Source organism: Taudactylus pleione, unplaced genomic scaffold (genome assembly GCF_031769625.1).
Source record: "Taudactylus pleione unplaced genomic scaffold, aTauple2 ptg000041l, whole genome shotgun sequence".
Classification (NCBI taxonomy): Eukaryota; Metazoa; Chordata; class Amphibia; order Anura; family Myobatrachidae; genus Taudactylus; species Taudactylus pleione.
Window position 1 is genome coordinate 57,807,020 of NW_028284443.1, and position 144,179 is coordinate 57,951,198.

A 144,179-nucleotide genomic window follows, 5' to 3' on the forward strand; every position below is an offset into this window, starting at 1 on the left:
TGGCGAAATGCAGGGGGAAGTAGTGAGAAGCAGGAGGCGTTGTAAGATTCAGAGGGCTGTGGTGACATGGTATAGGTTGTTATGAGATGCGAGGGGCGTGGTAAGATGAAATTGCTCCCGTGCATCAAATGTTAAAAATACTTCCATCAAAGCAACAACAAAAAAAATTGATTGTTAGTAACCAACGGATTCAGATGTCCATCCCTACACTGAACCTGCAGACAGACTCTGGCCACCACTTCTCCACCATGAAGTGCGCCCTCTCCAGTGTGATGTTCCCGCTCAGCCACACGCCCTCTGTGAACAGTAAGCACATCCCATGGAAGTCAGCGTTGTTCTCGGGCAGAGGCACCAAGGTGAGGAAGCTCAACAGGAAGCCCAGGAAATACAGGGTACATTGTGCAAAGAGGACATTGCCCATCGTTATGTTTGGCAGTTGGGGAGGGGTGCGCATGGAGGCTGCGGAAATATGCACAGGTGCCCCAGCCCCGTGGACATGCTGCCTATAATGCTTAAGGTAGCTGCAATACAAATCTCTCATCCATGATCCTCCTGCCCTTCACAGCACATCCCAGTGGCCGGGCCCCAGCCAGCTGTAGAGGGGAGGTTGTGGTGACACTGGTGAGATACAGGGGGAAAAGCAGGGTGTTGTGGTGAGATGCAGAGGCCTGTGGTGTGATGCAGGGGGCTGTGGCAAGAAGCAGGAGTGAGGAGCAGGGGCCTGTGGTGAGATGCAAGGGGCTGTGGTGAAATATAGGATGCAGTGGTGAAATGCAGGGGGCAGTAGAGAAAAGCAGGAGGCTTTTGTGAGATGTAGGGGACTGTGGTGACATGGCGTAGGTTGTTATGATATATTTATCTTTTTACTTATATGGCACCACAAGGATTCCGCAGTACCTAGCAAAGTGCTTAAACAATTGAGCAAATACAACAAAACAGTGACTTCCCAACAAGACAATGCAGTACAATACAATACAGTACAAGGCAATGCATGATGAGTACATGGCGTAAAACATTGCTACAGCAGCGGTCATAATACTCAAATAAGCAGCAGGATGGCAGAAACATAGCGTTAGCTTCCGTTGTAGGGAGTATGAAGAAGATGATGGTATATGTAAGGGAAGGAAAGTCACATGAGGGAAGAGGGCCCTGCTTATGAGACCTAACATTCTGCCATGACACCCACTGACAGATTAAGTAAATAACCATGATTATCTTGTTACAATGGCACTTGTCAAGGGGTAGGTGAAGTGAACACTCAGTTCTTGAAGTGGATATGTTGGAAGCAGAAATAAAATGGGCAAGTCTAAGGATCTGAGCGACTTTTACAAGGGCCAGATTGCGATGGCTTTACTCTGTGAGTAAGTCACATGCAGCAAAACATACGTCAGACCATCCAGTAGCACTTGTGCCTCCCAGCAACAAGGCACTTTGGGAATTATTATTTTAAGGTATCTTTACAGTGTTTCCTTTATTCCCACTAATTTGGACATATTTTCCCCAAGCAGAGCTACCGGTTAGTCCACTGGTGTGCATGATATTTTATACACAAGGTCGTTCTCTGCCTTGGCACATGGACAGTTTACTGATGCTATCGACACCTTTACCGGCACTCATTACAATATTGATTGAGGAAGTAGCTGGTTTCAACCGGGACAGCGCCTCTCCAGCACGGCGCCCTCCTGCAATGCGACCCTTGCTTGCCGCATTGCGCCGGGCCTGGATGTATGTTTACTGAATGAAAAAATATGAGATATGGTAAGAACTTACCCTTGTTATCTCTATTTCTATGAAGTCCATAGGGTTCCACAGGATACCTTGGGGTATAGGTGATGACGTCAGGCATCGGGCACCATAGAATTAAGTTTTCAGCCTCCCAGGATGCACTAGGGTCCCCCTCCTATACCCCGCCCCCGAGCCAAGGCATCTCAGTTACGTACCAAGCCATAGGCCGGAGGAGAAGGAAGAGAGAGAAAAAAAGATCTGGACACACACAAGAATCACATTCTCACCAGAGGGAGACGGAAAAACCGGTGACCAGAGCAAAGCCCATCTGCAGCACAGGTGCGACAGTGCGGGAGTCCTGTGGAACCCTATGGACTTCGTAGAAATAGAGATAACAAGGGTAAGTTCTTACCATATCTCATTTTCTACTTCAGGGTCCATAGGGTATCCACAGGATACCTTGGGGATGTCCCAAAGCAGTATCCTTCAAGGGTGGGGACGCTCCTGTGCTGAAAGGAAAATCCACCGCCCGAAGGAAGCATCCTGAGAGGCAAAGGTGTCAAACGCGTAATACCTCACAGAGGTATGGACAGAGGACCACGTGGCAGCCTTGCAGATCTGGACTGCAGAGGCACCACGTCGAGCTGCCCACGAGGGACCCACAGACCTAGTGGAATGAGCCCTCACAGAGGATGGAACCGGCAGGCCTTCATGAAGGTAAGCTTCTGAAATGGCCATACGGATCCAAGCTGCCAAAGTTTGTTTGGAAGCAGGCCAACCCTTTTTACGGAAGCCATAGAGGACAAACAGGGCGTCCGACTTCCGAAATGAAGAAGTGCGGTCAACATAAGTCCTTAAGGCCCGCACAACATCCAAAGTGGCCTCACCCACTGAAAGACCAGGTGAGTTAAAAGCCGGCACAACGATTTCTTCGTTAATATGAAACCGGGAAACAACTTTGGGAAGAATTTCAGGATGAGTGCGCAGCACTGCCCTGTTCCCATGAAAAATCAAGAAAGGGGGTCTACAAGAGAGAGCCCCTAAATCAGAAACACGTCTGGCCGAAGCGATGGCCAGAAGGAAAACAGTCTTAGCTGTTAGCCATTTAAGATCCACTGAGCCCAGTGGTTCAAACGGCGGTCCCTGGAGAGCCCTCAGGACCACAGCCAAATCCCAAGGCGCCACAGGTGGAACAAAAGGCGGCTGAATTCGCAGAACACCTTGCATAAAGGTGCGCACATCAGGGATTGTAGAAATCCTATGATGGAACCAGACAGACAGGGCAGAAAACTGCACCTTCAAAGAAGCAAGGCGAAGCCCATGGTCCAGTCCCGCTTGTAGGAAGGCTAGTACTCTAGACAGACGAAATTCCCTAGGTGCATAACCTCTCGGCTGACACCACTGGAAAAACGTATGCCACACACGATGATATATTCTCGCGGAAGACGGTTTCCGAGCTCTGAGCATGGTTCGCACTACAGAGCTGGAAAAACCCCTGGACCGTAACATGGCCGTCTCAACAGCCACGCCGTCAAAGACAGCCGAGTCAGGTCCGGGTGAAGACAGGGACCCTGTGACAGAAGGTCCGGTCGTAGCGGCAACGGCAGAGGACTGTCCACGGACAGACCCTGAAGGTCTGAGAACCAGTGCGGGAGCTATCAACAGAAGCATCTGTTGATAGCAACCCTCCTTCCTGTTTGAATTTCTGGATTACCCGCGGAAGAAGGGAAAATGGACGAAACAGATAAGTGAACCGGAACGTCCACTGGATGGACAGAGCATCCACCAGAGACGCCTTTTCGTCTCTTGTGCGAGACCCGTACACCGGCAACTTGTTGTGCTGGGACGCCATGAGGTCGATCTCTGGAAGACCCCACCTGTCCACCAGCAGTTGAAAAACGTCCGGGTGCAGGGACCATTCCCCCGGATGAACGTTCTGGCGACGGAGAAAGTCCGCCTCCCAGTTCAGCACTCCCGGGATGAATACTGCTGATATAGCCGGGAGATTACGCTCCGCCCATACCAGGATTCGGGACACCTCTACGAGAGCCGCCCGACTTCGGGTTCCTCCCTGCCGATTTATGTAGGCCACGGTGGTAGCGTTGTCCGACTGGACCTGCACTGGGTGACCTTGGAGAACCCGATGTGCATGCTGGAGAGCATTGAACACCGCGCGGAGCTCCAAAATGTTTATTGGAAGCTCTGCTTCTGCCTGAGTCCACCTGCCCTGGAACAAGTGTGGACCCGAGACTGCTCCCCAGCCCCGAAGACTGGCGTCCGTTGTCAACAGGACCCAATTCACCACCCAGAATGGACGACCCTTGTTGAGATGGGTAGTCTGCAACCACCAGGCTAAGGACAGGCGAACCTCTGGAGTGAGCACCATCTTCTGGGATTTTAGAGACTGAGGCAGCCCATTCCATTTGGACAGGATCAGGTGCTGCAGAGGTCTGGAGTGAAACTGGGCATATTCCACCATGTCGAATACCGACACTATGAGCCCAGTAACCTCATCGCCGAATGCAGAGACACCCGGCAGCTCTGCAGACAACTGCGCACCCTCAACTGCAAGGCAGAGATCTTTTCCCCTGTCACAAAGATCCTTTGCTGTCCGGAGTCCAATAAGGCTCCGAGGTGCAGAATCCGCTGAGACGGGATCAGGGTGGACTTCTGCCAGTTTATTAACCAGCCGTGCCGTTGCAGTACCGCAATGGTCAGGTCCAAGTGGCGTAGAAGGAGCTCTGGAGATCCTGCCACCAAGAGAAGGTCGACCAAGTACGGTAACATGCGGAGTCCCTGCAGCCACAGGGAAGCCACCATGACCGCCATCACCTTGGTGAAAACACGTGGTGTTGTCGCCAGGCCAAAAGGCAACGCCCGGAACTGAAAGTGGTCGCTGCGGATTGCAAACCTGAAGAACTGTTGATGGCGTAAAAGAATAGGGACATGCAGGTAAGCGTCCTGTATGTCCAACAACACCATGTAGTCCCCAGGTTCCAGCGCCAGAATGATGGACCGCAGGGTCTCCAACCGAAACTTTGGCACCCGCAAAGACTTGTTGAGAGCTTTGAGGTTGAGTATCGGACGATACGACCCATTGGGTTTCTGCACCAAAAAGAGATTGGAATAGAAACCCTGGCCCCTCTGGGAGAATGGAACAGGCACTATAACTCCAGCCTGGAGCATAGTGTGCAAAACCTTCCGCAGTTCCAAGGCTTTGTTCCGTCTGAAAGGGAGGCCCGGACCGTCAGGCCGCAGGCTTGTCATCTGGCTTAGGGGCCGGACGCCTGGTACTCCAGGCCTGCTTCCGGGGCTTGGCCGATTTTTTGGGGCCAGCCTGTCGGGGAAAGGATTGTGCTTTAGGCCTACCCTGGGCCCTATAAGGCCGAAAGGACGACGTACCTGAACCTGAAGGAACTGCAGCAGACGGGAGACATGCCGATTTGGCTGCCGCCAGTGTGGCTACAATTTTGTCCAGGTCCGGACCAAATAGAACTTCTCCGTTAAAAGGCAACGCTTCCAAGCACTTTTTGGAATCAGCGTCCGCCTTCCAAGATCGCAACCATAAGGTGCGACGAGCAGCTACAGCTGCCGAAGAAATGCGAGACGCCAGGGTACTGATATCCAAGGCCGCTTCATTGATATAAGTGGCCGAATCCCGGAGATTGCCGATCAACTCCGTCTGTTCAGCCGAACAGTCGGAATCAAAGAATGCCTCCAAAGTGTCAGCCCAGCGCTCCATAGCTCTGGCAACCCAGCAAATGGCCATAGCCGGCCTAGCTGCCCCCCCCCCTGCAAGGGAATAAACGCATTTTAGGCAGATCTCCACCTTGCGGTCCGTAGCATCCTTAAGGGAAGACATGGATGGCATAGGTAATGTGGCACTACGGACTAGGCGTGTCACATGAGAATCCACCTGTGGAGGGGATTCCCACTTAGAAAAATAATTATCCGCGAACGGATAAGCCACCACCAAACGCCTCTGTGGCTGGTATCGTTTGCCAGGCTGTTTCCACGCCTCCTCTAAATGGTCCACCAACTGACCCGAAAGAGGAAACACTGTGGCGTCACCCTTAATATCCTTAAAAAAGGCATATTTAGATTTGGACACCGGAGGATCTACGTCCTCAATCACCAAGGCTGTGCGGACTGCCCGAATAAGTCCAGGAATATACATCTTGGACCTAGCTTCCGCCTCCTTAGTACGGAGAGGTTCCTGGTCGGAAAGATCCAGAATCTCCCCATCATCAGACGTCACTTCGTCATCCTCATAAGGAGCAGACAGAGACGCCACCGGCCGCTTATGTGGCCGCAACACAGACTCCCCTTGTAACACATCCGACAAGTGCTGTACAGAACTAGTCAGGGAATTAACCCACGCAGGCTCCTGAGAGATTGGGGGAGGGGAAATAGGGAGACTGTGGGGTACCATTAATTGCCTTGGGAAACCCTGCATGGGTGACGACACCACTGATTGCTGGGACAATCCCATCTGTGAGAACGCGGGCTGCGGAGCTAACTGGCCCACCAAGGTTTTTAAGCGCCTTAGCGAAACAAGCCCAGGGCGGCTCCTGTACCGGTGCTGTGACCGTAATTGGCCGCGCCAATAAAAAACACTGCCGGCATAGGCCCTCCGCACTACCCTCCCCCTCCGCTATAGGTACTTTACACATATTACACTGAAGCTGGAGAGGAAAGTCACTCTCAGACATGATGGTGGAAAGTATGTGACCCCTCTCACAATACTCATTAGTATAGCGAGAGACCACCCTGCAGCACCGCACCGCAAGGGCTTTAGCAGAAAGAACAGGGACAGTGATAAGGCTGACAGTAAGAAATCCAAAGTACAGGCAGCAGCGCTAGCACAGTCACATACAATGCACAGAAAAATAAATCCTGCACTATCAGCGCTGATACTCAACTACACAGACACAAAATCTGGTAGGACACAGCGCTGCATACACAGACCTGACCAAGTGGAGGAGAGGTATGCGGGGGGACCCAGACCACGATGCCTCCGATCTTAGGCTTCCAGCAGCGTTCACCATGCGTTCTGAAGATGGCCACCGAGGAGCATAGAGGCTGGCCTGGGGGAGGAGTACTGCCACAGGGCCAGTCGGCGTGTGCAGAGAGGGCTGTGTGCAGCGGAGGAGGCGCCGGCTGTGAGACAGGGAAGGCGCGCTCCCCTGGCATGCATTTAACCCCTGGGACGCCGCAGCACTACCGCTCTGCCGCGGTCCGCTGTCCCAGGGGGGTAGTGGAAGCACAGGTTAATATCTGGCTCCACGCTGCAGCCAGTCCCCAGGGAGCCCCCTGCCTGGGGACTTTTGGACCATGTTCAGCAGGGTCCCACCGCGGGACCCCTGCTGCTTACCTTTGTCCCCCTTAGATCCGGCCATGGTCCAAAACATCTGGGGTCACCGCTAGCTGTGACCCCAGATGCTTACCAGCATCCCCGGATCGGTACCGGCGTTCTGGTACCAGCGGGGGTGTAGGGAAGACAGCATGGACGTCAGTACTGACTGTCCATGCTGTACTTCCAGATGTGCAGCCACAGCTGCAATGAAGAAAACTTCAGGGGCTCTTCTAAGCCCCCCTCTAGCAGGTGCATCAGACTCTGGCTGGGCACCACACGAAACTGAGATGCCTTGGCTCGGGGGCGGGGTATAGGAGGGGGACCCTAGTGCATCCTGGGAGGCTGAAAACTTAACTCTATGGTGCCCGATGCCTGATGTCATCACCTATACCCCAAGGTATCCTGTGGATACCCTATGGACCCTGAAGTAGAAAAAAAAAAAAAGTATTTCATTTATCAACTAAAACTGGTGAGGACTGTCTTCTCTTTGCATTAAAATAGTAAATACATAAAAACAGGCTGAACACCCCACACCCACAATAAGTTACCAGCATTTCTGCTATATCCTAAGTAAACATGAGGTCCTCCAAAATAATCAGTAACCAGCATCAGGCTTTGCCTGGCTGGGCTGGTCACACCAGAACAGTTTGTGTTTCTACAGTATGCTCTAGAAGTCATATGCATTCTGGCAATTGTAGTTCCACATCATCATATCATGCAATAGCTTTTTAATATGCCTTGATTACAATACATCCTAGATGGCAAATATGTAAGACCATTCTCCAGCATGGATTATAACAATCCAAAGAGAATTTTTGTTTTTTAATTAGTCACAGAAAAATGTAATCCTGATTAAATGTCCTTGGGCAGCATCTCACGGAGAGCCGAGTAACTGGATATGTTGTTTCTATCAAATGCTTCTGTTATTTTAATTTGGGACTATGGCTTCATCACGATTTCATAATACATTAAATGAGGTAGTTATAGGCACAGATATAATGGCTTGTTATGAGCACTTGCTCTTCTGAATTGAGAGGTACCACAAAATGATGTATTGAACAGTAGCCCAGAAGTGTCCCCATTGAAAGAGTAGCATCACACTCTCTTCCAACATGAATCATTCTGTAGCCTCCAGTGGGTTGTTATATTACCCAGCCTATGCTTGGTGCTTCTGGTTACATTTGTCATAAAGACTTGATTTGCATAAGCTGCTGACAATTAGCATTGCATCAGAAACACTGTAGACAGGAGGGCAAGAGTCCTGCTAACACTGAGAATGAACAGATTTATAAATACTACTTATGGCACCTAATTAACGACTAAATCAATTTTCATGCTTTTGTAATGCATTATAATCAGTGGAGGAGATGAGCTTTGCCTCATATCTATGTGGCAGCACAAGAGTGCTCTTCTACTGGGACTAGGCAATAAAGACCCAAGGAACCTATCAAACCACCTCTCAAATGGGTAAATCAAATAGGGACAGACCTGGGGGAAACAAATGGGACATTCAGACCTGTGTAGGGCCTGACTCAGAGGTGAATGCAGGCACAGTTGCAACTTTTGGTGGTCACCTGTCTGAGGCTTTATGCAATGTTACTACAAAGTCCTTCCCTGGTGTATAGCTGTGCATAGGAATGTGCAAATACAGAAACGCCCATTATGAGCGTCTGTAGAGCCTGTAATACCGCATGGTGTGTTCTTTAGATGCCGCCATTGGTCGCACCATCAAAACTAGCACTAGCCCTATGGCAGGTACAGATTTTCCATCTGTATGACCTCCACAGTGAACGATGAAGCGTCTGTGTAGGCAACACTTCAGTGACACTCCTGCCTCACTCCCATATGACGCACCATCTCCGTGCGCCTGTTTAGCTCCCTCCCAGTCACCGCCCAGGAACACCTAGCACTTTTCCAAGACATTTCTGGTACCATGCTTCCCGGCTGCAACAGCGCCTGTGTGCGTACACATTGTGACATATGCGCCGTAGGGGTTTTTAGGGATTTTCTCACATAACAGTAACAAAAAAAATCATTCAACGATCTTGAATCGGGTCCTAAGTCTCAGACAAATTTATAGAAGTATTCTAAACAGCTGGCAACAGCGGCATAGGGTCATAATCCTAACATGGTGCTGACAGCACAGAAACAACATCAAAGGAATCAGACTGCTGCAGTATTGGGGACAATTCTGTTAAACTCTGATGTTTCCTCAGTTCTTCCTTATAGGTTAATGCACCCGCTGATCAACCCTGTTAAACAAGATTTAAAACACATTGGGCAGGCTGTATAATAACTCAAGAACACAGACAACACTATTGTGCGGTACAGCAGTTACAGAGAGCCTTCTCACACAAAAACCACCACAACCTGCTCTCTCTCTCCTGGTGGAGGATCAGGGAAACAGGTGCTGCCGAATGCCCTCTGGAGTCCCTGATATTAGAAGCTGAAATGATCTTTCAGGCCACCAAAGCAGATCCCATAGCAATGTACTAGACAGATGGCTACTAGGATCTCCAAACTGAACAGTCACACAGCGCTCTGCTGACCCCTCCGCAACATGTTTAAATCTACTATGAAAGATTGACTCCTTATAAAGATGAGAGGAGCGATGGAATTAGAGGGGACTCCGATATCCACTGAATAAAATCTGGAAGGCTCAACACTACATAAAAATGTAAATGCCCTAAACTAGTGGTTTCCAAACGCAGTCCTCAAGGCACCCTAACAGTACAGGTTTTAAGGATATCCATGCTTGTGCATACTGCAGATGGTATAATCAAAGTACACTCTTGGGAATAATGGTATTCCCCAATAAGAAACTGCTGTTCAACTAAAAAAATATAAATATATATAAATGTATTTCTTCTTTATCTTCTCTAATAAAAAGCTTTATTGTCTGAATGCATACAGAATAAACACTTTAAAATAATAACAATGGAAATATTACATTAAAAATGCAAATGCATATGCTGGTCTGAGGAAGCCGCTGATACTCAGGGAAGGCGGAGAAACTATTCCTATTCCCCATTATCATCTTGGAGAAGCTGTTTGTTACATGCCTGAGAAGTCACTCTAATACTGCTTTTACACCGAAATTCCAGGTCTGGACCGGGATTTGGAACCTGTTTCCAACTCGGACACTTACCTACTGCGGCGCCAACCCGGAGTATGGCTGGGTCGGCACCGTTCACACCTCAGCCAGGTCTGCAGTGAGCTGGCTTTTCCGGCGTTGCAGTGGATGCTTGGAGATTATGTAATCTTCAAGCGCCACTGAAGCCACCCAATTGGGTTGCATGCAGCACGATCTGGGTCATCGTGACCCAGATAGTTCCATTTACACGGGATCGCCCGTGGCCAAACCTGCAAGCTCCCCGAGTTGGGTCCCCGGGTCCCTGCATTAACCCGGAATTTTTAAGTCGGTGTAAAAGGGGTATAAGGTACCTTTGCCAGGGATATTAAATAGGGACAGCATATGGGACATTCGCCCAGTCAAAGCTGAATGCTTGGAATTACCAGCAGCTGGAGGTAAAGGAAAGTAGCAATTACCCAGGCAGTGACTATTACACAAAGGAGCCAGATAATTGCTATCATGATATGTGGAGTCTTACCTGCTTAGAATAACATACAAACCAAGCCTTAATACAGACTGGACTTTGCTTTACTAAACACATAAAACTAAGGGCCTGATTCAGAGTTGGGAATAGAGAGAGAGATAGCACTAAACTGTGTACCTGGACAAACCATGCTGCAATGCAAGGGGTGTAAATAAATAAAAAAATGTTTGCATGTGGGTAAATACTGGCTGCTTTTACATGTAGCCCACAAATACTTCACAGCTTTATTATTACTCTACAATTTAGATGTCAGTTTGGACACCTCCCTCCCAAATCTAAATCTCTCTGCACATTTTAAATCTGCCCCACCTGCAGTGCAGCATGGTTTCACCAAGATGATCAGTTGAGAGAGATATATCTGTCCATCGGCAAGTGTGTACGGGCGATCAGCCGATCAAGTGTACACATGGAGCGGCAGCCGCTGGGAGGGGGGCGGACGCGCCCCCGACCCGCCCCCTGGTCAACGGGACCAGTGGCTGCCTGGAAGATGATGGTCGTTCAGTGTATATGAACGACCATCATCTTACAGACATATCTGCAAATCACTCGATCTGCAGATATATCTGCTAGGTGTGTACCCATCTTTACTCCTAGATGTTTCACTTTGGGCTGGCGAGTACAAAACAATAGGAAACAATTAGCTGTATGCGAGTCTGAAGACGTACCTATTTGCTACAGTAAATTACAGCTAAACCCTTTGAATAATACAATTTTGGTTCAAGAGGGCCTGCTAGAATAGATATATCTTTATGGTAGAAGTTGCTATTATTTAGCGGTAGTGCAGACTAAGCAGCAAATAATGCTGAACTGCATCCTCAACTAATAAACAGATGGAGATATCCCGCACATTTTCTAGTTAATATAACCAGTGTTGTCAAAGGTGGCAAACATTGGTCTGAATGGCACATTGTACATGAAATAATTATTACTGTCATGCAGGGCTAAGTTCAGGAACTGTGGGTGGAGCTATAGAAAAACAATATATATAATATTTAGAAAAGAAGGCACTCAAAGTGGACTTTAAGATTAAACTTATCTAATGGAAAATACATTTTGTCCCAGGACATTACGTTATAGTTAATGAGAGGTTCAGGAACGGAGTTCCTGCTGAAAAATAGCACTGCTTCCACGGAAGCCATAATGCATGGTTTAACTCCTTATTCAATAGAATGGAAAAACAAACACCTGTTTTCTTTCCCCTGGTGTCTTCCACACTTTTCCCAAGCAGTCCTAAAAAAATAAACAGACAACATGGCCATTGCATATTCCAGGGAACTAGAAATAGCAGTAAAATGCTTTAATTTAGTTTTCAAACTCCATGACAGTCATAACGTATGGGATGTACAGTGATCGTGCAGAGCGAAAAAAATTGTGGGTCCCGGGACCCCTCACTTTAAAAAAATCGGGGTCCTACTTCACTGTTTCTGGGTCCCATCACATATTATAGGGGATGAGGGCAGGCAGCAGTTGGGACAGTACTGGGGGCAGGTAGCAATTGGGGTACAGGGGGTTAAGGGCAAGCAGTAGTTGGGGTAGAGCTGGGGGTAAAGGCAGGGAGAAGATGGGGTAGAGGGGAGTAGGGCGGGCAGTGTAGGGTAGGGAGGGTATAAGTGCAGTGGTTGCGACAGTGCTGCAATGCAAGGAGGGGGCAAGGGGCAGACAGGGCTGGGGTAGGGCGGGGGCAAGGGTAGATAGCAGCTGGCGCAGTACTGGGGGCAAAGAGAAGGATAGGGGCTTTCAAACGAAGAGGGTTTTGGCTGAGGCAAGGTGCGAGGGCAGCACCCTTGTTGGAAAAATTAAATGGCTGATGGTGAACACAGTCTCATGTCTGAATAATCCTGGATGACAGTGTGGTATACGCTCCTGGCGAGGCAAGTAATATAGCGGCCGCCGGCTTATGGATGAGGGGGCTCGGTGTACAGTCAGTCCCCAGATATCAGCGCTATTTGTGCTGTGTTGAAGGGTTCAAGTGCAGGGGCTGCAGCAGGAGTACTGTAACATGCAACACCCCGACTCCCCCTATATGTGCTTAATGCTAATTATATGAAGCAGCTTGTTACATGTTCTAATCCATTTTGCAATATTCCTAGCCCTAATGTCAACACTGCCCAGTGTATGTCACAGTAATCCTCTGGAGTGATATTTATAATGTTTGCTACGGAGCAGGCTATAATATTATTTATTATTCAGGGCTGATCCTAGTTTAGTGTGCTGTAAGCACCAGTGAGCAGAGGCTGCAGTGGGAGTGCTATTACCCATCAGTACTTACCACCTCCGGGCGGGCTGTTAGCTTCCATGCACCGGGGTGTGCAGTGTCTTCGGAGTTGCAGCTTGCTCGCAACAGCCGATCCTAACTCCGTGTCCTGGCTGGTGGAGGACGGCCCAGGGGTGTCAGCAGACCTGAGCATGGAGGCCTGCCAACATACCGCAGGGAACGGGAAGCTGCTGAAGGCAAATAGCGGCTCAGCTCCACCTCAGAGATCCGTGAAGAGAGAGCCCACGAGCGTCACGTGACCGGAAGGTGGAGGTCTCCGACACCAATTGGATGATGAGATACTCCTGCCAGCGGTGATTGGATGGGAAACACTGAGGGAGGTCACTGAGTCGGCAGCTGCGGCGCACACACAGCGCGTCCTACAGGACCCGGGGACTTTTAAAAACTAGGGCCCTGATTCAGAGCCGAACGCTCTGACAGAGCGCTCGCTCTGAATCAGGGCGTCTTTTTTTTTATGGAGCGGCCCCCTGGCCGCTCGCATTGCTGTGGGTTGCCACCCACAGCTAATGCGAGCGGCCAGGATGATGGTCGCGATGGTCAAGACCATCGCAACCATCGGGCTTGCGACGAGACCCGCAAGCAAGCCCCAGAGAGCTTTCGGCTCAAACAGAGCCGAAAGCTCTCCCACTGACATCACTTGTGATGTCAGTGGGGCCGCCCCCAAACGGTAGGCGTTCTCATGGGAACACCTCTGTCTGGGCAGCCACTCCCCCGGTCCGCCCACCAAAGAGGACGTGCTGTCACTCAACATCGACAGCACGCCCCCTTTGGTGCGAGACCCGGAGCAAGGGATTGCCCGTCACTATCCGGGTCTCGCGCATGCGCACAATGGAGCTCAGCGCTTGCGACCGGTTTTGAATCAGACCCTAGGTCCCTTAGTGCCTGTAGCGCGTAAATACGTGCTATAGCGCATATTTTGCGATCAATGATGTACCATGCAATATATGAAAGAAGAGGGTGGATTAAGCATAATCAACAGTAAAAGTGCAAAGAAAATACAAGCAACTCTCCCACTTGAGGGGCAGGCATGATTGCTAATAGAAACACCATTTTAGGTGTAACCTGGGGCTCAATTCAGAGATGTACATAAATCTGATATTTATGTACATCTCCGATATTTGCAGATCCGTTTATGTGCAGGAGCCGCACTGTGCGTGTGCAGATCTGTTTCTGCGATGCCGCACTCAGTGCCCCAAAAGCCACAGCATGATTGACATGCTGCTGGCATTTGAGGGCGGTGACGGGCAGCGCTCCAGAAAATAGGGGTTGCTCTGAAACCAGTGGCTGCACATTCACTGGCCCCAGCAGTGTGATTTCACCTGTAATCCTGAGTTACGTGAGAGCTACTCAGATGTTCACAGTTAATCTGATGCTGCGTCTTTGGACAAGCAGAGGATCACAGAGGTCTGCAGTGGGAGTCTTTTTACTAATGACGACAAAGTGCTGCGCTTATCTTATGTGTGTTGTAGATCTGTCTCATTAGTAAGAAGCAGCTTAAATAAATTAATGTAGGTATTGATAATATCTAGTCCAGAGTCAAACTAAATAGTATTTTACTTGTAATCACATAAAAATATTGAGTACACAGATAGTATAGACATTAGTGAATTAAACTCATAACATGCAATAGTGAACAGACATATAACATAAGTATCTAAAAGAGAATCCTGGCAATAAGCTGGTAATTGTGATGTCTGACCAATTGTCAGCACAAGATATTCCATTATATGCCATTAAGGAAAGACTCACCTGCAACAGTAAAGGTCTGATTATCTACTGGAGAGTGCCTGCCATAACCAGTACGTGGGAAGGACAACAAGACCTCTAGAAATCCAAATCGCAGAACACATACGGAATATTAAAAAAGGATTGGAAGACCATAATCTATCAAGACATTTTAAAGAATTTCATGATAGCAATCCAGAGACATTAAAATTCATGGGCATTGAAGAAGTTAAACCCACCTGGTTGGGAGGCAATTATAATCACAAAATAAACGAAAACAGAGATGGATGTATGAACTGAAAACTTTTGCACCTTCTGGACTCAAAATATGTGATTCCAAGTAAAATACTATTTAGTTTGACTCTGGACTAGATATTATCATCAATACCTACATTAATTTATTTAAGCTGTTTCTTACTAATGAGACAGATCTACAACACACATAAGATAAGCACAGCACTTTGTCGTTATAATTTACTTGTTGATTAGGTTGGTCTCCTATACGTGCAGCTGCTATCTAAAGCACAATACATTCCCCATGTGATCCAGTGAGTGCAAATATTATAATTTTGCGTTTTTACTAACGACGCCTCCTGCAGCTTTTGCATATTAGCACAGCCGCTGCGTACGCTGTACTAAAGCGTACATTTCTGAATCAGGCCCACTGAGGGCAGACTCCTGAACTTTCAGGCTAGTGAGAGAAAGGCCCTTGTCTAATCCGGCCTAAAACAGATCAGTAGCATGGGAATGACAGCTGCAGCTGCTTTAAGATGAATCTCAATAACTTAATCTGTATTTATTGTATCATAGCAATGGCCACTAAATATCCACACCTTCAAATGTAAAACATCTGGGTTTGGATGAAGAACCAGTCCCTGCTGAGGTGGCAGAGTCCACAGCTGTTCCAGAAGAATTCCCAAAGTCACTGCAAACCACAGTAGGGAGGCCAAAACGGAACTGCTGTGGCCTCTAACAAGTCTTTCCTGAGAGAAAAAGGAGGGAACACATACCATAGTAGAAAACAAGAGATATGGTAAGAACTTACCTTTGTTATCTCTGTTTCTACGAAGTCCATAGGGTCCACAGGGTGACCTTGGGGTATAGTTGGATCCTGGATCCTCGGGCACCACAGAGTTAAAGCTTTCAGCTGCTCCCAGGATGCACTTGGGTCCAACCTCCCCTATACCCCGCCCCCGAGCCACAGGCACCTCAGCTGGTAAGCAGCCCAGGCCGGAGGAGGAGACGAAACAGAGAGAAGGAAGACTGGAACACACAAAAACCATACTCACAGAAATGGGAGACGGAAAACCGGTGACCAGTCACACAGCCCATATGAAGCCAGGTGCGTCAGGGCGGGTGCCCTGTGGACCCTATGGACTTCGTAGAAACAGAGATAACAAAGGTAAGTTCTTACCATATCTCTTGTTTTCTACTTCAGGGTCCATAGGGGTCCACAGGGTGACCTTGGGGATGTTCCAAAGCAGTCCAACTAAGGGCGGGGACGCTCCTGTGCTGATAGGAGAACCCGGCGCCAAAAGGATGCATCCTGAGAGGCAAAGGTGTCAAACGCATAGAACCTCAAAAAGGTCTGAATGGAAGACCAGGCCGCCTTACAGAGCTGAACAGCAGAGGCGCCACGTCTAGCAGCCCAAGAGGGACCCACAGACCGAGTGGAATGAGCCTTAACAGAGGCTGGAACAGGTAAACCCTCCTGCATATAAGCCTCAATAATAACAGAACGAAGCCAACGGGCTAGAGTCTGTTTGTTGGCAGGCCAACCCCTCTTGTGAAAACCAAAGAGGATAAACAAAGAATCCGACTTCCTCACAGAACTAGTCCGGTCCACATAAACCTGGAGTGCACGGACAACGTCTAAGGAAGTCTCCCCAGCCGAAAGATCAGGCGACTGAAAGGCTGGTACAACAATTTCCTGATTAATGTGGAACCTGGAAACCACCTTAGGCAGGAAATCAGGACGAGTGCGAAGCACCGCTCTGTCCTGATGAAAAATCAGAAAAGGGGGACGACAAGAAAGCGCCCCCAAATCTGAAACCTTCCTGCCAGAAGCAATTGCCAAGAGGAAAACAGTCTTAAAAGTTAGCCACTTGAGCTTCACTGACTCCAAGGGCTCAAAAGGCGGACCCTGTAAGACCCGAAGAACCACAGCCAAATCCCACGGGGCCACAGGTGGCACAAAGGGAGGCTGGTTTCTTAAAACTCCCTGGAAAAAGGTGTGTACGTCCGGCCTAGCAGCGATCCTGCGCTGGAACCACACCGACAGAGCAGACACGTGCACCTTCAGTGAGGAAAGACGTAATCCTAAATCGAAACCCGACTGAAGGAAAGCCAAAATACGCGAAACCCGGAACACCTGGGGATCATATTTTCTGGCCTCGCACCACTGAAAGTAAGTGTGCCACACTCTGTGATAGATCATCGCGGAAGCAGGCTTGCGCGCCCTCAGCATGGTGGTAATAACGGAGCTAGAAAAGCCCCGAGACCTCAGGACGGCTGTCTCAAGAGCCACGCCGTCAAAGATAGTCGACCCAGATCCGGGTGAAGACAGGGCCCCTGAGACAACAGGTCCCGCCGTTGAGGTAGGAGGAACGGAGCGTCAATGGACAAGCTCCGCAGATCGGAGTACCACGGCCTTCTTGGCCACGCTGGGGCCACCAGGATCAGTGTGCCTCCGTCCTGTTTGAACTTGCGCAGGACCCGAGGCAGCAGAGATATCGGAGGGAACAAGTAAGCCAGTTGAAACAGCCATCTCACCGACAGCGTCTATCAGACTTGCGCCTGCGTCCCTTGTCCTTGACCCGTACACGGGCAGCTTGTGATTGTGACGGGACGCCATCAGGTCCAGCTCTGGCAGCCCCCACTTGTCCACGAGTAGTTGGAATACCTCTGGATGAAGCGACCATTCCCCGGGATGCACGTCGTAACGGCTGAGGAAGTCTGCCTCTCAATTGAGGACTCCTGGGCTGAAAACTGCAGAGAGAGCTGGAAGATAGCGCTCCGCCCAAGCCAGGACGCGGGACACCTCCGACATCGCAGCTCGACTGCGAGTCCCTCCCTGGTGATTGATGTACGCCACTGTGGTGGCGTTGTCTGACTGCACCTGAACGGCCCTTCCGTGAAGAGCGGTGCCGGACGACTGCAGGGCTCTGTATACTGCCCTCAGTTCCAGGATGTTGATGGGAAGAATCGCTTCCTCCGCCGACCAACGACCCTGAAGTGACAAGGAGCCTGTCACCGCCCCCCAACCCCGGAGACTGGCATCTGTCGTGAGCAGAACCCATTCCGGGATCCAAAAGGGGCGCCCCTCTAGGAGATGAGCTGTCTGCAGCCACCAGGCTAGGGACAGACGCACCTCCGAGGACAACACCAGCATCTGAGAGCGGATCCTGTGTGGCAATCCGTTCCATTCCGAAAGAATCAGCCCCTGCAGGGGCCTGGAATGGAACTGGGCAAACTCCACCATGTCGAATGCCGACACCATGGACCCCAAAACTCTCATCGCTGAGTGCACCGACACTCTGCCTCTGCTCAGACAGCCGTGAATCCACAGCTGTAAGGAGGAGACCTTCTCTGGAGTCAGAAAAATCCGTTGCTGACGAGAGTCCAGCAGGGCCCCCAAATGAACCATCCGCTGTGATGGGATGAGGGAGGTCTCCTTCAGTTGATCAACCAGCCGTGCGCCTGTAGACAAGCGACCGTCAGGTGGAGATGCTGTATCAGTACCTCCGGGGAGCTTGCCAGCAAGAGGAGGTCGTCTAGATACGGTAGCAACCGTATCCCCTGGCTCCGAAGGTGAGCCGCCATGACCGCCATCACCTTGGTAAATACCCTTGGTGCCGTGGAGAGACCAAAGGGTAGAGCCCTGAATTGATAGTGGTTGTGGAGAATAGCAAACCGCAGAAACTGTTGGTGCGATGTTGCTATAGGCACATGGAGGTAGGCGTCCTGGATATCCAGGGAGACCATATAATCCCCCGGTTCCATCGCCAGAATGATGGAACGCAAAGTTTCCATCCTGAATTTGGGAACCCTGAGAAACCTGTTCAGGGACTTCAAATTGAGGATGGGGCGATGAGAGCCATTGGGTTTCTGCACCAGAAACAGCGTAGAGTAATACCCCATCCCACGTTGAGACTGTGGTACGGGTATAATGACCCCCGCCGTCAGCAAGGCCTCTATGGCTTCTGAACCTGCAAGGCCTTGGTTTTGTCCTGAGAAGGACTTGTGCAAAAAAACTGGCAAGGTGGCCTGTGCCGAAAAGACAGGGCGTACCCCTGGGAGACCACTTCTCGCACCCAGGCATCCGTGGTGGTATTGTGCCAGCACTGGGCGAATTGAAGAAGTCGGCCTCCCACTCTGGGGTCCCCCAGAGGGAGGCCCGTCCCATCAATCAGAAGGCTTATCTTCTGGCTTGGAAGTAGGGCGCCTAGCACTCCAGGCTTGCTTCTTTGGCTTTGAGGCGGTCTTGGGTGCGGACTGCCTCGAGAAGGACTGACCCTTTGCCTTGCCCTGAACCCGAAAGGAACGAAAGGCCGAGCTCCGGACCTTAGCAGGTGTAGTAGCTGAAGGGAGGAAGGCTGACTTGGATTTCGCCAGGGTATCTACTATTTTGTCCAGGTCCGGCCCAAATAGTAATTCTCCATGAAAAGGTAAGGCCTCCAAGCCTTTCTTTGAATCCGCGTCTGCTCTCCAAGACCGCAACCACAAGGATCTACGAGCAGACACTGCTGCCGCCGAAACCCTAGAGGTCAACAGGCTAGCATCCAAAGATGCTTCTCCAATGTATGAGGCTGCATCTCTCATCTGTCCTAACAACGCCCTCTGGACGTCCGGAGCTTCATCCGTAAACGCGTCCTCCAAGGCTTTGGCCCACCCCTCAATGGCCTTGGCCACCCAGGAGATGGCCATGGACGGCCGGGCTACCGCCCCTGAGAGAGAATAAATAGACTTTAAACAAGTCTCCACCTTCCTGTCCATAGGATCCTTCAGCGAGGATATAGACGGCAATGGCAAAGTAGCACTCCTGATGAGGCGTGTTACATGGGAATCGACTGCAGGCGGAGTTTCCCATTTCTTACAATGTGCCTCCGGGAATGGATAATTGGACGCCAAGCGTTTCTGTGGCAGGAAACGCTTACTGGGTGTCTGCCAGGCCACCGCCATGTGATCAGTCAACTGATCAGACAAGGGGAACGCTGCAGAAGTAACCTTAGCTCTTTTAAAACTAGGATACCTCGACTTGGGAGCGGGTGCCTCATCCTCAATCAGAAGAATGGCCCACACCGCCTTAACCAGAGCCCGCACATTGATGGAAGACTTAGTGTCTACCTCCTGGACTGAGGCATCTGCACCTCACCATCATCCGAGGACCCCTCAGAATCCGGAAGATGCGCAGCCTGCGCCATGACTGTGCGTTTAGACGCCCCGGAGGGCAAGTCACTGCGCAACATCGACTGAAAAGCCGAAGATATTGCCGCCAAATCTTGGACAGTGTGGGAAAGCGCATCCACCCAGGGTGGAGGAGCTGCCACAGGAGCCTGAAACGGCACCACAGCCTGTTGTGCCACAGGGGTGGACTGAATATACATTGGCAACCCCGCATAGGGACCAACAGGCTGAGACCCCGGGGGAGTCTGCAATAATTGTGGGACACCCGGGGAATGGGGGATGGCAGGCTGGGGCAACGCCCTAGTAGGGGCGGCAGTCGGGACCGACAGACACCAGCACCTGGGAAAACATCGCCCATGGTGGCTCCTGCGACATGGGAGGTTTAGACATACCAGGGAGCACCTGGCACCGTCCGCACAGGCCGTCCTGTGACAGATCCTCCCTATCCACTCCTGCAGAACAGCGCCTGCAGGAGAACAATACCGGAGCCCCGGAGTGCTCAATCTCCTCCTCGGACATGACGTTGGAAGAAAACGTGCGCACTCACCCGTGTGCTGGACAACAGCCCACAATATGGCACCGTGTAGCACACAACTGTATGTGACGGACCTCACAAATACGTGATCTATATAGGTGAGGTCAGTAGAAACACCTTTCCCCCGCACACCTGTAGGGCTTGTAGGAGAAGGAAAGGGATAGGTATAGGCTGACAGTAAGTAGAAAAAAGACACAGACAGGCAGCACTAGCAAAAGTCACATACCATGCAGGAAGATATACTCACTGCACCTTTCCACTACAATCAACCTGCCCAGATTCAGTGTCTGGGAGGGCTATAGCGCTGTGTACACTGTCCTTTTGCAAGGGAGAGGTACACAGGGGGACCGGTCCGCGTGCTCCCTGAAGATCTGCGCTGCCACAGAGAAAATGGCCGCTGGAGACCTCAGAGGAGGAGTGGCCGAGTAGCTGCAGCTCAGCGACGCCAGACTCCGTGCTGAAAGGCGCGCTGAGCTGAGGGGAGGAGCCGCTAGACAGGGAAGGCTTCCTCCCCTGGCTAGCATATTAACCCCCGGGTTGCCGGCATCCCGCTTGCCGCGATATTAACCCTGGTGGTCTAGTGGTCTGGCGGGGTATGCCTGCGCTGGAGGGGGGGCCCGCCGCCACCGCTAGCATCCCCCGGTCTGTCCCCTAGACCGGGGGCATGGGACTGCATTTGAAAGGAACCCGCGCACCGTCGCTAATCAGCGGTGCGCGGCTTACCTGATCTCCCCGGCGTTTTCCGGCAGCAGTCCCGGGGGAAACCAGAGTCCGGCTAGTACAGACTCTGGTTTCCCCCGCCGCGATCCCCAGTTCAGTGCTGGAGTCGCGGCGCCAGCAGGGAGAAGGAGCGGCAGCGTGGGCGTCTGTACAGACAGCCCAGCGCTGCCGCTCTGGAGAAAAAACTGTAGTAAAAAATAAATAAATAAATTTAACTAAGTTAAATAAAAAATTAAAAGCTTTAGGGGGCTGCTCCTGCAGCCCACCCCGCAGGGTGACCCGACTCCGGCCGGGCACCATCTAAAACTGAGGTGCCTGTGGCTCGGGGGCGGGGTATAGGGGAGGTTGGACCCAAGTGCATCCTGGGAGCAGCTGAAAGCTTTAACTCCGTGGTGCCCGAGGATCCAGGATCCAGCTATACCCCAATGTCACCCTGTGGACCCTGAAGTAGAAAGTTCCATCGCACCAACAAAGCATCTATTCCCCTTATTCTGTTGTTCATGTGACAGGAATAGACATGAGTTTCCTTGTTTATCGAATATGTCACCATTAGGTCAGTTTCAAATAGTCAAAATGTACTGTACAATATTATTCTGATCGCCAAAGGTGGGAAGAACACTGGTAGAGTACAGATATTCTTAAGGGTGACATGAAACTTCAGCCAAGGAGCGTCTATATAAGCTCCAGACAACATACCTAAAGCACAGAAGAGGGATGAATCCCTGAGACCCATATTTTCTACTTCAAATTAGCAACTACCATCCCAGGGAACAACCCCTGTCCCTGCAGGACTCGCTAGGAACAGGTCAGCTACTTTAGGTAAAAATAGCAAAACATCATATACTCACCTGAAAGACATGTTAAAAAAAAAAATGCCAGGGGAAGTCATATTATGTGACTTTCAGAGGTGTTTTTCCTATCTGTACTCTGCCAACTAGTGTTCTCCTCCATATATCCTGGCTACTAGTAGCAGCATACTGCGAGAGGGACTTGGCAGAGGGACAGCCCAGAGGTCTACTGTGAGTAGGTGCTCTGGACACAACTCTGTCTGCAGCAGAGACCGTGCACCACTGCATAACTCCACAGATCACATTCCTGTTTTCTTATACCAGCAGCCTGCATTCCTCTCTAGTGGCCAGAATTCTTCTCTCACTCTATGCTGGAAGGCTACACCCAGGTCTGTCCAGTTACTTTGTGGGACATTGAAGGGGCATATAGGGTGGTCTGATGGCATGTGGCGAACACTGAGGGGAACTGAAAAGGCATGTGTTGTGGTCTGATGGCCTGTGAGGAGGACTGAGGTCCAGTGAAGGGGCATGTAGGGTGGTCTGATAGGCATTGCAGGGGTATGTGGGGTGGTCTAATGGCAGGTGGGGAAGACTGAGGTGCAGTGTAGGAGCATGTGCGGTGGTCTGATGGACATTGAAGGGGCATATGGGTTAGTCTGATACATAGAGGTCTGAGGGGCATTGACATGTCATGTGTAGGGTTGCATGGGAAAGATTTAAATTTTACCAGGGATGTGCAGTCAGGGGAGGCAGAGCCTCTCCTGTCATAATGAGTAAAATAATACAAAAAAGATATTTATAACACAGATTCTGTGGTCTACAAATATCTGCTTTGCATTATTCTAACATTCTCTAGTATCTCTACAGTTAAAATCAACTGACAATAGAAAAAGTGCAGAAGCAGGGTGCAGAGCCATGCCATAGGCTGTAGACGCCCATTGAAAAATATAGGGCAAAGCGGCACCTATAGAAATGCCTCATTGACAGGGATGTGCTTTCAGCCCACATGAAAGCACGCCCCTGTCAGTCAGGCTCCGCTGTCATCACTGGGTGGGTAGCGGCATATACGGCGGAGGTGCAGGTGTTAGCAGCGTCAGGACCCGGCGGAGATACCTGTCATGGCGGCAGGCCTGTACCCGAGAATATCCAGTCCCTGATTCCAATTTAAAAAAATTATGCCTCAGCGCAAATTTTATATATTCAAGATGGATGCTGCAAACCAATCACGGCAATAACATAAGCCAGCACGAGGCAGCGGCTGGCCGGAAGCCCTGGGGAGGCGACGACCATGCAAAAGAGCTCAAGGGCTGCTGCCCCCGAGGTGAAGATGCCATTAGATAATCTGTTATTAAAAAATTAAGTGTCTGGTATTTATTTTAATATTTGCTGTACAGGTGGCCTACAGGTGCCAGCGGGCCCTTAATGTCCGGGCATGTAGCCACTTGTGGTTCTCCAAGTGCCGGCATGCTGGGGCAGGCTTGCTGGGACCTGTAAAGAACCATATTATCATACCATGAACCCACCGCCACCAGGGGTTGCTGGTTGTTGCTCAGGAGGGGGGACCGAATTAAAAATTTTTGGGATCCTCACTTTCCGAGGAATTACTCCCCTGGGCTTAGTTTAGGGGTGGTAAAGTTATGGCAGGGAGATCCCACACTATGTATACCCCATGCTATGGCACTATCCCCCTGGCTGGTTCATCCTGGTGCTGGTTACTGGTAAATAGGGTGAAATCAACTTTTTTTTTTTAAGGGGGGTGGGGGTGTTAATCAGCCAGTGCCTCCCCAGCCATTGACCTCACTGCACGTCACTGAATTTTAGATATAATACTATTGCTCAATTTGGGGCACACAATTCATATTCTGCCACACAGCTGTAGTGATGTGTCACACCCAAAATTTTGCCCTTCATAATTAATATGTGCCCTCCTCAGTGATCAGCACCCTGCCCAAAAACATCCTGAGTGAACATTAGCTGACTAAAGCTGGTCATACACTAGATCAACTTTCATCCACCCATCCAACTAGTTGGTTGGTTGGAATGAAAATCTGGTTATTTATGGGAGCAAATGACAATCACAAGTTGGTTAAATCTGCTACATTACCAGATTTTCATTCCAACCTAAAGCTGCATACACACGTAAAGATTTTCTGTCCAACCATCCAACTTTTTGATTGGTTGGAATGAAAATCTGGTAATGTATGGGAGTAAATGATGATCAGCAATTTGCTCCTAAATGCCAGAAAACAGATTTGAACAATTTGTTCAAACAACAGTTTTTGTCATTTTCCAGCGTTTGGGAGCAAATTGCTGATTGTCATTTGCTTTCATTCCTTACCAGACTTACATTCCAACCAATCATCTAGTTGGATGGTTGGACAGAAAATCTTTACGTGTGTATGCAGCTTAACAACTACTGTAGTTGGATGGTTGGATGAAAGTTCGTCTAGTCAGTGTATGGCCATTTAAGGAGTAAACCCAACCATTAACTTACAGTATTTGGTTATTTGAAAATAATTATTTAAAACAAAGCTAAATGAGAAAATAAAGAGTATTAGGCCAAATGTAATAGGGTGAGAGTTTAGCAGTAAAACTCTCACACTAATACATTGATCGAGCTGTATTCTCAATACAGGAAACACCTGGATGAGAATTTAAATCTTGAGAGTTTTTTGAGTGTGAAAAACATGCAAGTTTGCATGTTCTGTGACTTTATTACATTGGCTGAGTTTAAAAATGTGACAGTTCTCTCTCACAATTTCTAAACTCTCACCCTATTACATTTGGCCCTTGGATTGGACCAGGCTGCCATTATATGTACAATAGTGTGATGAGATTGGATTACACAGAATCATTTCTATGAGTTATTGTAACATATTTTGGATATCAGAAATATTGGAAAATGTTGTCACACAATCCAGATTGATGACAAATAGGACTTCTTATTCACTCAGCTATCTTTGAAAGAATTAAATTGCAATAATGAAATGTGAGCTAAGTAAAGCTGTGTACACAATTGCAGATCAACTCTGCAGATCAGATAAACGCTCTGGACTGGCAAAGCGATTACCCAAGCAATGTGCACCCTGTACATCCTGAGCAATTCTTAGCTCACCCCTGTGATTTCTTCAATGGGATTGGAATTTTTAATTAGGACATAAAATCTCAACCTCCAGATCCGACTGTTGCAGGAGTCTTTCAAGCCGATTATTGGTTAATATGCCTGTAACGCTCCTGCATCCGCACTATACAATCATCAGGCCAATCATACAAATTCTGGCTAATCTGCCTGATAATTGTATAGTGAGCTGCAAAAACACACAAAACTGTTCCCATACCTCCAGTCAATTACCCTTGCTATATTATAACTATATTACAAATTATTCTTGTTATAGAGGTCCCTCCCCAGGAATTACCAGGCTTTGGGTGATCTTTTCAACTGCAGTAATTGTCTTCAAATGTTAATTTTGCTTATTTAGTTCCATGGCACCGCGTACTGCAGGGAAACCAGAGACTGCCTCTGACAGTCCAATCCAGCATCAGCAGAAGAGGACTATGAACTATTGTATGTTATTTAGAATCTGTCAGGCAACAGTGCAGCTTATTGAATTATGTAGGGTACTACAATTTACATGAGTAACTCCCGGGAATCAGGTATCTGTATGAATTCCTCTTCGTTACATACATTGTTTCAACTGCACAATGTTAAACCTTCACAAGGGCACCCATTTCTCATTGTTTGTCAGTTTGGATCTGTAGATTTCACCAAGCAATTCTTCAACAGAACTACTTTCACAGCACAACACACTATAAGGCAACAACACAGGGGCTTATGTAATAGGTTGTGAGCTACAGCCGCTGCGGGAAATCCTGCGAGTCTTCCTGTATTTTGAATCGGCAATCATTTTAAGGCAACACCAAGCTTTAAAAATACAGGAAGACTTGCAGGAGTTCCCGCAGCAGCTGCATCCTATTACATAAGCCCCAAAGGATAGGTTTCAAGCAAAACAGTGATCTCAGTAGTGGGTACAATATGAGTCTGTTACCTGGAAACCATTGTGTCAAATGCCACATCTTTATATTTACTTATTTAAATATGGGTTTAAACGTATGGCAAGTTATATCGTACTTATCGTTTCAGATTTCACTTTCAAAACAAGTTAATTGATAGATTTAATAAAAATTGTTAAGGACATCCATTGAAATCAAAGTACAGTAACATTTTACATCTAAAAGTCTTTGTTGTGTGGGTGAATAAAACAAACAATAATATAATCATCACAATATTCAATTAAAGAGAACACTAAAACATGTATCATGTTAAATTGCTTTTTTTTCATACAATATTACATACATTACCTACAGCAGAGCCAAACATTGTATAAATAAAAACACGTATACATCATGCACATATAAAAATAGATGCATACCAAGATGGCGCTTCATTTGAATTCAGTCTAGTGGTAAACATGCTGCAACTGTCACAGTGTGAAATAGCAAAACAATCAAATAGCACCAACACAGTTTAGATTTTGAAATAGACGAGAACCAATGTACTACAGGGAGTTATTTACACACAGTTCAATGCAAGAGTATTTGTGACTAATAGGAGATGCTAACACCTACAGTGACGAGCAAAATCTTTGTAGCATTAGATCCTTAAAACAGGAAGTCTCTAAGCAGCACAATATTCTATGCTGGAGATGCCGAGACAGTTACACCTTCTGCAAATGTCCCAACGTTGGGGTGTATCAGTGTGTCACTGTCAAATACAGCAAAACATCTTGACCAGAAGTAGCATTTATGTCCCCGACCACATCACGAGTAATATCGACTTTTGTGTCCCGATGATACAGTTAGTGGAAGTGTTACTGATGAAAGGGAGGAGACCTCCCAGTACAGACTATGCGACAAAAAGAGTCTATACAGTATAATCATAGAGAGTGACTGAGACAGGATGACACCCACTGTGATAACCTAAAAAACATAACATAGGTCATTAGGCTTCTCAGGTCTAGGTGTGTCTTACCATCACCTATTTTGTTATCCATTCATTAATGAAACACAATTGCTTATAAATAGACATGTTTCTTAAGTACATAGGGGGCGATTCAATTGTTTTTACCGTGGCTATTTCTTTTTTGACCGACGGAGCAATTAAATTGTTTACTGCTTGCAGGCATGAATAGCCACAGCTGCACACTGCTCCCAGCCTCCCAAGGTGGCAAGCAGAGATGACCGGTGAGCGGGCACCCAAAGCTGTACTTTACATGGATTTAGTCGCTTTGCGCAGCTAAACCCGGCTCTTCTACGCGGCACTGGCACCCTTACCGAGGAACAATTGACTTGCTTCGATGGGCACCCAGTACATTTGGGTGCCCAAAAAACAATTGAATTGCCACCATAATGTCAGATAGACAAATGCAGTAAAAGGTCATCAAGGTTTAGTAAAGAATCATAAGACAGAAAGAAAATAACATACAGACACATTACACTCTGCTTTATAGCTCATTATTATATATTACTGTTAACTGAGAAGTCTGGTGACCAAAGTATAATTAATAACATGCTAAAGGGAAATGCTGTTACCCATACCAAGACGAAAACTAAACGGTTGATACTGGTAAGAGCCAATTGGTCATTTTATTAAAAAAACAAATGGCAAAATTTGAAATTGATAAATACGTTTTTTAAATCTTTTAAATCATAATAAAAAAGGGAATACAATGTAATCTGATTTAAAGGGGATACGAATGAGCTCAATTAAATTATCCTGTTAAACCACCACTTCTCAATGGGAAATAAATGAAAAGATTGCTTTGCTGATGATGTATTATTAGGGAGACCACTTCCATTCAACAAAAGACCAGGGTAACAAAAAGTCTATTAAAAGTTTATACAATGCTTTTAAAAAAACATCCATGAACTTCTCATTGAGTTGAAAAGTTCGGCAGGAAGTTTAAGGTGAATCTTACTGATTCTTTGATAAAGCCTCCATATAGAATTGAAACCGGTCAGAGACTGGGGTTTCCCGGCCATTTATGTCCACCTGGTTGTGCTAACAACATATGTTCCAGTCCTTACAACAGCAATACAGGACTGGACAATCAGCTTTTGGACATTGCTGCAGGCGCATTGGTACAGAATCTGCTCTAGATCCCCTGGTCAGTGACTTGTACAATAACCTGGACCCCAGAAGAACAGTAATCAGGTCTGCACATGTAAGGAAGACATGATTCCCAGTATAGGAGCACCTGAGTGATGCTGGAATGGACTGGTAATTAGCCTCCTCATAATACTGAATCACTGCTATTAAACAACATTATACATATAAGCTGCTTTAGCACATCTCTGCAGCCAGCACACCAGATTTGTCAGTGGAGATAAATATACAGGTGTATTTATTTAGCAAGAGCCAGGATTTTATTATGCACGCTGATTAATATGTAAATAATATTGCGTTTTATGTCAGCATTGATTTGTATGTAATATTTTACTTCTTTTTATGATGTTATTCATCAATTCAGTGCTGATTTATTTGTATAAGTGTCTTGATTGATTCTGCCATGTCACGTTTTCTATTATAAAGAGCGCAGTGCCATTCCCAGTTATATTGTTTATGTAGCATTGCGCTTCCACGGGCTCCATTAGGCTACTGCAGCTGCAGTTATCAGTGAGTGCATTTCTCCAGGTAATTAGCACAGTTTGGTCTATCAGAGACTTGTTTTGGGGAAATTGAATCCTATTTACACAAGTGTATACTGTACAGATGTGTCCTCATACACCTAGGGGTAAATTTACTAAGAATCGAGTCTGGGAGAGTTTGCTTTTTTTCAACTCGATTAGCTTCACCTAACCTCAGGTGATATGAAGCTCCTGAGACTCGCAAATTTACAAAGAAGGGAGTTTAGCTGAGAGTGAGATGGCCGATGGTGAAGCAGAAAAAGATTTCTCCCCCGAGTAGCATGTTTTGCAGGAGATTTCTCCCCCGAGTAGCAGGTCTTGCAGGAGATTTCTCCCCCGAGTAGCAGGTTTTGCAGGAGATTTCTCCCCAGAGTAGCATGTCTTGCAGGAGATTTCTCCCCCGAGTAGCAGGTCTTGCAGGAGATTTCTCCCGAGTAGCAGGTTTTGCAGGAGATTTCTCCCCCGAGTAGCAGGTTTTGCAGGAGATTTCTCCCCCGAGTAGCAGGTTTTGCAGGAGATTTCTCCCCCGAGTAGCAGGTCTTGCAGGAGATTTCTCCCCCGAGTAGCATGTTTTGCAGGAGATTTCTCCCCAGAGTAGCAGGTCTTGCAGGAGATTTCTCCCCCGAGTAGCAGGTCTTGCAGGAGATTTCTCCCCCGAGTAGCAGGTCTTGCAGGAGATTTCTCCCCCGAGTAGCATGTCTTGCAGGAGATTTCTCCCCCGAGTAGCAGGTCTTGCAGGAGATTTCTCCCGAGTAGCATGTTTTGCAGGAGATTTCTCCCCCGAGTAGCAGGTGTTGCAGGAGATTTCTCCCCAGAGTAGCATGTCTTGCAGGAGATTTCTCCCGAGTAGCATGTTTTGCAGGAGATTTCTCCCCCGAGTAGCAGGTGTTGCAGGAGATTTCTCCCCAGAGTAGCATGTCTTGCAGGAGATTTCTCCCGAGCAGCAGGTTTTGCAGGAGATTTCTCCCCCGAGTAGCAGGTTTTGCAGGAGATTTCTCCCCCGAGTAGCAGGTTTTGCAGGAGATTTCTCCCCCGAGTAGCAGGTTTTGCAGGAGATTTCTCCCCTGAGTAGCAGGTTTTGCAGGAGATGACTCACCCGAGATTACAGTGTCTTCTCTCTGCAAAACTCTCCTGAGCAAGCAGCCTGCACATATCAGTGAGATATGTGTAAGCTTCTTGTGTTGTACCTGTAAAAAAAACGGGTTAAAAGTTTTAAAAAAAAAATGACATAGGGCCCCCCCCTAAAGCTTAACCAGCCCCAAGTTTGCCAGCCTGTCCTGGTTTCTAAAAATACGTGGAACAAAATGTGTAGGGTTCCACCGTAATTTAGAAACCAACACCAGGCTGCAGTAGGTGTGTGTAATAAAGGTATACTTTGCACGGTGTGTGTGTTTTGTCTTTATTTAACTATTTATTTTACAGTGGGGGTACAGGTGCCACCCGTCTGCTGGCACTTGTAGCTCCACAAGTGCCAAAGGGCAGGCATGCTGGCACCTGTAGTCCCACTGTAAAATACAATAGTTTACTTAAATTTCCCCACTTTATTACCCCGTACCCAACGCTCCAGGGGTGCGGAGAAGAGCCCCGGGCTTTAGACCAAGCCTGGGGTTAAGGGAGAGATCCCTGGCTTGGGCTGATAATGCTTTGGACCCGGATTCCCGGTGAAAGGGTCTCCGGCTGTGGCATTACAGCCTGGCCATTTTGGGTCTGGTACTGGTTTAAAATATAGGGGGGACCCTACGCAATTTGTTCCCCGTAATTTTAGAAACCAGGGCAGGCTGGCAAGCCTGGGGCTGGTTAAGCTTTAGGGGGAGGGGGACCATATGTCATTTTTTTGGGGGGGATATTTACATTTTTTTTCTATATTTACAGGCAGAAACATACATGGATCACAGCGATCTGTGTATCTTTCTGCCAAACTCTCAGATCACAGGCAGGTGTATTTTTTTCACGAGTTTTTACAGGAGACTTTTCCCATCTCATGAGAGTTTAGAAACTCTCTGCTTGGTAAATTCTAGAATCCTATCTTCACCAGTGAAAAGGTTCTCGAGTTTTGCCGATGGTGAATTGTAGAGAGTTTGCTAACTCTCCAGTATTTTCCCGTAGCAAAGGAGATCTCTCTCCCGAGTTTTATATTAGTAAATTTGAGAGTGGGAAAAAATGCCCAAACTCTCCAGAGATTGCAAACTCTCCCAGACTCAGCTTAGTAAATTTCCCCCCTAGTGTCTGTACGCCATACAGCGCGAGATACCCAGAGCGACAGGGCCGTTCCTGGGGGTGTAGTGTACCGTACTTTTCTTGAAATTTTGCGTCTTATTCGCATCGCAGATACAGTGAATCACCACTAAAAGTGCACTAGAGACGCTGGGCTGTGACCTTAACCACTTAGGAATTAGCTTTTAACACATACAAAGCCACAGATAAAGCACAACAGGACTTGGTGTGTAAAAGAGTTGCGGCCAATGCATCGTAGCACTTCGTATTCAGACTCAGTCGCACACAGATGTACAAATGTCGCACATTAAATTGATTAATGCAATCTACCAGAGTAGTTTTGTTGCTTCCATTTGTTTTATCTATGCGAATAAGACTCACATGTTGAGCAAGAGAGATGCTCAGCGCGGCTGTATCGCCCTGTACCTGTGCACAGAGACGGGCTGTTTGAAACCACAGTGTATGAGGACACATCTGCATAGGAGGCAGTCACAGCCAAGCAGCTGCAGAGATTCTCAATAGCCAGTATTGAATATTCTAGATTCCCAGTGGTGAATAAGCACACAGACTCGTGATACATATAAAGGGAAGTCCTGATCATCAGGGAAGTAAATATTTTACTTACTGCTCCTGTGTTTCTCACTCTACAGAAACCGCCTGAATATTTTGCTTATTTCAAATATTACTATATTAAACAGTGCACACGCCTTCTGCAGCTTGTCCTATTGTGTCACATCATTTCCCTATGTGAGAGTATTTTCCTGTATTTTCAGACTTACTGTATTTTTAAAATTTTTGTTCTGCATGATGCCCAAATATGGCCAGGACTTGGCAGAATTATGCACTTGCAGTATAGTAACCTGTGTGTATGTGGCCAATGTCTGATAATACAAATAATTCTAGAATAAATGCATATCTTGTAAACAAGACCTCATTACAATGCATTTCACTGAGACACAGGATATTTCTACCTACCCTACTGGGGGACATTTGAGAAAGTGAGACCAATTATATTGTGATTTTTATACTGCAGTTATGAAAAAGAGAAGCGCCTGATTATTTGCTATATGTTACAGAACAGGTTTACATTAATGTTCCTCTTTATTTTGAGATTAATTAATGTACATCATTGTACCCTTCATATACTTTCCAAGCACTAATCAAGTGTGTTTCACTAACATGAATAAAAATGTAATAATTTTTGCAGAAGTTAGCAATGATCTGAGGGACTCCAGTAGAACTAAAGAAAATGTAATAATATTAGAGTATAATGACTGGCAGCCTCCGTCTCACCACATACCTTTTCTCTTTGATACTCTTTAAACAAGAAGGAGATGGCAACAAAACATGGATGGCACAAAAACCACAAGAAACAGCCCTGAAAAACAAAAACATCAGATATTTATAATATTCATTACGAATACTCTAGTCATCCAAGTGACCAATAAAAGCGATAAGAAGCTCACAGATTGTAATGAAATATTTATACTAATGCACTAATGACCTTGTCCAACAATATATGACTATGAACTTATTCTTCAGTCTTGGGAAAAACAGCCAGAAGTCACACAGCTCGTAGTTTTGGGACCTTGTGTGAATAATACATATTCAAATGTTGTCTGCAACAAAACCCAGCACTTGTGTATGATAATGGCAGCATTTGTTACAATGAAAGAGAGAGTTGTATATCAGATTATTTAGGATATAAATGGTAACACTAAATGTACCAATGCTCAGGAATGAAGATACAGTATGCAGTTTATTTCCAGGAATATTAGTGAACTCCAGGATAATAAAACCTGCAATAAGGGCGCTTAAACTTACATAACATACATATTAGATTTAAACATAAGTAATCATATAAGAAAAAAAATTGGGGTAATTACCAATATATAAAGGTAAATATAAATAAAACATTTCAGAATAATAGGTATAAATCACTCCAAAGGTAAAGGCAATATAATGGAACACTGCTCCATTTAGCATATTTTATTTATTTATTATTTTATTTATTAACAGTTTCTTATATAGCGCAGCATATTCCGTTGCGCTTTACAATTGTAAGCATTAATAGAACAAAACTGGGTAATAACATACATATATATAGGTAGGAAGGCCCTGCTCGCAAGCTTACAATCTATAGGGAAATAGCATATTACAGCTCTGCACAAAAATTATGCAGATACAATCATATCATATAAGTAGCTAATAATGGACAGATAAGGACAATGCTAAATAACCTTCATGCATAATATAAATCTGAATAACTAATAAATAGAGGGCAAAGTCCAGCAGTACTTTGCTCAGCATGTTTTTAGTTCTGCAATAACTTTAAATTACGCAGAGAAGTCCACTTTTGAGCCTCTACCTCCTAATACCAGATATGCTGGCAACACAATGACAATAAAATAGACAAAAAGGTTAATAAAACGATAATTGTATATTTAATGAATGGTAATGCTGAAATGCAAGCAGAGCTCAATCAGCTATAATGCTGCCGTGATCCCCCCCAAAATAGAGTTATGGCTTCATCTGGACATTTTCTTAATTGTTTTAATCAATTGCAATTTTTTTCTCTTATTAACTATGTTTTTTTGGAACAGCTCGAAGAAGAATTAGCTTTTTAGATGAAACGCTGATATTATACACTTAACAAAGCGCTCATTAGTAAAAGTACAAATACTCATTATAGGACACCTACCTTTGCAAAGGTGATATAAAAATGTCGTTTCATTGTGGTCCGCTCTACAGTGATAATATGGTATAGGCCACAGGCCAGTGATGCAGCTAAGCAAACCTTCAGGGCAATAAGAAGGAGACCAGCCAGGCTCTGGTGGGCATGGTAACTGTGGTGATCGGTGTCTTCAAACTGCTCCCAAACCAGCAAAATGACCTGCAATAAGCATACAAGTAACATCATTTATTGGCCAGGTCATGGTGTAATTGTTCAGAAATGTACAGAACTCCATGTCAAAAAGAACATCTGGTAACAGGAACAGGAAAAGACATGTGTCAGAGACCATATGTCTATGGCATAGGAAGCGCACATTACACACTAACTGCACAATGATAAATAACAATACAAAAAAATTAAAAAACAAAAAGAAGCTTTGAATGGAGAAACTATTTAAAACCTATAATCATTAACATAAAGGGCCTGACAAGTCCACATGCGAAACGTATCTTGCGTGTTTTCTCTGTACATTAGGCATAACCAAGTGTGCCCAACTACGGACAATGCAGAGTTGTACACAAACTGAATGCATCTCAACTTGTGACTAAAGGTGTGTAATTGGGTTGTAATGGGTCAGTTTGCATATAGGTTGTGTGTGTCATCAGGCTGTGGATTAGGCAGATTTGTGCGTACATGTAACTACAAGATAAAACAGACACAAACTCCCCCAGCACTCTGCAACGGGCATCAAAATACGACATGCATCCAGCATGATAATAACATGCAGGGGACTCAGTTACACACATACATGCAAATACATTATAAGCCACCAGCCATGGCAAGGCCTCTGCTCAGGTGACCCTACACTACATAATAATAGCCCCACTTTGGGTCATATATTCATGTGTTTCTAAACCGAGATCCAACTCACCTGGAGGCACCCCAGGATCCTCCAATATGGCACTATAGAGGCGCCTTGACATGGCTGGTGGCTTATCATGTATTTGCTAATGTGTGTAACAGTGTCCTCTGCATTTTATTATTATGCAGGATGCATGTCTCTTTTGCTGGCTCATTGCAGGGTGATGGGCCAATAAATTGTTTATGAGCAACTTCCATTCTGCGTACAAGTAATTATGCCTGTTTGCAAATGGATCTTTTACATGTAGTGTAAGTGCTGATTCAGAATGATGACGCCTGTGAAACGAAGTATACAGAAAGGGGCAATTCGGCTGCAGTGATGCATACAATTCTGCATATGAATGAATGCAGGCAATGCGGGAACAATTGTGGACGAGTTTAACTCAACTCTGCGTCAGCCTCAAACATTATTTTAACCCTGAGGCATAACTACATCATTCAGATACTTAGTACAAAATACTGCTTCTGCATTATTAGCCTAACTAACACAACAAATACATTTTGAAAAACAAAAATATTAACATGACCAATAAATGAAGTAATACATTTAAAACTTGTTCATAAATATCAATGAGCCTTAAGAAGAAAAAAAAAAGGAATCCTGAAACTATGTACATATGTATACCACGTGGCTGGTTAGGAAGGTCAGGATGTTTCTAAGTAATAGTAGAAATAGAAGTTACTGAGAGATCTACGTTAATAAAAGCATCAAATGAATTTACAAAAATAAATAGTGCGCCAATGTCACTCCATGATGAATTTAATCCCAAATGTCAATTCTCTTTCCTAATCTTACATGTCAGCAATATGAATAGATTTACACAGTAAGCATGGATTATGTTGTTTAAAGATATGCTTGGCTGTCTGACAATCTACAAGTGTGCGAAGACAAAGACGTAGGAAACAATCTAGGCATAGAATTAGATCTTTAAAAGAATGCTCAAACAGAACTACATGTGGGTATTACAATGTATTTCTATATTATACAGCTTCTTTTTTTCCACAACTGTCCCAATCAGAACGTTCACAATCTAAGACGTGTTAAATGAGGTCACTGTAGCATGGTAAATGGCCAACAACACATTGGTCTATCTTTATTACTATGAACTTCACTTTGGATTTGAAACGCTCTACAGCAATGTCATTCTACTTGCGCACCTCCAAGGCATTCTGTGCTCTCCCCAGCTCCCGACAACCTCATTAGACTCTAATGTAGGAGGTTTTTTTAGAGTGCTTGTAAAAATATATTTGAGAGGTACAGGTGACTCGTGTAAAAAGCTGAACAGAAGCTCTGAATATAGAGAGTTTATTTAACAAGATTAAGCAACTTAATAGGATCAGTTATAAAAAAATAATTTTAGGGTCTCATTACAGTTAGTACTAACAGTCCACACAACATGGATAGCATAAGTATGAGCAACTTGTATGCACATAGAAAAGAATGCCCAAGGGGATAAACTTCTCCCAGTATGGTGTAAATAAGAGGCAATAATCACAAACCTGAGCAATGACAGCAACAACAGCTATGCCAGTGGATGTGGGTGTAGAGTCCCACTGAAGCGGCCTCCCTTGTGATTTCTTCATTCTGCTGAGAGTCCAACCCATACATAGGCTTAGCAGCAGGTATAACATCTGCACTTCTGAGGCTATGTCACATACTGCAAGCAAAGAAATAGGAGATTTGAACCAGATATATTGTCATGTTTTACAGCACTATAAAATGTTTTATCAATGCTTACTGTATCTTATATTAAAGTGATAAACATATGAATGAAGCTCGGTTCTCAAACTTGGTCCTCAGGATCCCACACAGTTCACGTTTTTCAAGTCACCCAGCAGGTGCACAGGTGTATTCATTACTCACTGACACATTTTAAAAGATTCACAGGTGGAGCTAATGATTTCACTTGTGATTCTGTGAGGAGACCTGGAAAACATGCACTGTTCGAGAACCTGTGCAATAATGGTCACTACAAAATCCCAATTTTTTTTTTTTTTATTTACATCGATCACACCCACACTATCTTTTTAACTACATAACTACAGACTTGATTGCTTTTGTCACTTTATGAAGCGATTAGGTAAATATCCCAATTTTTACACGTGTAAAAAAAACTGGCCATGTTATTAGTCTTCAGCTAAAACACAATATATTAGATAGATAAAATTAGATACAACAATAAAACGAGTTTAGATACCCACATTCTGCCAAACTGCCAATGAAAGGAGCGCCTTTACCATCTTTAGCATACCTGGGATACAAAGTAAACACACTGTAATACACGGTAATAATCACAAATACACTGAATAACGGTGACACTAAATGTTTACCTTGAGAAATGAAGATAGTTTGCGATGGCTGATACAACCTGTAACAACAATGCATTTGATAGCACCTTCAGCACTGTGTGCATTGGGCCGCCTTTCTTAATGGTCTGCCATAGAGCCTGGATATAAATGCAGGCAGCCACAAAATACACCAGCACTAACAGGAAAAAGAATTCATGCAATCCTAGAGGGGAGAAAAGTCCTGTTTAGCAGACAAACTTGAGAATAACATACTAATAATGCATGCCTTGGCAGATACCAGCTGTTATCACCATATTCCAATAATGTAAACTAAACTTTGATCACAATGAAATGTAAAACAGAAAGTGAAGGTGAGACACAACTAGATAGTAGAATTATCTAAACATATAAAAAAATACACATTTTAACTTATGTATTTATTCAGATCAATTCCCAGGACACTCCCTCTCTCGTGGCTAAATAGATTTAATGCAGTGTTGAATAAGTATATCTGGAATAATAAGAGAGCCAGGATTGCTAAGACATATCTGATGATGTCTAGATCATCAGGGGGTTTGACTTATCCAAATTTAGCACTTAACCAAACTGCATGTCTGATTGATCAACTTAGTGACTGGTCAAATATTCTCAATCCTAAACCTTGGGTTAAGTTGGAAAGTGATATGTTGGGCAAATTCCCCCTCTGTGATTTACTTTGGGTTCCACCCAGCTCTAGAAAGTCCTTAAAAAATATGTCTAGAGCTACATTAGCTTCTTTAAAAGCGTGGGATAGTCTATCTACCCTCCTACAGTTTAACCTGCCATCTTTACATCTCTCTATTCAGAGCCTCTCACAATTAATTCCAAACTTAAATATATCCTCTTGGCACCACAAAGGTATTCGTACCCTTCATGATTTTTTTTATAAATAACACTCTCCTTTCTTTCGCCCAATTACAAGCTAGGTTCTCTATACCTTCTAGAGATTTTTACAAATTTCTTCAAATCAGACATTGGGTTCAATCTTTCCCAAATTTAGTTGGGTTGACTGGTACGATCCCTTCTCATGTTTGTTCGCGTATATTCTCAATTTCTCGCAAAGGGGGTATATCTTTCTGGTATTCTTTCATTCTAACAGCGGAAGAACCAGTTAAGATACCAGCTATTATTAAATGGGAAAATCATTTAAATATATGTTTAGACCCACATGTATGGTCCCAATTATTTTTTTCTATATTCAAAATGTCTAGATGTATCTCTCATATCGAAATGTATATGAAATTATTCTATCGTATTTATCTGACTCCAGACAGATTACACAAAATTTGGCCTTCCCAATCTAGTTTATGTTGGCGTTCTTGTGGTCAAATTGGTGAGATTCTCCATATTTTCTGGAGTTGCCCTGCTATACGTCCCCTCTGGCTGGAGGTAGAAGTCTTGATTCTGCAGGTTACTGGTTTGCGACTGTCTCTGTCCCCAGCCACTGCTCTTTTACATATATTTCAGGAAGACGTTCCAGTTAATCACAGGTATTTTATCGGACATGTACTTATTGCCACTAGGGCAGCCATCGCTCAATTCTGGAAGCAAGAGAAATCCCCCCCCCTTTCTTTGATAAAGATTAAATGAAATCATAGTTTTTTGATGGAAACGCTGAATTGTCCATATTCTTCCTCTACTAATTCACCAATGATAAAATGGTTCAGTTGGCATGAGTTCAATATGGTGGGTCCATGCCTCCCAGTAAACACAGATTGATACTCCAAGGTTCTGATATGTTCTGTATTTTGATTGACTGTTACAGTTGTAGAGTGGTCTCTCTTATTAGTATACATTATCTACTACCTCTGATTGATATTCTTTATTTGGTATAATATAATGTAATGTTTAACCTGTCATTTTTTTTTTTCTATTGTATTGTGTTATTTTATTGCCTGTACCCCCCATTCCTTTATCTTTTCTTTTTTCTGTACCCCTTTTTTTCTTTTTTTTAATTTGAAAAAAAAAAAACCTAACAAAATATTCAATAAAAATTAATGTTAAAAAAAAAAAAAAAAAAAAAAAATACATTTTTTAAATATTTCAGTCAAATCTTTCCAAAAATCCCTAAAAGTGTAAGGGTTTCTTACAGGAGTTCTACTGTTGTAATGAAATACCTCAACCAGAGCACAGAATTACTTTTGTACTTATGCAACAATCAATAGAAAATTCCCCCACTTACTGAATACACATTTCAGTCTATTTATATTTTAGCACTGTGACTGCTTCGTAACCAAAATTACACCACTTTGCGCAATTACGGGCTGTTCAGAATCATATGCAACCTTGTTGCATCTCCACTTACTGCTGTAGGGGTGTCAATGGGTAGCAATGGGGCATTCGAATGCAGGCTGAATTGAGAGGACATGCCGTTGGAATTGCAGGTTATGAGTGAGGGCGTCGTTGGAATTGCAGGCTATGGGCTAAATGTAATAGAGTGCGAGCCAGTGCGGCTGTGGGAATACACGCGACTATTCCCTTATTTTTAAATCAGCAGGCATGTTAAAAGGCAAAACCAGCTTGGTTGGAATTGCAGGCTATGAGTGAGGGTGTGCCGTTGGAATTGTAGGCTATGAGTGAGGGCGTGTAGTTGAAATTGCAAGCTATGTGTGAGGGTGTGTCGCTGGAATTGCAGGCTATAAGTGAGGGCATGTCGTTGGAATTGCAGGCTATGAGTGGGGGCGTGTTGTTGGAACTGCAGGCTATGAGTGGGGGCGTGTCGTTGGAACTGCAGGCTATGAGTGAGGGTGTATCATTGGAATTGCAGGCTATGAGTGGGGGCGTGTTGTTGGAATTGCAGACTATAAGTGAGGGTGTATCATTGGAATTACAGGCTATGAGTGAGGGTGTATCATTGGAATTGCAGGCTATGAGTGAGGGTGTATCATTGGAATTGCAGGCTATGATTGGGGGCGTGTTGTTGGAATTGCAGGCTATAAGTGAGGGTGTATCATTGGAATTGCAGGCTATGAGTGAGGGTGTATCATTGGAATTGCAGGCTATGAGTGGGGGCGTGTTGTTGGAATTGCAGGCTATAAGTGAGGGTGTATCATTGGAATTACAGGCTATGAGTGAGGGCATGTAAACACAGTGTTGTCTGACAGATTTTTTTCACCAGGCATAGGGCTGGAGCAAATATTCGCTCATAAGGATGACGGTTATATTCCACAAGCAGATGCATAGGAATGGTATGTCCGCATAAATGTGTACAACTCTGCATATGGGCGAATATCTGCATTTATTTCTGTGCACGTGCACTTGCGCTTACTTGCGTGCAACTCAGCATCAGACCTTATACCCCCTATCTATAATTGCAAAGTTTATTTATTTTGCTGTTCAGCACCACATACTACAATACTGTTCCTAATCTAGTACTTTAGTATTTCCCAACTAGTACAGTATGTCAATGGCCAGAAGAAAGTTTATATGAAAGACTTACAAAGTATAACTAAATAATGACGTCCCAAAACAGTGCAGTAAAATGTGACAAGTATGAGCGTATAGGGCCTGATATAGGTGGCCCCAGTGGTGATGTCAGACCCAAGCGGCCAATGTTTTTAGTCTGCTCATGCGTCCGAGTCGCACTGCGCATGCCTACCGATAGTTACCACTGGCAGAGCGATTTTGTACAAAAGACCTGGAATTTCAGTGGGGCGTTCATGGGAAGTAACATGGGTGTGGCTAGCCAGATGCGGGTGTGTCATGACAGTGCTGGCACAGGACACCATGTTCACACAGCGAAATTGCACCTGCCATAGGGTTGGTGTAAGCTTCGATGTTGCGACCAATGGAATGTTACAATACAGAACAAGACGGAATAGTGCAGCTGCTAGTGGGCGTTTCAGTAGGCCCAGAATCAGTCACGGCACTAGCATAAAGAAGCAGCCACATCTGCGCTCACCTCAGTATCAGGTCCATAGTCACAAACCAATACAACCACACTTACCCGATTCATCTGCTCCAAAATGATCAAAAGGATTCCCTGCTGCATCAGGATTCAGCAGAGTGACTTGAAATGTGATTTCATCTGACTTGGGGTCCTCATAGCTCATCAGACAGGTGTATTTATCCACATATATGGCATACCATGCTGCAGGAGAGACTATCTGTGGCAGGGTGTAGTTATATTCTGTTTGGTTCAAGGGAACTAAAATAAAGAATTTCAAATACAATTGGTTACGTGGAGCAGTTTCCTTTTCATTATGTAGCTATAATAGAAATTGGAACTTGTAAAATACACCACAGTACTGGAAACAAGGTCATCAAAAACAGCATTTGCTCTCTTACAGTATTTCAATTTTGTTGTAGCCCAATAGGTTACTGTGCACTAGTGAGCTGAGTTACTACTGGTGTGAAAGGGGGTTGCTGGTGTTTTAATGGAGCTGTAGATTCCGTCATCACAGTGTAGCCCTGATATCTGCATCCACTGTAAATGCTGCAGTCATTACATGCAGCAGCAGATCAATTATTTACAGGCGTTGTGATCTTTTTAGTGCCGTATTGAAAGTTTTAATACTAATCCTTTACAAAAGTTAACAAAAAATCCATTAATTCAAGTATATAAATGGAAGACAGTAAAACTGATTTTTAGACAATACAGTTAATGTAAAACTGAAACTGAATCACGCTGTAAAATGCTTTATCTGGCATATTACAGACCGAGGGCCTGATTCTGCAAGGATCGTTATTGCGATCGCAGCTGCGATTATGCACGCAGTTCAATTGCGAAAGTATGCTAATTCATTGCGATCGCTATGCCGTCCTACATAAGGACGCCCACTTTACCTTACACACATCCGTAATGTTTATCAAGACTGCGAAAACATCCATACAATCGAGTACCATCGCAGCCTCACACACACTTACACAAACTCAGACCTTACTCAGAAATTGCTAACTTCCTCGCACGCTATGAGGCCTCAGGCTGCGTATGGCATCGCAGTGCATAATCTATGCGCGCCCATGCAACGGTGTTCAAACGCACTGGCAAGCCTGCATTTTCCGACCACCCTCCTGTCACCACCCACAAACGGTATTTCCTGTCAATCACTCTGCGATGGGTCTGCGTAGTCACTGTGATCGCAGTGCCAATCGCAGTGGCCAGTTCGCGCATGTGCACTGCGATCCATACGCATGCGCAGTAAGCAACAATCGGCCAAACCAGGCCCAGAGCGAGGTGGTATTATAACTGTGTACACATCTACACTAAAGTAGGCATAACATTTTCAAAATACTAAAAGCACAAATGTGTACAGGCATGCTATATAGACTACTTATTATATACCTCCCATCTATAATATAGTTAACAAAGTGCCACTTTTACATTCATTCAGAAAACATAAAGGGCCGATTCAATTAGTGACGTACCGGTAGTTCCATAGTAGCCTCCGTGCCATACTTTGGTCTTCCCTCATTTTGGCTCACACTTTATAGTGTTGTGAGCAAATATGAGCAATGTTGTCATTACCGCCATTGCAGACACAGAATATCACTACTATGGAACCTCACGGTTAGTTTAATCAGCCCCTGATTACCCCATGTCTATGAATAGGCAATTTGTATACATGAGCTACTATGGGTACGTCTCAGCAATAGAGAATTTAACGGTTGAAATTTGAAAAGGATGCTCCTCCATTTCTATTTCATATACCCCAGTGTTTGTATTAAATAAATAAACGATGAGTCTCTATTTAAACCCTTTTTGAAACATGGAAAACATTGTAACTCTTTTCTAAGTAATTTGGCAATGAAAGTAGCAGTATTCCTCTTCCAAATAGTGGAAAATGATCTTATTAATTGTGACTGCCGCGTTCCTCTGCACATTATGATTACACTGTGTGTTTGTATGTGACCAGGTAACATGCACCAATAAGGGATTAATAAACAGACAAGATGACTCCTAACTATATCATCAACTAGAGCCACCTCTGACATACCTAGTGCAAGGGGTCTCCCTGCATTTGTGAAAACCCCATGCTCAGGCAGTGTTCTCCCCAGAATGATTTTTTTTTTGCCGGTCGGCATTATGAGGCAGCCAGGGAAATGTGTGCAAACTAGGGGGGGGAAGGAAACGCGGACCAGGGATGGACCGAACACTGTCACATTAGGTAAGCAGCAGTCCACCATGGACCCCCCCACCTCATCCGGAATCTCACTGTTTGGCGGGCAGCAGGTAGGAGTGGTGGAGGCTGTGAGGCTGAAATGCTTACCTCAATTGCAGGGTGGGCTGGGGTGGAGGTGGCGGGGTTGGCTGGTATCCTCCTGTCAGTCGTGGCGGCACTGAGCAGTGAGCTGCACTGTGACGTGGCCAATAAGTCACTCTGCGCTGACGTTTCTATATGAAAAGTGACTGGTAGCGACTTTCACGCTGGTCTTTTTTTTTTTTTTAAATGATCATTTTCCTACTACACTATGCAGGCTCTATGGTTTGAGCGGGGTAATTGCTAATCACAGTTACACATAATCCGGCAGTGTGTTTTTCCTGCAAGTGACTGACCATTACCATAGCTAAGCCCATAGAACTTGCCAATTGATAAATTTAATTTAAGATGCAAAAATAGTAATTTGATTAACAAAGCACAACAGGCATTTGCTGAATACTCTTCATTTAAATGACTTGCATAGTATGCTTCTGTGTATTGCAGGGACTTGCAATACAGTACTTTGGTAAACAAACTTACACTACACAATGTGTTGTGTTACACACTCTGACAAATGCTACATCTGAATTGTTGTGAATAGATTAATATTAAAGTAAGGTGTTCCCAGAGATGGGGTTAGGAAGGGGGTAAAATATGATTTAGCTGAACAAACCTTTTAAAGAAGAAATCCTATGAAAATAAAATGTTTTTTTAAATAAATCACTTGGGCAAGCTATAAAACAAATCTTGGTAATTACATTATATAGTACAATATAATGTATATCAGGATTAAAGTCTGAAGTGACAGTATAGAGAGTCCTCTTCAATGCTACACTGACATATGTATACAAAAAGGGATTAATATGTGCAGCTTTATACCCATATGTATGTACCTTGTTGAAGCATTCAGCATTTAAAAATGAAATATTTATCTTGATTAAAAAATAAAACAGAAAAACTTTTTGGAACTATTCCTTAGACAAAGAAACAACATTTTACTTCTGAATGTTATCCTATTTGACCACGGTATCCTATTTTTTGAGTGTAACCTAAATGGGATGTCAATTTAAAATAACAAAAACAAACAAACGGCTTTCATAAGGTGCATGCTTCATACAATGACAATTTATGCAGAGACTAAGCTGTAAAACGCACTTGATGCTTGTGCCAGTGACAATCTCTCGGGGCAGCTGTTCTCTTCCTTGCTCCCATGCATTTTCACCCATTCTTCATCTTGATATAAGTACAGAGCAGCATCTTTCCCAACCGCTGCTGCAACATTGCTTATCCGGACACGTAGCACAGCTTGTTCACCTTCACAGAAAGAAAACAGGCTTAACAACTTTAGTACATATACTACTACACTTTATTTAACTTGCAATAATCTATCTATTAGAGATTTGCTGTTAAGAGATTTGTCCAACTCATGGATGCAAGAGTGCCGAGAGGCAGAAAGACAAATTCTGTGACAGTCACAAATAACCAGGTTATCTTTCTTTTCTTTTTAATCAATCAATCAATCAACCACTTCCTCCACAGGAGCTGGATTTTACTGGTAACTTTTAACCACAGTATGTGCACTGTATAGAATTTTATACTGATCTCCATAAGGATAGGCAGATATTAAATGTTTTGTACATTTAAATGGGCATTATAATGGCTTTACTTTACAACATCAAATATTATTGGGGCCCAGTTTTTCTGTTTCAATTGTTTATTTTTGCTCAGTGGAGCTGATTTACTGTACTAAACCAGATTTGACAGGATGTTTTCAGTTTGTCCCCATCCTATCCCATAAGTGTGAGAGTTTGTCCCCATCCTATGCAATAAGGGGCATATGTATCAAAGTTTGATGTGAGATAAAATTGAGAGATATATATCACCAACCAATCAGCTTCTAACTTACATTTTGCAGGCTGTGTTGAAGAAATTATAGTTTGGAGATGATTGGTTGGTGATATACTGTATATTTCACAATTTTATCTCACATCAAGCTTTGATACATATGCCCCTAAGTGTGAAAGTTTGTCCCCATCCTATGCAATATGTGGGAGTTTGCCCCCATCCTATCCAATAAGTGAGAGTTTGCCCCATCCTATCCAATAAGTGTAAGAGTTTGTCCCCATCCTATGCAATAAGTGAGAGTTTGTCCCCATCCTATGCAATAAATGAGTTTGCCCCATCCTATCCAATAAGTGTGAGAGTTTGCCTCCATCCTTTCCAATAAGTGAGAGTTTGCCCCCATCCTATCCAATAAGTGTGAGAGTTTGTCCCCATCCAATGCAATAAGTGAGTTTTCCTCCATCCTTTCCAATAAGTGAGAGTTTGCCCCCATCCTATCCAATAAGTGTGAGAGTTTGTCCCCATCCTATGCAATAAGTGAGTTTGCCCCCATCCTATCCAATAAGTGTGAGTTTGTCCCCATCCTATCCAATAAGTGTGAGAGTTTGTCCCCATCCTATGCAATAAGTGAGAGTTTGCCCCCATCCTATCCAATAAGTGTGATAGTTTGAGGGGGAAATGTCCTGAATTACCCTTTTTATACCTGACTGAAAAAGGATAGAGATGAGCATGGATTAGAAAAATCTGTGCTCCCACTCCCATCTTCACTGTGCAAAGTGACAAATGATTCAAATTATTAGGAGGAAAAAATGTAGTTTGCATTTGCCATCCCACCATGAGCTTCAACTATCAAGTTACACAAAATAGTTACAAATATCCTACTTACACCAGCTATATACAGATCTAAAGGTGCCCACACACATACCGATGTCCTCACGATACGATTTTATGGCCAATTTCCTCATGAACTTTCACGGGAGCTCCCTTGCCGTCGTGATCACGATTTGGAGTTAAAATTGTCCAATCTGACTAAAGATCTTGCAGCCAATGCATTGTATCCCAGATTGGCTAATCTGCCCTACAGCACGGCAGATCAGAAGATGCGATGTACAACGAGCGGGGACGCGCATCAGCATCGTGCTCGTGCGTATAAACTCACGATTTGTACTTTTTTTAACCCGATTTCTTCGAAATCGGCCAAATCATTTAAAATGTCGCTATGTGTGTGGGCACCTTAACAGTAATGTCAATCTACCAATTAGAAAACAGTGTTGTTATATTTTATTGTGATGATTGCATGCAAGCCTCAGCATAGTGACAGCACATTCTTCTGCTGCAGGGGACAGTTTTCCTGATCACTGTGATGGGTTATTAGGACTTTGCTGGAGCTGTTGGTGATCATGATCAGACACGGGTAACATAACATGTACTTGATGCCATGCACCAGGCCCAGATCACGGATGGGGTGCTCCATCACATGCATGTGTCTATCTGCCATACTGTACCCACCATGGAACAGAAAGGTGAATATGTGCTGACCCCGGCTGTGCCACGCCAGGGCGCTGTCAAAGCTGCCATGCACGGTTTTAGCCCGTCCCGTGTGCAGAAGCGATAACACGGCCAACAGCAGTAACCGGAGCATCTCCCTCCTATGTGCTAAGCGGTATCGGCCACAGCGGTAGCTCCAGCCGCCACATCTGCAGAGAGCACGGGGGTGCAGCCATGACGTCACACTCCCCGTCCAATCAGCAGACGCAGTGGGCGGGACGCTCAGGGAAAGCAATGCTCTGGCTACGTGTACGTTGCCAGGTAATGTCGTAAAGCGTGACTGTCGTGGTGGCATCCTGCTCTGCGGGTGTCAGGCGAGCTGCCTGGATTTGCGACATGTGACGGTGTCCAGGCTCCCGGCTCTGTAAATGTGACGCGTCGCTGTGCCGTTACCTAAACACGCGATGTCCCACCCGTCATCTGCTGAGTATCACGTCATAGTGACGCAATGAGCAATGACAGAGAGCCGCCCGGGGGCTTCCGCAAGAGGCTTCTGGTGACCGGCGGCGCCGGGTTTATGTAAGTGCCATGTGTATGTCCTATGTACTATAGTGTAGCCACCGCCTGTGAGAGAAGGTGACTCGTCCTAACTTAATCTGGCCATACACCAACCAACTGTCCTCCTCCAACCATCCAACTAGTTGGTTGGTTGGAATGGAAATCCGGTAATGTATGGGAGCAAATGGCGATCAGCAATTTGCACCCAAACACCAGAAAACACGAAAAAAGCTTGTTCAGGCAAGTTGGTTAAATCTGTTTCATTTATACAACTTATCTGAAGAGCTTTCGTTCATTTTCCGGTGTTTGGGAGCAAACTGCTGATTGTCATTTGCTCCCAGTAGCGGCTCCAGGCACGGGCAAGCTGGTCCGTCGCCCGGAGCGCCACTGTATCCAGAGGGTGCAGGAAACGCCCTCCCTCCTGGCAGCACAGACGGTGTAATGGTTAGCGTTACTGCCTCACAGCACTGAGGTCATGGGTTCGATTCCCACCACGGCCCTACCTGTGCGGAGTTTGTATATTCTCCCTGTGCTTGCGTGGGTTTCCTCCGCGTACTCCGGTTTCCTCCCACAGTCCAAAAATATACTGGTAGGTTAATTGGCCCCCAACACAAATTAACCCTAGTGTGTATGTGTGTGCACATGTGATAGGGAATATAGATTGTAAGCTCCACTGGTGCAGGGACTGATGTGAATGGCCAGATATTCTCTGTAAAGCGCTGCGGAATATGTGTGCGCTATATAAATAACTGGTAATAATAAATAAATAAATGTAAGCTCTGGGGGAGGGAGAGGATGAGGGAAGGGGCGGCAACTCAGTACGGCGCTGGGCGCAGCACAGCCTAGCACCGGCCCTGTTTGCTTCCATACATTACCAGATTTTCATTCCAACCAACTAGTGGGTAGTTGGACTGGTGTATGAGCAGCTTTAGTGTTACATGAGCTGATAGCAGCAGGTAGGGTTTGATCTGCATCCCTACAGGCTGCTAACGAATTTCTATGGTTTCACACCATCAATGTTTTTCTTGTGATGATAGTGTATTTACCATGTGATGGTGGCTTTCCGATAGCAGCCACCATCAAACTGTGTGGAAGCGATGGCCATTCCATGTTAAAATACAGCTGAATTCAGTTGAATAAACATTGAGAAAAGGAGCAGGTCACTATTGCGCATTGCAATGTTTTTTTTTTCCATCAAATTCTTTTGATGCGTTGGTTAGTTACCATCGCATTTAAAGTTTTGATGGTGGAAGCCTAGCCATCATTTCTTGGCAGGCTTCTGATGTCCATCTGTAGCAGCCAACATCACAGCTATAGGGGTCTGTTTACTAATGCTGGCCATACACGCTACAATTATCGGGGCGATCCGCCTGATATCTGCGGATCGCCCCGATAATTGTAGCGTGTGCGCGGGCGACCGAGGGTTAAATATTGCTCGGTCGGGCATGCAGGATTGTCGAGCATGCCCGTCCGATGCGATATTTACCCTGGTAACTGTCGGCCGCATCGGGCAGTGTATGCCCAGCGCGGCCGACAGACAGACATTTCCTGTGTTCCTTCCTACGGAAGGAACAGGGAAATGTCTCCTCCCCCGGGGGCGGAGTGCGGATGTCGGGCTATACACTGTGAGATTTCTCTCACAGTGTATGCCGCGGACATCTGCGGCTGGCAGCCGGCCAGATAAAATGTCTGTCGGTCTGACAGACATTTTATCTGGCTGTGTATGCCCAGCATTAGCAGTGTTAGGAGACAAAGTGATAAGGTGCCAGCCAATCAGCTCCCAACTGTCATTTTTCAAGCACAGCCTGTTAGATGACAGTTGGGAGCTGATTGGCTGGTACCTTATCACTTTCTTATCACTTTTCACTCTGTCTCCTAACACTGCTTAGTAAATAGACCCCCTAGTCTGTAGCACTCTATGAGGAAGATAGAGTTGCCCATTGACTAGCAACTTTATTAGAGACATCTGCTCATTAATGCAAATAGCTAATAAGATAGTTGATGCCGAACATAAGAATGTGTAAAAAAAAAACGTGATCTAAATGACTTTACCTGTGTAATGGTTGTTGGTGCCAGACACAGTGGTTTGCGTATCTCAGAAGCTGCTTATTTGCTAGAATTTTTACACAGAACATTGGACCTGATTCAGCATGGATCGCAATTGCAACCGCGTACGCAGTTCGGCCTATTGTTGCGTGCTGCGTATGCACAGCACTGCACATTCGCGGCAATTGCACATGTGATTACAGATGCACCGTGGAATCCATAGCAGAGTGAGTGACAGGCTGTGAGTGTTTGGGGGTGATGACGGGGGAGTAGTTGCAGAAACTCAGGCGTGCCTGTCCGTTTGAATGCCGTTGCATGGGTGTTCATAAATTAGCCACTATGAATGCCTACGCAGCGTGATTACTCACTGCATGCGACGTGACTTGCAATCTCTGCGACGGATCAGAGCTGCTATAATTGTGCGTGAGGGGCCGATGTTCTCCGATGTATACGCAGGACGGATGTGAGAAGGCAGTAGTGGGCGTCTCTGCTGGCTGAGCAGTGGCAGACGGCATACTTTCTCAGCTTCATTGCGTGCGATTACATAGCTACGACTGCAGTTGCGATCTGTGCTGAATCAGACCCAGTGTCTTTAGAATGAGTGATCGTTTAGTGGGAGAAAATGCCTTACTAAAAGGGTATGGTCCTATCCAGTACTAGAAAGGTGTACCTTAACATGGCCACTGAGTGTATAGTGTGTGCCTCAATCCCATTATTAGGACAGTGGGCCTGATTCAGACCGTCGCTCCGTGTCTTGTACCAAAGGGGGCGTGCTGTCGATGTTGAGTGACAGCATGCCCCCTTTGGTGGGCGTGTCGGGAGTGTAGCTGCCCAGACGGAGGCGTTCCCATGGGAACGTCTACCGTCTGGGGTCGGCCCCACTGACTTCACTAGTGATGTCAGTAAGAGTGCTTTTGGCTCTGATAGAGCCAAAAGCACTCCAGGGCTTGCGGCAGCGAGACCCTACCGCAGGGGGCTCGTCGCAAGCCCGATGGTCTTGACCATCGCGACCGTCATTTTGGCCACTCGCTATAGCTGTGGGTGGTCACCCACAGCTAAGCGAGCGGCCAGGAGGCCGCTACAAAAAGGAGCAGGGACGGCCCTGATTCAGAGCGAGCGCTCTATCAGAGCGTCCGGCTCTGAATCAGGGCAACTGCACTGAATCTGTGACAAGTGCTCTTAGCAGCAACAGCTTTTTCTCATGCCAAGTTCCTGTGCAGTTCTCATCCTAGCTTCTCTAGTACACTGTAAGTGGCGTTTCTCTGAAATTAAGATGAAGGATGTAAAGAAAAAATGAGGGCGCTAATCCTTGAGTGTCTCAGTAGAGCAGGGTGTCCCGCACTGTATGGCGTAAAGATGCCCATTGTATAAGGACACATCTATATGCTGAGAAAAGTATTCTCTTAGTAATGTTGTAAGAACTGCATGATACAAGAGTTTTTCCTTGTAACTGAGGCTCTGTTGTAGAATAATGAAATATTGACACAGACAAGGAAATTACAGCAGATATGGAAGTTTAATAAAAGAGATGAAGACAGGTTTTCTTATTTTCAGTTACTGGTTATCAAAGCAGTACCAGTCTAGAACCTGTTCAGGAAATTACAGATATGCAATCTCACAATATTGTAGATGTCTATTGGAAGGATTTCATAGTGCTCTTGTTTGTTATACTGATAACCCTACCCCATGATGAAAGACATTAGGTGGCAATATTATGCTTACCAAATGTAATCACTATATATGACAGTAGGTGGCAACAGTATTATATCTACAGAACATAGTAACGGTTATTCTTTTGCTGGTTTCTTTCAAGGGGCATTGCCCATCTGACACAATATTTTCCTACAACTACACACAAGGTGTAATCATATTTGGTCTTGGAAAGCAAGGTTTCAATATGTTTTCATAAAGTTTTCTTTAAACACTGTCAGTGTTAAAGGTGAAAGATATGTAATAAGGACAGACTATAATAAGGAAGATGTAGAGTTTTCTTCAATTGCTCCTACGTTGGTTGTAAGGGGAAAATGCATATCTTTGCCTGTATGCAGAATTGTATTCATCTCTGTGGTCGGACCCCACCTATCCATACACTTTGTTTCATAAATGTAATCCTCATCCGTACGCACCTACTGTAATTAATCGTGCACAGAACACAATTTCACTTACAGCTCCTTAATGAACTTTGGCCCTGATTCAGACCCACTCGCGAGCGGGTGTCCGCTCGCAAGTGGGTCGATGTTCTGCACTGAGCATGCGCACGACGGAGGGAGCTCCGTCGTGTGCATGCGCCAGACGCGACGAGCGAAGGACTTTCCTTCGCTCGTTGTGTCTGATCAAAGGGGGCGTGCTGTCGATGTTGATTGACAGCACGCCCCCTTTGGTGGGCGTGCCGGGGGCGTGCCTCCCTGACGGGGGCGTTTCTAAGGGAACGCCTCCCGTCAGAAGCCGGCCCACTGACATAACTAATGATGTCAGTGGGAGTGATTTTGGCTCTGATAGAGCCAAAATCACTCCGGGCCTTGCGGTTGAAAACCTCAACCGCAGGCTCCGGCTCGCAGTTTCGATGGTCGCGATGGTCAAGACCATCGCGGCCATCAAACTGCACGCTCGTATAGGCTGTGGGTGGTGACCCACAGCTATACGAGCGTCCAGGAGGATGCTCCATAGTTATGGAGGCCGGCCCTCATTCAGAGCGTGCGCTCTGCTCAGAGCGTACGGCTCTGAATGAGGGCCTTTGCCGGCTCAAAACACACAAGTGAGAATGGGACTAAAGGTGCGTATCTACTAGGCAATTAAAATGAGCGATTGAATGATAACATCGTTATCGTTCAATCGCTCATTAATCGTTCACAAATCATGCATCAAAATGTTGAAAACAACCAGCGATGCGCGCTCCTGCTGGTCGTTTTCGACATCAATCATCGCCTGAACATGCAGGCCAACTTGCCGATAACGACAGGTTGGGCATGTTTGGGGATGAGGGAGGGTGCCTGCACTGAACGACATATCGTTCAATGTAGGCACTTTATCCACTGCTCAGGATGGAGAACGATTGCACGATTACAATGTTGTAACTTAACGCTGCCTTCACCTGTTTTCCAGGCGTTAAAGTATCGCGCGCGTGCCCGCGTATCCCCGTATTCAATTTGAAAGTAGGCGAAAAAGGGACCCGGCGATACTTGGATCGGCGGTAAAAATGGGAATTTTTGGGAAATAATCCTAGGACCCCCTAAAGATGTCCAGACATGGGGGATCACTATGGGTACCCCCGTTTTTTTGGCTGCAAAAGAAAGTCAGGTTTTTAAATAGCTGCGGCAGGTGTTTTTCTTCCCCGACTTTGAAGAAGTGATGCAGAAGAGCATTTAGCTTATTTCTACTTCAGGGTCCATAGGGTATCCACAGGATACCTTGGGGTATAGGTGTGACGTCAGTCGCAGGGCACCAAAGAGTTAAGCTTTCAGCCTCCCAGGATGCACTAGGTCTCCCTCCTATACCCCGCCCCCGAGCCAAGGCATCTCAGTTTAGTTTGGTGCCCGGCCGGAGTCGGGTGCACCTGTTTGAGTGGGGGCTAGAAGAGCCCCTGAAGCTTTTTCTTCATGCAGCTGTGGCTGCACATCTGGATGAACAGCATGGACAGTCAGTCCTGACGTCCATGCTGTCTTCCCTACACCCCGCCGGTACCAGAACGCCGGTACTGATCCGGGGATGCTGGTCCAGATTCAAGGGGGACAGAGGTAAGCAGCGGGGTCCCGCGGTGGGTCCCCGCTGATCACATGGTCCTAAGTCCCCAGGCAGGGGGCTCCCTGGGGACTGGCTGCAGCGTGGAGCCAGGCGACCAACCTGCGCTTCCACTACCCCCTGGGACAGCGGACCGCAGCAGAGCGGTAGCGCTGCGGCGTCCCAGGGGTTAAATGCATGCCAGGGGAGCGCGCTTTCCCTGTCTCACAGCCGGCGCCTCCCCCGCTGCACACAGCCCTCTCTGCACTGTGCTGACTGGCCCTGTGTCAGCGCTCCTCCCCCAGGCCAGCCTTCTCTCTGCTCCTCGGCGGCCATCTTTTCAGAAGCATGGTGAACGCTGCTGGAAGCCTGCATTGGAAGCATCGTGGTCTGGGTCCCCCCGCATACCTCTCCTCCGCTGTGGTCAGGTCTGTGTATGCAGCGCTGTGTCCTACCAGGCCCTGTGTCTGTGTAGTTGAGTGATCAGCGCTGTTAGTGCAGGAATTGATTTTCTTTGCATTGTATGTGACTGTGCTAGCGCTGCTGCCTGTAACTTTTCTTCTCAAGACTGTCAGCTTTATTACTGTCCCTGTTCTTTCTGCTAAGCTCTTGCGATGCGGTGCTGCAGGGTGGTCTCTCGCCTATTTAATATATAATTGGTGAGAGGGGTCACATACGTGGTGCCATCATGTCTGAAAGTGATTTTCCCCTCCGGCTACAGTGTACCACGTGTAAAGTACCGTTAGCGGAGGGGGAGGGTAGCGCGGTGGGCCTTTGCCGGCAGTGTTTGTCCATGGCGCGGCCTCTTACGGTTACAGCACTGGTACAGGAGCCGCCCTGGGCTTGTTTCGCTCAGGCGCTAACAGCTTTAGTGGGCCAGTTAGCTCCGCAGCCCGCGTTTACTCCGATGGGTTTGTCCCAGCAGTCTGTGGTGTCGTCACCCATGCAGGGTTTCCCACGACAATTGGTGGTACCCCACAGTCTCCCTATTTCCCCGCTCCCGGTTTCTCAGGAGCCAGCGTAGGTTAACTCCCTGACGAGTTCTGTACAGCACTTGTCGGATGTGTTGCAAGGGGAGTCTGTGATGCGGCCTCATAAACGGCCGGTGGCGTCTCTGTCCGCTCCTTATGAGGATGACGAAGGGACGTCTGATGATGGGGAGATTCTGGATCCTTACGATCAGGAACCTCTCCATACTAAGGACGCTGATGCTAAGTCCAAAGTATATATTCCTGGACTTATTCGGGCGGTCCGCACAGCCTTGGTGATTGAGGACGAAGTTCCCCCAGCGGCTAAGTCTAAGTATGCCTTTTTCAAAGACGTGAAGGGCGATGCCACAGTCTTTCCTCTTTCTGGTCAGTTGGTGGACCATTTAGAGGAGGCGTGGAAACAGCCTGGCAAAAGATACCAGCCGCAGAGACGCCTGGCGGTGGCTTATCCGTTCGCGGATAATTATTTTGCTAAGTGGGAATCCCCTCCACAGGTGGATTCTCACGTGACCCGTCTTGTCCGTAGTGCCACATTGCCGATGCCATCCATGTCCTCCCTTAAGGATGCTACGGACCGCAAGGTGGAAATCTGCCTGAAGTCCGCTTATTCTCTTGCGGGGGGGCAGCACGGCCGGCTATGGCCATTTGCTGGGTTGCCAGAGCGATGGAGCGCTGGGCGGATTCATTAGAGGCTTCTTTTGATTCCGACTGTCCTGCCGAACAGGCGGAGTTGATTGGCAATCTCCGTGATTCGGCCACCTACATGAACGAGGCGGCTCTAGACATTAGTTCTCTGGTGTCTAGAATTTCTTCAGCAGCGGTAGCTGCTCGTCGCACCTTGTGGCTGCGATCCTGGAAGGCGGACGCAGATTCCAAGAAGGGTCTGGAAGCGTTGCCGTTTACCGGAGAAGTTCTCTTCGGTCCGGTTCTGGATAAGATTGTGGCCACGCTGGCGGCAGCCAAATCGGCTGTCGGCCGCTGCTCCTTCTGGTTCTGGACCATCGTCCTTTCGGTCATCTAGGGCCCAGGGCAGGCCCAAACCACAGTCGTTTCCTCGTCAGGCTGGCCCTAGGAAATCGGTCAAGCCCCGGAAGCAGGCATGGAGTACCAGACGTCCGGCCCCAAGCCAGATGACAAGCCTGCGGCCTTTGGGGGATCCCAGGGTGGGAGGCCGCCTGCTGCAGTTCGCCCAGTGTTGGTCGGTCACTACGACAGACACTTGGGTTCTGGAGGTGGTCTCCCACGGGTGCGCCCTCTCCTTCCGGCACAGACCCCTGGCTCGATTCTTCACCACGGGTCTACCATCAGACCGGAACAAGGCTACGGAGCTGCGGAAGGTATTGCACACTATGCTCCAGGCTGGAGTTATAGTGCCTGTTCCATTCTCCCAGAGGGGCCAGGGTTTCTATTCAAATCTTTTTTTGGTACAGAAACCCAATGGGTCGTATCGTCCGATTCTCAACCTCAAAGCACTCAACAAGTCTTTGCGGGTACCGAAGTTTCGGATGGAGACCCTACGGTCCATCAGTCTGGCGCTGGAACCTGGGGACTACATGGTGTCATTGGACATACAGGACGCTTACCTGCATGTCCCTATTCTTTTGCGCCATCAACAGTTCCTCAGGTTTGCAATCCGCAGCGACCACTTCCAGTTTCGGGCGTTACCTTTTGGCCTGGCGACAGCACCACGTGTTTTCACCAAGGTGATGGCGGTCATGGCGGCTTCTCTGCGGCTGCAGGGAGTCCGCATGTTGCCGTACTTGGATGACCTGTTATTGGTGGCGGGATCTCCAGAGCTCCTGTTACGCCAGTTGGACCTGACCATTGCCCTGCTGCAACGGCACAGCTGGCTAATCAACTGGCAGTAGTCCACTCTAATCCCGGCTCGGAGGATTCTGCATCTTGGAGCCTTATTGGACTCTGGACAGCAAAAGATCTTCGTGACGGAGGAAAAGATCTCTGCTTTACAGTCAAGGGTGCGCAGTTGTCTGCACAGCCGCCGGGTGTCTCTACACTCGGCGATGAGGTTACTGGGCTCCATGGTGTCGGTGTTCGACATGGTGGAATATGCCCAGTTTCACTCCAGACCTCTGCAGCACCTGATCCTGTCAAAGTGGAACGGGCTGCCTCAGTCTCTGAAGTCCCAGACGATTGTGTTCACCCCGGAGGTTCGCCTGTCCCTTGCTTGGTGGTTACAGACGACCCACCTCAGCGAGGGACGTCCGTTCTGGGTTCCAAATTGGGTCCTGTTGACAACGGACGCCAGTCTTCGGGGCTGGGGAGCAGTTTCGGGTACACATCTGTTCCAGGGCAGGTGGACGCCGACAGAAGCGGAGCTTCCAATCAATATCTTGGAACTCCGTGCGGTCTTCAATGCTCTCCAGCAGGCACATTGGTTTCTCCAGGGTCACCCGGTACAGGTCCAGTCGGACAACGCTACCACCGTGGCCTACATAAACAGGCAAGGAGGAACCCGAAGCCGGGCGGCTCTCGTAGAGGTGTCTCGGATCCTGGTTTGGGCGGAGCGCAATCTTCCGGCCATATCAGCGGTCTTCATCCCGGGAGTGCTCAATTGGGAGGCGGACTTTCTAAGTCGCCAGGACGTTCATCCGGGGGAATGGTCCCTGCACCCGGACGTTTTTCAACTACTGGTGGACAGATGGGGTCTTCCAGAGATCGACCTCATGGCGTCCCGGCACAACAGCAAGTTGCCGGTGTACGGGTCTCGCACAAAAGACAAAGGGGCGTCTCTGGTGGATGCTCTGTCCGTCCGGTGGACGTTCCGGTTCGCATACCTGTTCCCTCCGGTCTCCCTTCTTCCACGGGTAATCCGGAAATTCAAACAGGAAGGAGGGACGCTCCTGTTGATAGCTCCCGCGTGGCCCAGACGGCACTGGTTCTCAGACCTTTAGGGTCTGTCCGTGGACAGTCCTCTGCGGTTGCCGCTACGACCGGACCTTCTGTCTCAGGGTCCTTGTCTTCACCCGGACCTGACTCGACTGTCTTTGACGGCGTGGCTGTTGAGACGGCCATGCTGAGGTCCCGGGGGTTTTCCAGCTCTGTGGTGTGTACCATGTTGCGAGCTCGGAAACCGTCTTCCGCGAGGATATACCATCGCGTGTGGCATACGTTCTTCCAGTGGTGTCGACCGAGAGGTTATGCACCGCTGGAGTTTCGTCTGTCTCGGATTCTCGCCTTCCTGCAAGCGGGACTAGATCATGGGCTTCGCCTTGCTTCTTTGAAAGTACAGGTTTCGGCCCTATCTGTCTGGTTTCACCGTAGGATTGCTACAATCCCGGATGTGCGCACCTTTATGCAAGGTGTTCTCCGCATTCAGCCGCCCTTTGTTCCACCTGTGACGCCTTGGGATTTGGCTGTGGTCCTGAGGGCTCTCCAAGGACCCGCGTTTGAACACTGGGCTCAGTGGATCTTAAATGGCTAACAGCTAAGACTGTTTTCCTTCTTGCCATTGCTTCGGCCAGACGTGTTTCTGAGTTAGGGGCTCTTTCTTGTAGACCCCCTTTCTTGGTTTTTCATGGGAACAGGGCAGTGCTCCGCACTCGGCCCGAGTTTCTTCCCAAAGTTGTTTCCCAGTTTCATGTTAACGAGGAAATAGTTGTTCCGGCCTTTAACTCACCGGGTCTTTCCGTGGGTGAGGCCTCTTTGGATGTTGTGCGGGCCTTAAGGACTTATGTTGACCGCACTTCTTCGTTTAGGAAGTCGGACGCTTTGTTTGTCCTCTATGGCTTCCGTAAAAAGGGTTGGCCTGCTTCAAAGCAAACTTTGGCAGCCTGGATCCGTATGGCTATTTCTGAAGCTTATCTTCATGAAGGCCTACCGGTTCCTCCTTCTCTGAAGGCTCATTCCACTAGGTCTGTGGGTCCTTCGTGGGCAGCTCGACGTGGTGCCTCGGCAGTTCAGATCTGCAAGGCTGCTACGTGGTCCTCTGTCCATACCTTCGTGAGGTATTACAGGTTTGACACCTTCGCCTCTCAGGATGCTTCCTTCGGGCGGCGGATTCTCCTTTCTGCACAGGAGCGTCTCCACCCTTAAAGGATACTGCTTTGGGACATCCCCAAGGTATCCTGTGGATACCCTATGGACCCTGAAGTAGAAAATATGAGATATGGTAAGAACTTACCCTTGTTATCTCTATTTCTACGAAGTCCATAGGGTTCCACAGGACTCCCGCCCTGTCGCACCTGTCCTGCAGATGGGCTTTGCTCTGGTCACCGGTTTTCCGTCTCCCTCTGGTGAGAATGTGATTCTTGTATGTGTCCAGATCTTTGTTCTCTCTCTTCCTTCTCCTCCTCCGGCCTATGGCTTGGTAACTAAGTGAGATGCCTTGGCTCGGGGGCGGGGTATAGGAGGTGGACCTAGTGCATCCTGGGAGGCTGAAAGCTTAACTCTTTGGTGCCCTGCGACTGACGTCACACCTATACCCCAAGGTATCCTGTGGAACCCTATGGACTTCGTAGAAATAGAGATAACAAGGGTAAGTTCTTACCATATCTCATATTTTTTTTCGTTTTTAAGAATGGTCCCATCAAATTTGGGGTACATGAAAATAGGTACTAGAATATTTTTAAGTCCCTAAAGGTAGTTTTATAAATTCTGAAAAAATACACCTGCCGCAACTCTGCGCAATAAAAAAAACTCCTGCAACATACTTGGGGACCCCACCAGTATTAATTTCGTTAGTTTGGCTTTTTGTTTGCCAATTTTTTAAAAAAAAATTTTTGTGGTGTCCCGATTTTTTAATTTTTTTTTTAATTTTTTTTTTTCGAACATTTAGTTTTAAGGGGGTGTTCCAAAAAGTACAGGCTATATTTTAATAAGCCTGCACCCCTGAACCCCAAATCTAAACTTTATTTCACTTGCTATAGTTAATTAAAAAATTATCTCTGTTTTTTAAAAATGACCCTTGACCCCATTTACGAAAAAAAAACGGGAATTTTCGGGAAATATGCCTGGGACCCCCCTAAAGATGTCCAGACATGGGGGATCACTATGGGTACCCCTGTTTTTGCCTGCAAAAGAAAGTCGGGTTTTTAAATAGCTTTTTTCCTGCCGCAGCTATTAGAAATCCTGATTTCCTTCAAGAGATAAAAATGGGGGTACCCATAGTGATCCCCCATGTATACACATCTTTAGGGGGGTCCCTAGAATATTTGCTGGCACTTGTAGTTCCACTGTAAAGTACAATAGTGTTACATTATATGGCCCCCCTATTACCCCCATACCCACCGCTCCAGGGGTATGGGGAATGAGCCCCATGCTTCAGTGTAAGCCTGTGGTGCTCGGGAGAGGGGGGACCCTTTTTTGGGTGGTCCCCGAGATCACCGGCTTGCGCTGACCGACTTGCGGTGTAATGCTTTGGACCTGGAGCCCCGGTGATTGGGTCTCTGGGCTGTGGCATTACACCCCGGTCGGTTGGGTCTGGTGCTGGTCTTAAATATAGGGGGTAACCCACGTCTTTTTTGCCCCCTATATTTAAAACCAGCACTAGTCCCTGCAGCCTGGTGCTGGTTTCTAAAATACGGTGGAACCCTACACATTTTGTTCCCCGTATTTTTAGAAACCACCACTGGCTGGCAAGCCTGGGGCTGGTTTGGCTTTTGGGGGGGGGACCTTATGTCATTTTTTTTTGCAAATTTTTACTACTTTTTTTTTACAGGTTAAAAAAAACGGAAATTTTCGGGAAATATTCTAGGGACCCCCCTAAAGATGTGTAGACATGGGGGATCACTATGGGTACCCCCATTTTTAACTACTGAAGGAAGTCGAGGTTTTTAATAGCTGCGGCAGGTGCATAAATGCGACTTTGAATAAGGTGATGCAGAAGAGCATTTAGAAGTATTTTTAGCGCAAAACAACTATGGCCATCAAATTTGGGGTACTTGAAAATGGGGTTCAGCATATTTTAAAGTTGCTAAAGTGACTTAAAAAAATCGTGAAAAACCCACCTGCTGCAAACACCTGCAATCAAAAAAACACTTGGGGCATACTTGGGGACCTCCCCAGAGTCAAGTTCGCTATTTTTTAAGTATGTCCCCCAACTTTTTCTTTTACCCCCTTTTTCAAAGTTAATTGTTGGGGTGCCCTTAATTTTTTGTTTTTTTTATTTTTTAGACACAGATTAGTTTTGCACTTTTTAACGCCTGCCATTCATAGGCGATACTTTACCGCCTATTACATTGCATTGACAACGCCTAGGCGGAAAGTCTTTCAAATTGAATACGGAGGAAAACTAAAACAGGCGATAATGATATCATCGGCGGTAAATTACTGCGAATCCGGACTTAATGCCTCAAGTTGAATACTGCCCATAATTGGCCGATATTATTGCCGCTAATTGAATACGGCCCTAAGTTGAGTACGACTTTGCATCGCCCATACTTGCCTGTGCTCCGTCTCAAAATATATATTTATTGGGGGAAGGACTTTGTGACATGGTGTCAAGTTACCAGTTATGATATTACAGAAGCCTTCCTATACCCTGTTCTGTATAGAATTGTTTTGAGATTTTGTTTGTATTAAATAAGCCAACACTGCCCTTTTTAAAACCATATACTAAAGTAAAATAAGTATTCAACATTTTTCTCAGTAAATCTATTTGTAATAGGACTATTGTAATGAATTTTTCACCAAATGTCAGCAACAACACATGCAATCCACACATGCAAAGAAATCAAACCATAGATATCCATAAATTAAGTTATGTGTAATAATGTGAAATGACACAGGGAAAAAGTATTGAACACATGAAGAAAGGGAGGTGCAAAAAGGCATGGAAAGCCAAGACACCAACTGAAATCTATCAGTAATTAGAAAGCAATCTTGCCCCTTGTCAGTGCAAATTAACATAAAATGGTTCAGTCCCAACTGATGGCCTATAAAAAGGTGTCTCATTACCAAGGTGTCATACAAGAAACATCTCATGATGGGTAAAAGCAAAGAGATCTCTCAAGACCTTCGCAACCTTATTGTTGCAAAACATACCGATGGCATTGGTTACAGAAGGATTTCTAAACTTCTGAATGTTCCAGTGAGCACTGTTGAGGCCATAATCCGGAAGTAGACAGAACATTATTTCACCATAAACTGGCACGCCTAGGTGCTTCTCGCAAGATTTCTGACAGAGGAGTGAAAATAATTATCAGAAGAGTTGTCCAAGAGCCAAGGAGAAAGACCTGGAATGAGCAGATACAATTGTTTCAAAGAAAACAATAAATAATGCACTTATCCGCCATGGCCTGTATGCACGCTCACCACGCAAGGCTCCATTGCTGAAGAAACAGCATGTTGAAGCTCGTTTAAAGTTTGCTGCACAACATTTGGACAAGCCTGTGAAATACTGGGAGAATATAGTCTGGTCAGAGGAGAACAAAATTGAACTCTTTGGATGCCATAATACACACTATGTTTGGAGGAGAAATGGCACTGCACATCACTCCAAAACACCATACCAATCGTGAAGTTTGGAGATGGGAACATCTTGGTGTGGGGCTGTTTTTCAGCATATGGTACTGGCATACTTCATATGGTTGAAGGAAGGATGAGACACTCTTGCTAAAAAATCTGCTGCCGTCTACCAGGATGCTGAAGATGAAACGAGGGTGGACATTTCAGCAAGACAATGATCCTAAACACACAGCCAAGGACACTCTGAATTGGTTTCAGAGAAAGAAAATAAAGCTGCTAGAATGGCCCAGCCAATCATCTGACTTCAATCCATTGAAAATCTATGGGAAGAACTAAAGATCAGAGGGCCTGATTCAGACCCGTTGGCAAGCGCTGAGCACTCACAACCGGGTCGATGGTGGCCCACGGCTCCGTCGGACGCATGCGCGAGACCCGGCTAGCGACGGGAACTCCGTCGCTCCGGGTCTCGCACCAAAGGGGGCGAGCTGTCGATGTTGAGTGACAGCTCGCCCCTTTGGTGGGCAGGCCGGGGGGGTGGCTGCCCAAACGGAGGCGTTCCCATGAGAACGCCTGCCGTTTGGGGGCGGCCCCACTGACATCACAAGTGATATCAGTGGAGAGCTTCCGGCTCTGTTAGAGCCGAAAGCTCTCTGGGGCCTGCGATGAACGAGACCCTACCACAAGGGTCTCGTTGCAAGCCCGATGGTCTCGACCATCGCGACCATCATCATGGCCACTCGCTATAGCTGTGGGTGGTCACCCATAGCTAAGCGAGCGGCCAAGAGGCCGCTCCAAAAAAAAAAAAAAAAAGCCGGGCCCTGATTCAGAGCGAGCGGCTCTGAATCAGGCCCAGAGTTCATAGAGGAGGCCCATGGAACCTTCAAGATTTGAAGACTGTGTGGAAGAATGGGCCAAAATCACACCTGAGCAATGCATGTGACTAGTTTCTTCATACAGGCTTTTGTACGAAGTATTAAATACATTTCCCTGTGTCATTTCACATTATTATACATAACTTAATTTATGGACATCTATGGTTTGATTTCTTTGCATGTGTGGATTGCATGGGTTGTTGCTGATATTTGATGAAAATCTCATTACAATAGCCCCATTACAAATATACTTACTAAGGAAAATGTTGATGTGTTCAATACTTATTTTACCCGCTGTGTATAAATATGTGTGTGTATATAATATATATATATATATATATATATATATAATTTATTTATTTAATACAAAGTGATCGCGGTGAGCCAAAAAAATTGTGGGTCCCTGGGACCCCTCGCTTTACTAAACTTAACCAAAGGCTCCCCTACATACCAGCCATCGAAGTGTGATGCTCATGCTCCTTGCAGGCCCCTGGAATAGCAGGAGCTGAGGTGCTGTTACGCCACTGAGCAAGACTATGGTGCTAAGCAGCATGTGGCGGCGTGACCGCAACGCCGCTCCTACTGTTCCAGGGACCTGCTAGGAGCATGAGCATCGCAATGCAGTCTGCCTGGCAGTAATTCCCTGTGGCCGCTACAAAGTGCAGGTGGTACCGCCCGCTGCCGCACCAACCCCCACCCGCTACTACACCACCCCCCATCCGCCGCGCTACCCCTCTTCACAAGTACCTTCAAATCGGGGGGCCGAAGTGTTCATGCCGGGGCGGGGCGTAATATTCGATCCAGGTGGGCCTCCAGGACTAGGCGCAGTCTTCACGCCGGAGGGGCTTCCGCCGGGACCAATCTTCACGCCGGAGGGGCTTCCGCCGGGACCAGTCTTCACGCCGGAAGGGCCGCCGCCGGGACCAGTCTTCACGCCGGAGGGGCCGCCGCCGGGCCCAGTCTTCACGCCGGAGGGGCCGCCGCCGGGCCCAGTCTTCACGCCGGAGGGGCCGCCGCCGGGCCCAGTCTTCACGCCGGAGGGGCCGCCGCCGGGCCCAGTCTTCACGCCGGAGGGGCCGCCGCCGGGCCCAGTCTTCACGCCGGAGGGGCCGCCGCCGGGCCCAGTCTTCACGCCGGAGGGGCCGCCGCCGGGCCCAGTCTTCACGCCGGAGGGGCCGCCGCCGGGCCCAGTCTTCACGCCGGAGGGGCCGCCGCCGGGCCCAGTCTTCACGCCGGAGGGGCCGCCGCCGGGCCCAATCTTCACGCCGGAGGGGCTTCCGCCGGGACCAGTCTTCACGCCGGAAGGGCCGCCGCCGGGACCAGTCTTCACGCCGGAGGGGCCGCCGCCGGGACCAGTCTTCACGCCGGAGGGGCCGCCGCCGGGCCCAGTCTTCACGCCGGAGGGGCCGCCGCCGGGCCCAGTCTTCACGCCGGAGGGGCCGCCGCCGGGCCCAGTCTTCACGCCGGAGGGGCCGCCGCCGGGCCCAGTCTTCACGCCGGAGGGGCCGCCGCCGGGCCCAGTCTTCACGCCGGAGGGGCCGCCGCCGGGCCCAGTCTTCACGCCGGAGGGGCCGCCGCCGGGCCCAGTCTTCACGCCGGAGGGGCCGCCGCCGGGACCAGTCTTCACGCCGGAGGGGCCGCCGCCGGGACCAGTCTTCACGCCGGAGGGGCCTGGCACATTTCTCACTTTTTGCCACCCGCACCTGCCCACGGCACTCAGATCAGCCCTTGAAAATAGGGCTGTCATACAAATCTGGCACCGCTCATTAGCCAATTAGAGCTCGCGGATTGGCAGCCGCTGCTGATTGGCTGCTGGTCTACGAGCTCCAATTGGCTCACAATCGGCGCCTATTTGATTGACACCGGTGCTTTTAGCTACGTGTGCGAGGTGACTGGGTCGTGTCCCCGGAGACGCGCTGTGCCGTGGCCAATCCATGACAGCCTGACGGGGGATTGACAGGGGCGCAGCGTGTCCTCGGGTACCCGACTCTTTTATAAAAGTGAGTCCCCAGTGTGAGAAACCATGTAAAATACGCGCTATAGCGCGTATTTGCGAACACTGTATGTGTGTGTATATATACAGTATATGTGCATATTATATAAAATTCATTGGTCTGTTTGTTTGTCTGCTTATGCATTCAGACACCCCTGCACCGATTGGGATGAAAGCAATGCGTGGTGGTCCAGTTGGATCCTGGCTTTTAGGGGGGTTAGGGTCACTGTCGGACCTCCAGTTGGTGTAACTTGCTGGAACACTTGTGTGGATATAAGTGAACTGTCATACCTACTTGGACATTTGAAACAGCAAAAGTGTTTATTTACTGAGTGGTGATGAACATTAAACAAGAAATGCCCTCTTTATTTTGGAGATATATAGTGCAAAAGCTTTAGGTATGTGTGGAAAGAATGCTGCAAAGTAAGAATGCTTTCAACAATAGAAGTGTTAATAGTTTATTTTCATCAATTAACAAAATGCAAAGTGAATGAACAGAAGAGAAATCTAAATCAAATCAATATTTGGTGTGACCACCCTTTGCCTTCAAAACCGCATCAGTTCTTTTAGGTACACTTGCACAAAGTCGGGGATCTTGTAGGATTATAGGGCCTGATTCAGAGCCGGATGCTCTGATAGAGCGCTCGCTCTGGATCAGGGCCAGCCTTCTGTTTTTTTAGAGCGCCCTCCTGGCAGCTTGCATAGCTGTGGGTGATCACCCACAGCTATAGCGAGCGGCCAGGAAGATGGTCGTGATGGGCGACCATCGGGCTTGCGACGAGACCCTTGTGGTAGGGTCTCGTTGCTGCAAGCCCCAGAGAGCTTTCAGCTCAAACAGCCGAAAGCTCTCCCACTGACATCACTCGTGATGTCAGTGGGACCGGCCCCAGACGGTAGGCGTTCCCATGGGAACGCCTCTGTCTGGGCTGCCACGCCCCCGGCCAGCCCCCACAAAAGGGGGCGTGCTGTCACTCAACATCAACATTTGAGCTGGCTCCGTCATGCGCACTGGGCCACCATCGACCCGCTTGCGAGCGTGTCTGAATCAGGCCCATAGTCTGGTATGAAACAGTCATTGAATTAAACAGAAACATCTGTGTAGGAGGCTTTAAACTGGGTGAGGAACAGCCAAACTGCTACAAAGGTGAGCTTGTGGAAGACAGTTTCATGTCACTGGTCATACACCATTGCAAGACTGAGCACAGCAAGGAGACACAAGGTAGTTATACTGCATCAGCAAGGTCTCTCCAACGCTGCCATCCGACATCACCAGTTACTGCGCCCCAACAACATAGCATCGCAGTATTTGGTGATGTCAGATGGCGGCATGATCCAGGTGAGTTCAGTTGGGTCATTTGAGGCATTGTATCCTTGTGTATGAATGTGAGCATTTGTTATTTATGTCCCTGATGACAGGCTGAGTCCCGAAACGTTGGAATAAAGAAATCAACGTTAAATACAAGATACTGAGTGCTGCCATTTCTATCATTCCTGCATTTGAATTATTATATCCCTGGAGGGCACTGGCGCACTTTAGACCTAGTTAATCTAAGGAAGTGCGAGACCTTAGCAAAAGAAATGGGGAAGAAGGAAAATGACTGCACAGGAGCAATTAATAGATCCTTACAACAAAATGAGGGCCTGATTCAGAGCCGGACGCTCTGACAGAGCGCTCGATCTGAATCAGGGCCGGCCCTCTGGTGGGTGACCACCCACAGCTATAGCGAGCGGCCAGGAAGATGGTCGCGATGGTCAAGACCATCGCGACCATCAGGCTTGCGACGAGACCCTTGTGGTAGGGTCTCGTTGCCGCAAGCCCAAGAGTGCTTTCGGCTCAAACAGAGCCATGGGAACGCCTCCGTCTGGGCAGCCACGCCCCTGGCGCGCCCACCAAAGGGGGCGTGCTGTCACTCAACATCGACAGCATGTCACCTTTGGTACGAGACCCGGAGCGACGGTTTGCCCGTCGCTATCCGGGTCTCGCACATGCGCACGACGGAGCCGGCTCCGTCATGCGCACTGGGCCACCATCGACCCGCTTGCGAGCGGGTCTGAATCAGGCCCTGAGTCTGCAATATTGTCTAAATCTTTGTCCACTATTTTGACTGTATTAACTTACTAGACAAGGTGCACCCAAGAGCATTAACAAGTATATCGGTCAAAATAGAGAATAAGAAAAGTACTCGCTTATCAGGGGCACACTCTGTATAAATTCCTAAATAATAATACAGTAGTTTAAACATAACACTTAATATCTCTCTCTATAATAAAGTCCCCGGTTTAGGGGTCTGTCTGTTCATTCGGGCTAATCTCTTCCACTGGACGGATTTTGATGAGGTTTTCACTATTCTATACAGCATTGGTCGAGGAAGGTTTAGGTGTATGAACTATTCATCTGTGACAAAAGCAAAGTAGTCACGATTTTAGTGAAGCAATAAAACAGAATAAAATCTTGCACAAAGCTGCCTTATTGGAGCTGGCCAAGTTGCTGAAACAGCAAGAGAGCATCTGAAACTGAGCCAATCACAGATAGCAATGTGCCATGTTGCTTAGCAGTAGCCTAGAGAGGGGATGGAGTCAGAGACTGAGCAGGGTCACATCTGAAGAAGACCGAGAGTGAGAGACAGCCTCCAACAAACCCATGAGGATACCGTGATGCAGATACCGGAGCCAGGGAAGGCATAGCTATCAGGAATTTAATAAAAACAACCATTGGAACACCAAATTATTTCCATTTGATGGTGGCAAACATCGGACTGCCACCATCAAATGGTAAAAACACTTCCATCGAAACAAAAAATCTTTGGTTAGGTACCATCGGATTCCAATGTCCATCCCTACGTTGAACCTGCATCCGTCCATCACTTCTCCAGAGTGATGTTCCAGCTCATCCACATGCCCTCTGTAAACAGGAGGCATCTCGCATGGAAGTCAGCACTGTTCTCGGACAGGGGCACCATGGCGAGGAAGCTCAGGAAATACCGGGTACATTGTACAAAGAGAACATTGCTCATCACCATGTTCGGTAGCTCGGGAGTGGTGCGCATGGAGGCTGCAGAAATATGCACAGGTACCCCAGCCCCGGAGACATGCTGCTGATAATGCTTACAATAGCTACAATACAAATCTCTCATCCGTGCCCTGCTCGGCACATCACAGTAGCTGGGCCCCAGTCGCAGTACTTTTCTTTTTTTTTCTCTTTTGTTGACTGATGTACCAGCAGCAGATCCTTAAAGTCCTGTAAGTTGTGAGATAGGGCCTCCATGGCATGTACTTGTTTTTTCAACACATCCCACAGATGCTCTAGTGCCCAGAGTCTATAACTCCGGCGCTGGCCGTGCACAGCTCAGTGCGTTGCCGGCTGCCGGGCGGAGAGGAGGGGGTCCGTGTTGGAGACTGCACACGGGCCCCTTCCTCTCTAGAAATGCTCCTGTGTTTCACATATATAATGTGTCAAAAAAAATATATATCTCTACAGTCTAATAAAAAAGGGTTTGCTTCTATATTTTTGCATAAAGAAGGGGTTCATTAAAAAAAAAAATTTTAAGTTTAACTTTTATCATTGAGCTTTTAAATAGTGAGTGGATAAAGCAGAAATGTGTGTATGAGCCATGGGAGAGTGAAATAATAAAAATTCCATAGGAATAAATGTATAATGGAAAATAATCCAGAATATGTGTGGACAATGTTGGACAACATTACTAGTAGAAAATGTTTTTAAACAAGAGGTGAGGTAGTTATAGCAACTACAGCCAGTGTATAGGTGCAAGGCATCCCTAATGATTACAATAATTCCCCATAGCACCAGCAGGACAGTGAGCACTGTTCATAGAATAAGCACTACTATAGCTATGATTGTTATTTTAAAATTGTTTCCTGCAATCATCAATAACAGTACAACGCTTCTGTTGGGTTGTATTGTGTCATTGATCTCCAGTGTCCTCTTTCAAAAGGTCACCTTGGTCCTACATGATGTCTGGTTGGCTGCACTAGGAGATGAATGAAAAATGTAACATTGATCTGCATACATGGTCATGGTTAATAACAGTGCTAAGTCATTGCCTTGTTAATGAGGCTTACATATGCAGCCAAGTATGGCTGTGAGCTCTAAGACTAGCCAGTGGCTACAATTAAAAGCTATGTTTTAATGTAAATAACCTAAATTAACAAGAGTGCCCCAGAAAAAGTCTTATCTTTCCTCTCTCTTAATTACGTGGAAAAAATTATGCAAAGTAGGAATGCTTTAAAAAATAGAAGTGTTAGTAGTTTATTTTTATCAATTAACAAAATGCAAAGTGAATGAACAGAAGAGTCAAATCAATATTTTGTGTGACCACCCTTTGCCTTCAAAACAGCATCAGTTCTTCTAGGTACACTTGCACACATATCTGATTCAGATATGGACAGTATTGCCCAGCCGCATGGAAGTGGCTGTGCAATACTGTCCAATTAATATTCTAATGCAGCAGGAGGCATCTGTAGGAAAAAGACACCTCCTCTCAGCATCTGTGATCTGAGTGCTACGTCTGAAGACGCAGCTTTGGATCACCATCACGGCCATCGGTCACTATGGCTGCAGTAATCTGAAGCTAACTAAGAATGAGCAACATACCTGCTCAGCTGGGTCAGGAAATCTGCGTCAGAAGATGCAGACCCTGGCATACTTCTCTGATCAGGCCTATTCTGTGATGTGGCCCAAAAGCAAATTTTATTTTATATTTAGTCATTCCAAATTTCTGACTATATTTCTTTGTATATTTTACTTCACAAAAGAATATATTTTTTCCAATATGCTGCCACAATAAAGCCTTATATCAAATTAAAAGTTAACTTTCAGTCAAAATTAATTCTTGCTGGTGAACCCGAAATCAATACTAGGTGTTACATCTATTCGAAAATGAATTTGGTCATTTAAGTGGTTAACAAATATATTTTTGAATTATTTTGAACTAAATAATAGCGTCTCTTCATGTCAAAACTTTTTTGTTTCCTCAAGATAATGTTGCCTTTGTAAGTACGATGCACTGTTGGCATCCGGAAAGGATCACTTGATCTTGTGAGGGTCTTATGCCTTCACATCTTACCAGAAATATTTTGTGTATGTCCATTTCACATTTAGAAATGCTGCAAGCAATGTAACTTCCTCTGGTGTAGCAGTCTGCAGACCTCTCACGTCACCTGCAGTATGGGCATGTGCTACACGAGGCGGTTGAACGTTATGTAATTCTGTCTATCACACAATCCTCCATTTATAATGACTCCTAAAACAACCACCTGGATGGTGCATTTTCCCGTTTTCAGATAGAATAAATGTCCTCTGTCTGTTCTGTTAACATTTGTCTTGAGAAAAAGACATCAAGACCGATAGCAGTACTTTCTAGTGTTTATCATCTATGCAAAGTATAAAATATACAACCAAAAAATGTTTTTCCAAATGTTTCATTTTACTTTTTGATGTAAGTTAATCTTCAACCTAAGTTAATAACACTGTAGTACAGCAATATAAAGACACAGGGTTTGTGTACATTTATAAAAAAAAATAAAAAAATTATATTTAAATGTAATGTAAAGGCTTGTCAAAGCAGTGGCTGTATACCGTAATGCAGGTCACACATCAGCCCCGCGATCCTCAAATCCAGTCGGAGATCAGTATCAGTCGTGCGGGATGGTTTTTTTGTAATGAGCTATTAGACGTCCAAGCCCAATATTTACAATGTGGTTTAATTATAACAAGGCTAGAAATGCTTACAATAAAACAATATAATAGTCTTATCTGTCTCCCCAATGGGGCTGGGTAATAATGTGGTTGGCAGTACCTACTGCAGAGTTTGGGCCAGATGTGATAACACGAGTTCCGCAGTTTGTGGTTTCCACCCAACAAATTCTTGAGATACTTTTAAAATATCTCCCCTCAAACTTATTTTTCTGCGGCACCATCATTTAAGAAAAAAAAAAAAAAAGACAAACGCTTATACTGTCCTCTGCTAGTGGCTTACTGTCACGTTTGAGGGTTGGAACAGGTGTGGAGGGCTGAAGTGGAGGATTATGAGCCTGAAGGCGAGGACAGGAATGCAGTGTATTTATTGGGAATGAGAACTGGATATAATTATACTGTATAGATGAGCAGAATCGTTTTTAAACCGATGATGCTGGATTGTAGGGCCAGAGAGACCGGTAATGCTGAACTGAAGAGTTGGATCGGTTTGAGACCAATGTTGATGTATTGAAGAACTTGATGGATTTGAATCCGATGTTGAAGAATTGATGATCTTGATTAGTTTGAGGGCCTGATTCAGCTTCAGACGGAATAGCTAAGCTGCTCGCAAGCATCTTAACTATTCTGTCTGTGCAGATATGGTAATGCAGCAGGAGGCATTACTCCTGCTCCATTACGTATCCGAGCTGCATTGTCCAACCCCGCATCTGATACTTTGTGGGACATCAGCCGGCTAAGGTGACCCATGGGGTCACGCAGACGGCCGCCGCAATTGAGATTAAGAAGCCAGGAAATCTCCGTCAGCCGACGGAGATCCTGGCTTCTTCCCGCAACGGCGGTGACGCGCCTCCTTTTCAGGAAATGGAGGGCATTGCCGCCCACAAACGGCAGCAGACTATCAATTACTGACAGTCTGCTGCCAGTCTGCGAGCGTGTTAGCAGGACCCATTCTGCACACTCACAGAATAGGGCCTGTGCAGAATCCCGAACATTGGGAATCTGCGCTCAGCAGTGCACGCTGAATCAGGCCCTGAGACCGATATTGAAGAACTTAATTGATATGTGTCCGATATTAATGAATTGATGAACTTGATCAGTTTGAGACCGGTATTGAAGAATTGAAGGACTTAATTGATATGAGTCCAATGTTGGAAGCATAGGTTGAGACTGATCGTGGGAGGTATTGCTTGGAACTGATGGTATCTGTAAGAACAAATCTCAGTGGTAAAACCATACTGGTGTGCAAGATGGTATAGGAACTTTATAAAACGGACTGGGACTGTTCAGATACAAAGTACCTGGGAGCTCAGTACTGAGCTGTAACTTCAGCAAGAAGCGATGTACTGTCAACAGAGGGCCTGATTCAGACCCACTCGCGAGCGCTGAGCGCTCGCAAGCGGGTCGATGGTGCCCTAGTGCGCATGCGCACGACGGAGTGAGCTCCATCGTGCGCATGCACGAGACCCACATAGCGACGGTCAGCCGTCGCTATGGGTCTCGCACCAAAGGGGGCGTGCTGCCGATGGTGAGTGACAGCACGCCCCCTTTGGTGGGCGTGTCGGGGGCGTTGCTGCCCAGACGGAGGCGTTCCCATGGGAACGCCTACCTTCTGGAGCCGGCCCCACTGGCATCACAAGTGATGTCAGTGGGAGAGCTTTTGGCTCTGATAGAGCCAAAAGCACTCCTGGGCTGCCCGGCAGCGAGACCCTACCGCAGGGTCTCGTCGCAAGCCTGATGGTCGCGATGGTCTTGACCATCGCGACCATCATTTTGGCCGCTCGCATAAGCTGTGGGTGGTCACCCACAGCTATGCGAGCGGCCAAGAGGCCGCTCCAATTTTAGGTAGGAGGGCTCTGATTCAGAGCGAGCGCTCTTGTCAGAGCGTCCAGCTCTGAATCAGGCCCAGAGGCCAGTCAGGAAATGGAATTTATAGGGGAGGATCCCCAGGGATTGGATGCTGCGATCAGTTTGTCTGAGAGCAGCACTCATAAGTGGTGGAGGAGAGTCAAGTGACTGAGTCCAACATGGCTGCGCCCATACTGTTGTTCTGGAGGGAAGTAGTTTGTATAACATCATGCTGGGGAGAGACGCTGTGAGCAAGTGACTACGGAGAGCCATCTCCACGCTCAGTGATAGGACACTGAGCAGATGGGGCAAGAGTAGACCTCCGCACCAGCCGGGAGCGATGTGCAGCGTGAGTGGACCTCTGTGCTATCCAGGAGTGATACACAGCACGAGCGGACCTCAGCGCTAGCCTGGACAGGCACCTGATATGTAAAAAGGTGGTTTTAAGTGTCCGGAGCGTGACACCTACTAGGCTTGCAACAGCTGCTGGTGTACCGGAGTTGAATCATACATGAGTGGTAATTTTAAGCTTTGTGCAAAGTCGAGCACAAAATTAAAACTCAATGGTTTTGTTATGAAATTTATTTTGCACATCTTCAAGTCTGGTGTATGATATATGAATCTGAGGTGGAAAATGAAATTTTATCATTTGTTCAGCTTACTATTTATTGCTGTTTTTGCAAACTTGTGTAGATGATATTCAATAGTATAAAGCCCTACACATGAAGGCTCACTAACCAGTAACCCACAATCAAATTGTTTCCTCCAAAGTCATGAAGTTACACAAACTTGTACTTTTTCCAATATCTTGAAACAGTCAATGATTTTTACCTGTTTAGAAATACAGAATTACCTGTGTCAATAAATATTTGTTGTTTTGCAGTGCATCCCATATGATCATTTCACTGGTCGAAGACTTTCCTGAATATCTCATTATCAACCTTGATAAGGTAAACTGTATTTGCTTTGTATTTTATGCAAACTAATTTCTAAATGTTATGTTTAATGAATGCACTAATGTCAGGAAGTCATCACTTCACAGGGGAACTTTATTGTATTGTATGATCATGCTTGCAGAATTGTACGTTTTTTATTTTCACCAGGGTACAAATTTATATTCGTATATGCATTCAGACTCAGAATTTTTTACTGTTGATTTATTTTTTTATACTGCTTGTAGGAGGATATACTAGTTAAATATTTGGGACTGGGTTAATATTTATTTACAATATATATTTTAGAAAATACATTTGTTACAATGGATTTAATTAGATCCCATAGATTACCAGCACTTGTGAATGTAACCGGATCAGTAGTAGCTGGCAATCCAGGTATAATCAGATCCAGTGAATATATTAGTGCAGATTTAAGGTGAAGCCTGCTTCAGTTCTCTGTATCTCCCTAATCAGCATGTCACCAAGGAGATGTCGTTTCCATATTAGAAACACACAGAGTACAGTTTGAAATTTCTGTGTAGCAGTCGTGGTGTCAAGACCTTTTCCTGACCTCAAGACTGAACCCCAAGAAATTGAGTGTGAGTTAAGCATGGTTCTCGGCAGAGTGCAGTCTCTATCTTTATTGGCTGGTAATACATTTTCTTTGGGAGACCTGGTGTGTTTCCTAATTGGTAGTTTGTATGTAAGTGCACCATTACTTAAAAGGTGTTGGTGTCGCTTGTACATATTAGAGAGCAATGCTTGTCATGCCAGAAAATTGTCACATTTTGAATCTCCACTGAATGAAAAATATGAATAGCGATTCAGTTGTTTAATTGTTAAACTGACGCACTTCGCATTTGACTGTCAAACCCATATTATTCCTGCACTGCTGTGTATGACCAAATGCAATTCAGGAGGGGGCACTTTTTTTCACTAGAGGTGTGACACCAAATATCTGAAAACTCTCCTCTGTTCTTCACATTAAATCCTAATGCACACTAGGTATGGTTTAGGCATATATAATTAGTAAGAAATGTGTAATTTATGTATTATGAGTAGTATTTGTTTATGGAGTATTTTTCTTTTCCCCAGCTTGATTACTGTGCAAGTTTAAGAAATCTTGATGCGATCACAGATCGACCAAACTACAAATTCTTGCAGGTTTGGTAACAACAATGTCAAATTTATTAAATGTCAACAAGGTTTGTCATAGCAAGTAATCAGATTCTCTGATCAGTTTTATTTTTTCCATGTTTTCATAGTTGTCTAAAATCTACTGTAGATTTTCTAATTAGAATGATCTGACTTTTGGCAGAAAAATATTTAACTAGTTAGGTTACTGGGAACGGGATGGAAATACCGTCGACTGTTCAGCCCAATCCCGAGTGTGAGAGCCCGACAGGAGGAGATCCCGACGCCGGCTGGTAAGTATCCTAACCCTAACCCTCCCTTGGTGGTCCCTAACCCTAAAACTCCCGGGGTGGTTCCCCTGGGGGTGCCTAAACCCAACCCCCCCCCCCTTTCAGCACCCTAAAACTAACTCTCCCAGGGGGGTGCCTAACCCTAAACTCCCCCCAGTGGCGCTTAACCCCCTGCGGGGGTGCCTAAACCAAGTATCCAAGTCTGTCAATCACTTGGTTTTAGAAGCAATTCCCCTAGCCTAACGTTCTGCGGAGGAGTTGGAGATATCTTGGTAGCCTTCTTTAGCTAAATTTGAACATGTCCGCTAGTTGATGTGTGTACTGATATTTTAATGTAATATAATATGTATACAGGTTGAGTCTCCCATATCCAAAATGCTTGGGAGGAGGGGTATTTGGGATATCGGAATATTCTGTATTTTGGAATAATTGCATACCATATTGAAATGTCTTAGGAATAGGGCCCAAATCTAAACAGAGAATGCATTTATGTTTTATGTACACCTTATATACATAGCTTGAAGGTAATTTTATACTATATTTTCAATAATTTTGTGACTCAAACAAAGTTTGTGTAAATACATTAAATTAATTTATGTTTCATATGCACCTTATACACACAGCCTATAGGTCATTTTATACTTTAGTTTTAACAATTTTGTGCCTTAAACAAAGTTTGTGTACATTGAACCATCAAAAAGCAAAGGTTTGATTATCTCAGTCATGCTAAAAATATTTTGTATTTGGATATGGGAGACTCAACCTGTAATGGCTCTTTGCTGATTTGCTTAGGTTGTTTCCATATTCTCAGAAAGATAATAATATGAAATGTTGTACTTCAGCTCAAAATAATCACTAGTTTCCATGTCTGTTCTCTCCCTTGTCCCTTCTCCCTCCCTCTCCCTCCCTCTCCCTCTCCCTTGTCCCTTCTCCCTCCCTCTCCCTTCTCCCTCCCTCTCCCTTCTCCCTCCCTCTCTCTCCCTCCCTCTCCCTCCCTCTCCCTCCCTCCCTCTCCCTTGTCCCTTCTCCCTCCCTCTCCCTTCTCCCTCCCTCTCCCTCCCTCTCCCTTGTCCCTTCTCCCTCCCTCTCCCTTCTCCCTCTCCCTCCCTCCCTCTCCCTCCCTCCCTCTCCCTCCCTCTCCCTTCTCCCTCCCTCTCCCTCCCTCTCCCTCCCTCCCTCTCCCTTGTCCCTTCTCCCTCCCCCTCCCTCTCCCTCCCTCTCCCTCCCTCTCCCTCCCTCTCCCTCCCTCCCTCTCCCTTGTCCCTTCTCCCTCCCTCTCCCTTCTCCCTCCCTCCCTCTCCCTCCCTCTCCCTCCCTCTCCCTCCCTCCCTCTCCCTCCCTCCCTCTCCCTCCCTCCCTCTCCCTCCCTCCCTCTCCCTCCCTCCCTCTCCCTCCCTCCCTCTCCCTCCCTCTCCCTTCTCCCTCCCTCTCCCTCCCTCCCTCTCCCTTGTCCCTTCTCCCTCCCCCTCCCTCTCCCTCCCTCTCCCTCCCTCTCCCTCCCTCTCCCTCCCTCCCTCTCCCTTGTCCCTTCTCCCTCCCTCTCCCTTCTCTCTCCCTCCCTCTCCCTCCCTCCACTGTGAACATTTAAGTTCATAACCAAACAGTAATTCTCATGACTTCAGTAAAAATGAGCTATGAAATCAATGTGTACTTTTATATTCGTTCCTTAATCAGTACAACATTGCCTACATGTTTCCATTATGTATGGTAATTAAGCTGTTAAAATAGACTGGTGTCTTCTAATGTTGTTGTTATTTGTACCCTAGGGTGATATCTGCGACTCGCACTTTATAAAACAGCTCTTTGAAACAGAAAACGTAGATGTGGTTTTGCACTTTGCGGCACAAACTCATGTAGGTGAGCATGGTTACTGTATTTGTACTATTCTTTATTTCTTTACAGATACAAACATACCTAGTTTTTGACATTGTACTATAATATTTCTTATGGAGAGAGAGTTTTGCTATCTACTATACTTGTTTCTTTTTCACTTATACTGGGCATACATTATACAAATACCTGGACGATCCGCCAGATATCAGTGGATTGACACCATATATCCTGGGTTTTTGCACCACCGATCGCTAATTATTGGTTGGCCGGAAATGCAGAATCATCCATCATGTCCAATAGATCTGAAAATTGGTTGGCGGCATCTGGCACAATCTGACAGCCATGATATCTAGCTGTCTGTCAGTCTGACAGGCATTTTATCTGACTGTGTATGCCCAGCATAAGGAGTAATCTTATAAAAGCCTTGGGAAATTCTAATCAATCTACTTTGTTGAGCTCCTTCTTCCACTTACTATGATCAGTTGAACGTAAAACACATGTAATTTCAAATACAGTCATAGGATTAGATCAGTTACACTGGTTTGTGACTTTTGTTCATTATTTTTTATTTAAATTTGCTAAAAACTTGCCACCTGTCTGATAACCATAAAAGCCATAACAAATATATAACCATCCAGGCAAAATGTTTTGGAAAAAATGTCTCCACTAAAGCTGTGAGGCCAAATGCAAACATCTGACATGTGTAGTGATATGATATTGTTCATGTCTACCACCAGCTACTGTTATCTATTCCCCTGAAGGCAGAATAATTGATCTTTTGTTAATCTTTATTATGTCTTTTCCTACAGCCTAAATAATGTCTTCTTACAGAACCCTCCACTTATATCTCCTAGAATTATCTACCTTCCTGGCCCTATTCCAACATACTAATTGTCATAGAGACGTTCACACCATCTGTCTCTTTTACCTGTAAGACTTCTGTCATGGAATACCTTACCTACCACAACATACCAGCCGCAAAATGTTTACCCGCTCTTTGAAAGCCCACCTATTTCATACTGATGTCCAAGGGCCTGATTCAGCAAGGAACGCAGTTGCTAACACGCATGCAATCGGCTGATTGTTACGTACTGCGCATGCAGTGCGCGTGCTCAAACCAGGCACTGTGATCAGGACTGCGATCACAACGCCTACGCAGACCCATCACAGAGTGATTGACAGAAAGTGCAGTTTGTGGGTGGTGACGGGGGGATGGTCGGCCGAACCTAGGCGTGCCAGTGCGTTTGAAAGCCGTTGTATGGGCGTTCATATATTATCCACTGCGATACCTTACGCGGCCTGAGACCTCATAGCGTGTGCTGAAGTTAGCAATTCCTGAGTGAGGACTGGCCTTAACTTTGCGTATGGGTCCGATGGTACTCGAATGTACCGATGTTTTCGCAGTCTTGCTAGCCATTATGGATGTGCGTGTAGGTGAAGTGGGCGTCCTTATGTAGTGCTGCGATCGCTATGGATTAGCATACTTACTCAATTGAATATCCATGCGTATGCTATATTGCGATCTGTAGTGAATCAGGCCCCCAGTCACCAGTAAACATCTTAAATGAATCTAAGTATTCTGAAAAAAACTTGCAGTAGTCACACAGTAAGCTTTGCTTTCTGCATGTTTTTGCTTTTTACCTTCTCTGTATTTTTTTTTCTCATTTCAAAGTGTGTGAGATGTGAAATATTTGGTTTCTTATGACTCTTTCTGTAGATCTCTCCTTTTTGGAGTCCTTTAAATTTGCCTATGTAAACACCTATGGAACACATGTTCTTCTTAACGCTGCTCATGAAGTTGGAGTAGAGAAATTTGTCTACATAAGTACAGATGAAGTATATGGCGGTAGCCTTGATGAGGTAATGGTACTTTCTGTATACCTGTTTTTATTACCGTGTGCCCTGTAATTCTATATATATTTCCATACATTATCCTCTTGCAGCTTCACACTCATGGAATACAAGACAAATGGTTTCCTCTCTTGTATGTGCAACCTATGGCAATAGTGCTCACTTTCTTCTGCCTCTCATCACTTTCTCCCGTGGCTGCTGCACAATATCTGTGCTTCTGTCTTCCATTTAATATATATTTATTTCATTATTTTATGAATGCTATTCTAGTGATCTCCATTGCCCATTGTAATCTGTAAATACATAAATAAAAGACAATATGACTCAACTTTTGACTCAAGGCTTTAAATGCTGCCCCAGAAACACTTTGGGAATCGCCACATTATCAGAAACTATATTCTACTGTAAATTCCCCTATACCCCCGAATAATTGAAAAACAAACAAGTCTGAATCTTGACCATATCATATTTAAGCATGTGGTTTAGGGCATGAGGCTTTTTACTTTGCTTTGAAGATTTGTTCTATAAAGGCAGCTATTTGATTTACACAAATAACACATTACAAGTCTGATGAAACATCAAAAGTATTTTAATGTAAATCTTACAGCTATACCTGGAAGTCTGTGCGATTTTATAGATTAGTTGGCCAGACCATACACAACATTAAAGAGAACTTCACTCAGGGCCTAGACCTCTGTGTGCAGTAGGTGCTAGACCATGATAACATAATATTTCTTTAAAAAGAAAGAATAAAGCACAGTTGGTCACATATGTAAAACTGTATTTACTGTTCAAATGCCAAAGTGGCTTATGTGCAGTCTTTTCAGATCATCTTCGTGCCTCGTGCCTCATGCCTGGTTTATATAAAAATGCCCCAAAGTGTTTTAAAAGGTCTGCAGTGAGGACCTGGCATAATTGCCTACTATACTTGTTGGGCATAATGGTCTTACAGATAATTTGTTTTGCTTAACGATTCCTCATTTTACATATTCTAAATGGTTAGAGGTCACATGGGTGTAAATAGTGTTTCTGAAAACTTGGAGTCCGTTATTCCCTGTACAGGAGTTATGCAGATTAATCTCTTTATTACAGAATATTGCGCCCAGTTTTCTGCACATTATTTCACTTCATTGGCATCTTTAAAAATTCATATTTCATTAGGAATTTGATGAAACATCACCAAATCGGCCAACAAACCCATATGCGTCGTCCAAGGCAGCTGCGGAAAGCTTTGTGCTGTCTTTCTGGGAAAGATACAAGGTAAGGAGGCAACGCGGCAGCCAAGGATATATTAGCACAGGGAGTCTTAGCTCTATTCAGTGGGGTACATGTGTAAATGGAGCATCCCACAGCCATATGTTGTGAAGTGTGAAATGATTATTTATCCTGCTGGATGTATTTCGGATGAAGACCGAAGTGTCCCACCTGCTCTGCAATGCACCAGCTGTCATTCATTTTTTTTTTCATGCGGAAATTGTTTACCAGGCGAAGCTTCAGTCTCTTATCTGTCCAGATTTTAAACTTAAATACATTGATGCCATTCAGCCTTTGAACAGCATGTGCAGTATTCTTTCCCTCATGAGAATTGTTGGGTTTAATTAATTTTCTTTTTCTCAACAAAAGTTTTTTATCTTTTTTTTTTTTTTTACATACTAGAAAAGTTGTCAAAGCAGTTTGCTTATGTGTTTACGCCAACCCGCATGTCAATGATGGTGCTACAAATATTTTATTGTATGGATCTGTGTGTATTTATTTTTCATCCATCTATCTCGCAAAGCTTTATATAATAATGGAGACCGTCTTTTGATTGGCTCTTGGACACAGGATCAGTAAATTGCCTTGATTAATGTCAGCGCTGTTTCCCAAATGTGTAAGTTGTATGTCTGCATTCTGGTGGCAATGGAAACACAGCAATACATGATGGGGTGGTCTTATTAAAGGGTTAACCGATCTAAGACTCTCCTGCACCCAACAAAAAAAGAGACTTTAAATAGTGATCTGAGGCATGTGCCATGCCTGCGCTAGCCTTAGATCACCAGTAGAAGTAGAGATGTGCGGGTTCGGTTTTTCTCGGATTTACTCGGTTCTTTTCGCCAAAATAATCGCAAATTCGGATTTATTTTATTGGCTATCCAAAACACGTGATAGCCGATAGCCAATAAAACGCAGTTTTTGAGATCCGAACATATCTGAGTAAAACCGAACCCGCACATCTCTAATTACAAGTGATCTTACGGGGGGGAATTAAGTCCTCTTTATATACTGCCAAAAGCTGTACTAGGCTATCTGAAATTTACCAGGGTAGACTATGAAATATAAGGTGACATAGGCACAGCTACTCAGCATGAATTGATTCTGCCCTTAAAGGTATAAATGCTCCGAATGTTTTATTGATCATTTTATATATACATACATGCCTACCTAGTGTCCCTTCTAGCACCCTGCACCTGCCACAACCACTGCAGTTTCTCTTTCCTGCCTGGGGTGTCGCTCTCTGCTCTGGTGCTTCTAGCATACCCAGCTGATGCAACAAACTGCTGAGTTACAGACCAGAGTGTGCTAGAAGCATAAGAGCAGAGAGCGACACCCCAGGCAGGAAAGAGGAACTGCACAGGTTCTGACAGGTGCAGGGTGCTAGAATGAACACTACCTACCTACATATGGAATTGTATTATTTATTTCTCCTATATTGTTTGTATAGCATTGTGTACGTTTTGACATGTTTGTGTGTCTATCTATATGGACCATGATGTCACATTTGGTTCATTATGTAGATGCTCACCGTAATTGTACTCCTCTTGTTCTCTCAAGTTTCCAGTTGTTATTACCAGAAGTAGCAATGTTTATGGACCACACCAATATCCTGAAAAAGTACGTATATTTGAAATCTGTACTAAAAGAATAATGTACAAAGTATATGCTGATTTGATTTCAGAAACTAATTATGAGAGCTGTTCTATTGGTCACTATGTAGAAAAGGAAAAGTTGCCGTGTTACATTGTGTAATTTTCAATGTGTGACTACAATCTGACCATCCTCACAAATCTGTTGAGCTAGGTAGCCAGTGTGCTTACTAAGGGACTGCTGGAACTATTGAAGAATCCTTTATTGCTGACAATGGATGCACATTTACCCTGGCTCCTTAAAAATAATCTGCTGGCTTCTGAATGATCATTTATGTTTAGCATGTATTCATTCTTCATCTCCTATTCTGCACCCAAGGTTATTAGCCAATCAGATCACTGCAAAGTTCATAGCAGCAAGATATGAGTATTCTGGTCTTGTGTGAGGTAGTGATCTGTTCTGTAACTATGTTGTTGAGGCTAAGGTTACTTTTGACATGGTCAGTGTCATACCTAAGGGAGGGAAATCAAGGCATTCATAAAGTCACAGGGGGGTATTCAATAAGTGATGATTGCTGGCGAGCATTTCTCAGGCACCTCACAACCACCAAGTTGGATTTGTGCTTATCTGTGCAGGTAATGCAAGTCATGCTGCAGTGTACAAATCATAAATGACAGTCACAAAAACACTAGAGTAACACCTGCTTTATTAGCTACAACCTCTAGCTTATCTAGCGCCAAGAGTGACCTGTGAAGAATCATTTACAAAATGTGTAGACCTGCAATGCTTCATATGTGGAAGTGCACTTACTTGTCTGCCTGGTGCATTTCTTGGTGCACGCCCAGTTTACGTTTCTTGGGATTGTTCCTGGAGGCTCACACTACCTCTTAGTTCTGCTGCTTTGTGGAAGAACCTACATAAGTGCATGATGGAAACGGTGGTAATATCTCCAAGTTCCACTTTACTATCACATTCAATTCAACACTAATGATTTTCTCCTAAAATACCCATATGTAAACGATTCCTCTCTACCACCGGGAGGTCCCTCCAAGACTGGCGGCTGCAGGAAATAAGCTCATTAGCGGATTGTAAATATGCCTGTTCATGTTATACACAGACCTACTTCTTAATGCTGGCTTGCTTTATTTTATATAATAGATCTGTCAACTATACTTTTTATAATATACAGATGTGTCCTCAATCGTCTTTGCTGGCGCGCAAGGTCCCATGAGACTCCACTAGCGTCGGTCGTCTTTTTTTTTTATTACTGAAATGCTTCTAGAATTTGCTAAAAGTCACAATGCACTGCGACTAGGATGCAGCAGGAGACTGCTGATTCATTTTATACGTGACACTTGTATATCTGTGTGTGACTAAAGGTGCGTACACAATAGACAATGTGCTCAATAAGATGCGATATTGTGAGCGATTTCCCTTGGACTCTCCCCGGCACTCCAGGACACGATGTGGTACTACAAAGTGTCCAATCTTACTAAAGATCGTGTAAAATATCATCTAGAGTGTACGCACTTTTAGTCACTTAATCAGCATTTGAAGTGCTATGATGCAACAGCCACAGCTCTTTTCCACACTAAAGGTGCATACACACGTAACGATTTTTTTAACGATTTGTTGTTAATGACGTCGTTATCGTTAAATCGTTCAGTTTATGACTTATAACGAACGATAATCACAAATGCGCACTCCCGTTTCTAGTTATCGTTCATCGTCCGTTTCAGACTGTCCAACATGACGATTTTCATTAAGGGAAGGAACATTGGCCCTCATTCAGAGCCGTACGCTCTGAGAAGAGCGCACGCTCTGAATGAGGGCCGGGCTCCATTTTCATGGCGCGTCCTCCTGGACGCTCGTATAGCTGTGGGTCACCACCCACAGGCTATACGAGCGTGCATTGTGATGGTCGCGATGGTAGAGACCATCGCGACCATCGAATTTGCGAGCCGGAGCCTGTGGTTGAGGTTTTCAACCGCAAGATCCAGAGTGATTTTGGCTCTATCAGAGCCAAAATCACTCCCACTGACATCACTAGTGATGTCAGTGGGCCGGCTTCTGACGGGAGGCGTTCCCGTGGGAACGCCCCCGTCAGGGAGGCACGCCCCCGGCACGCCCACCAAAGGGGGCGTGCTGTCAATCAACATTGACAGCACGCCCCCTTTGATCGGACACAACGAGCGAAGGACTTTCCTTCGCTCGTCGCGTCTGGCGCATGCGCACGACGGAGCTCCCTCCGTCGTGCGCATGCTCAGTCCATAACATCGACCCACTTGCGAGCGGACAGCCGCTCACGAGTGGGTCTGAATCAGGCCCATTATTCGTTCATCATTCATTACACTTCAAAAAATCGTTCACTTTTTCAAGGGAAAATCTGACAGAAAATCGTTGGTTACAAAATCGTTACGTGTGTACGCACCTTAAGTACTGTTTTCAGTCTCAGTTGCACACAAATGTCACATATCAAATAACAGTCTTCTGGTGAGTCCTAGTCGCATTGCGACTTAGACGCATTTCTCACATTACTAGGCATATCGCGCTGCATGGCGTATTGAGGCTAGATGAGAAAGGACACATCTGTATGCTTGGTCTTTGTCCAAGTGCATTATAATAATGCAGTTCTGTTAACACAATAGTCATTAAGTCATAATAGAGAAGTACTGTACCTGTGGTCATTCATTTTGCAATAAATTCACAAATTTTACAGGGAACCTTATTTGGAGTCTTGCTCATGCTGCAAAATCTGTTTTAATAGCAATATAAATATAATGAAAGGGGACATTCAGAATCATAAGTATCATGTGCTTATGTAGATAACTTGCCACTATTTGATCAATGACCTTCAGTTATTACAGGAAAAGGTCTCATGGAGCTAAAACTTTTTGTCTGAGAGCTATTGACTGCTATAGGTATTCTTTATTGCTTGTATTTAATCTTCAATGACATGCACTATGGAGATCATAAAACTGTGTGCCATCGTTTTTAAATACCATAGAGCTTCATTGTATTCCCTTTTCTTTGACAGAATGGTAGCAAGGACTGTACTAAAAATGTTATGTAGTACTGGTTGAGTCTCCCATATAAAAAAAGCTTGGGGCCAGGGGTATTTTGGATATCGGAATATTCTGTATTTTGGAATATTTACATAACATAATTAAATATCTTGGGAATTGGACCAAATTATAAACACAGAAAGCATATGTTTTATATAAACCTTCTTGCCTGGAGGTAATTTTATACAATAGTTTCAATAATTTTGTGTTTCAAACAAAGTTTGTGTACATACATGAATTTCATTTTTTGTTTCATATACACCTTATAGACACAGCCTGAAGGTAATTTTATACAATATTTTTAATAATTTTGTGCCTTAAACAAAGTTTGTGTACATTAAACCATCAAAAACCCAAAGTTTCATAATCTCAGTCAAGCTCAAAAAATTCTGTATTTCGGAATATTCCATCATTCGGAATATTTGGATATGGGAGACTCAACCTGTATGAGGCTCATTCAAGCAATTTGATGCTGTACTGTGATTTTGGTTGAAAAATTGTAACTTCCTACTTTAACCACTTGCCTGGCATGGTTGTAATTTTCTGACCACACCAGGCAGTTCTTTATCTGTACTGGACGTAAAATTTTGTCCAGTCAGATAAACATGAGGGCGGCTGCAGGAAGAGAATCTTCCCGCAGCTGCTGCTCTCAGAAGGACCTTCCGGTCCCTCTGCTTGCCTGCACCCTCTCCCCCGCTGTCTTCTGTGGTGCCGATCACTGCTGATCGGTCAGCAAAGCAGGACCCCGTACCCAGCGCCTGCAGAAGGAGCCTCTGGGGAAAAGCTAAGCTCCCCCTTCACGCCCCTGACATACCTGGTTCCTGTATCCGGTCTCAAATCGAACGTCGCAATGTTTCCAAAGGTGGTTCCGATGTTCAGTTATTTTAAAAAACATTTTTTTTATTTTTTTTTACAAATCTTTAAAAAAAAAAAAAAAAAAAACAATATATTATATATATTTTTATTTTATTTTTTTTATGAAACCATTTTGGATAAGTTAAAATGGATGTTCCTCACCTAATTCACTCATAAAAAAACCCGACAATTTTGTAGTTTTTGGAAAAATAGTCAGTTAAGTGGTTAAACCAAAAATGTATTTAACCACTTAACTTGAGAATATTTTTTTCAAAAACTGCTCAGAATTTTTTTTTTTTTTTTTTAAGATTGAATTAGGTCAAGAAGGTCTATTTAAAACTTATTCAACAGAATTTTATTAACATATAATGCTATACTGTAGTGATGGCCATCAACGTTTGTACCATTATTGGCTGATGGTTTTAAACCATCGCTAGAAAATCATAGATGTTTCAACAATCTTTAAAATCGATAGTAACAATGATCAGGACTGACTGGGGGAAAGAGGGACTACTATTTCGATGCAGAGAGAGGAGGCAGGCTGGCATTTCCCGGCAGCTGCTAGGAGCAGCGCTGGATACACAGGGGGCAGGGGAAGCGGCTCCATTTACTAGCTTTCCCTGGTGGCTGCTAGGAGCAGCACCGGGTGTACACAGTAGGCAGCTGCTCCACTTACTATCTTTTCCCGACGGCTGCGAGGAGCAGCGCCAAGTACACATAGGCAGCAGCTCCACGTACTAGCATTTCCCAGTAGCTGTGAGAATCCGCGCTAGGTTTACGCAGGGGGCAGTGGCTCTGCTTACTAGCTTTCCCTGGTGGCTGGGAGGAGCAGCACCGGGTGTACATAGGAGGCAGCTACTCCATTTATTACACTTCCCCAGTGGCTGCAAGGAGCAGTGCTGGGTACATAGGGAGAAGCGGCTTCATTTACTAAATTTCCCCGGCAGCTGCGAGGAAGAGGCATTATTTAATACAATTTACCAGCGGCTGCGAGGAGCAGCGCTGGGTGTACACAGTTGCAGCCGTTTGGTGGGGGTGGGACCGCCAGGCTGGCTGATCATTGTGACCAGACATGGGAAGGATCCGAAGGTGCAGAGGGGCTGAGAGGTCCCTCCGAGACTGGCGGCTGCAGGAAAATTCTCTTCCATCAGCCATCCACATGGCATTTATGACTGGTTGTATCAGATGCGACCATGTCAGGGAAAGTTCATCCAGTGTGGTTGCATTCGATGCAACCACGCCAGGTAAGTGGTTAAAAAGTGTATACATAGTAATAATGAGGGCACATGTCTCAAATTTTATATATATATATATATTATATATATATATATATATATATATATATATATATATACCACAGCTACAGTTGTCTCTGTATGAAGTTCGCAGCAGAAGACATTACAAAGCAATTGCCAAACGAGATAAGTTTTATTCTATAAGCTGATAAATAGAAAATCATGACATTATTCAGAGGTTAAATGCTAAGGACTTGTTGACAGCAGAGGAAAGGATTGGAGAACTGTTAAACCCTGTCAGTATTGTTACCATTTGTTAGGAGAACATTACATGAGGGGATTGGGGGGTGAATGACAGTTGCTGGTATTACTGACACTTCTTTATGGTAAATTTTCACTTAGCTCCCCATAATTCATTGAAATCCCTGGTCATAGCCCATCCTGCTCTCCATAAAACAGTCTGGCCTTTATCTATTGTATTATTTTCTCCAGAGCTTAGACCCTAATACTGAGGTGTGTTTCTAAATTGTAATTTTAATGCCATGATATAAGCATTATATGCACTGAGCATGATTAACATCCGTTTTTTCTTGTTGGTAATTTTAGCTTTATTGCATACTCACCATGTCATTACATATGTAAAACAGTAGGAAAAATGGAATTTTCTGATCTTAATTGCGCTTTGCCGATTTTACGGCCACCATCACTGCTTTAATCTCCATGGGTCTGTAAATAACCTACTGAAACTACACCTCTGTCATGCTTAAGTACTTACTAGGATAATAAATGCCTAATTAACGAGTTGTTGTACTTTGTTATATGAGAAATATATGATCATGTTAAAATATTACTAGACAATGGAGCTCATTCAGACCTGCTCGCTAAGATGTATACTCTCGCTGCTGCCGATGGTATACAGTGTGTATGCATTATACGCATACGCATGCGTATGCATCGCAGTGAGCATACACATATCTTTGCGAAAGTTCACAATGCATTTGCTCGCTGCGCATAGACAGCCCATCAGAGTGAGTGACAGGGGAAGCCGTCTGTAGGTGGTAACGGGCTGGCCATTAAAAACGGGAGAGTGGAGGTGCAAACACAGGTGTGCCTGAGCATCTCAACGGTGTTTTAGAGGTGTGTATAATTATAAGACAGCATCATAGGTCACGTCACCTGGCTTGTTTTTACACTGAAGTGCTTGTGGCAGGGTATGGTCAACCTCAAGCGTTGCAATAGTCCGATGTTACCCGATGTACCGATGGTTGCATACACTTTCTGGACATGACGTGCACAAGTGGGTGTCTTAAGACAGGCTGGTGGGTGTCTGCATACACTATGTGATCGCTCTCTAAGAAATACTAGGCGTGCTAATGCATTGCTGTGTGATAGCACTGCCTACACAATTTGCATACACACCGTGCGAGGTATCGCATCTAGCGAGCGGCTCTGAATGAGGCACAATATCCCTTTTGTATAACCAGTATATTTCTGTTATTGAGGTTTTCTCAGGATACAAACTTAATTGCCTCATACAAGCTTTGTATTAAAGGTAAACTATGTATTTTTGTAAATAAATAATACTTGTTGTTTTTTTTAGGTTATTCCAAAGTTTATTTCTTTGTTGCTGCATAACAGAAAATGGTAAGAATCTGTGATAAAATTAATTGTTTTTTTTTTATAAAAGATGTCCAGTTCTGTCCAATGCATGGCCACGAGTTTGCAATACAAAGTGCTACTTGCATTTACATTGGCTATTAATGCAGTGTTATCAAACTGGTGGTTTGTATACCCCAATATAGTGCGGCCACAGGAACCTGCATAAGGCAGAGTTTATCAGACCTAGTGTAATGTTGGCTACATATGCTGGTATAGGGAGGAGAGAAACACTGGGTTCCTGTGGTGGTTTATACTGGACGCATAATTCAACTGTCCACTTGGTCTACATGTGATCCCTGGAAAACAAGGTAAAACTACTTTTCATACATGTTTACCTTTTTTCCAGCACACATATAAGTGAATGAGTAACGTCAACATTTTCATGACATAAGTCACTATTACTAGCTGTGCATTCAGATGTGTTTTTATGCTTGTATAATGTACTACTCATAGGTATTTCAGGTTTTTGTTTGCTTGTTTTGTTAGGATCCCATTCAAGTGAATGGAGAGTCATTTTAGAAGCATATATGAATCATGGGCATGGCTACCGCCTACTGTATTATTGTGCTACTCCCCCTACCTAGAGCCCTGCGAAAATGGACCAATTACAGGCTGCATTGAAGAGATCATGACTTTTGATTGGTCCTCCCTCCTTTGCAGTTTGAAGAGACAATTGCCATAAATTGGCACACAAAATTGATATGCGGGGTCTGTAATACAGGCTGCATAGAGCAGTCCCTGAAGCTATAAGAGTAAGTAGTGAATGTCTACCAAACAGCTGGGTAAAGACTGTTACTTCCCTTTTTTCTTATAAAGGGAAAGCCATACCATACCTGCAATAGGCAGAGTGGGTGTATAAAGATTACTACTTGTCAGCTTTGTAGAGAAGTGGACATCAGAAGGACACTGTTTTAATAGTTGGATGGATTGAGTTTGTTCATATGGACAACAACAGAAAAATATTATTTTTCTTTTGTCCCTAATATCAGTAGACATCTGAAACATTTCCTAGCCATCCCTTTCGTAGCATTATACACCACATAAATATCTCCTTCCCATTATGTGTGTATCTATTAAACAATATTACACCTTGCAGACTGTACTTGTATGACCATATCTATTTTTCCTTACTGTGTGTACAGCTGCATCCATGGTACCGGGAGACAAACCAGGAGTTTCCTCTATGCCTCAGACGTGGTGGATGCACTGCTGACCATTCTAAGGGAGGGGAAGGTTGGGGAAATCTACAATATTGGTACAAATTTTGAAATGTCTGTGTCCCAGTTGGCTAGAGAACTAATCCAAATGGTAAGTCACAACAATTCTGATTGTTATTGTTTCCACTTTTTTTCAATTGGAATCCCATCATTTATACTGTATCTGCATAACATTTATAAAGTTCCTATTGGAATTGTTGTTTCCTTTTTTTTACATATCAAAATGTAAAAACTTAGTACTGTGAGCACAGTCCATGTACAAGTAATTGCTCATTCCACTTTTCTACATCAGGGTCCATAGGGTATCCACAGGATACCTTGGAGGTATAGGTGATGACGTCAGGCATCGGGCACCATAGAGTTAAGTTTTCAGCTTCCAGGATGCACTAGGGTCCCCCTCCTATACCCCGCCCCCAAGCTAAGGCATCTCAGTTTTCGTTGGTGCCCGGCTCGGAGTCGGAGCACCTGTTTAGAGGGGGGCTAAGGATAGCCCCTGAAGTTTTCTTCGCGGCAGCTGTGGCTGCACATCTGTAAGTACAGCATGGACAGTCACTACTGACGTCCATGCTGTCTTCCCTACACCCCGCCGGTACCAGAACGCCGGTACTGATCCAGGGATGCTGGTAAGCATCTGGGGTCAAGGATAGCGGTGACCCCAGATGTTTGGACCATGGCCGGATTCAAGGGGGCAGCGGGGTCCCGCGGTGGGTCTCTGCTGATACATGGTCCAGAGTCCCCAGGCAGGGGGCTCCCTGGGGACTGGCTGCAGCATGGAGCCAGGTAACCAACCTGCGCTTCCACTACCCCCCTGGGACAGCGGACCGCAGCTGAGTGTTAGCGCTGCGGCGTCACAGGGGTTAATTGCATGCCAGGGGAGCGAGCCTTCCCTGTACACAGCCGGCGCCTCCCCTGCTGCACACAGCCCTCTCTGCACCTGCCGATTGTCCCTGTGGCAGCGCTCCTCCCCCAGGCCGGCCTCCTCTCTGCTCCTCGGTGACCATCTTTCAAGAAGCATGGTGAACGCTGCTGGAAGCTGTTGATCGGTGGCATCGCGGTCTGGGTCCCCCGGCATACCTCTCCTCCGTTGAAACAGGTCTGTGTATGCAGCGCTGTGTCCTACCAGGCTCTGTGTCTGCGTAGTTGAGGAACAGCGCTGATAGTGCAGGGATTAATTTCTTTGAATTGTATGTGACTTCTGCTAGCGTCTGCTGCCTGTACTTTCACTTTCTACTGTCAGCCATTTCACTGTCCCTGCTCTTCTTCTGCTAAAGCCCTTGCGGTGCGGTGATTGCAGGGTGGTTCTCCCACTATACTAACGAGTATTAGTGAGAGGGGTCACATACTTACCATCATTTCTGAGAGTGAATTTCCTCTCCAGCTTCTGTGTACTACCTGCAAAGTACCAATAGCGGAGGGGGAGGGTAACGCGGAGGGGCTATGTCGGCAGTGTTATTTATTGGCGCGGCCAATTACTGTCACGGCTCCTGTACAGGAACCGCCCTGGGCTTGTTTCGCCAAAGCGCTTACAACCCTAGAGGGCCAGTTAGCTCCGCCACCTGCGTTTTCACAGATGGGATTGTCCCAGCAGTCAGTGGTGTCGTCACCCATGCAGGGTTTCCCGAGACAACTGATGGTACCCCACAGACTCCCTATTTCCCCTCCCCAGGTCTCTCAGGAACCTGTGTGGGTTAATTTACTGACAAGTTCTGTACAGCATTAAACGGACGTGTTACAAGGGGAGCCTGTGTTGCGGCCACATAAGCGGCCGGTGGCGTCTCTGTCCGCTCCTTATGAGGATGACGACCGATGATGGGGAGATTCTGGATCTATCTGACCAAGAACCTCTCCGTACTAAAGAGTCGGACGCTAAGTCCAAGGTTTATATTCCTGGCCTTATTCGGGCAGTCCGCACAGCTTTAATTATTGAGGATGACGATCCTCCGGTGTCCAAGTCCAAATATGCCTTTTTTAAGGATATTAAGGGTGACGCCACAGTGTTTCCTCTTTTGGGTCAGTTAGTAGACCATTTAGAGGCGGCGTGGAAACACCCTGGTAAACGGTATCAGCCTCAAAGACGCTTAGCGGTGGCTTACCCGTTTGCGGACAATTATTTTTCTAAGTGGGAATCCCCTCCACAGGTGGATTCTCATGTGACACGCCTAGTCCGAAGTGCCACATTGCCCATGCCCTCCATGTCCTCCTTGAAGGATGCTACAGAGCCTTAAGGGGGAGATCTGCCTAAAGTCCATTTATTCCCTCACGGGGGGGCATCCAGACCGGCTATGGCCGTATGTTGGGTAGCCAGAGCTATGGAGCGCTGGGCTGATCGTTTGGAGGTGTCTTTGGATTCCGGGATTCGGCCACTTACATCAATGAAGCGGCCTTGGATATCAGTACCCTCACATCTACGATTTCTTCGGCAGCTGTTGCTGCTCGTCGCACCTTATGGTTGCGATCCTGGAAGGCGGACGCTGATTCCAAAAAGGGCTTGGAAGCTTCATCCTTTAATGGAGAAGTCCTATTTGGTCCGGATCTGGACAAAATTGTGGCCACGCTGGCGGCAGCCAAGTCTGCATGTCTCCCTTCTGCTGCGGTCCCTTCCAGTTCGGGTACGTCGTCCTTTCGGCCTTACAGGGCCCAGGGTAGGCCTAAAGCACAGTCTTTTCCCCGACAGGCTGGCCCCAAGAAATCGGCCAAGCCCAGGAAACAGGCCTGGAGTACCAGACGTCCGGCCCCTAAGTCTGATGACAAACCTGCGGCCTGACGGTCCGGGCCTCCCTTTGGGGGATTCCAAAGTGGGAGGCCGCCTGCTGTAGTTCGCCCAGTGTTGGTCGGTAACCACGACAGACAATTGGGTTCACGAGGTGGTTTCTCACGGGTATGCCCTCTCCTTTCTGCACAGGCCCCCATCTTGATTCTTCGCCACGGGTCTTCCCTTAGACCGGAACAAAGCCATGGAACTGCGGAAAGTTTTGCACACTATGCTCCAGGCTGGAGTTATAGTGCCTGTTCCATTCTCCCAGAGGGGCCAGGGTTTCTATTCAATCTATTTTTGGTGCAGAAACCCAATGGATCGTACCGTCCGATTCTCAACCTCAAATCCCTCAACAAGTCCTTGCGGGTGCCGTGGTTTCGGATGTAGACCCTACGGTCCATCATTCTGGCGCTGGAACCTGGGGATTACATGGTGTCGTTGGACATACAGGACTCTTACCTGCATGTCCCTATTCTTTTACGCCATCAACAGTTTCTCAGGTTTGCCATCCGCAACGATCACTTTCAGTTCCGGGCGTTACCTTTTGGCCTGGTGACAGCACCACAAGTGTTCACCAAGGTTATGGCGGTCATGGCGGCTTTCCAGCGGCTGCAGGGAGTCCGCATGTTGCCGTACCTGGACGACCTTCTGTTGGTAGCAGGAATTCCAGAGCTCCTTCTACGCCACTTGGATCTGACGATTGCAGTACTGCATCGGCACGGCTGGTTAATAAACTGGCAAAAGTCCACCCTGATCCCGTCTCAGCGGATTCTGCACGTCGGAGCCTTATTGGACTCCAGACAGCAGAGGATCTTTGTGACGGGGGAAAAGATCTCTGCCTTACAGTTGAGGGTGCGCAGTTGTCTGCAGAGTCGCCGTGTGTCCCTGCACTCGGCGATGAGGTTACTGGGCTCCATGGTGTCAGTATTCGACATGGTGGAATATGCCCAGTTTCACTCCAGACCTCTGCAGCAATTGTTCCTGTCCAAATGGAATGGACTGCCTCAGAGTCTAAAGTCCCTGATGATGGTGCTCACTCCGGAGGTTCGCCTGTCCCTAGCCTGGTGGTTGCAGACGACCCATCTCAACAAGGGTCATCCATTTTGGGTGGCGAACTGGGTCCTGTTGACAACGGACACCAGCCTGCGGGGCTGGGGAGCGGTCACGGGTCCACACTTGTTCAAGGGCAGATGGACTCAAGCGGAAAAGGAGCTTCCAATAAACATCTTGGAACTCCGCACGGTTTTCAATGCTCTCCAGCAGGCACATCGGGTTCTCCAAGGTCACCCTGTGCAGGTCCAGTCGGACAACGCCACCACAGTGGCCTACATAAATCGCAAGGAGGAACCTGAAGTCGGGCGGCAGTCGTAGAGGTGTCCCGCATCCTGGTCTGGGCAGAGCGCAATCTCCCGGCGATATCAGCCGTATTCATCCCGGGAGTCCTCAACTGGGAGGCGGACTTTCTCAGTCGCCAGGACGTTCATCCGGGGGAGTGGTCTCTGCACCAGGATGTCTTTCAACTTCTGGTGGACAGGTGGGGTCTTCCAGAGATCGACCTCATGGCGTCACGGCACAACAACAAGTTGCCGGTGTACGGGTCTCGAACAAAAGACGAAAAGGCGTCTCTGGTGGATGCTCTGTCTGTCCAGTGGACGTTCCGGTTTGCTTATCTCTTTCCTCCGTTTTCCCTTCTTCCACGGGTAATCCGGAAATTCAAACAGGACGGAGGGACGCCCCTGTTGATAGCTCCCGCGTGGCCCTGGCGGCACTGGTTCTCAGACCTTCAGGGTCTGGCCGTGGACATTCTTCTGCGGTTGCCGCTGCGACCGGACCTGCTATCACAGGGTCCTTGTCTTCACCCGGACCTGACTCAGCTGTCTTTGACGGCGTGGCTGTTGAGACGGCCATGTTAAGGTCCAGGGGGTTTTCCAGCTCTGTAGTACGAACTATGCTAAGAGCTCGGAAACCATCTTCTGCAAGGATATACCATCGTGTGTGGCATACGTTCTTCCAGTGGTGTCGACCGAGAGGTTATGCCCCTCAGGAGTTCCGTCTGTCTAGAGTGTTGGTTTTCCTACAGGCGAGACTAGACCATTGCCTACACCTTGCTTCTCTGAAGGTGCAGGTGTCTGCCCTGTCCGTCTGGTTCCATCATAGGATTGCTACAATTCCTGATGTGCCCACCTTTATGCAAGGTGTTCTTCGAATTCAGCAGCCCTTTGTTCCTCCGGTGCCGCCTTGGGATTTAGCTGTGGTCCTGAGGGCTCTCCACGGACCGCCGTTTGAACCACTGGGCTCAGTGGACCTTAAATGGCTGACAGCTAAAACAATTTTCCTTCTGGCCATCGCTTCGGCCAGACGTGTTTCTGACTTAGGGGCTCTCTCCTGTAGACCCCCTTTCCTGATTTTTCATGGGAACAGGGCAGTGCTGCGTATTCGTCCTGATTTTCTTCCCAAAGTTGTTTCACGTTTCCATATCAACGAGGAAATCGTTGTGCCGGTTTTTAACTCACCTGATCTTTCAGTGGGTGAGGCCACTTTCGACGTTGTGCCGGCCTTAAAGATTTATGTTGACCACACTTCTTCGTTTAGGAAGTCGGACGCCTTGTTTGTCCTTTATGGCTTCCGTAAAAAGGGTTGGCCTGCTTCACAGCAAACTTTGGCAGGTTGGATTCGTATGGCAATTTCAGAAGCTTATCTTCATGAAGGCCTTCCGGTTCCATCCTCTGTGAGGGCTCATTCCACTAGGTCTGTGGGTCCTTCGTGGGCAGCTCAACGTGGTGCCTCTGCAGTCCAGATCTGCAAGGCTGCCACGTGGTCCTCTGTCCATACCTTTGTGAGGTATTATGTTTTTGACACCTTTGCCTCTCAGGATGCTTCCTTCGGGCGGCGGATTCTCCTTTCAGCACAGGAGCGTCCCCACCCTTGAAGGATACTGCTTTGGGACATCCCCCAGGTATCCTGTGGATACCCTAGGGACCCTGATGTAGAAAATATGAGATATGGTAAGAACTTACCTTTGTTATCTCTATTTCTACGAAGTCCATAGGGTTCCACAGGACTCCCGCCCTGTCGCACCTGTGCTGCAGATGGGCTTTACTCTGGTCACCGGTTTTTCAGTCTCCCTCTGGTGAGAATGTGATTCTTGTGTGTGTCCAGATCTTTCTTCTCTCTCTTCCTTCTCCTCCTCCGGCCTATGGCTTGGTACGTAACTGAGATGCCTTGGCTCGGGGGCGGGGTATAGGAGGGGGACCCTAGTGCATCCTGGGAGGCTGAAAACTTAATTCTATGGTGCCTGATGCCTGATGTCATCACCTATACCCCCAAGGTATCCTGTGGAACCCTATGGACTTCGTAGAAATAGAGATAACAAAGGTAAGTTCTTACCATATCTCATATTATTTATGGCCGTGTTCTGGAGCTGCTGGCTACATGCCCCATATTTTGTGTGAATTGCCCAGAGCCGTGCCTCTTATGAGCGCATGTGACTGTCATTGAACTGTTCAGAGACTTGTGATGCAGTAATAGACCATAGTACACGACTCCACAAAGAGACAGCGGCTGCATATTACATGAGACTTGATTTGGTTGCTGGCTGAGAGATAATTGACCAAAAGTTAGATAGTAATCTTTATACTAATGTTCCAGATTGGATATAAAATAGTTTTCATGTGATGGAAAATACATAGGGGTCAATGTTATAGCCTTTGTGTTACAGGCCCCCGCAAGTTTTCGTCCATTTAATCACTATTTAAAACATTAGGCAAAACCAGCCTGATCTGTCTGAATGAGCCCTTACAGCTTGCAGTGCCTGCATTATGTACATTTTAATAGTGATGTGGAACTGAACATTGTAAGAGATCACTTTTATTCAGCTATGTATAAGTGATTAAAGGGTATTTTCTTCTGACGGTAAGTGCATTTACATATATGTTCTTATACATCTTTGCTGCAGTCACGCTAAAAAGCCCATCTCAGTACGCCATGTCCCGTGAGACTGCTAGCACAGGGTGTGATATTTGTATCTTTTTGGTTTGCCGGAAATGCTTCTAAAGCTGGCCATACATGGGACAATTTTGAACATGATTTTGGCAGTTTCTACAGATTGGACAGACCAATCGTTTGCAAATAGTTGTATTTTGAGATTTCTTCGAGCCTGATGCGTGTCCCCGCCGTCGTCTCGTTGGATCGCAGACCAGATGGTTTTGCAGAGAGATCTTAACTGATCGTGTACGATGTGATACACTTATATGCATCTTATCTTATGATCTTAATGATCAATTATACACCATTTGACCACATCTTATGAAGAATTTAAAGGGAAATCGTACAACTGTTCTTACCAACTTTGAATCTCACCGTGTATGGGGGCCTTAAGTCGTAATGTGATGCGACTATGACGCACCATCAGACTGTGCTGATTAATTTGATATGTGACACTAGTATATCTGTGTGCGATTGAGTCTCTGGATCTGTATACGAAGTGCTACAATGTAGCGGCCGCAGCTTTTTTCATTCCAAGTTCCGTTGTGGTTCATATACAGACTCAGGTGCACACAGATAAACAAGTGTTGTAATATCAAATTAATCAGCACTTTCTGCTGGTGCGTTCTAGTCGCATCGCGACTTAGACACATTTTCGGCAAAAAAAAGACGTCCGACGCTAGCAGGGTAGCACAGGACCTGGCAGTGCACTCACGCCAAGCAAGCCGCGCTGCGTGGTGAATTGAGGCTAGATGTGTGATGACACTTCTGTATCCCCTACACAAAGCAGAGACAGCAATTTTGTGACCTAGTTATTTCGATGAGATCTATCCTATAAGATAGTGGTTCTCAACTTGCCGATATTTATGAGTCTCAAAATTGTCTATATGCAAGTCTGGTGGGCAATAACTGTTGGCAGGAAATTCAGCGTATATGCGTAGAGGGTGCTAAGGCGTATGATGCTGATAGTTATATCCAAATAGGTGGTGACTGAGTGGGCAAAAACTTTCAGCTGGGTGTTCAGATTATGTGACAATCTTTGCTCACTGTTGTCGTGGTTAAACTTCTCTCAGGTCACATTACCTCAGAGAATAGGAACGCAGTATCAGAGTGACAATGACACTATGATGCAGTGTGATATAGGTAAGAATAACTTACTTACCAATAGTGTACATGTGCTGGTCCTTCACTTCTCTGCGAATCCTCCGGTGCATGCGCTATTAGCGCAACCCGAAAGTGCGGCCCCTCCACAACGTACCAGATTTTCAGTTAATGAGGACACTCACTATAAAGCAGGGTAAGTGGACAGGAACAGACTTTAGCCCTTGAAAAAGTCTCTCTTAGGGATGAAACGCGTTGGTTACATTTACAGGCCCACTTTTTGATTTTATCCCAAGTCTTTATTTGCTGTATATCAATTTAATTTAAGGCTGCTACTATATTGCTCATTAAATTAGATTGCTCATTACCAGAGCCTCAGCATCATTTCAGTTCATACCCTTTTACCCCCCCCCCCCCCTCCCCCGCCCCACTCACATGCACGCATGCACCGGAGGATTCGCAGAGAAGTGACGGACCAGCACATGTACACTATTGGTAAGTAAGTTATTCTTACCTATATCACACTGCATCATAGTGTCATTGTCAGTCTGATACTGCGTTCCTATTCTCTGAGGTAATGTGAGCTGGAAGGAGAAGTTTAACCACGACAACAGTGAGGAAGGATTATCACATAATCTGAACACCCAGCTGAAAGTTTTTGCCCACTCAGTCACCATCTATTTGGATATAACTATCAGCATCATACGCCTTAGCACCCTCTACACATATACGCTGAATTTCCTGCCAACAGTTATTGCCTATCAGACTTGTATATAGACTTTTATATAGACAATTTTGAGACTCGTAAATTATATCGACAAGTTCCAGCCTCAAGTTATTGCCGAGCAGATACTCCATATAACATCTTTATTGAATATACCATACTAATAAGTCTTTAGTCACACTATACAAACACCAACGTTCTAAATTAACCATCTAACAACAGCACAATTCCCTTTAGATACCTACTACCAGTAATCCACCCACCACAGAGCGCTTCCCTCCATTCTATTTGTTTATTTTCCAAGTTATGGAAGTAAGGACACTCCCTGAGGTAGCAGCTAGTGGTGCCATACAAACCCTTTTCAGGAGCGCTGACCGCCAACCCTACTTTAATATCATAGTTATCCCTAAAACTGACTGGTATTAAAGTTTTGAGTATTAAATCCAAAAAGACACCCTTTTTCTCAATAGATTTTGATCCCCTCCATTGTGACCTAACTGAATAACTTCTATCTCATGGTTTTTAAGCAAACAGGATCAGCATTGTGTGCACGAATAAAGGAATAAATTGTCTGTAGATTTCATGTGAGGTAGATGTTTTTTCAATGCTCTACTGATTTTCACAGACTATGTTTGAAAAGGTCTAACTGTCCTGAAAATATATTGAATAGTACAAGGACATAATAAAAATGACTCCACATATGTGGTGTTATCCAGGACTATAAATTCTCATCTGTTCGAGGACGATTTAACATCAAAACAACACATTACAGGAGTTACACATTTTTCATTGATTCATTGTTTTTTAGTCCCTATTATTTTGACACTGCTTTGATTTGTATTAGATTTTTTTGCTGTAGAATAAACTTTATTGTGTTTGCTAGGTATTGATGTGGGATCAAACAGGATCTAATGTAAAAAGTGTTCAATTTATTTAATAAGCTAAACTTTCTAGTTCTTTTTAATTCAGAAGAAAAATCATTTTCAAAGGTAATTAGAAGTCTCACTATTATATTGTAATTTCTGACTATAGCATCCAGTTTTTTTATATGGCTAAAAGAAAACCTAAATCATAGCCCTTATCCACCATCTTTTCCTAAGAGAATCTATTTGAGTACTGTAACTAGCAGGATTAGGTCTCCTCCTTTGCACACATTGTAGTTGGCACTTAGGAGTCTGTGTAAACCATGCATCTTTATGCATAATTGTTTATCCTAAGTATCTCCTCCCTATAAAATCAGCACATCATCTTTATGTATAGGTCAAATATTCTTGATTACTTCAAATATATTAATTTTACCACCAATCCTACAACAGAATTGCAAAACTCTATAGCAGAGCTTCCCATACCAACACTAATATGTTGACTATAATAAAAAAAGTTGTCAATTTTGTTAAAATAATTTTTAAAGTAGTATTATGAAAACGGTAACCAACAGGTGTTGCGCTAACACTGCTCATCAGTAACTGACAGTATTTTGACATAACCCTTTACATGCTTTTTTCCTTCCAATTTTATTTTTCTTGATCTAAAATGCAGATTTTATATATTTTGTTTTGTTATTTAAAAAAATAACAGCACATTGCTTCTGAGTGTGCATTTTGTATATAAGGGGGTATATTAATTGTAGTATTTGATTCTAATTGTCGTGGTTCATTGTATCACAATTATAATGCCCCAAGGAGTTGTTGGGGTAAATATTCTCAAATATACTCTATACTGTAAGTAGTGTAGTTGCATTAACATGGTCATTAACAGCTTGTGACTGTTTTAGGAAACTACCAGAAAAAAAGATCCACACTAGACATATAAGTCAGGAATATAAGTTATCAATTCGCTATAAAAATCTGGCTGCTAAATACTGCCCATAGTTCCTTACTATAAGGTATCTTAATGTGGTCACTACGTATTGGTGAATTGCTATGTTATGACATATTATTTAGCCTACAATGATTGGCTGTATTCATTGTGTATAGGGGTTGTAGGTGCTTTTTAAATGGAAACCAAAACTATATATATATATATATATCTTGTGGTGAACAATTATAGAAACCAAACAGTAATTTTAAAATATTTTTTTTTAGATTCGAAATACTTCTTCAGAAACAGAAACCGAGTGTTGGATGGATTATGTAAAAGACAGGTAATATATGTAATTTGCATTTATTTTCTTTATGTTAAAAGCAAATAATAAATGTTGGTCTTGTTGTTACATGCTGAAGATTATAACTAACAAGGGATGTGCTCATCGTTATGATCAGAACATTATTGTGGACTGCAGAAAAGAAAGACCCACGTTTCTTTGTCATTTGAACATATATGCCTGTTTTTCTGCCATGCACATTATAAAGTGCACCACTACCTCCCATTTCTTGGGCCTATGGCCGGCTACACATTAGAACGATGTGTAGTCGGCCAGTCTGACAGGCGATGGGACCCTGCAATGGAAAAGTACATACTCACGTGCGTGATGTTAGGGGCGACAGCGCAGTGTAGGATGCTATACTGCATTCGTCAGCTTGGCAACGTACATGATATCTTCTGATTAACTGTGCAGCGCGGCCGACCAGATGATACCGTATGTGACCTTGGGAGCACCTAAATTGGGCATACACACTTAACGATGTGCCCGAATTGGCGTTCCAATTTGCCCAGAAATGATGAATCAGGCCGCTATCATTCTAGTGTGTACCTAACTTAACTCTTAAAAGGAGATGTGCCTTTTTTGGGGGGAGTTTGCGGATCTAACCTACTACTACTGTGAGATCACTTAATTCATTAGAAAATTAGTGTTTTCTCCTGAACTATTGCTTGCTTTAGATCTGCTTAGGTCTTGCATCATGAGACTGAGGGAACTGTCTTTATTTTGTGTGATATTTTAAGTTATTAAATTTGTCAAATTACAACGCAGAATGTACTTTACCATTAAAGTTCAACTGAAGGGTCCATTGTTAATACAGAATGAGTCCTGATCTATGCCTCCTCAGAGAATGTGGAGCAATAAACACCACACTCTCATTGGACACTATACTAGGTTCACCTGTACGGTCTGTTTGTTAATGCAAATATCTAATTATCATGAAGCAAGCTACTCAATGCATAAAAACATGCCAGCATGCTAAAGAGGTTCAGTTGTTGATCAGACCAAACCCCAGAATGAGGAAGAAAGGTGATCTAAGGAACTTTGACTGTGGTTGTCAGTACAAGAGAGGGTGGTTTCAGTATCTCAAAAAAACTGCTAATCTGTGATTTACACACAACACAGTGTTTATACTGTACATAGGCACCATTCTCTGTATATTCTAAAACAAAAATATCCAGGCAGTCTTGTGAGCTAAAGCTCTTAATGAGCGCATCAAAGGAGAATGACCAGACTGGCTCATGCTGACAAGAAGATGGCGGTTTCTCAAATAACCATGCAGAAGAGCATATCTTCACAAACAGCACATTAAACCCTGAGTGTGTCTATGAACAGGGAACGGGAGGCTACAGTGGGCACGGGCTCTCAGAATTTGGACAGTTTTGAAGGTTGCTCTGATGAATCTTAGTTTCTGCTGCAACATGCAGGTGGTAGGGACATACTTTAGAATAAACAAAATTAATCCATGTATCCATTCTGTCAACAGGTCAGGCTGGTGGTGGTGTTATGGTGTGGGAACTGTTTTCTTGAGACACATTAGGCCGCTTATTGCAAATTGAGCATTGGTTAAATTCCACATCTTACTTGAGTTGCTGACCATGTTCATCATTTTATGGCCAGAGTCTGTTCATCTTCTAATGGCTACATCTAACAGCATGATGTTCCATGTCACAAAGCACATATCGTCTCAAGCTGCTTACTATGATCTCCATGTGCTTGAATAATAGCCTCTACAGGTATCAGATCAGCACCTTTGGGATGTGTTGCAATGGGAGATTCAAAGCATGACTGTGCAGACAGCAAATCTGCAGCAGCTGCATGGTGCCAATTTGTCAACTTGGCCAAAATCTCAAAAAATACTAATTTGCAACAGTAGAAACCAGTAGGGGGGCACCTGCTCATAGAATCCAAAATAAGAGATAGACGACAGCAATACGATTTGGAGATATGATAAACATATTCCATTATGTGAACAAGTATGATCAATATTTCAGCCTCTGAGACCTATTGTCAAGATAACTGATGCCAGTTCCCCTTACCCTTAAACCATGTGAGGAAGTGTGTGAGGTGCCATGAACACAAACACCTGGTCTCTGAAGTCATGTATGGTCTTGCATATAACAAACTACAAGGAGAGGTTTTAGTGTAGACCACAACACAAATTCTGAGCTACAGATACATACGAGTCCATTCCACTGGTTCGTTGAAGAAGAACCTACAGTATGCTACAGTTCTAAATGGACCACTTATTTTCTTATGCACAATAAACTTTATGGGATACACAGAGCAGACACTCTTGTTTCCTCATTTTGTAAATTACTTTGATTCATGAAAAACTGTAGAGTGCTCCGGGATCCGGACTATAGATAGACCGTAAAAAGGTCGACAATGTCTAGATAGACACCAGATGTTAGACAGTCAATAGGTCGACTGCGACAAAAGGTCTCTTAATCCACACCTGTGCTCCTGCCAGTGTGTCTCCTTCAGTGCATGGTGTCATTTACTATCATGAATCACAAGTAACGGTGTTACGAGCCTTATCTATATCTATTGTAAAGTTATTTTTGTTATCTTTTTTTCCTCTTTAAGAACAACACTTTCTTTTTGCCAATTGTTACAATGGAGGCCTAATTTCCATTGGATGTTGTCAATAGGTCAACATTTAGAATGTTGACATTCATAATATCAACATCACAATGTCAATATTAAAATGTCGACAGGCAACATGAATGTAAACATGTGAAATATCAACATTTGTCAGAATATAGACATTAGGATTAGGCTGCTGGATGGGAGGGTTAGGGTTAGGCACTAGGGGAGGTTAGGTTAGGCAACAGAGTGGTGGGGCGGAAAATAAGGTTAGACACTAGAGGGAAGGTTAGGGATAGGGGAAGAATTTTTACCGGAACGCTGGAGCATCAGATGAGTCCACTGGAACGGGCAATCGCATGACCACTGGGCCCCGAATGCTTAGTAGGAGACTCCGCTTCTGCCTAGAGTAGGTAAGTGACCGCTGGTCCAATAGGGATGATATGTCGACATTCCGTCTGTCTACATGCTGAATATTGACATGGCCAATGTTGACCTATGATCCCACATCCAATTTTCATTGTAAAGCTTTCATTATAATAGTCGTGCATGTTTTTTCAAGGAAGTTAGATGCTTTAGCGACACCTTTCCAGGGATCAACTACTTACCCACATTTGCATACTTGCATATTATATACACCAGCATTGCTTTTACATTTCTACTTTTATGCACACACATCCTATGTTTTTTTAACGACTTGGGACATTGGCGCTTATACATCACAATTGAACTCATTGTAATGTTTGAGCCACTTGGCTCCACCCCCGCCACATGCATCCATGGCATCTTACTTTCTCTATGGGTTTTTAAGGTTAAGGAGCACTGGCACCTGTAATCTTGACAAAGCTAAAATTACAGATACAGCAATCACCTTTGTACTCCGGAAAAAATAAATTGGGCAGTCTAGTAAAGCGATCCTTCCCTGCCACTAGCTTTAACATTACTTGCCTTTACGACAATACAAGCAAGTATAATGGCCCATACAGTAAATAAGAGGTTGGCGTAATGTAACTACTTTATATATTGATAGGATGACTGTTCATCATCCTAAGTGTCTGTATAGCTCTGATCACTGCAAGACAGATGGATGGCTTAATCATTGACAATGATGGTTAGTGTCAAGGTCTCTGTGTGGGTTGTCTCCCCTCCTTCTATTCAAATTAACTGGTTGTGTTCTAAGAAATAATACTGTCTGAAATGTAAGGATTTATAATTGACCAAAAATAAGGAAATGTTCTGACTTTTTTTGTTCTTTCTTTCATAAGACCTGTCAATGATCTTCGATACTCAATTAACTCAACGAAAATGCACAGTTTAGGATGGAGGCCTAAAGTAAATTGGAAAGAAGGCATTGAACGGACAGGTATGTTGTATTCTTGTACAGTTACTTTACTTTTTTTATATATATATAATTATTACAACCAACAAAATGTACCTGAAACTTTGTTGCCAATTCTTAATTTATAGAATACCAAATGTGTATGTTTGGGTCATAATAAAGTTTGAATGTAAGTTCTCTTTGTGTTCTTGTTAGTTCACATCTTCTAAAACTAGAAATGCCGTGTTTCAGAAAACCCCTGCTACATGTAACTCTGCTTTGATTGATCTGTGTTTGTTTGTGTTCTTAAAACTTTGGGATGTCCAGGGGGAGTCGCCCAATCATTTCCTGTATGTGAGGCCTGTGGCTCCCTATCATTCTTAATCCTAAAAATTTATGATTTGAGAGAAGGAGCAAACAACATAATTGGTCTGTGCCAGTGATCTCCAACCTGTAGCTCGCGAGCTACCGGTAGCTCGCGGACTTCATTTTGGTAACTCACCTAGCTGCAGTACTGCTGAGTCAACTAGGAGGAAGTGACCTCTGATGTGTGCTCCCCCGTGGCATCGACGCCATGGGTGGAGCTACAGGGATGCACGTCAGGTGATTGCCACAGCCTCTACAGCAAACACCTGGCGTGCTTCCCTGAGGTTCCACCCACGGCGTCTACGATACGGCGGAGCGAGTGACTCCCGCCCAGCTCTGCCGGAAAATCACACAGCAGCCCTGCCTATATCTTTTGCTCCTCTACTGCACGTGCCTCCTTGGCGCCGGTAATTAACAGTGAAATGCGCCTGTGTTTAAATTTTATTTACAAACTACAACATTAGCACTGTAATAATTAAATGCATTCTTATTTTCTATGAAACATTTTTTTTTTTCTTCATTAAATTGCCATCAATTGTTAGGTTATTAGCCAGATTTTTGTTTTCTACAATTTTAGTACCGTGTTTCTCCGATAATAAGACCTACCCCCCGTAAATAAGCCCTACCCTTACTTTTGTAACCCGGTCCAAATTAAGCCCTACCCCGAAAATAAGACCTACCAAAATCCCATTTTGAGCTGGGAACTCTTCAGAGGCCAGCGTTCCCAGTCATGCAGTGCCCGGGTGACGTCATGATGTCACCCGCGTGCTGAGGATCCTGTGCGGCCGCGCCTGCTGGGTCATGTTAGATCCAGTCAACGCGCAAGTGAGAGGGACATCCCGGATGGCGACGAGTCAGGTAAGTACTGTACTGGTGGGTGGGGGATCAATTACAAGGGGGCTTGCACTGCAATAAGGGAGGCTGCATAAGGGACACTGCTACAGGGGGGGCCTGCATAAGCGGCACTGTTACCGTACAAGGGAGGCTGCATAAGGGACACTGCTACAGGGGGGGCCTGCATAAGGGGCACTTCAACAAGGGGGCCTGCGTAAGGGGCACTGCTGTCAATGTTCATTAAAATAATACCTACTCCGAAAATAAGCCCTATGGTGTTTTTTTGAACTAAAAAAAAAAAAAAATAAGACAGTGTCTTATTGTCGGGGAAACACGGCAGCTCATCAGGAGGTTTCAAATTTCTAAAGTAGCTCACACCTCAATTAACGTTGGAGACCACTGGTCTATGCAATCTAATACTACAGCCTCTGATAGCTGATTTCTAAAGACCGGGACTCTACATCTATGGCTGAGATATATACCCTTTTAGTAAGACTGTTGTAAAATTTGTTTCATTTCTCACAGTCTGGTATTACCTGTTAGTTTGCTTAAAGCAGGAAGCCCATTAGATTTATTTTTTCTGCAGATGATGGTCGTTCATACATACTGAACGGCCATCATCTGCTTGTGCTCTCGGGTCCCGGCGGCTGGGGGCCGGGACCCGGCGTCCGGGTTGGGGTGTGTCGCGCCCCCCTCACGGCTGCCACTGTGAGTGTACGGGCAGTCCGTCTACACACCTGCCAATGGACAGATATGTTCACCGACATATCGCGGGTATGCACTGGCCGACGTGCAGCAGATATATTGGCCGATCAGTTGATTGGCAAATGTATTTGTCAGTGTGTACCCAGCAATTAGTCCTGTTTCTTAGCTGTTTCACTACAAATCATCTACAAATCATAATCTCTGTGAAAGGTCAAACAAAATTGGCTGCTAGACACAGTTTTGCAGGCACTCAGCATGTCATGTGATAGCAAATGGAGTATAAAGAGGATTCCTGACAAAGCTCAGCGGGACATTCCAAAGCTGCTGAATACATAATCTGCCATGTGACTGTGGTTGCTATGGTGTCCAAAATAATAAATAATCAATAGTAGCTTGAAATAACAATAATAAAAAAAGAGAAAATTGTAAATACCTGTACCAGCATTCTTCTTATTGGATGAAATGGTGATTGATATTTAAAAAATACTGTTTTTCATGGAATCACAGTTTTACGTTGTGAAATATGTCAAACAGTACACTGTAATAGAGAACAAAAAATTGTCCCGTAATTTATTCTGATTTTGTGCCCTACTATAGAATATCCCTTATATTTCTATAATAGAGCATCCTATATCTATTTACAGGTGTACAGCTGTTGATAATATATGGTCATTTTATGTGTATTATATTCCAGTGTGCTAATTGCTATATTTAGACAACAGTCTATTAAAATTCCGTATAATAATAGTGTCATCAATTTCCTTCCTTCTCTTGTAGATAGCAAGACATACTGTGGGAGCTGCCATTTTTGAATAGTTATTTATGTGGTTGATAGATGAGCGCAGCAATAGATTTTATAATCCCAGCTTTACTTAAAATTAATATTGGCTGATTGCTGATGAATCTAATGTACAAACTGCGATGATTGGGAGACTGTAAAATGGGAGTGTGTGTGTAATATATGTAAAATGGGATATTGTGTGTGTAATATATAATCTCACATACACATATATGCATGCAATATACCAGTAATTTTTAATTCATGATTTTCACATTTATCCATGTTCTTAGAATTTAGAGGAGTTCAAATGATCTGCTTTCGGTGTGTAATCTGTTTTAATTGTCTTGATACATAGCAATAGTGGCAGCCTTCTTAATTAACTGTGTTTTTTTGTTGCATTACTATTTATTTTATTTTCCTTCCCTTTTTATAGTTGAATGGTACAAAAATAATTTCCATAACTGGAAGAATGCGGAGCGTGCCTTGGAGCCATTTGTTTGTCAGGCATAGCAAGAAAAGGATGCTGGGAGAGAGCTGTGCATTGTGAGCGCACAAAGCAGTATGATTCCTACCTTTCTACCTCTCAACAAAACATGTCCAGTTTTGAATTTAACAAATATGTGAAGTTATATCACAGTTAACTCATGGAATTCATTTATTTGTAGGTGATGATACAAAAGGTACAGTCATGATCAGTTACAGTTTTCTAAACCTTTATCCACTTAGATGCAGCAATAAGATCACATTGAAATGTTTGTACTTGTAGAACATTCAGAAAATGTTGCCAATAGATTGTTAAAGCTTGCTGCTATTCAAAGCCTGAAATGCATGAGCTAAACTGCTCTGTCAACACCTGGGCATCCGATTTCCTTTCTTCCCTATTTGAAGGAATTTCTGATATCAAAGATGCATATGTCACTTTACAGAAAATAATGTAACACACAGCAGCAACAGAAATGTTGGGGTATGGAATGGAAAACAGACTTTATCAGCCACAAGTACTTGGTCCTTCTTAATTTTAATTCTAATTAATTACTATTCCAATTGATTTTCTACATTACATTTGATTTCTTGGTATTAATGTCATTTTTGTATTTTGATGAACTTCCTACACTAACTTAATTGTCAACTTTAAAAAAAATATGCTTTTTGGTGGCTATTACAAGGCATATGACATTCTGTTATACAAGATAAAGGTAGGATTCAATTAGGTGTGAGTTTGAAAATACGAGTTTGTTTCATGAAACTTGCACTCATTTCTTCAGGGTCCATAGGGATCCACAGGGTCAACATGAGGATAATGTGGTTGGAGAGCTCCAGGCACCAAACAGTTAAAGCTTTCAGCTCCCAGGATGCCTCGAGTCCTTCTCCATATATACCCCACCCCTAGACTCAGGCCTTCAGTTGTTCTTTTGGTGCGGCAGGATTCAAACACACCTTTGTAATGGGACTGCTTGTTTTATTTTATTTTCAATTTTTTGGGGTTGGCATCACTTAGCGTCTGAATTAAGACGCATATACTGCGAGTCCTTCCTCCGCCAGACCACAACTCCGGTAATGTCTCTGGTGATTCCGGCATGTCTTGGCTGAGCATACTAGCAGCGATGCTGGGACCTGGACTGCAACCGGACACAGGGAGATGTCGGGTAAGGCGTAGGAGATGCACCGGAAGTCGGTGCAGTAAGAACCCGGAGCGTCCGCATCCTTACTAGACCACCGGGGCCTTATCGGCTGACACCGGGGATCGACAGCAGACTCTTCTGCTGCCACGAGGCCGGCGTACCCGGTCAGTTGATGCAGCTTAGGGGGAGGTAGGCTCTCCCCCGGCAGCTCCTCCACTGACCCAGACGTGGTCCCATCAAAGGTTTTTGCGCGTCTGGGTCGTTCCTCCTACCCACCTCGTGTATATGAGATGCTCACAGTCCACTATCGGTGCGCTGCTGTAGCTGCTGGTCTCAGGAGGTGTTAGGTCAGTCTCCCTGTATACCTCTCCCATGGACCAGGTATATAGTGCTCTATATCCTACCAAGCATTGTGTTTTGAGGAGTTGATTATGCATTGTATGTGACTGTTTGCTAGCTGCTGTGTTAATACTAGAGATGTGCGCTGATCCCCGTGTTTTAGTTTTGGATCTGGATCTCCCCTGGTTTTGGATCTGGACTGGTTTTGCCAAAACCTCACCTCCGTGTTTTGAATCTGGATTTTTTCTTAAAAAAACAGCTAAAATCACATTAAAATGGGCCTTTTTTTGTTCCTACAGTATTAATAACCTAAATAACATTTATTTCCACTCGTTTCCAGTCAATTTTGACCACCACACAGCTCACAATATTGATTTGTTCATCTTGTTTAGGCCCAACATTTGCACCAAGATAGCTGGCTAACTAAGCTAAGCTGCAGCAGCGGGCAGCACAAACACATGGCAGTTCAACTTCAGACATGGCACATCAGGAAACCCTTTTATTATTCAAGATAGGCCTGAGGGAGGTGGAGTATGTATGTAGTTGAAGGTAGGGCAGGGACAGGAAGGGTTGATTGGTAGTAAATTTAATTTCGTTTTTTGATTCAAAAGAAAATTTATGAGTGAGAAGGGGAGGGGAGGAGGCATTTACAAAAGAATGTGATACAGTACATTTACATCAGTCCTTGCCGTAGAAGAATACTTCAGTTTGTTTATGGCTACTGCGAGTTGATTTTCTCATCCCAGAAGGGGACCAGGAAGAGTGCTTTCCAAAAAAAATAAACAATTGACTTAAATAATGCTTTGCAAATCTTCTATAAAGGCATTTCCCAACCTGTACAGGGACATAAAAAAACATAGTGGCTTTCAAACTGCCATTGTTCCCACTGTCCACTTAACCATATGAGATATGTGAACAAGCGGAACAGAGCAGCAAATGCAACATTTCAGATTTAAGGTTTAAGTCTTACGTTGTGTCTTTCTTGGGAATTCTTTCTTGAGCGCCATGCCTGCTTGCTGGGAGTGGATTTTTTTCATCCCAGAAGGGGACCAGGAAACATGCTTTCCAAAAATAAACAATTGACTTAAATAATCATTTGCAAACCTTCTGTTCTGTAACGGAATTTCCGAGCCTGTACAGGCACATTAAAAAAATAAACAGTTAGTGGCCTTCAAATTGCCATTGTTCCCACTGTCCACTTCTTAGATATGTAAATATGTTAGAAGTTAATGTAGAAGGCCCAAAATTGGGTGGACCACACATGGCTGATTGATCAACCATGGCGACTGGATTAGTGTCACATGGAAGAGGAGGCTGCAAACTGGGTGTCATGTTATGAGTTGGCCATATGGGGTATGTTGCTGTTAAGGGATCAGGCTGATTATTAGTGGACACATTATTAATATAGTTGTTGTTATTTTGGGTTGCCATCTCCTGAAGCGTGTTTATCAACAGACAGAGACTACCTATCAGCTCAGGCATAGACTCTTCCTGAGGAACAGAGGTCTGTTCTCTGGAGGGATGCCAAATAGGTGGGAGCCCCTGTTCCAACATCTGATGCTCTTATCTCTCCACATCATCTATTATAGATTAAAAAATGTCATCGGGGATATCTAGCTCCTCTTTCTGTACCCTGCTCACCCTTTTTGGACAGGAAGTCCAGGATGGATGGTTTGGAATTAGAAGGCCTAGCAACAGACGGGGATGGTCATTATCAAGACCTCCCCCCAGTGGGTGTAGTCTGGGAGGTATTGGTTGGCATGCAGGCAGCGGAATAACAAAGGCCTCCATGTTGTCTGTGCTTACTATTCCGTATTTCAGTTTGCGATTCAGGTAGGAATAAAGTTGGCTACAGAACACACTGACAGAATCACTGGATGTCTTAGTGCATTCCGGCCAAATATGAATTCCCAGACAGATTCCGTACAGATGAATCCTTTGCTTGTAATAATCTTTGGTAATTCCTGGCAAAAGTGGGTGTTCTAGCCAGACACTCTGAAGGCTGTAACTTTGAACTGCTTTATAGAAAACATGTGAATGAAACCTTTCCACACTGCAGAACATGAATCCCTTGAAGTTCAGCACCTAGAGCATATTTTTTCATGTTCTCTGAGGCCTCTCCTGACTTTTTGTTTACGTTGAACAGAACAGTTTTAGAATTTAGGATGTCTACTCTATATAGGTTTGTAAATAAATATAGGCTTTAGTTTTTTAGAGCATATAACTTTATAAGCTGTTAGGATAACATTTCTGCTATGTTTAAGATTAAAAAAAAGAACTTTTTGTAATCCAATAACTTAAAAAAAAAGTTTTCATTGCAATATTCATGCAGCCCCTTGACAGACAGCAGCACAGCATCCCTGCGCATCTACGCCGATAACAGTGACAGCCAGGTGTGGCTGACACGCACACACAAAAAAATTTGGCACAAAAAAAAAACTTTTTTTTTCCAGCTCCAGAACTTGGGCCCAGAGCACAGACTAATCACAACTGGAGTCGGGCAGCACTAGGTTGGATCTTGTGCGGCACTGTGGTTAAGCCTAACACTCACGCGCACACACAGAAAAATATAAATGACACTTTGATTTATTTTTTCTGGAATATATATATATATATATATATATATATAATTATTTTTTTTGGAGTCCAGAACTTGGGCCCAGATGGACACAGCACCAGCCCAGATGTATCTGCAGTTCGGCACCATCCCAGTTGCACACAGCAGACGGCAAAGCACCAGCCCAGATGTATCTGCAGTTCTGCACCATCCCAGTTGCACACAGCAGACGGCCCAGATGGATCAGCAACAGCCCAGATGGGCACAGTGACAGCACCAGCCCAGCCAGAATGGATGAGCACCAGCACCTCTCCCAGCCCTACAATACCCACCCTCCCTGTTCAGTCTCCACAGCCGGAGTGAAATGGCGTCCGTTGCGTGGTCCCTTTATATACTACATTGATCATAGAGACGAAAGCACGCGAACCGCAAGATTTCAGACTCTATAGTTTTGCCTCCGAGTCAGGCGGGAAAAATCGAGCCTGCTTGGATCCGATCAGATCTGCTAAATTCGAGTGGGCTCGGGTCTCTGAAATCCAAACCCGCTCATCTCTAGTTAATACTGCCTTTTATTTCCGACTGTCCGTTATAGCTATCACTGTTTTTCTCCTTATCCCTCTGTTGCAGGTGTGCGGGGGTTTTCTTATACTTCACGTTTAATTGTTATTTGTGAAGGTTGTCACATTACATTGCATTGTTACCTTTGAATTGATATGTCAATAAGTAAAGGCAATCAGGAGGAGGGGGCCCCAGTGATAATTTCATGTAAAGCCTGTTTAGCTGGCTTGACCTCTCAGGAATTGATTAAGGATGGTTTGTGTGCTGTCTGTTATAAAGTGCCACCTCACCAGTCAAGTATACCATTGTCTTCCTTGTCTGAGGTTATGAAGCAGTTTGTGGATCGTATGGCTACTCCCATGACGTCTCCTTGTATGGGGTACACACATCATTCTATGTTTACACCTCTTATACATCCTTCCTGGATGGATGTTTATGTCCACTCAAGTCAGAGTAATGTTCAGTCAGCAGTTGCAGACCGGTAGTAACTAAGGTGCCTAAACGCTAGTTATCTTTTTATCAGTCTGCTCAGCATACGGATTCAGACACATCAGCAGATGAATCAGATGCTGCGCAAGGGTCTAGCTCGGGAGTGGAGGACCATCTGTCCTCAGTGGATGTTCCTCCTTTAGTGAGGGCGGTTAAATCAATCCTAGATATCAGGATGATGAACCAGCTCCTAGTAAGAAGACTCCAGTATTTAAACACCAGAAGGTGGTCAAAACTGAGTTTCCTAATCTGAGCAGCTCACTGAGCTTATGGAAGATTCATGGGGTAACCCAGACAAATGGTTTTATGTGCATAATAGATTAACATCGTTGTATTCTTTCTCAGCTTCTGAATGTACTAAGTGGGAGGTACCTTCTACTGTGAATGCACTTAGTAAAAAATGCTACATTGCCTATTCCGTCAGCGTACTCTCAAGGATTCTACAGATAGGAAAATTGAAACATGTCTTAAGGCAATATTTTCATAATTGGAAGCCACTACTCGTCCAGCTATGGCTGGAGCCTGGGTAGCCAAAGCTGTTGAGGAATGGACGGGGGTATTGGAGGACATGCTACCAGAGAACAGATGAGGCATATCTCCCACATACGGGAAGCAGCCTCCTATTTGGGGGGAGCTGCAATAAATGCTGGAATTTTAGCTTCTAAAGCATCAGCAGCGTCAGTAGTGGCGTGCAGGGTCCTTTGGTTAAGATCCTGGAAAGCTGATACAGGATCAAAGAAGACCCTGGAAACTTTTACCTTTTTATGGAAATATACTTTTTGGAGCAGAGTTAGATAATAGCTACTCTGGCAGCTTTAAAATATGCAGGTCTGCCATCTACGGCTACATTGAAGTCTAGGCAGTTTTCTTTTCGGTCTTTTCGTCCTCAGGGACGAGCAAATAAACAGTCTTCCTCCAGGCAGTCTACTTTTCGTAGGACAACCAGTCAACAAACTAAGAGGTCTGGGACGGCCAGACGTCCATCTTCTAAGCCGGACTACAGACCCCTTAGGTCTGATGGGACGGGCTTCCTCCTGGGGGATCCCAGGGTGGGGGGCCGACTTCTTCAGTTTGCGGATTGCTGGCATCAAACAACAACAGATCCCAGGGTCCGAGAAGTGGTTTCTCAGGGATATGCTCTCACTTTCCGGAGGCATCCTCCCCAGAAGGTTTTTTTTTTTTTTTTGCACAATTCCTCCATCAGGTGCGGTAAAGGTGGCCCTTCAAGAGGCCATTCATTCCCTGCTGCAGGCGGGGGTAATACCGGTTACTGTGTTGCAACAAGGAAGGGGTTATTATTCCAATCTATTTTTGGTTCAAAAACCGTATGGGTCTCATCGCCCTACTCTAAATCTAAAAACCCTCAAAAAATGTATCCGGTTACCCGAGTTCTGTATGGAAACTCTCCGGGCAATTATTTTAACAATGGAACCTGAGATTTTATGGTTTTCCTGGACATTCAGGATGCATATCTGCATGTTCCCATTATGCCATCCCACCAACAATTACTACAGTTTGCTGTCCTACAGCAACATTACCAATTCCAGGTGCTGCCCTTTTGGCCTATCAACATCCCCTTGGGTATTTACCAAGATAATGGCAGTCATGATGGCCTATCTCAGGTGTCAGGGACTCAGAATACTATCATATCTGGACGACCTTCTGATACTGGCACAAACTCCAGTTGTTTTACAACACCATCTTCAGCTGACCATAGCCTGCCTATAGAGGCACGGCTGGATCATCAATTGGAAGAAATCCTCTCTTTCTCCAACACAGCCGATGGTACATCTGGGAGCACTTCGGGACCCTCAGGCACAAAGAGTCTTTCTACCAGAGGACAAGATTGTGGCCCTATCATTGAGAGTACGCAAACTACTACGCAGGCGAAGGGTATCAGTTCTATCAGCGATGCAGGTCCTGGGATCAATGGTATCCACCTTCGACATGGTGGGGTATGCTAAGTTCCATTCCAGACCTCTGCAAAAATTGATTCTCTCCAAATGGAATGGTTGGTATCATCTAATAGGGTCTAAGAGGATCCTTCTCACTCCAGATGTTTGTCACTTCCTCCTGTGGTGGCTGAAAAAGGGCCATCTGAACAAAGGGCGCCCATTCTGGATTCAAAATTTGGTGCTTCTCACCACGGACACCAGTCTTCGCGGATGGGGGGCAGTGACAGGTCATCACACCTTTCAGGGAAGATGGACAAATCAAGAAAGTCATCTGCCAATAAACATTCTGAAACTGCTAGCAGTATTCAATACACTTATCATGGCACAGGATCTGCTCCAGGGCATGCGGTCCAGATCTAGTCCAACAATGTGACAACAGTTGCCTATCTCAACCATCAGGGAGGCACAAGAAGTTATTCAGCCATGAAAGAGGTGACAGAGCTTCTGAATTGGGCAGAACGTCATCTTCTGGCCATCTTGGCAATATTCATACTGGGAGTACTCCATTGGGAAGCAGACTTCCTAAGTCGCCAGGACATACACGCCAGAGAGTGGTCCCTCGATCCGGGGAGTGTTTCAGCTTCTGGTAAACAAATGGGGTTTACCAGAATTAGATCTCATGGCATCACTTCACAACCACAAGGTCAACAGGTACGGGTCCAGGTCCAGAGACCCATCAGCAGCCTTTGTGGACGCACTGGCAGTAAGATGAGACTTCAAGCTGGCATATCTCTTTCCTCTGATTTCCCTCCTCCCAAGATTGCTCAGGAAATTCAAGCAGGAAGGTGGAACAGTAATACTGGTAGCTCCGGCTTAGCCCAGACGTCATTAGTTCACCGACATACAGAATCTATCCATTGATAGTACGTATCCTCTTCCTCTATGGCAGGATCTGCTAACACAGGGTCCCTGCCGGCATCCGGACTTACCTCGTCTGGCTTTGACGGCGTGGCTCTTGAATCTTCCATCTTAAGAGCAAAAGATTTTCCCAGTTCTGTAATTCAAACTATGCTTAAGGCACGAAAGCCTGCCTCTGCCCGCATATATTACAGGGTTTGGCATTCTTTTGGTCAATGGTGTTCCCACAGAAAGTATGATCCTAAGGTGTTTAGGATTTCCAGGATACTGACTTTTCTTCAGGGTAGGTTTAGACCAGGGTCTCCGCCTGGCCACTTTGAGAGTGCAGGTTTCTGCACTAGCAGTCTGGTTCCATAAGAAGATTGCTTCATTACCAGATGTTAGAATTTTTTTTCAGGGAATTCTGCGAGTTCAGCCTCCTTTTGTCCCCCTGGTAGAACTGTGGGATTTGTCCTTTGTTCTTAAGGGGCTACAAGTTACCCCATTTGAACCCCTGGACTCTGTAGACTTGAAATGGTTAACAGCAAAGACACTTTTTCTCCTCGCTATCTCTTCTGCACGCAGAGTCTCTGATTTGACAGCACACTCTTGTCAATCCACATTTTTTATTTTTCACCAGGATAGAGCTGTTCTTCGTACAAGGGAGGGTTACCTTCCTAAGGTACTGCCCCATATCCATTTAAATGAAGAAATTGTAGTTCCAGCTTTTCAGGTTCCAGACCTATCTGTAGGTGACCTATCTATATGTGAAGCCTCTCTAGATGTAGTTCGTGCTCTCCATATCTATGTGGAGTGCACAAACTCTGTTAGAAAATCAGATGCTCTTTTTGTATTATATAGTCAGCTAGCAAGCAGACTCTGGCGAGATGGCTAGGCATGACTGTCTCTCAGGTGTACACACAGGCTGATTTCCCTATCCCAAGCATGGTGGCAACACATTCTACTCGGTCTGTAGGGCCATCATGGACATTTAGTCATGGTGCCTCTGCTGAACAGTTGTGTAAGGCAGCCACTTGGTCTTCTGTCCACACTTTTCTTAGGTTCTATGCCTTTGATACTTTTGCCTCTCAGGATGTTTCCTTTGGGTGACGAGTTCTCCTTTCTGCTCAGAAGCGTCCCCCACCCTAGGGGAACTGCTTTAGGACATCCTCATGGTATCCCTGTGGATCCCTATGGACCCTGAAGAAAATTAGAGTTTTGGTAGACTTACCTTGATAACTCCTTTTCTTCGAGGTCCACAGGGCACCCACCCTGACTCACCTGGCTGCATTGGGTAATTTTTCTTTCGGTCACAGATTCCCTCATTTTTTGTATGAGTGTTTCTAGTGTACGATTGCTCTTCCTTCTCCTGCCTTAGTCTTGTTAACAAAACTGAAGGCCTGTGGCTAGGGGTGGGGTATATATGGAGGAGGACCCAAGGCATCCTGGGAGCTGAAAGCTTTAACTGTTTGGTGCCTGGATCTCTCCAACCACATTATCCCCATGGTATCCCTGAGGACCCTATTGAAGAAAATGAGTTATCAAGGTGTCTACCATAATTCTATTTTTTTCGCTAATGCATGCACCCAAGAAACGCGCTATCCAATTAGAAATGCCAATTCGCACTACTCGCTGCAGTGTTGCACAGATTTTTTTTTATTTTTACAAAAAGCAAACTAGGAGAGGAGCGTGAAAAAGTGAGAAAACTATCCTGAACCCCAGAAATGTGATAACTGAGATGGCAGAACCATATTGAAGGCTGTTTGTGGCCATTAGGAAAGTACTGGAGGCTCTTAATTGGCATCAAATCGCTGATTTTTGCCCTTTTTTAATAATGGTTGAAAAAGTGTTTTTAATCAATTAAATCAATTAAAGTGTTTTTAATCAATTAAAGTCTTTCTAGAATTTTGGGATACAGGAAAATGCATGTACAGTTATTTTGAAGTATTTTTATACAAGTTTGTAAACAGTTGGAATAAACTCTTTTTAGCTCCCATCTGCAAGTTCAAAAACCCCTCTCCCATCAATACAACACCTCCACATACCTGTCCCGCGTCATTTGACCCATTATTGAGATTTTCAGAGAAATTCACCTGACAACTGACACATCTTTATTGGCCAAATTATGCTATTTAAACCCCTCCAAGTGCATGATTATTCATTGGGAGGGGTGTACCAGAGGTTCTGCATGGTGTCCTGATATTTTTTTCCTTAAGATAAAGATATACCCTACCTTTTCACCTTCTCAGGGTGGTGCGCACAAAAAAACCACTAATTTCTTTTGAAAAAGCCATGCGAGATTGCAATTGAATTGCAAATAAAATTTGTGGTGCGAGTTCGCAGCGAGAAAAGCTTGCAGGACCCAACACGCACCTAATTAAATTTCCCCCAAAGAGTTTTTAACAAGTTGAAAATGAAGGATATTAAAGCTGCACTTCCAGTTAGTAGTGGAAATTATTGGTTTAACATTTAAAAATGGCCATTGTGATGGGTGAGCATGTGCACGTTCTGTGCTTCTGGCTTCATATTAATCTGTGTGGCTACATCCAACTCCTCTGCTTCCCAACAAAATGACAGAACTTTAGGACAGATTACTGTATGGAGCTTCCCCCAGGTTTCCGGTTAGGCAATTTTGATATTTATCTATTACACCCTACCCTGGAATGCAGCTTTAATGATTTAAAGTTAACACATTTGTTTTAAATGGTATTTATTTATAATAATTTGCACCTTATTACTTTTTTAAAACACTGCATTCCAGATATTTTTTACTGACCATCTTTATTTCTTGTTATTATATACAATATATATATATATATATATATATATATATATACACACACACACGTGTGCGTCGGGGGTCCGGCACTCTCAGCCTTCTGTGTGAGATCACTGGGGTGCCTTTAGGGAGACAGAATCCCATGTATATGTACACTGTTTCTTAATAAGGAAAGAAGAAAGGCACTCTCCAGATTTCAGCAAAATTAATTAGCTTTAATTATCACACCAATATAATTTGCCTGCCATAATTGAACTGAACAGCACACAGTAACCCTATGATGTTTTGAAAGCGATGCCTTGACAAAGGTTCGTTTAGAACCGAAACTTTGGCAGGCAAATTATATTGGTGTGATAATGTGGAGAGTGCCTTTCTCCTATCCTTATTAAGAAACAGTGTGTGTGTATGTATATGTGTATATATATATATATATATATATATATATATATATGTGTATGTGTGTATATATGTGTGTGTGTATATATATATATATATATATATATATATATATATTAGTATAATATACACGGACGGGCGGTCTGGAAGCAGAAATTGAAATAGCTGCATACGGATGAATATACGCATTTAGCACACAATAGGACATGCTGCATTCTGATGTTAGAAAAGTAATTCATGTTTACTAGCTGAATGAAGAATAATTGAAACTTATATGTTCCCTATTATATGTGAACATTATTGTACTGTATATATTAAGTGTACCTAGTAATCTATTGTACCAATAATAAATGGCATACTTTTCATACAGTCTTTATTTTTTTTCAATTCATCCTAATTGAACCATTGTTAGCAATATGGATTTTATGTTCTATCTTCTCCATTGTACAGAGCACTAGAGAGAAGAGAAGGAATACGAATCTCTCATTCTCATGGATGGCTGAGGGTATGTGGGACAAGAAGATGAGCTGCAGCTGGGTGCACCAGTCAGATAAATGTTGTAGTGGAATAGGAAAGACTAGGTAGGAAAAGAGCATAGGGCAGTCCTAGAGAAGATACAAGTGTAGGCAAAGGGCAGAGGAGACTCCAAAATAGGCAAATATCAAATATACAAGTTCAAATAAAGCAAGGACAGTAGTATTCATACCTAGAAATTATGCATGCAAAGTGCAATTTTATTTATAGTAATATTTGTATTATCATAATAATTGATCTTCCGCAATAATCCTTACACATCATAACACAGCATATTTAAACATGACATACAGCATACATTATCAAATGTCTTATATGTGTGTGTACATTTGACTACATTTCATTTTTTAAAGGATACAGCAAACAATAAAACACAATCTTACCTTTAAGTAGGTACACCACTAGTGCACAGGCGCGCTCCCTGCGGCATGCCGTCCCAATCCAATAAGGTCATCAGTGTGCGCACAAGTCTCGTGTGCGTGTGTGTATATATATATATATATATATATATATATATATATATATAGAGAGAGAGATTGATTGTGTGGTAAATACCTATATATTATAGAGTGTGAAGTGAATGATAAATGAAGGATAAAGATTCCATGTGTGTTTGGTAAAGGGCAGAGCACTTTCACAAATTTCATTTCACAAGTGCCATTACTCCAGATAAACTCTAATATGCAAACTATGATTATCAGTATATATATACTCCCATCATATTATGGGGTATATTTGCTAAAGTGCAGGTTTTTAGAAGTGGAGAAGAAGTGTCATGCCAGCAGTAAAGCATCCTGAGACCATTCATGTGTGGGGTTGCTTCTCAGCCAAGGGAGTGGGATCACTCACAATTTTGCCTAAGAACACAGCCATGAATAAAGAATGGTACCAAAACATTCTCCAAGAGTAACTTCTCCCAACCATCCAAGAACAGTTTGGTGATGAACAATGACTTTCCAGCATGATGGAGCACCTTACCATATGGCAAAAGTGATAACTAAGTGGCTCGGGGAACAAAGCATCAAAATTTTGAGTCCATGGCCAGGAAACTTCTCAAGACCTTAATCCCATTGAGAACTTGTGGTCAATCCTCAAGAGACGGGTGGACAAACAAAAACCCACAAAGTCTGACAAACTTCAAGCATTGATTAGGCAAGAATGGGCGGCCATCAGTCAGTATGTGGCCCAGAAGTTGATTGACAGCATGCCAGGGCGGACTGCAGAGGTCTTGAAAAAGAAGGGTCAATACTGCAAATATTGACACTTTGCATAAACTTAATGTAATTGTCAATAAAAGCCTTTGACACTTATGAAATGCTTGTAATTTTACTTTAGTATACCATAGTAACATCTGACAAAAAGGTCTTCAAAACACTGAAGCAGCAAACTTTGTGAAAACTAATACTTGTGTCATTCTCGAAACCTTTTGGCCATGGCTGTACACTGTTTTAATCACTAATGGATGTTGAAATCTCAAACCAGCTTTACATAATATCACAAGCTAGCAAAAATTAATGTTCACTATTGCAAGTATTGCTGGGTACAAACTAGACGATAAATTGGAAGAATTGACGATTTTAGACTAATTGGAATAAAAATCGCCCACATTGTCTAGTGTGTACACACTATTGTGCGCTCCAGTGAGTGATTGTTCCACCAGTTATTAAATCTTCTAGCGTATATCAGCAATCTTCCGTTGTCAGGGGCTAAGGGTAATCGCCCCAACCATTGGTAGGATTGCTGGATTGTTTAATATGAAATGCTCTTTATTTAATATTTCTTCTTCAGGGTCCATAGGCTCCACAGGGAGACCTTGGGGTGTAGGTGGTGGATCAGGAATCCGGGCGCCATACAGTTAAAGCTTTTCAGCTCCCAGGATGCACTGCTTCACTCCCTATACCCCGCCCCCAAGCCAGGATTTATTTAATATCCTTGTCCTGGAGTGTTAATACTCCAACACAGTAGACAGACAGTATGAGTAACAACTAGAGTGTTTAAAAATAAACAAATCTTAAATATATATACAATGGTGGGTCCCTGAAATAAAGGGCTCCTATAAAGAACTCAGTGCTAATAATCCGTATCGGAAGATCAAAATAACACAAAAAATTTCACAGTATAATAATATTTATACTATTATTTATATTTTATCAGTATTTAATGATATTTCTATATATATTTAATGGTTGTATTATGGGTGCTAAATTGCACTGCACGTTATCATTTTATTTATAAACTATTTACATTTTATGATTTTTATATTGTTTATTTATCATTACACTTTCATGTGTTACCTTGACCCTTATGTGTAAACATATATTTATTTTGCTGTATTGTGTGTATCATTACATTATTTTACAGCAAATCAATACATTGTTTGGTTTCCGTACCACAACAACCACAGCCTCCCCAAACACACACCCCTTCTCTTTTTGCACCCACATTACTGAGTAATTTAAATACTATAGGACTGAAACCTCTATTTCCAAATGCAGCATTCAGAAACACCTGTAGCCTATCCCCAACTCCAAAGGGCAGGCTAGGCATTACTATCCACCTCTTTATAACCCATGTCAAATGTATTTTTGATCAGCACTACAATAGGAGCAAGACTAGCATCAGCAGACTCCAGTTAGTAGTATTCTATGTATTAGATGGGAGGGTTGTGGCGCTTGTCCCCTACTCTTAGGCTGCATACACATGTAAAGATTTTCTGTCCAACCATCCAACTGGTTGATTGGTTGGAATGAAAATCTGGTAAGGTATGGGAGTAAATGATGATCAGCAATTTGCTCCTAAATGTCAGAAAACAGATGAAAATGGACGCTTTTACAAGTTTGTTAAATGTTTGATCTAAACAATTTGTTCAAACAACAGTTTTTGTCCATTTTCCGGCATTTGGGAGCAAATTGCTGATTGTCATTTGCTTTCATACCTTACCAGACTTACATTCCAACCAATCAACTAGTTGGATGGTTGGACAGAAAATCTTTGTGTGTACCCAGCTTAAGATTTAGAGGGTAATTTTTAAAGCATACAATGTGTATTATAATAAAAACAAGACAAAGAAAATAATAATATATCCATCCCCAAAAAAATTAAATATACTTCACCAATGATGTATGGGTGACAGCTTGTCCTTTGATGAACCAATTAGGTGGATCATTCAGGATAATCTAGGGAAAGGGTAGAGAAAGTACATGCATCCAATAGTGTAGTATCTCCAGTGTGTTACTTTTTGCACCCTTTAAAGGGATTTTAAAAATAATATGGATTACAGAGAGACACTTCATTATGCTTATCTGTTGCTTAATGGGACAATCTTTCCATGGTTCAGTCACAAAATCCCCAGCCCCCAGATTCTCTCCAAACCAGGAGTTAGAATATCCTTGTCCCCCGGGTTATTGTGTCCCAAATAAATTAGTAATAACCACAATTGTGTAATAATGTGAATATAGTTTTAGGATGCTAGAGGGGTGAGGTGTAAAAAAAACACTCAAAAGTGTTGTGTAGCAATAAAGTACTGATGTGCAAACTCGAAAAATAAACTTTAAAGCATATATTATGTGTATTTAACCAATATCACAGGTAGGAATGTAGATTTCTTATCAGCTCATGTGGTGATAAAAATAATTAAATAAAAAACTAAATGTACAAAAGATTAAAAGGAGCTTATTAAGATGGTGCATCTTTTCAAACGGAAGACGCAGCATGAGGTAAATCTTTAAGGATAACTTAAACCAGTATAACACTAGGGGGCTTAGAGAAATATGGTGATTGAAAGAAATGTCAAAACGGTTGTGTCAGTGTTGACAAATGTACGCGTTTCACCCACATGAGGGCTTCATCAGGGGAGTGGGGTGAGTCTAAGTCTGCATAAATACCCTGTTCTTGGCAATCCACAACAACGGAACTGTTGGGTGCCAGTGCTGCGTATATGCCGGCTGAAGCACTAGAGGCAGAATTGTTCAGGTTCTTGAATAGTATTATTACACGTGTGAGACCTGAAACTGGTCCTAGTGCTATTGGTATTAATAAGCGCAGAGAAGCACCTTTTCATTTCTTGTATGTTTTGTTTTTTTATCTTGTTTATTTAAAAAAAAATATTTAAGAAAAATAATAAATATTACACTATGGTTACAATTTATTTTTCTTCACATGAGTTAAGAGATCTACATACCTACCTATGAAATAACAATACTGAATATAGTATACTATTGGGTGCATATCATTTCTTTACCTTTTTCCTAGGAGCATTCTTTAATCATTTCTGAAATGCCACCAAAAACATATTTTTTGGGGATTACCCTTAACAAACAAATTTCACTTTTTGGAATGTTTCGCTTTAAATTACCTCTTGTACTTGAGGATACTGGCTTAGAGATCTTGTTTAATGTCTAGGGATGTGAGTGTGCCAGTTATACCTTGCGCCCTTCTATGGGGATGCCGTCATTACGTCGACACCAGAAATCTAACAATATGTTGATATGGAACCAATGCTGGATCAGCGAAAAGTCAGAGTCAGCTGACTGCCGGACCACCCGGAATGTTTTGTCACTATTCGAAATGTTGAATGTTGACGTGGTCAGTGTCAACATGCCAAACATTAATGTCGACTAAATATACAGAACCTTTTGAATGAGTTATGATGTTGTCATGGAGGCAGACACTGCATGTGGACAATCCCCCTGTTATATTAAATTCAACATTACGAGTTGTATCCTTCCTGCCAATATCAATCTCTCTCAGTGGTACCAGTGTTTCCATTCCCTTGTTTTAATCATAAACATCTAACATATAAATGACTACTTCCTTAACAAGCATTCAAACTGTAGTAAATGGGTGTTCCTTAATTGTTATTTCCAAGACAGGAATACAAAGATTCATCCTCTAATTCAGTGATTTCCAACTCGAGGCACACTAGACAAGATTTTAAAATGGCTGGGCACACTGTCCAGCAATGCGGTGTGCGTGATCAATGAAAAAACATTGGCTCCCACATAAAAATATACACACATATTGGCCTCCACAGGAATAAAATACACTACACTACACTACAAGTGCACTGAGCTGATTGCCGCATTAATTAGAGCAGCATTTTTCAACCACTGTGCTGTGGCAACCACTCGCTGCACACTAGTATGCCACAGCACAGTGGTTGAAAAATGTTGCTCTAATTAATGTATGTATGTAAAATGAGGTACATGCCATTGCCATCCATAAAAATGTCACGTTAGCATGGTCTTGCAAATAATAAAATGTCACATTGTTTATTGGAAAAAAAAATATGGTTTATTTTTTTTAAAAAGATGTACTTTGGTGAAAAAAGTTTTATTTTAGTACAGTGAAAATGTTATTATTTAATGCACATGGTATAGCTTGAGAAACAATCAATTAGACCTAACTGTTCCTTTATAAGGCTGAGATTGGGTGCTATTTCTGGGAGTGCCCCCCTTAACCAGTGGCACCTAGATATGCCTAAAGATAGCACTGGCCCTCATGCACTTCCATAGCATAAATTTATACTATATTACCATGTACCTTCCCATGCCACCATATAAATACCTTCATGCATCCTCACGTGTTGGAACACCCCAATATTTCTACTGCCAGTTACCATGTCATAAAAAGAGCACTTTCAAAAAATAGATAAGTATTACATTTTGCTCCTATGGCCTCAAGTACAGTCATATAAATACTATAGCTCCATATAACATTACCGCTCACTACATAGTAAATTTACCTGGATCCAGGTGACCTAAATATTTATCGTATAGTCCATCCTCCCAACACACACACACCTACCTGTTGGGAGGATAGGCTGCAGGTTACATATTTAGGTAATCTGGTTCCTGGTAGGTGGGCTATGTATGATGTGTGGCAGGGGGAAGGCAATAGACCTCCTCTCACAGGGAGCGATCCTGGTGCTGGCAATCAGTTCTCTCTGTCCGGAAACAATAGACTTGCCTACCACCATTACCATGGACATGACATGGACCACGCTATATAATAGTGCACGCTAACAAGTAATAGTAGTATCACGTACTCAGCATAATAACGTGTATCACTTTGTGTGTTATAAATGATTTACATTACACAAATAAATTACAAGATAACCATGTTCAATGCACAAGTCTTCCTGCTACACGGGTAACATAATACATACACCAGCTCTGTAGCATGCATGACAGTGACAGCTATGGGGACAGCTTGTATGTGCGGCTAGATGGCAGTATTGCTATTCACATAGGCATCCGTGCAATCTAACTACATGATGCTACACAAATCCAGAGCTATCTAGCTGCAAACGTCATGGAAGCATTATCCACACTGGATACATAAATGCAGTATGTATGCTACACTTCAGAACCAAATGCTCCCAGCTATTTGCTGATAATATATAAGCGTGCACATTGCCGTATGTTCCGTATCCGTAGAACAACCATGTCACCTCCATAGTAAATCATGCAGTGACAGTGCCGACCAGAGCTATAGCGCGACCGGGGCACACAGTGACGCTACAGGCGGGTGCGCTGGATATGTAACTGGCTGCGGAAACAACACGTAACAGTGCTACGGCATAGTGATAGATGTAATTACAGATCTGCCCACTACAGCTCATCACATGTAAAAGAGAGCGTTAACCTCAGCAGCCGAAATAGCTCAGTTGGGAGAGCGTTAGACTGAAGATCTGAAGGTCCCTGGTTCGATCCCGGGTTTCGGCAAAAGTTTTTATGTTTTTTGTTTTTTTCATCAACGCCCCTCCTCCTTTTATTGCCTATTCACTGATCTGTGATTTCAGATTAATAGCATGTATGGTAAGGTATTTGTGTTTTTTATTTAATGTAGTTAATGAAGATGCACACAACTTTTTTTGCACATGTATTTAATATTTTAATTGGCTTTGGATCATATTTATTACATGAAAATTCTTAGTTCCACAGTGGCCGATCTACATAGTGAAGCATTAGCTTTATCAAACAAAATAACATTATTGCATTTACCCAGGGCCGTAACCAGGCCCTTTCAGAGGTTCATAAAGGCCCAGGGAAACCCAAATTAAAACAAAAAATGTATTTTATATTAATTTTAATGCTTATCTAAAAAGTTAAAATTAAAAATCGGGACACCTAACTATTCCTAAGTGCTATTCTTCACCCCTTCTTCATGGCCACAGATATGCACCTGCCGTGGCTATTAGAAACCCTGACTTCCTTCAGCAGGTAAAATTGGGGGTACCCATAGTGATACCCCATGTCTAGACATCTTTAGCGGAGTCCTTGGAATATTTCCCGAAAATTCCAGTTTTTTGGCGATACTTACCTTTCCACCGGCTCCCATCTTCATTGATTTCTAATTGAATACGGGGATAAAGCGGGCACACGCCCGATACTTTATCCCTGGAAAACCTGCGATGTGGAGCGAAAAGTCCAGCACAGACTTTTTTCGCTCCCAAACTGAATGCCCCCCTTAAAGTTTGTACTATAAATTTGTTTCAGGAAAATTATCTTGTCACTGAAATCTTGGGAAAATATCTTTCTTGTATTGGTGCTGAATACCCATGTTCAGACTTTAGAGAATGAGCCAGGCTCACTGCTTAGAAAAACATTACAGCGGGTGCACAGCACAACTGAACATTGTGGCAGCGGACGGTTCTGCCCGCCGGCCGGCCGGCCAACCACATCCATCACAGATGACAATTTGTGCCACATTGAAGGTCTGATTCAGGAGGACAGACACATTAAAGTTACTAATATTGCTAATGAACTCAACATCTCAGTGGGTACTCGCAAATGACGGTGAAGTTCAGAAAGCCATCATGTCCTGGCTTCAGGAGCTTGACATTGATTCTTCTATGCCGAGATAAATGCTTTGGTCTACCATCGCAACAAATGATTAGGCAAGGAAGTGGAAATATAATTTGTACCAAGGCCATAATACTGAATATACATACATGTGCAAGTTGAATAAATGTATGCAATGAAAGGGCTTATTTTTCATACCACCCTTGTATATCCAAAGTAGGGTGTACTACCATATATTAATCCAATCTAGGGGTGCTTATCCTCCAAGATATTTCTGCAAATGCATCTGTGCAGGATATCTATATAATGAATTATCCAGAGGGCACTCACCGATTTTGCACATAAAATATATTTAATGCAGATTCACAATCTCCCAAACATGGTCAAAGCTTGGTCACTTACTGGCTACAATATTACAGAAGGTCGTCATTTCGGTACAACTCGTATCTTTTTCAAGACAAATGTACTTATATCATGTCAGCAACTTTGCAAGAATGCTGACCTTAGGCTGCGGGTGGGGGAGGGGTAATAGGGCAGAGCCGTATCTAGGGCTATGTGAGTGGCACCATCACTACCTCATGGTGCTTGCAGAGTGCTGTTCACTGCAGAGACGCCCAAAGCGTACAAGGGAAGCTTCGGACACGTGGCCTGTGGAGCTGCCCGGAGCATCCTTAGGGAACTCCACTGCTCTACTTAACGGAGGAACCGGCCCCACCCCCGAGGCATTACATCCTGATGTAATGAGTTTAGGAGGTGGGGATGGCACAGTATTGCATAGATCCTAGAGGGAGAGTTGAGGTAGGGGTCAAGGATAACGGAAAAATAATGGATCACCGGGGATCAGAGCTCTGACCCGCTAGTAGCGGTCACATGACTGCCAGGATCCTGAATACTCTGCTGGAGCTGCTGCAGCCGCCAGAAGGTAAGTCCTCACTGGGCCACCAGGCCAAAATGTCGACATTCTAACATGTCAATATTATTTCACTGTAATGGTCAACGTTGACATGACCGTATGGACATCCTCATGTCGACATGATGAATGTCAACATTATGACTGTCAACATTTTGTACACAACCTGGTTTTGCTTTAATAAACGACTGCTACTTTAAAACGCTGAGCAGTTTTGCACAGGACTCGCCGATGCCTGCAGTCCGCAGGCTATTACATATACCCGGGAGTCTTTATAAAAAAAACAAAATATTGTTTTTAACATAGCCAATGGCTTATAAGTAACTAACTATATCTCCTACAGTATATGGTCCTGATTTATAGGTGGACGCAGTGTCGGTACTGCACGCAGTTGGCCAGTGTTTCAAGTCTGCCTATGCATCTGAGATGCACAGCACATACGTTCCAATGATTACCGCCGGTAGACACAGAACAAATTTGTACGCAAGAGCCATGGATTTCAGTAGGCTTACCTGGGAGCTAAAAGGGGTGGTTAGGCAGATGCAGTCATCTTCAGATGCAGTTGAGCAGACACAGGACGCCATGTTCAAATGGAGAAATTGCACTTGCATAGGGCTGGTGCAAGTTTCCATGGCGAGATCGATGGTGCGTCTAAAGACGCACTTAGATGGATTAGCGCCGCTGCAAGTGGGCATCTCAGTATAAACAGACTCGGTTGCGGCATCAGTATAAAGACGTGGCCACAGCAAAAGGTGGAGAAGCACCCATGTCTGCGTCCACCCCAGAATCAGTCGCTATGTCTCTCTCAATCCTCCGCAGCAGGTTGCCATGTTAGGAGGAAAATTGGTCCTACACAAAGGTTTCAATCAGAGGCGTCACCGGGTCTAGTGACACCTGGTGCGCACTCTAGATACCCCCGGAGCCTGCCAGAAAAGGGTGTGTGCCCTAAATAAAGGTGGTGTGGCCTCATGGGGGATACCGATAACATCACTTCAGGGGCAGCCAAGCATCACCGGAGATACTGGGCTGCCCCCAGAGACTGGTGACACCCATGTGCGGCCCGAATCCCCCTCATGCCGCCAATGGTTTAAATATTGCCACATAATTCCATGTAAAATAAAGATATAGGGCCTAATTCAGACCCGCTCGCGAGCGCTGAGCGCTCGCAAGCGGGTCGATGGTGCCCTAATGCGCATGCGCACGACGGAGGGAGCTCCATCGTGCGCATGCGCGAGACTCGCATAGTGACAGCCAAGCTGTCACTATGGGTCTCGCACCAAAGGGGGCGTGCTGTCGATGGTGAGTGCTGCCCAGACCGAGGCGTTCCCATGGGAACGCCTACCGTCTGGGTCCGTCCCCACTGACATCACTAGTGATGTCAGTGGGAGTGCTTTTGGCTCTGATAGAGCCAAAAGCACTCCTGGGCTTGCGGCAGCGAGATGGTCGCGATGGTCAATACCATCGCGACCATCTTTTTGGCCGCTCGCATAAGCTGTGGGTGGTCACCCACAGCTATGCGAGCGGCCAGGAGGCCGCTCCATTTTTAGGTAGGAGGGCCCTGATTCAGAGCGAGCGCTCTGGTCAGAGCGTCCGGCTCTGAATCAGGCCCTTATACTGATCTGTACTTGGGTTCATCAGGAGTTTAAACTTTGGAAAAGTAAGTATTGTGATTTTAGTTGAGGAAAAAAGAAGCCACTAATTTTATTCTAATTTCTCTAATTTTGTCATTTATCTTTCATATAAGCAAAAGCCTAACTACCTGCAGCATAACCTCTGACATGTACTGTAGTCTCCCCTGAACCATTCTGATTTCTGCTTTGTGGTGTGCTCACTCCACAGCATAAACAATGTGCAATAGTAATAGCATTTGTAGGACACCATAACAATGAAGAAGAAGCTTTTGTGCTACGGATCCCTACTTTTATGTTTTGTTTTGTAAATCTACCTATTGTCTGGCTAGACATTCACTAGGATTAGCAGATATGTGACAGATGACACAGCAGGAAATAAGTATTTATCTTTCAGGTGTTCTGTTCAATCATTAGCCTGGCTCATCCTCCACAGTTTTAACGTACATCGGCTCGTACTTCACAGAGAAGGGGTTAAAGTTATCAGTACATCTGACATAATACTGATTTCAGAAAAAAATAAGCAAGAATCAGGTGATTTTATCTTTTTTTTTTCTTTACTTACTTCTTGTCTTACAATTGACATGGGAAAAAGTGAAGTGTTAAAAGCACTGAAGATCTGGAAATTAGGCTCAAATCTGCTCTCGAGAAGAAATTCTGAATCCAAGCTGAGCAAGAACAGGTATTCTTAACCAGATGTACATGTACCCCGGAGGGGGGTGGGGGAAGGAAACATTGAATCATTAAACCGCTCACAGGGTTCATACACTGTAATATCTACTTGTACAGTTAGAGGGAGTTCTGGAGTCCTCATTCAATTTGCGACCACTTGTCTAAAGGGGATGTAGTTAATAGACCGGCAGACACAATGCCGCCGGTCTAAATCCCGACATGACCTGCCCAACAAGGTACTTAAAATAGACATCGAAATGTCGATGCCTATCTTAATCCTGATCCGGAAGACCGACCCCCGCCATCTCGATCGTCCTCTGACGGGTAAGTATAACACTTAGCCCGGGGATGGGAGGGGAGTTAGGTTTAGGCAACCCTGGGGGAGGTTAGGGTTAGGCACCACTAAGGGAGGGTTAGGGGAAAGAGAGAGGAGGGTTAGGGTACTTACCAACGCCCGTTGGGATCTCGATCTGTCGTACTGTCACTGTTGGGATTTGAACCGGCGGTTGTTGAGCCGCCGGTATTTCAATCCCATTCCGTGTAAAGCAGGTTATTTCATGCTTATTAAAACAAAGGCCAGGAGCCGTTTGGATGAAGTGATGTGTGTGGCTATGTTTAAAAAAAGGACCTCGTTTGGCATCATTATTAATGAAAATCAACAATTGTCACTAGCAACGCGTCTGTATGTACTGCATATTATGCTTGAAGTACAGTATACATATGAAGTTATTATAATTTAAATATTCTTGATAGGAGGAAAGGTGTGGAGGGTGATTTTTTATATATGTTGATTTATATGTGAATTTTTTATTTTTGTTTACAAATTGTTCACTGAGATTGGGATGAATGCTTTTTCATTATTCTAATATTGGATTTTGGTACAGTAGGTGTTTCCTTGTATGAGGTTTTTGTCCTATGGATCAATTCATTTAAGTTTCTACTACACAAATATTATACATGAAAGCTGAAGGAATACATGACCACTTGTTTGGGTGTGCACATGATGCCACCACGCCAGGCTGCGCATTCCCTGACATGGTCGCAAATAATCTGTAATATTTTCCCCAGTGATTTGTGCAGGGCTGCTGCCACCACCGAAATGGGACTCCATAGAGGTAAGTATTGAAGAAATGGGTGCAGGGTGTGCGGTGTGGGCCACACACTCTGCACCCATTACAGATACGCCAGTGCTTCCAGCAGCTGGCAAACGGAGATGTATATGAAGCAGCCGCAGCCCCACAGTGTATCCATGGCGGCTACAGAGAGGAGAAGCCATCGGGGAAATGCAGAGTTGAGATGTCACGACCAGGGGCACTGAGAGCTGTGCTGGGCTAGGGGAGGTGGTATGGCCTAATCGTGGGAGGTGTGGCCACACCCCCATAGGGGATTTTTTTCTATAAAATGAGTAGGGTTGGCGGGCGCTGTGAGCTCCTCAGCCCGGCACAAAGCCAGGGGGGCACGATCAGTGTGATCGCTCCCCCCCACAGGCATAGGAGACTGCTGTGGCTGCTGCTCAGCAGCCGTGAACAGTCTCTCACTGCAGCCCAGCGCGCAGCATCGTTCCCTAGGCTGCTGTGAGGAAGGGAGGCGGTGCTGGACCCTGGCCCCCGCCGGGCCCCTCCAGCAAGCCCGGGCCTGGGTAATTAGTACCCGCTCCCCCCCCCCCTCTCTGAGCCTTTGGTCATGACAGACAGGGGACAGCATGGGTACTCTGACCAGTATGCAGCTACGCAGCAAGTGATACACTGTGTGTAAATATATTAAATTACAAGATTGCGCAAAGAAAAAACAAAAGCAGCCGCCCACACCAAAAGGAGTTTTACCACCTCCCAATAACACAATAGACAAATAAGGTGGAGTTTGGGCGCTATTAGTCCAGGGATATAGTCCAAAGTATAGTTCCAAAAGGTTGTCTTACCTTTTCTACTAATAAGATCTCCCAAGTAATCCTACAAAGGCCATCCAACAGTAAATGTTTATTCCAAATGCATTCACTCCACACAGGATTCTTCAGTAGAGACAATCAGATATTTTTTCCCCTTATTTATCTCAAAAAGAAGAAAATATAGTATAGCAATAGTGCAACATTGTTTGAATAAAAAAACAGAAATGTATTCACATAATGCACTCACATGGTTTCAAAAAATACAGGCATATACTGTACATCACATGTAGTGGTGACCCCATAGGAACATTCAGCTCAATGGTATCCTCCCCATCAGATGGTAATTGCATTCCACAGGTCCAGGGAACCAGAAATCCTTGATGGCATGAATATCAACCGCAAAAATGGTCACAACGGGGGTCTTTTGGTCTCATCACCGGTTTAATGTGTTTCAGACCTCCTGGTCCTTCATCAGAAGCTGTGTGTGTTCTGACACCTTTCTTTCAGGATATGGTCATAATCCCAGCAAGTGGGTCGCCGGCACTTAGAATACCAATGCCGAAATCCCGACACCTGTCAGAATCCCAGCGCCGGCATACCAAAGGTAAGTAGTGCGGTTAGGGGGAGTGTTAGGGCTAGGCACTAAGGGGGGAAGGTTAGGTTTAGGCACTAAGGGGGAGGTTTAGGGTAGGGGAGGGAGAGTTTAGGTTTAGGCACTAGGGAGGAGGTTAGGTTTAGGGACCGGGGAGGGAGGGTTAGGGGTAAATAGAGGAGAAGGGTTAGGATACCTACCGACAGGTGCCAGTATCCTAACTCTGTCAAGAAGCCAGGATTTTGACCCTGTACCCAACCTCTTTCTATAATAGCCAGCATTACCTTTTTAACAATTTGTACTAGAGTAGCTCTGCTGTGCGGTCGGACCAGACAGGACAACCATTGCTCTCCATCAATGAGCTTGGGAGCCCATGATCTTCTCACCGGTTATCCTTCCTTTGACCACTTTTAAAAGGTGCTAACCACTGCATATCAGGAACACCCCAACAAGATCTGCCATTTGAGAGATCCTCTGACCCAGTCATCTAAACATCACAGTTTGGCTCTTGGCAAAGTCACTCAGATCCTTACACTTGCCCAGTTTCCTGCTTCCAAAACATTGGGTTCCAGAACTGAATTTTCACTTGCAGCTTAGTATTTCCCACCCCTTGACAGGTGCCATTGTAACAAGATAATCAATGTTATTAACGTCACCTGTCAGTGGTTTTAATGTTATGGCTGATCAGCGTGTATAAAGTAGGGGTGAGCGGGTTCGGATTTCTGAAATCCGAACCCCCCCGATCCGAGTCAGGCTCGACTTTTCCCGCCTGACTCGGATCTGAAATCGAGGCAAAACGTCATCATCCCGCCTTCCGAGTCTCGCGGGTTTTGGATCCTATATAAGGTACCCGCGTCGGCGCCATTTTCTCACTCGGCTGTGGACAGTGAAGAGGGAGGGTGGGAGTTAGGGCTGTGTAGTGTAGTGTAGTGTAGTGCTGCTGTTGTCCACTACTTCAAAGTCCATAGGGGCTGGCTGTGTTGTGCTGTGCTGCTGTTGTTAATAGGGGCTATGTCCACTACTTCAAAGTCCATAGGGGCTGGCTGGACTGTGTTGTGCAGTCAGTTCTCCATAGGGGCTGTGTCCACTCCAAAGTCCTGTGCAGTGTCCCAGTCCTAAAGGGGTGCTGTAGTGTTGTCCAGGTGGTGCTCTGTCCATCAGGGGTGCTCCCCCCAAGTGCTAAAAAAATAATATATTTTCTGTGTTTGTGAATTGTGTGCGCAGTAGCCGCACGTGCATCAACAAAGTAGTGCCAAGCGTGCGCCTGTGTCATAAGTAAAGGGCCGGCTGGCTTGACCATTAAGGGTGCTGTAACCCCCAAAGTACACTCCAGTCCAAACCAAAAAAAAAATTATTTTCTGTGTTTGTGAATTGTGTGCGCAGTAGCCGCACGTGCATCAACAAAGTAGTGCCAAGCGTGCGCCTGTGTCATAAGTAAAGGGCCGGCTGGCTTGACCGTTAAGGGTGCTGTAACCCCCGAAAGTACACTCCAGTCCAAACCAAAAAAAAAATTATTTTCTGTGTTTGTGAATTGTGTGCGCAGTAGCCGCACGTGCATCAACAAAGTAGTGCCAAGCGTGCGCCTGTGTCATAAGTAAAGGGCCGGCTGGCTTGACCGTTAAAGGGTGCTGTAACCCCCAAAGTACACTCTCAGTCCAAACCAAAAAAAAAATAATTTTCTGTGTTTGTGAATTGTGTGCGCAGTAGCCGCACGTGCATCAACAAAGTAGTGCCAAGCGTGCGCCTGTGTCATAAGTAAAGGGCCGGCTGGCTTGACCGTTAAGGGTGCTGTATCCCCCGAAAGTACACTCCAGTCCAAACCAAAAAAAAAATTATTTTCTGTGTTTGTGAATTGTGTGCGCAGTAGCCGCATGTGCATCAACAAAGTAGTGCCAAGCGTGCGCCTGTGTCATAAGTAAAGGGCCGGCTGGCTTGACCGTTAAAGGGTGCTGTAACCCCCAAAGTACACTCTCAGTCCAAACCAAAAAAAAAATTATTTTCTGTGTTTGTGAATTGTGTGTGCAGTAGCCGCACGTGCATCAACAAAGTAGTGCCAAGCGTGCGCCTGTGTCATAAGTAAAGGGCCGGCTGGCTTGACCGTTAAAGGGTGCTGTAACCCCCAAAGTACACTCCAGTCCAAACCAAAAAAAAAATTATTTTCTGTGTTTAGCCGCACGTATATATCAAATCGATATAACATAAATGGAGGACCAAACTTTCTCCGATAAAAATAAAATAGAGAAAGATCAAGATCCACTTCCTCCTAGTGCTGAAGCTGCTGCCACTAGTCATGACATAGACGATAACATGCCATCAACGTCGTCTGCCAAGGCCGATGCCCAATGTCATAGTAGAGGGCACATACAATCCCAAATGGCAAAGTTCAGGAAAATGACCTTGAAAAAGACATTTAAATCAGCTGAAGAGAAACGTAAACTTGCCAATATGCCATTTACGACACGGAGTGGCAAGGAACGGCTAAGGTCGATCCCTAGTATGTTCATGACTAGTGGTTCAGCTTCACATGACGATGGAAGCCCTCCTCCCACTAAAAAAATCAAAAGAGTTAAGCTGGCAAAAGCACAGCGAAGAACTGTGCTTTCTAAGAAGATATCACAAATCCCCAAGGAGAGTCCAAGTGTGGTGGTGGTTGCGATGCCTGACCTTCCCAGCACTGGACGGGAAGAGGTGGCTCTTTCCACCATTTGCACGCCCCCTGCAAGAGCTGAAAGGAGCACCCACAGTCCACTTGCTGATATGCAAATTGAAGATGTCACTGTTGAAGTACAACAGGATGAGGATACTGGTGTAGCTGGCGCTGAGGAGGAAGTTGGCGAGGAGGATTCTGATGGTGATGTGGTTTGTTTAAATCAGGCTCCGGGGGAGACAGTTGTTGTCTGTGGGATGAAAAAGCCCATCACGGTCATGCCTGGGCAGAAGACCAAACATTCCACCTCTTTGGTCTGGCAATATTTCTATCCAAATCCGGACAACAACTGTCTTGCCATATGTACCATACGTAAAGGTGAAATAAGTAGGGGTAGGGACGTCAACCACCTAGGAACATCCTCCCTTATACGGCACCTGCAGCGCGTTCATAAAAAGTTACTGTCAAGTTCAGAAACTTTGGCTAAGACCGTAAGCAGTCCAGGGACACCTAAATCCCGTTGTCCTGTTGTATCCAAGCGCCTGCAAACCACACCGTCAACTCCCTCCTCGTCAATTTCCTCCTTAGTCAGGATCGGAAGTAGTCCTGCAGGCCATGTCACTGGCATGACTGACTCTCCTATCCGGGATTCCTCCGGAGGATCCTGCATTGCTACGCCTACTGCTGCCGCTGCTGCTGTTGCTGCTGCTGGGAGTCGTTCATCATCCCAGAGAGGAAGTAGGAACACCACTACTTTTACTAAACAATTGACCCTCCAACAGTCCTTAGCGAGGAGGATGAAGTACGACAGCAGTCATCCTGAAGCAAAACGTATAACTGAGGCCTTGACTGCTATGTTGGTGTTAGACGTGGGTCCGGTATCCGCCATTAGTGCAGTGGGATTTAGACAATTGATGGAGGTAGTGTGTCCCCGGTTCCAAATCCCGTCTAGATTCCACTTCACTAGGCAGGCGATACCAAGACTGTACAGAAACATCAGAAAAAGTGTCCTCAGTGTCCTGAAAAATGCCGTTGTACACAATGTCCACTTAACCACGGACATGTGGACAAGTGGAACAGGGCAGACTAAGGACTATATGACTGTGACAGCCCACTGGGTAGATGTATCACCTTACGCAGCAACAGCAGCAGCGTCACCAGTAGCAGCATCTCAGAAACGCCAGCTCGTTACAAGGCAGGCTACGCTGTGTATCACCGGTTTCAGTAAGAGGCACACCGCCGACAACCTCTTAGAGAAACTGAGGGAAATCATCGCCCAGTGGCTTACCCCACTTAGACTCTCCTGGGGATTTGTGATATCTGACAACGCCACCAATATTGTGCGGGCATTACATCTGGGCAAATTCCAGCACATCCCATGTTTTGCTCACACAATAAACTTGGTGGTGCAGAATTTTCTGAAAAGCGACAGGGGCGTGCAGGAGACGCTTTGGGTGGGCCAAAAAATTTCTGGCCACTTTCGCCATTCAGCGACTGCGTGCCGAAGACTGGAGCGCCAGCAAACACTCTTGAACCTGCCCCGCCATCACCTGAAGCAAGAGGTTGTGACGCGGTGGAACTCAACCCTCTATATGCTTCAGAGGATGGAGGAGCAGCAAAAGGCCATACAAGCCTATACATCCACCTATGACATAGGCAAGGGAGGGGGTATGCACCTGACTCAAGCGCAGTGGAGAATGATTTCTGTGTTGTGCAAGGTTCTCCAGCCCTTCGAACTTGCCACACGTGAAGTCAGTTCAGACACTGCCAGCTTGAGTCAGGTCATTCCCCTCATCAGGCTTTTGCAGAAGCAGCTGGAGAAAGTGAAGGAGGAGCTAAGACGGAGCGATTCCGCTCGGCATGTGGGACTTGTGGATGAAGCCCTTCATTCGCTTTGCCAGGATTCCAGGGTGGTCAATCTGTTGAAATCAGACCACTACATTTTGGCCACCGTGCTCGATCCTAGGTTTAAAGCCTATGTGGTGTCTCTCTTTCCGGCTGACACAAGCCTGCAGAGGTGCAAAGACCTGCTGGTGAACACACTGTCAGCTGAAGCGGAACGTGACACGTCAACGGCTCCTTCTTCATTTTCTCCCGCAACTGGGGCTGCCAGGAAAAAACTTAGGTATCCTAAGCAACCCGCTGGCAGTGATGCAGGGCAGGCAGGACCAAGTTTGGACATCTGGTCCGGACTGAAGGACCTGGCAACAATTTCTGACATGTCTACTGTCACTGCATATGATACTGTCACCATTGACAGAATGGTGGAGGATTACATCGGTGACAGCATCCAAGTAGGCATGTCAGACAGTCCATACCTGTACTGGCAGGAAAAAGAGGCAATTTGGAGGCCCCTGTACAAACTGGCTCTATTTTACCTGAGTTGCCCCCCCTCCAGTGTGTACTCCGAAAGAGTGTTTAGTGCAGCCGGGAACCTTGTCAGCGAAAGGCGTAGGAGGTTGCTTCCACAGAATGTGGAGAAGATGATGTTCATCAAAATGAATTATCAGCTCTTCCAGGGAGACCAGCCTCCAGAAGGTACAGAGGGACCTGTGGTGGTGGATTCAAGTGGGGACGAGTTAATACTTTGTGAGGATGAGGATGTACACACTGAAGAGGGTGAGGAATCGGTGGATGAGGAGGATGAGGATGACATCTTGCCTCCGTAGAGCCAGTTTGTGCAGGGACACATTAATTGCCAGCTTGTTTTGTGGGGGCCCAAACGAATCAATCATTTCAGCCACAGTTGTGTGGCAGACCCTGGCGCTGAAATGATTGATTTGTTAAAGTGTGCATGTCCTGTTTATACAACATAAGGGTGGGTGGGAGGGCCCAAGGACAATTCCATCTTGCACCTCTTTTTTTTCTTTGCATTATGTACAGTTTGGGGCCTAGTTTTTCTAACTTCCATCCTGTCTGCCACTGCAGTGTCACTCCTAGATGGGTCACGTGTTTGTGCCGCCCACTCGTGTCGCTTAGCATAGTCATCCAGCTACCTCGGTGCAACCTTTTGGACATAAAAACACTATTGTGAGGTGTTCAGAATAGACTGGAATTGAGTGGAAATTAAGGTTATTGAGGTTAATAATAGCATAGGAGCAGAAAAACCTACAAATTCTGTGATTTTAGCTGTTTTTATGCTTTTTAAAAAAAAATAGAAATACCAAAAACAAAACCCAGAACCCAAAACACGGAAGGGTGGTTTTGGCAAAACCAATCCAGATCCAAAACACGAAGAAAGATCCAGATCCAAAACCAAAACACGAAAAGTGGCCGGTGCACACCCCTAGTATAAAGTATAACATAACCTGCTCTCCTAGGGCCTGATTCAGACTTGTACACGAACCCGGTGATTTGCGTACATGTCCAACAGTAGGTGGCCTGTGCATGTGCACTACCTGTTCTGCAAATACCATTATTGGTTGGGTGTCTGTGTAATCTTTAGAAGATGCTTTCCATTATGTTGAACACAGAGAATTACCTTTCATGCAGCATCGTTTTAACAGGCATAAAATGTCAATGTCACTTTTATAAACAGATAGAGAAATTCAAAAACAAGGATCACTTGAATTTTCATATGTAAGAAGTTATTTAGGCAAAAAAAAAAATCTACATCTGCTTAAACAATTCCCATCTCCAATACCATGTATTTGTTGTCATAATGTTATTAATGAATGCAAATGCTCACATGGACATACTAATTCTTGCTTGTTTAATGAACCAAATATATTTCTAACATTCAGATAAGGCACATTCCAACCTTATTAGCACACTATTGATGTGAGGCACTCATGAGTACTAATCCCCGTAACATAATCTAGTTGATTGGTTCAAAGATATGTTGGTTGCCATAATCTGCTATGAAATTCTTATGTGTTTCTAAAGTTCAGTTAAACCACAAAATAAAAATCATCATTGAATGATGTTAAAATTCATGGTACTGTTTCACCCAATGCTTTATACAGTACTGAAGCATGACATGTTTGGCTCATTTACTAACATTGCAGTCAGGTGCACAATTTACATTAAAGCTCTGCAACCAATCGTAAACTGGCTTTGATCTTTCTAGCTACAGTAAATGAATGATAATGAAAGTATCTAATTGGTTACCATTTTTAGTATACATTTTCTACCTAAATAAAATGTTAGTAAATAAGCCAATCACTTAAACATCTGGAAATTTGCATTATTTTCCTTGCAATGCCTTTCCTATGCCTGTACATTATTATATATAAATCAGTTGCACAGTGCCAGAGCCAGATTAAAGGCCCCCATACACCTACGCGATTTGTAGACGATCACACGATTTTCGACTTGACGTACATGTTTTCATCCGATGCGCACTCCCGTGGGTCCTTCAATCGTATCTTATGATCAAATGTGCAGCTCATATGTTCCATCATATCGTGTTCAGAACGTGGCATTTTTTTTTCATGCGATCTATCGTGTGGCAGTACAGTCATTTCAATGACTGTTTGTCCCTATTCCCTAATGAGCAAGTGAGGCACAGGATCGATCTTATGACAGATCCTGTGCTAAGAAAAAAAAGAAATGGAGACGACGGGACTGCAGGGTAATCCGATGTGAATCGGATCGGATGCTGATCGCGTAGGTGTATGGGCCCTATCAGACTCCCATGTAGCCCTTGGAAAGGTACTGCAGTGTTCATTCTAGCACAGTGCACCTGTAACAACCTGTGCAGTTCCTCTTTCCTACCAGGGGTGTTGGTCTCTGCTCTGGTGCTTCTAGCACACTCTGGTCTGTATCTCACCATTTTACATCATCAGCTGAGTATGCTAGAAGCACCAGAGCAGAGAGCGACACCCCATACAGGAAAGAGGAACTGCAGGGGTTGTGACAGTTGCAGGGTGCTAGAATGAACACAGATGGGCAGCTAATTCTTGCTTGTTTAATGAACCTTAGAGAGTGATAAAGTGGAGAATAATAAACTATCAACCAATCAGCCCTAACTGTTATTTTTCAAACACAGTCTGTAATATGGCAGTTAGGAGCTGATTGGCTGGTAGTTTATCATTCTTCACTTTATCACTCTCCAGAGCTTAGTACATCTCCTCCTAATACTGGTACACCCCCTTCCCATCCATGACTTTCTTATGGCTTTCCCCAACAACTTTCCACTATAGCACTCTATTTACAGTGCCTATATGTGTACGCAACATTTTTTCTCCTTTTCCCTTCCCATATTTAACCCTGCATCAGGCGAACCTCTGGGACTCCCAGGTTCGGGCGCAGTGCGTCTGACAAGCACCTGTTATAAAATTGTCATCAGCACCTAATTAACTCAATTCTAACGCTCTTAAAATGATCAGTGACCTTCATTAGGATGTACAAAGAGAGAATATATGGAAATCTGATTCACAAAACCACTTTTATTAACCTTAAAGCAAGTAAAACAACAAATACTAAGAGGCGCAGTGTGCCTAAGAGGCCACCCTGGACAAACCTACATATTTCCGCAAAATACCCACAACCTTTGTAATTTTCATTCAGAAAATGAGCAAAATACACAAAATTGTGAGAAAGTAAAAAGAAATACGTAACTTCAAAAGTCAGATGAGTTTGGGCGCAATAAGCCTGAGAGGCCAGGAAGGTCACTACTGCACTCCACGCAGGCGGCGGGAAAACTGACTAGGGGGGTTTCAAAAAACACCTAGAGATAGGAAGGTACTAGGAGGGGCAGGCCCCTGCGCCCCTTTGCGGCGGAGAGGTGAGTTAGAACAGCTTTGAGGCACCTGTCAGGCCAGCTGCGCCTGACGCAGGGTTAACAGTATGATACATAAATACCTATATTCATATAGTCCTACAGACAGCTATTACTGAGCACATACATTTGCCCCACATAAAAATAATCATAGAACACTACCCTCATCAAACCACAGACACTATGGGGTCTAGTTACTAACGGGTCTATTTAATAAGCAGTGTTAGGAGACAGAGTGAAAAGTGATAAGTCTGTGATAAGGTGCCAGCCAATCAGCTCCCAACTGTCATGTGTTTGAAAAATTGCAGTTGGGAGCTGATTGGCTGGCACCTTATCACAGACTTCTCACTTTTCACTCTATCTCCTAACACTGCTTAGTAACTAGACCCCTTTGTCACTTATAGATAGCTCAGAAAGTATATCTCTGCTGACCCTTGACCCTGCCAGCTTCACTAAGTCAAACACATTATTCCCAAAGGACGTCCTGTTCCACCACTCATCCCCAGCATACCAGGCTTGTTGGATCTTGTAGTTCTACAACAAATAGAGGGCAACATGTTGTATACAACTGGTGTTCTTAAGCTGACAAAACTAAGTTACTCCTAATGGGAGACCCCTACATCATTCCCACCCCCCCACCCGTCAAGACCATCGTGACCATCGGGCTTGCGACGAGACCCTTGTAGTAGGGTCTCGTTGCCACAAGCCCCAGAGTGCTTTCGGCTCTAACAGAGCCGAAAGCACTCCCACTGACATCACTTGTGATGTCAGTGGGGCCGGTCCCAGATGGTAGGCATTCCCATGAAAACACGTGAATTAAAACCAATAGAGGAGGAAGTGGAAATATATAAAGGATTAATTAAACCATATTCTGCCTCAGAGGATTACAAAGTTTTAGAAGAGAGTGTCATCAGAAAGATTGATAAAAATGAGAGAGACATCAGAATCAAAAAACAAAAAAAATACTTTAGGGATAAACAGGATTTTAAATTAGGTAGACAAAATGCCATCACAAGAAAAGAAAAAAACTTTTTAGAACTAAGGAGTAACGAAACACCACAAAGGATTCAAGATTTGATGACAGAAACATCTAATTACACAGCATAGAGGATTTACGAGGAAGAGTGAGAACGTTAGGGATGTAAGAAAGAATTCGGGGATGAACTATACCAATAGGCAGACTAGAAAAACGTACAAGGAGGATAGATGGAAGGTAGAAAGAGATGGAGTAGAGGATGACTATGTTAGAAGGTGTCATCAATGGAAGAGGGATTACCAACAGGGGGAACCTGCATTTCGGGATGAATACAAACTTAATAGGAGGGATAGATATAATGAAAATAGATTCGCTCCCTTAGGGTATGAGGAAGATTTTTTAGGGAGAGATCGTCATTACAACTTAAACACGTGAAGAGAAAAAAGAGAGGAAAAAGGGGCAGTGGGATGACCAACCGCCTCAATAAAATAAGAAGGAGAAAGAAAAGAGGAATTGATAATAATTGTGTATCTGTGGATTCTGACCCTAATAAGGTAGAGAAGGGAATAATACCAGGGATTACTACCAAAACGGCAATCTATAATTTAAGCAATCATGTTCTTTCTGATGAGGAAAAAAAAGTCCTCGAGAGAAGACTAAAATTTGCACCTTCAAGTAGAGCAGATGAATTTGAGATCTTTCCAAAGATTTATTAGAAGGCTGGCACTTAAAAGATTCTTTGAAGAAAGGAATAAGATGACTGAAGATGAACCGATATTAGAAGAATTGCCATGCTCCATATTTAAAAAGAAATCAACCTTTTTTCCACAGCACAAAAAGGGGTGTTTTGTGGAGACCTTTGAAAGATTGGTGAGAGAAGATCTAGAAAGCACCCGTTTCAAACCAATAAGAAATAATAATTTGACTAAGGCAGAAAGGGAAGCTATACAACAACTTAGGAAGAATGATAAAATCATCATTAAGCCAGCGGATAAGGGGGGGGTGGTCATCATGAATACTGAAGATTACAACTCAGAGATCATTAAACAACTGTGTGATGATACCACTTATAAAAAATTACTTGGGGAATCCCAGTGTAGGGATCACCAAAAAATTAGAGACTTTCCTTGTATTATATACGGGTAAAGGTGTTATTAATGAAAATGAGAAATCATATATTAAAATTGAAAAACCATCTGTCCCCGTAATCTATGGTCTCCCGAAAATACATAAGACCCTAAATAATCCCCCATGCAGACCCATAGTAGCTGGCACAAATTCTGTATTGTCTAACCTTTCAAAGTTTTTGGACTTTATACTCCAACCATTGGTTAAGAAGACCCCGGCGTATCTTAAGGATACCATAGCTACTATACATAAGTTGGAGGAGATTGCGTGGAGAGATGACTATTGGCTCGTTACCGCCGACGTTACATCTCTCTACACAATTATAGAGCATCGATTTGGATTGGAGGCTGTGAGATTCTTTTTAGATAAGGAGTCTTTCACAGAATCCTATAAAAACTTTGTGCTGAAAGGAATCGAATTGGTTTTGAAGAACAACTTTTTTTGGTTTATGGAATCGTTTTATTTACAGACGTCGGGTACGGCGATGGGCACTGGACTGGCACCCAGTTACGCAAATTTATTCATGGCCCTCTGGGAGCACAGATCGGTGTGGAGTGGCCATGAGTTTGGTGCCAGTCTAGTGTCCTGGATGCGCTATGTTGACGATGTCTGTTTTGTTTGGAAGGGTGATAAGGAGTCTTTGGAACGATTTTGTGCCTATTTGAATGAAAATGTATATAATATTAATTTTAGTTTTTGTATTAGTGATGTAGAGGTGAATTTCCTAGACCTCACTATATATATAGAAGGGAATACATTGAAAACTAAGAGTTTTAATAAACCGACTGATTGTAACTCATTCATCGACTTCATCAGTAACCATCATGCTAACTAGCTAAGGAGTATACCCTATAGCCAGTTTCAACGTATTAATCGTAATTGTACAGACAAAAAGATATTCAATGTGCAGGCAATAGATTTGAGTCATCAATTCATACAGAAGGGACATGGAAAGGAGTTAGTGACCAAAGCAATGACCCAGGCCAGTGATCTTGATAGGGGACATATTCTGAATAATGATGGAACTATAGGAAAATGGAAGGATAGGGAAATACCATTTATCTCTAAATATCATAGCCAATATAAACAAGTTGAAACTATTATAGCCAAACACTGGGATATTTTACTTTGAGATCCTGTACTAAAGGGATACATTAAAGAACGACCGATGTTTATTTATCGGAAAGCTAATAACATCCAGAATGCTATTGTTAAAAGTGTAACATCAAAACCCAAGGACTTGATGATGAATAAATCAAAAGGTTTTTATAGATGCGGAGAGTGCATCATGTGTAGATCATGTAACAGCAAAGTATCTCATATAAAGGAATATAAATCCACTCAAACTGATCAGAGTTATAAGATCGATGATTTTATAACCTGTCACAGCAGATATTGTGTGTATTTGCTGGAATGCACGTATGGTTCACAATATGTGGGCAGGACCACCTGTATGCTAAAAATTAGACTGGCAGAACACGCCAGGAACATTAAAAAAGGACTGAGTACACATAATGTTTCCCTACATTTTCAGCAGAAACATCAGAGCAATATCGCAGAACTTAGATCTTTCTGTGTTATTAAGGTTATCCATCCCAATTGGAGGAAAGATAATATGGAAGAACGTCTTGCACAAATGGAAATGAAAAAAATCTATATGTTAAAAACACTAGCCCCGAGAGGACTTAATATAGATTTCGAGACCAAATGGTTTCTGTAAGAATGTAGAAGCCGTGTGCATATACATTTTTTATTGTTATATGGCTTATGGTTGTTATGGGTTATGTTTATTCTCTAATGGTGTTTGCTTTCCCCTTTTTACATGTACAACGGAGGATATTTTATTTAGTACGATGGAAACGTACTAATTCAGAATGTTCGGAATATATATTGCCCCATGGTGATGTGATGTTAAAGATCTGGCTGCATATCTCCAGAATCCTATATATCAATCAACGAATGGAGTGGACCTTCGTGGTATTTCACATATGTGTATATAACCATTGTGGAACCAAATAATCAAGCCCATGGGGATGAATTTCTCTGAAACCAACTTCCGGGTTTGTGGGTCAGATTCCGGATGTGGACGTGAGACGCATCGTACAGAGATTCCCGGAAGTATGCATGACCGCTTCTAATCACATGATTTATGTGTTAGAGGGGACGGACGGAGCGGCTGATCGTCTTCGCTTCCGGGTGTGGTAGTCGACTGCTCCGGAAGTGTTAGCTCATATATATGGGCTTTAGGACTTATGGGAGAAATATTATGGAGGGGCATTACCTAATAAGGACTTCCGCTGTGCAGACTGGAAGAAACGGTGTGACAATAAGCAG

At 44.7% G+C, this 144,179-nt stretch overlaps 2 protein-coding genes and 1 non-coding gene across 4 annotated transcripts; 2 read left to right on the plus strand and 1 right to left on the minus strand.

Annotated features, from left to right (window-relative positions):
- Window positions 1-26,342: 26,342 nt before the first annotated feature.
- Window positions 26,343-46,679, minus strand: GPR180 (G protein-coupled receptor 180). The gene is made up of 9 exons (XM_088457076.1): window positions 46,460-46,679; window positions 44,264-44,422; window positions 40,915-41,115; window positions 36,972-37,152; window positions 36,843-36,892; window positions 36,141-36,298; window positions 33,747-33,938; window positions 32,346-32,423; window positions 26,343-27,124 (listed from the first exon to the last, which is right to left on the minus strand). Exons 1-9 carry the CDS (start codon window positions 46,590-46,592, stop codon window positions 26,966-26,968), a joined length of 1,311 nt encoding a protein of 436 aa, XP_088313202.1. The 5' UTR covers window positions 46,593-46,679; the 3' UTR covers window positions 26,343-26,965.
- Window positions 46,680-46,786: 107 nt separating this feature from the next.
- TGDS (TDP-glucose 4,6-dehydratase) lies at window positions 46,787-107,159 on the plus strand. 2 transcript variants are annotated; one of them, XM_088459016.1, is made up of 12 exons: window positions 46,787-47,017; window positions 72,483-72,549; window positions 73,630-73,698; window positions 75,725-75,815; window positions 77,509-77,651; window positions 78,804-78,902; window positions 80,454-80,513; window positions 87,242-87,285; window positions 88,443-88,608; window positions 99,166-99,224; window positions 103,076-103,173; window positions 106,248-107,159. In XM_088459016.1, exons 1-12 carry the CDS (start codon window positions 46,947-46,949, stop codon window positions 106,322-106,324), a joined length of 1,044 nt encoding a protein of 347 aa, XP_088315142.1. In that variant the 5' UTR covers window positions 46,787-46,946; the 3' UTR covers window positions 106,325-107,159. The 2 variants fall into 2 exon arrangements, with proteins under 2 accessions (XP_088315142.1, XP_088315146.1); XM_088459020.1 differs by having other exon boundaries at window positions 103,076-103,142.
- Window positions 107,160-124,532: 17,373 nt separating this feature from the next.
- On the plus strand, window positions 124,533-124,605 carry TRNAF-GAA (transfer RNA phenylalanine (anticodon GAA)). Its single transcript has one exon. It is a non-coding gene; the product is annotated as a tRNA-Phe (tRNA).
- The last annotated feature ends 19,574 nt before the right edge of the window (window positions 124,606-144,179 follow it).

Bases quoted from the DNA above. Each gene is read 5' to 3' on its own strand.
- GPR180 (XM_088457076.1), bottom strand. From the start codon at position 46,592: ATGCTCCGGTTACTGCTGTTGGCCGTGTTATCGCTTCTGCACACGGGA. The intron at 36,893-36,971 runs GTAAACATTTAG...TTTGTATCCCAG, and splicing joins AACTATCTTCATTTCTCAAG to GTATGCTAAAGATGGTAAAG. The intron at 32,424-33,746 runs GTAGGTGTCCTA...TTTGTTTTTCAG, and splicing joins TTTATATCACCTTTGCAAAG to GGCTGTTTCTTGTGGTTTTT.
- TGDS (XM_088459020.1), top strand. From the start codon at position 46,947: ATGAGCAATGACAGAGAGCCGCCCGGGGGCTTCCGCAAGAGGCTTCTG. The intron at 73,699-75,724 runs GTTTGGTAACAA...TTTGTACCCTAG, and splicing joins CAAACTACAAATTCTTGCAG to GGTGATATCTGCGACTCGCA. The intron at 78,903-80,453 runs GTAAGGAGGCAA...TGTTCTCTCAAG, and splicing joins CTTTCTGGGAAAGATACAAG to TTTCCAGTTGTTATTACCAG.